Source organism: Corythoichthys intestinalis, chromosome 3 (assembly GCF_030265065.1).
Source record: "Corythoichthys intestinalis isolate RoL2023-P3 chromosome 3, ASM3026506v1, whole genome shotgun sequence".
NCBI lineage: Eukaryota > Metazoa > Chordata > Actinopteri > Syngnathiformes > Syngnathidae > Corythoichthys > Corythoichthys intestinalis.
In genome coordinates, this window is record NC_080397.1 from 24,994,075 (window position 1) to 25,138,253 (window position 144,179).

Sequence of the window (144,179 nt, forward strand, 5' to 3'; positions counted from 1 at the left end):
GAGCCATTCATTTTCAAAATGCAATGCAGTGGGGTATGTCATTGACTTTATTGATCAAGTTACACGAAAATGACCCATATAGTGAGTCATACAACACATATCGTACATACTATAACTACAAATGTTCACGTTCTTTCAAATGTTGACAGGAAGTGTTGTAAGACTGACATCCTCCCTCCCCCTTGTTTGCGTGTGTGCTTGTGTATGTGTTGGTGTCAGTGTGATCGGAAAGTGAAGCGTTGGTAACACCCGTCACCTGATTGCACCACCAAATCCAACTTTAGGGCGTGTGTGTGACAGGAAGTAGATTCATTCTGTGTGTGCTTTTTTTCTAGTGTCTCATTAAGAAACCGGCATGAAGGCACACAAACACTGTAAGTTCATCTAAAGATCACATCTATATTCTTATTTTTCTTTAATCATAATTATACTTATGTTTATATGCTGACATAGACATACAACCTACATAATGTAAATTGTGTGTGTGGGTGTGTGCGTTGGAAGAAGCAGCTGGCATGACTTGCCTCTGTCGACACTAAAAGATGTGTTGTGTTAAATGATGTCACACACGATTAGAAGTGTTGGTGTGTGTCTGCTAGTGTACAAACATTTGTGGGTTATTGTAAGAATCGTACAGTGGTGGTGTTGTGTTCTCTGAATTCACAGTCAGTGTATGTGTCCTTGTCCTCTGCTGAATTTTCAGCCACCAGGCATCACTGAAGTCATTCATTTCCATCTTGAAAAGCTCAGCAATACTTTAATCAGGATTGAGTATGATGATTATTTTCGAATGCAATAATTAAAGTCAGCTTAAAGAGGCACTCTTCTCAGTTTCCAAAATTTTGAACTATTTCATGCAGTGAAATTGGAAGTTATCCAAATGTTTTTATTTTATTTTATTTTTTTATCTGATTGTAATCGCATTTGGAAGTTAAATCATCTTGCAGATGCTATGATTTGAAATTATGCAGTGTGACGTCACACCAAGGGTGTAGGTTTGGGCTCAACATTGGTGGGGACGATATTGCGTAACCTGCACGGAGACTTTTTGCTGGGGACGGCACATTCGTAATTATCAATGCAAAAAAAATCTGTACTGACTTGACAAAAAAATAAAAAACATTTTGAAAACTGCCAGAAAAAATGTCCGGAATTTATGAGCAAATTTAAATTGCATTATTTGAACTTCACTAAAATAATATCAACATACACAATAAATAAAAGCTTGTTAATCATCTCTTCACTATCCAGGATGCAAAAAAAAAAACATTCGTCTTAAGACCGATCAACATTGTCTAATTAAAGAAATTAAATATAATAAAATAATAAAATTTCTTTGTCAGGGAATAACAAAAATTTAATAAAAATGGAGCTGTCCGTCAGGTAAAACACTACTGCTTTTGTCGACAAGCACAGCCAAACTCAACAAAAACATGAACGCTCCTGTGGGCTGCTTTAAGACCACATACATTTCTCACAGTTTATTTCACGTCAGCAGTAGAAAACACATAAAGAAGGACACACAGAGTTTTGCAGGTTAGCAAATTCACACGTTTAATGTTATGCTAACTCTGATGCAGGTTGGACTTTCAGTTGCAAAATTAGTGGTGTGTTCCCCACTTCCACAACATTGAAGTCTTTTTACATTTCTTACAGTGGCTGCTGCTGGCTGAAAAAAACTTCTAATAATAAAAAATAATTTAAAGCTGGGGTCAGTTACAACATTTAAAACATGTGGGGAGACAATCTAAGGCTAGGTTCATGCTACAGGTCTTAATGCACGAATCCGATTTTTTCGTGTTTTTCCGGCTCGAGTCAAACATTAACTTGACGGTCTGAACGGGACAAGTTGCATAGAAGTGGACCATTTAAAATCGGATCTGAGTCACTTTCGTATGTGGTTCAAATCCGATCTGGGCCACATTTTTTCAGAACGTGACTGGCGGTCTGAACTGTCAAGAGTCCCAAATCGGAATTCATGCAGCATTTACGTCACCAAAGAGCAAGATGCACGGAGGACGGCAGCCATGTAGGCATTGTCGCCTAGCTTGAAATCTGCTTTTAAGCACGAAGCGGGCTTGACCACAGTCATAAAAAAATAAAATGAGGAAAAGAATAAGCCTGACAATTTTCGATTTTCATTCTGTGCGCCGAATGTGCAATATTTCATTATTGCACACATGGCCGAGTCGGGGCAAACTGATGCACCCACGTCATTTCACGGCTCATGTGTGTGCATGTATGTGTTCTATCGATCCATATAGACTTTGAATATAAGGCTAAACGGGGATTATTAATGTCTGTTATTTGTGTCCTCTTTTTGGAAATCAAAATATGATCACTCTGGAATGACATAAAGCTAGCATGTGTAATATGTTTTGATGCTTCTGCGCATGCGGGTCTCTTTCCTGAGCGCAACTCGGACTGCGAATTAGTGCGCATGCGTGATACTTGAACGGTCTCAATGGACAAAGGCAGTCTGAACAGGCATGCCAAAAAAACACGTATGGCAAAAAATCGGATTTGTGCATTAAGACCTGTAGTATGAACCTAGCCTAAATGGCCTATATAACTGAAGTCATTATATAACGCAAATAAGGTTGCTTAAAAGTTGGTGGGCACAATTTGAGCATCCTGAAAAGTTGGTAGTGTTTTGTCCCTACTGTCCCTATGCAAACCTATGCCCATGCGTCACACTGTGCACAAAAATGCAAATACCCAGCCTCTTCTTCATCTTTCACGCCCAGAATTATCAGAAGCATTGATCCGTCTGGAAGTTGCCACTTCCTGCATATACAAATAATACATTATTTAAATCTATACATGTGCAATGGCGTACCGCAAGCAACACGTCACTTCCGCTCATTAATATTCATGACGTTAGCTACTGTTGCTAAGGGGGGACACGCCACTGTTTGTCTCTAATAGGAAATGAATGGAAATTGTGTACTAAGAAGATGTTTACAGAGCTAAATCTACCAATTCTCTCCGAAAATGATGTCCCTGGGGCCAAATTCACTGGCAAAGATGTGGAAGAACATAAAAATGTTCAGTTAAAGAGATAGTTTGAGGGTCGAGGGCTGAAAAAGACGAAAAAAATCCGACCTAAGCATAGTCTTAGCTTTTTTAGCGACACCTTTTTCTTACGCAACTGACAATGACATTCTCCTGTTTCAACAAGCTATCCTTTACCACTAGCCCTGTCTTTCTTATATATTATATCCTCTGGTTGTCCTACGTCTCTGACTGTTCTTGGGGGTAATTTAGTTAGTTTTGTGTAGCGATCGCAAATGCTACTCAGTGACAGCCAATGAACACTTTAAATTTTTTCATTGATAACAAATCTTTATAATTTATTTACCCCGTCTGATCACTACTGCATTATGTTTAAAATGACCACCCCTGTCCATCCTCTGAAAAGGGAAACAGAGTTTATTAGGAAGCGTTACATTCGTGATAACACATGTGCGTTATTCACACAGGCCTATGCCTCATTATTAACCCCTACAATAGCTCCAGTGGAAGAACTTGTAAACAGTTTCAGTTCCGGTGTGATGACTGTAATGGACACTATTGCCCCGATTAAGACAAAAACCTTGTCAAGAAAGAAGAGGTCACCCTGGAGAAATGCCATACTAGCTATAAAACAAAAGCAAGTTTGTAGACGAGCAGAACGCAGATGGCGAAAAAACAAACTCCTAGTTTTTTATGATATCTACAAAGAGAGTCTTCGCAAATACAACCAGGAACTGAAAAATGCTAGACAATCATATTTTTCAGAGATCATTAGTAGAAACACCCACAATACTCGCACACTATTTTCTGTTGTTGACAAACTGACAAACCCACAAGCATCAATACCTCAGGAATTGGCATCTGAGGTGTCCTGTAATAATTTCGCAGCATTTTTTACACACAAAGTACTAATGATTAGACAGACTGTGTGCAACTCCGGATTAACAAATGTTACACTAAATGCCTCCCAACATGTCCCCCACGTCAATCTTAGACAGTTTAGCCTCTTGGACTATGCCACTTTAACAGAAATTGTGTCGAAACTAAAGCCCACAACATGCTGCCTTGACATCCTTCCTTCAAACTTTTTCAAAACTGTTTTTCATTGCATAGCCCCAGACATACTTCAGATTATAAATACTTCCCTCCAAACAGGAGAGTTTCCTCAGACTTTAAAAACTGCAGTAATAAAACCTCTCCTAAAAAAACCTAATCTGGATGCCTCAACCATTAGTAATTACAGGCCAATATCAAATCTGACATTCCTGGGGAAAATTATCGAAAGGGTCGTGTTTGAACAGATCCAGACTTTTATGATCCAAAACAATCTTTTTGACTCATTTCAGTCTGGATTTCGGCCACAACACAGCACCGAGACCGTGCTTATCAAAGTCCTAAATGATATTCGTCGGAATACCGATGCAGGCAAATCATCTGTTCTGCTACTATTGGATCTCAGCGCCGCATTTGACACGGTTGATCACAACATACTACTCAGCAGATTGGAACAGTGGGTAGGGCTTACTGACACTATTCTTCAGTGGTTCACATCCTATTTACATGATAGGGATTTCTTTGTGTCAATCGGAAATTATCAGTCAGAACGAACCAAATTCACGTGTGGAGTCCCTCAAGGGTCAATTCTTGGACCACTCTTATTTAACATCTATATGCTTCCGTTAGCTCAGATAATGGAACAGTATGACATCTCCTATCACGCCTATGCAGATGACACACAACTGTACATTTCTGTGTCCCCACATGATTATAGTCCCTTAGTCTCCCTGAGTAAATGCATTCATCAAATCAATGAATGGATGTGCCAGAATTTTCTCCAGTTAAATGTGGAGAAAACAGAGGTGATCATTTTTGGGCCAAAAAAGGAAAGGTCAAAGATAAGCAGCCAACTTAGCACAATGTCACTTACAGCTACAAATCAAGTCAGAAACCTTGGCGTAATTATTGACTCAGACCTAAAATTTGATAGCCATCTAAAGTCCGTCACTAAATCCGCTTATTACCACCTAAAAAATATAACCAGAATTAAGGGGCTTCTGACTCAACAAGACATGGAAAAACTTATGCATGCATTCGTTTTCAGCAGATTGGACTACTGCAACGGTATATTTACAGGTCTTGATAAAAAATCAGTCAGGAAGCTGCAGCTAGTACAGAATGCTGCAGCCAGAGTCCTCACAAATACAAGGAAGCTGGACCACATTACACCGGTTTTGAAATCGCTACACTGGCTTCCAGTGAGTCAAAGGATAGACTATAAAATACTACTGCTCGTCTACAAAACACTTAATGGCCTTGGACCAAAATACATGCTTGACTTGTTAGATTCCTATGAGACATCTAGACCCTTAAGGTCGTCTGGAACGGGTCTTCTGCATGTTCCAAGAACAAGAACCAAGCAGGGTGAGGCAGCATTTAGTTATTATGCTCCTCACCTCTGGAACAAGTTACCCGAAGGTCTGAAGTATGCTCAAACCGTTAGCTCATTTAAATCAGGGCTAAAAACGCTTTTGTTTAGCACTGCATATCCATAACTGTCTATATATTTCAATCTACCTGCCTTCTATTCCTCTTGTGCTTATCTCCATTGCTGATTTCAATGATTATTATTAGTAGTAGTTTTTGCTTTATTTCTATTTTTGTTTTATTTTTATTTATTTATTTTTATTCTGTGATTAAATGCGATCTTTTGTCTTGGTTTTTACGTTGTGTTGATTTAAATGTGATTTTTATGGTTTTCATGTGATGTAAAGCACTTTGAATTGCCTTGTGTTGAATTGTGCTATATAAATAAATTTGCCTTGCCTTGCCTTGCCCTTACTAAAGTTTTTTTTTTTTTTTTTTTACAACAGAAAAGGTAACTGGCCGTCAGATACCATTTTAATTCTTTTCAGGTCATTCATTGTCGGACAGAAGCAGTACGGCACAATGTCACGATAAAAAAGTTAAAAATATCAAAATGGCTTACCTCTTTGTCCTCTGAAAGACCATGCCAACCCAACAAAATGTTTACTGCATATGAAATGTGAATGGATTCACCGGCCTACCGTCAAAAGTCCGCGCAAGTTGATTCGTTCTTCACATTTTTTCCTCCTAGTTTTTGGTTTCGGGAAACGTAAAATGAAAACATCCTTTATATGTCGTAATGTCTAGAGTCGTTTCTATGTGTGATCGGCATGTTTGTTTTTGAAAGATTACCAGAGAAAAGTAGCAGAATTAACATTGTTTCTATGCAAGGGCGGGTCTATAATGTCCCACTCTTGATTTACTTCCGCTTTACAATGCGACATCACAGTCTAAAAATAGCATGCGTGCGGTACGCCACTGCTGTGGTTTAGTGCAATACTTTTGTCGCACAACCAGTTCATATCATTTTCACTTTTTCTCCCCCACAACCTCCATCCCGCAACGCTCTCTGCCATTTACCTGGCTGAGATGCACCTCTGCCGGCTTGGCGCCTCTTTAAAAGTCATGTCGTCTCCTTCAACGCTACACACATACATACTATACCTCCCTCTCCTCCCCCTGAAAATACAGTTCAGACATGTTGCTAATCAAAGACTACTAATCTGCTCTTGTTTTGTTTGTAAAGACAATAAAGTATATTCTATTTATGAGTTTCCTTCTTTCAATGTTTTTAAAATCTAAATTTAAGCGAGGCCCAAAATATCCCTACATGTTTTCCCAACATAAGTGATCTCAGGGGGGTCAGCAGTTTGGGAACGGAATCCATGAGAATTTTTGTATGAAGAATGAGGAGAACGACAACATCACTGGGATGTCTCCCACATACAAGTTGTGTGTTAGTGTGTGACAAAATATCGAAATCGTGATATATCGTGATACTTTGCATCCCGAAGGTTATCAATATTCTCATGCCAAGAATCGAGATAAGATAAAAAGTTGCTAACAAAATCTTACACCAAAATAATGTCTCTGTTAACTCTATTGCTGCCATTGACGCTGCTCGATGCCCAATCCATTAAGACTGGGGAGGGCGAATGAACATTCGTTCATTCGAAACCAGAGCATTCACAGTCACTCTTTCCGATTTTCGGGGCATTTAAAGGTCACTTTCTGTTCATTTAGAGGATTTACAGGTTACCTCCTGTTGAGTTTGAGTCATTGCCTATTCATTACTGGGTCACTTCCTGTTCTGTCACCCAAAATCAACAGGTAATGACCTGAAACGGCCCAAAAATAACCTGTTGCCTGCTATTGGTTGCCACTGACGGCCAAAGAAGCGGGAGTGGCCCGTCTTAAGTGGGAGGAGCTGTTTGAAGTGGGAGGGGTTCATTCCTTGCCACCATCCCGGTTGAAATGGAATGGACTTCTACTAGTGATAAACTTACAGCAGAATGATAAAAAACCCGCTTGTTTTTCTGTTTGTTAGTCGTTTTGTAGAATATCCTAGAATGATTTCCTGACAAATATCTTCATATCATGAGATCATCATTATTGTGAGCTTTGTATTGCAAATTGTATCGTATTATAAGATACCAAGAGGTTCCAACCCTTACAGTGGGGCAAATAAGTATTTAGTCAACCACCAATTGCGCAAGTTCTCCTACTTGAAAAGATTAGGGAGGCCTGTAATTGTCAACATTGTTAACCCTCAACCATGAGAGACAGAATGTGGAAAAAAACAGAAAATCACATTGTTTGATTTTTAAAGAATTTATTTCCAAATTAGAGTGGAAAATAAGTATTTGGTCACCTACAAATAAGCAAGATTTCTGGCTGTCAAAGAGGTCTAACTTCTTCTAACGAGGTCTAACGAGGCTCCACTCGTTACCTGAATTAATGGCACCTGTTTTATCTCATTATTGGTATAAAAGACATCTGCCCACAACCTCAGTCAGTCACACTCCAAACTCCACTATGGCCAAGACCGAAGAGCTGTCGAAGGACACCAGAGACAAAATTGTAGACCCGCACCAGGCTGGGAAGACTGAATCTGGAATAGGTAAAACGCTTGGTGTAAAGAAATCAACTGTGGGAGCAATTATTAGAAAATGGAAGACATACAAGACCACTGATAATCTCCCTCGATCTGGGGATCCATGCAAGATCTCACCCCGTGGCGTCAAAATGATAACAAGAACGGAGAGCAAAAATCCCAGAACCACACGGGGGGACCTGGTGAATGACCTACAGAGAGCTGGGACCACAGTAACAAAGGCTACTATCAGTAAAACAATGCGCCGCCAGGGACTCAAATCCTGCACTGCCAGACGTGTCCCCCTGTTGAAGAAAGTAGACGTCCAGGCCCGTCTGCGGTTCGCTAGAGAGCATTTGGATGATCCAGAAGAGGACTGGGAGAATGTGTTATGGTCAGATAAAACCAAAATAGAACTTTTTGGAAGAAACACAGGTTCTCGTGTTGGGAGGAGAAAGAATACTGAATTGCATCCGAAGAACACCATACCCACTGTGAAGCATTGGGGTGGAAACATTATGCTGTGGGGCTGTTTTTCTGTAAAGGGACCAGGATGACCGATCTGTGTAAAGGAAAGAATGAATAGGGCCATGTATCGAGAGATTTTGAGTGAAAATCTCCTTCCATCAGCAAGGGCATTGAAGGTGAGACGTGGCTGGGTCTTTCAGCATTACAATGATCCCAAACACACAGCCAGGGCAACAAAGTAGGGGCTTCGTAAGAAGCATTACAAGGTCCTGGAGTGGCCTAGCCAGTCTCCAGATCTCAACCCCATAGAAAATCTGTGAAAGTTGAAAGTCCATGTTGCCCAATGACAGCCCCAAAACATCACTGCTCTAGAGGATATCTGCATGGAGGAATGGGCCAAAATACCAGCAACAGTGTGTGAAAGGCATGTGAAGAGTTACAGAAAACGTTTGGCCTCCGTTATTGCCAACAAAGGGTACATAACAAAGTATTGAGATGAACTTTTGGTATTGACTAAATACTTATTTTCCACCAGGATTTACAAATAAATTATTTAAAAATTAAACAATGTGATTTTCCTTTTTTTTCCCCACATTCTGTCGCTCATGGTTGAGGTTTACCCATGTTGACAATTAAAGGACTCTCTAACATTTTCAAGTGGGAGAACTTGTACAATTAGTGATTGACTAAATACTTATTTGCCCCACTGTACTTTTAAGTGTCTGTTTGTGCACATAACTACTACACTACAAATTTGGGATGGGCCCGATCTGATCATGTGGTCAGAAATTGGGCCCAAACATGTCATTTTTCGAAGATCGGAATAGGTTGGAAAAGATACAGGTTTTTAAAATTGATGTATTAATCTATTTTTATTTGTAAGTATTAACTGATTGGCTGCCATTGACAGCAATTAAGGTCAAATCTGTTTTGTCTGGGAGTCAAATCAGACCATTCAAATTGGATTGGACATCTTGTGCTGTCAGTGGCAGTGAAACATGATCACTCAGTTACAGGATACCTGAATTGCTGGTTCTTGACCAGGATTATTTCCTCTTTTTGTATTAATTTATAGTAGAGTTGTCCTGATTAATATATTTTTGCACCTAAATTCGAGTCACCTGATTTTGAGGATCTGCCGATATTGAGTACTGATCTGATACTTCAGCAATTTATTGACTATTTTTTTAATCCATCATATTTTGTTGCTTTGTAGCATTATCTCTGCATAGGCTGAGTTTGACTTTTGTAGCAGTGGGGGCAAAACATGTTGATGACCCCGAAATGCGGTGTCAGCAATAAAAATTAACTCACAATATATATTCTCGGTTAGTAGCTTAGCCCATGCTCGTAAATACAGGCATCCCAGCTATGTGTGTGTGGGAGTGCGTGCGTGTGTGAGCGCGTGCATTTTTCTGTGGAGAAGCGCCGATTTTTGTGTTCCGCGGAGATATCCAGTTTAATGCCAAGTTTTTCCAGTCACACACACCCTTGCGAAACGAATCCTCACCGTGGTGAGTTTGAGCATGGCAGCAGGCAAAACAGCAGACGCCATCATTTTTGACTTAATATTACAGCCAGGAATACTTATAATCATGCAATGAAAATGATCTTTTTTTTTTCTTTTTTTTTTTTGCATCTCATCATTTTTTAGGGAAATTCTCAATCAGGCTGTTTAGGACAGCTATGCTTTGGGCCAAGGATGTTGTCCATTGAATATTGTACGCTCGGTTGTGGCTCTGTTGTACAATTAGCATCTTTAGTGGCACAAACTGAAACTCCGCTCACCATTTTGGCGGTGCTCTCCGGCGTTTTATGGTCCACATCCTCAATCCGTGGTTCTCGCTCAGTAGTTATTGTTGCTTAGGTTTGAAAAGAATTACGTATATCCATCTTGTTTCTTCTGTTCTCAGGTGGTTTTGGCTAAGCAAAGCAAATGACCGTCTCTAAGGTGCTAGTCATATTATCTGTTCGAAAATTAATTTTGACCCATTATAATTTTTTTTTTTTTTTCATTTCATTAATTTTTTTTGTTTGTTTGTTATTGCTTTACAACTTTTATAGACATTTTACCTGCAAAGTCTTAATTTTAAATTCATATATTGGAAAGTCAATTACATGCAATGACATTTTCGGCCACCAGGAGGCTACACCCCGCCCCCCCCAAAGGCACCCCCGCGTATGGATCTCTGCCAGCTCGCACAGTCACATTGGATTGGACGTCTATCACTGTCAATGACAGTCAATGAGTTAATACTTAAACATACATTTTAAAAACCCTGATTCTCCCGATTCTGATCTTCTATAAATGCGCCCAATTTCTGATCACGTGATCGGATCGGGATATTCCTCGTAAAAATAACTGAAATTGTCTGTAACTAACTAATCTGCCATCATTCTCATTTTCTTGCACTGCAGCAGCCTCTGGTTGGTTGGGGAGCCTGGCCAACCTCTCCCTCCGACGCCCGTTCTCCCGACGTAAGGTCTCCGCCCCGCCACTGGAAGGGAGCAGGACCTGGCCCAGTGACGACACGGCAACCAGCCCCCAACTGTGGGGCTACGCCCGCTCTAGTGCCATGTACACCCACGTGGGAACAGTGCCTCGCACAGATAGGCAGCAAAACAGGATGAACATAGAAGAGGAGGAGGAAGGGAGGGTAGTCAGAGATCATGTGCAGGACTCCCCACTGCTCAGTGCTCTGTCCAGCCTCAGTCTCAACGCTCTGGATCAGCCCAGCTGTTCTCCGGCCACACCGGACGCGGACCAAGTTGCTTCAGCCACACAGGACGTGTCCCAAGGTGCTCAGGCTACACTGGACACATACCGAGGTGACCCGGTTCTGCAGGAGGTGTACAAAGGTGCTCTGGCAGGATTGGATGTTTCCAAAAGTAGTACAGCTCCGCAGGATGTGTACGTGCACATGGATGCCATAAGTGATGTTGTTCGCCGGCGGGAAATCACAAATTACCCACAGCAAGAGGAACACTTGCACAGGTGAACATTTGTTATTATTTCCATAAACATGAAAACCTGTTTTTGATGCATAGAAATAACAAAACGTATCAGAATTCATTCTTTTGCGTAAACAAGCTCATGTACTCACTAAATATACTCACTCATTCAATAACTGAGAAATAAATTTGTTGACTAAAAAAAAAAAAAACACGAACAAATTAACTCGCTGAACAAATACATACAGGGTGACCCAAAAAAAAGTTTACACTGCCATAATACAACTTAAATGCCATGTTTATTCATCTTAGAATTAGAATTTAATCACAAATTATACATTATTGTAAAGAACATGTACAGTACACTCTATTTTTCAATGTGTCCTCCCTTAAGTGTCACAACAGCCTCCAGGCGCCTGCGGAACGCTTGACAGGTCTTCTTTATGTAGGATGCTGTCATCTTTTCCCAAGATCTAACAATGTACCTCTCCAAGGCTGCCACAGACGTTTGTGGCTTCTTACAGGCACTGTCCTCCACAGTTGCCCATATGCTATAATCCAGGGGATTGAGATCTGGACTCTGGGGTGGCCACATATCACCTTGTCAATCAACTTTTTGGTCCGCACAGATCGGCACTTCCAGACCCAGGTTTTCGTGAGGCTGTTCCAGTATCTTTCAGCTTCTTTTTAACTTTGTAGACTGCACATCTGGATATTCTCAGATTTGCTGCAATCTCAGTAGGTGTCAGACCGGCACGCAGCAATTCAGGTACAGCTAAAGTTTTCTTCATTTTCAGCAGAAGCACAGGAATTGTAGAGACGAGAGATTACCAGCTGCATTGAGTGAGCTTAATGAATCACTTAAGCATGACAACCTATTTAGATATGTTTCAATGGCTTTTAAACAAGCAGTCAACTGAGTGTAAACTTTTTTTTGGGTCACCCTGTAACTATAACTCACTCAGTCATTAAATACTGTAAGTAAAAAGTTTATTAGCTAATTCAGAAACAAGTTTAGTCACTCTATCATAACATTTACTGACTGAATGACTGACTCAACAAATAAATACGGTAAAACATAATAAAGTAGTTCACTCACTCACTCACTCACTCACTCACTCACTCACTCACTCACTCACTCACTCACTCACTCACTCACTCACTCACTCACTCACTCACTCACTCACTCACTCACTCACTCACTCACTCACTCACTCACTCACTCACTCAAATGTAATGTACAAGCCAAATAAATAACTACTAGGGGTGCAACGGTTCAGTTAGCCCACGGTTCAGTTTGAACCTCGGTTTTGGGATCACGGTTATGGTTTGGTTTCGGTTTGCTTTTTGCATTTTTTTTTTTTTTTTAAACTGCCTTTATTTTGCTTTTAAGAAAATGAAATAAACACTTAAAATGTAAACATGTTCGACTGTTAAAATGCCTCTTAGCTCTTTGGCTAGTTTAGTGACTGACTACTGAAATACACACACAGTAGTAAAAAAGTTACTTGGCAAAGTAACTGGTGTTACCTTTCATGTCCCCCCCCCCCCCAAAAAAAAACCAAAAACAAAAAACATAGTAACCTTTGCTATGTTTGCATTTACTGTTCGAAATCAACCGTTAAAGTTGATAAAATTGCTCCCGTGTTTGCATTAGTTCCCTTCTGTCTACTTTTGACATGTGAAATTTTAAAGCTGTTTCATCATTTAAAGATAAACTCAAGTCAAGATTTTGCCGATTTAGGAGTATTTTAAATAAAAAGTTACTTAGGTTCACTAGGAAGGTTCACTACAACAGAGCCTTTCTGAGAAGTTTACTGCTCTAAAATGGCGGCCATTTACTAACGCTACCGAGTCTGTCATTTCGGATGTAGTTCTATATGCATGAGATATCTAGGCATAGGGTGTAGGCTGTCGGCTACAGTCAGGAAATATTGGAGCCACCTAGCCTACCATCGCGTTTGCTACAGCGTCACAACAAACACTCTTCCTTCTCCGTGCGTCTGACTTTTCTCGCGTCATTCAACCAACGTATTAATGAACGGAGGAAAAAAAACGTAATGCACGAAAAACGTACATAATTTGAACGTAACGTACGGCGTACACATTTAAAAATCAGTGATCACTTGTACAAATTACGCCGAGAACGTACAACTTGACAGGTATGAATTATAGTGGACCGTCACAGTTAGGTAGTAGCATTCTGTAGCACGGGACGTCCAACTATCAGTGGTCACGGCGAAACTGTGTGCTTTAGCGAAGTCATCTTCGATGGCTTTGCGTGCCATTTCATAAATGTTGCAGAGGTTGCGCTAGACTTTTTTGTTGTCCGTCATTTTGACTGACAGGGTCATAAAAATCCGGTCATAATCTATTTTTACCCGTCACTTAAATTTTAAAAATGATGATAATGACATTGTGGTGACCCTTTGTTTGGCATAATTCACCTTCCGTACTTGTGTGTCCATTTGGCCGAACGCATTACCGGCTACGACAGTCACGTGACAGAGACACTTAAGAGCCGCGCGCGGTCCCCTCACTATCCACTCGCTCTCGCTATATGATTGGCCGAAGAGTCGAAATGCTCTCCCGTGAAATGCCTGTTTAAAAATGTTCCCGTTGTTACTTCTTGCGTTAGCTTATAAGTGCCCATTTAAAAAGGAAAAGCGATGGATGATACTACACAAAGAGCGTATTATTAACAAATGTTAAAGTTGTATAATCATATAGCGAGAATAAGGAACGTCACTGACAAGCGCAGGCCCCCGCGAGTGGATAGTGAGGGGAATAGGATAGTGCGCCTACAGCTAACAAGACTCTTAACATTGCATACCGCTTCAACATATTCAATAGTATTTAGTTTTCATTCATTTTAAATTAATATTCTGTCTGAACAAGCTTAACAAAGAATCCACACCGTGCCATCACACATCAAGCAGATGAATATGTAACTTTTTCTCCGCAGTGACAAAAACAGCTGACTGTGGCCCCAGTATGTAGGTAGCCTACCATATGTAGCATATGGAGCAATGAAATTAACAGTTCACCTGCTGTGGCCTGAACGTCGTCTTACACTTTCCTCCTGGTGCACATGGACTTGAATTGCGTGCCCGCTTGTGCAGTCCCTGTTTTTTCACCTCTTTTATCAACACCATCGTCGTTTTGGGGCTTTTTGAAGAAACTTCGGACACTCAGTTGCCTTGACATTTTTCAGAGTAAGGCCAACGACGTCATGCATCAAGAGAGACAATAGCTAATTAATATGCTCACTCACCACCCTGTGGTCTGGGGTGTGAATTGCAACCGGTCAAAATGACGGATGGACTTCAGTTTTTTCCGTCACCGTTTTAAAAAATCGGTCAATGACGGAAAATATTCGGTTAACGCGACACCTGGTTGGGGAATACGTTGTTGGAGAAATATGTCCGCGAGGGAACAATGTATCGCGGGTCAAGCGTTGCAAAAAAATTAACGAAGCCCGCCGTGTGTTTTCACTGGTGTCATCTCCGGGGTTGTCCTGCTCTGAGAAAGTGATATCTGTGGGTGATGCCTGCTGAGGTGCCGGAGTCATGTTATAAGTGTTGCCATTAGCATAAGGAACAAGCGCTGAGCAATGCTTGCAAATAGTTTTTTTTCCCAATATTTTCTCTCCCTCCTATTTTCTCTCCCACCGCATTGTAGTCCACGAGGAAACCGAAATGTTGCCACACCGCAGATTTGAAAGAAGCCAGTGCTTCCTCAAAATTCGGTCTCTCCACTCCTCCGTCGCCATAGCTTTTTGTTTTCTTTCTTGTTTCACTTTCAATTCGCTCGTAAGCGAGAGAGGGCGTTACTCGGCTTCTATTACACAGGTGCTTGACAGCGATCCGACATTTACTTGCGGCGGGGCGGGAATTTCTCCACAGCTGTGATTCACGTCGCACACAGAGCTCGACCAATTCATTCCACAAGCGTTCGGAATAATTTAATTGCAAAACCGAAAAGGCGCGGTTCATAAAGGCGTATTGAACCGTACAGGGCGAACCGTACGGTTTGGCTTTGAACCGCAAACCGTTGCACTCCTATTAACTACTATTCACTACCTAGCTCACACAACACTCACAATCACTAAACACTTTCCAGCTAACTAACTGTATACTATACTTCATTAAATTAGTGAGTTAACTCACTATTCAGTAACTAACTCACAAGTAACTCCGAACCATATAGCTAACAGACTTCTATCTAAATAACGAATAAACTCATAACTTTTCCACAATATTTTTTATAAATTATACACACTTACTATTTGAACTATCTTCTCCTATTTGTTCACTAACTGACTCACAAAATGAAACTTTTCTCATAGAATTCACATCTGTTGTTGCTACCATGAGAGCACAGCTGTGTGTGTACATTCATACATGCCGGGTGTGTGTGTTTGCGTACATGCTCGTGTGTGTGTGTGTGTGTGTGAGAGAAGAAAAAGGAAGTATTGTAAAATGGATGCTACTTGAGGGACTTCATGTGTTGGTTGATACCCTGAGAAGGTAATTAAAGGTACTATAAAATGGAATTCAAAATCAGTAAACTATTTGATTAGGCCAATGAAAAGAGTGTGGTTGAAAAAGCCTACTACTTTTGAATTCATACAAAAAATAACTAAAAGTCCCAAGTTTTCTCTTGTCAGAGTTTGTGTTTATTTAGTGTTTTGGTTCATTTCATGTTTGTGCCTGGGTGTCTTGTCCTGACGGATATTCCAAAGAGGAGGATCACCAAAATCTGCGTTCATCAGGCTACGTTGACATTAGGACGGATACTTTTTTGCCCTGTATTTTTGGACAATATTTTAGACCTGTCTGCACTATGTTTAAGGTGCGTATACAGTGCCTTGCAAAAGTATTCGGCCCCCTTGAATCTTGCAACCTTTCGCCACATTTCAGGCTTCAAACATAAAGATATGAAATTTAATTTTTTTGTCAAGAATCAACAACAAGTGGGACACAATCGTGAAGTGGAACAACATTTATTGGATAATTTAAACTTTTTTAACAAATAAAAAACTGAAAAGTTGGGCATGCAATATTATTCGGCCCCTTTACTTTCAGTGCAGCAAACTCACTCCAGAAGTTCAGTGAGGATCTCTGAATGATCCAATGTTGTCCTAAATGACCGATGATGATAAATAGAATCCACCTGTGTGTAATCAAGTCTCCGTATAAATGCACCTGCTCTGTGATAGTCTCAGGGTTCTGTTTAAAGTGCAGAGAGCATTATGAAAACCAAGGAACACACCAGGCAGGTCCGAGATACTGTTGTGGAGAAGTTTAAAGCCGGATTTGGATACAAAAAGATTTCCCAAGCTTTAAACATCTCAAGGAGCACTGTGCAAGCCATCATATTGAAATGGAAGGAGCATCAGACCACTGCAAATCTACCAAGACCCGGCCGTCCTTCCAAACTTTCTTCTCAAACAAGGAGAAAACTGATCAGAGATGCAGCCAAGAGGCCCATGATCACTCTGAATGAACTGCAGAGATCTACAGCTGAGGTGGGAGAGTCTGTCCATAGGACAACAATCAGTCGTACACTGCACAAATCTGGCCTTTATGGAAGAGTGGCAAGAAGAAAGCCATTTCTCAAAGATATCCATAAAAAGTCTCGTTTAAAATTTGCCACAAGCCACCTGGGAGACACACCAAACATGTAGAAGAAGGTGCTCTGGTCAGATGAAACCAAAATTGAACTTTTTGGCCACAATGCAAAACGATATGTTTGGCGTAAAAGCAACACAGCTCATCACCCTGAACACACCATCCCCACTGTCAAACATGGTGGTGGCAGCATCATGGTTTGGGCCTGCTTTTCTTCAGCAGGGACAGGGAAGATGGTTAAAATTGACGGGAAGATGGATGCAGCCAAATACAGGAACATTCTGGAAGAAAACCTGTTGGTATCTGCACAAGACCTGAGACTGGGACGGAGATTTATCTTCCAACAGGACAATGATCCAAAACATAAAGCCAAATCTACAATGGAATGGTTCAAAAATAAACGTATCCAGGTGTTAGAATGGCCAAGTCAAAGTCCAGACCTGAATCCAATCGAGAATCTGTGGAAAGAGCTGAAGACTGCTGTTCACAAACACTCTCCATCCAACCTCACTGAGCTCGAGCTGTTTTGCAAGGAAGAATGGGCAAGAATGTCAGTCTCTCGATGTGCAAAACTGATAGAAACATACCCCAAGCGACTTGCAGCTGTAATTGGAGCAAAAGGTGGCGCTACAAAGTATTAACGCAAGGGGGCCGAATAATATTGCACGCCCCACTTTTCAGTTTTTTATTTGTTAAAAAAGTTTAAATTATCCAATAAATGTTGTTCCACTTCACGATTGTGTCCCACTTGTTGTTGATTCTTGACAAAAAAATTAAATTTCATATCTTTATGTTTGAAGCCTGAAATGTGGCGAAAGGTTGCAAGATTCAAGGGGGCCAAATACTTTTGCAAGGCACTGTATAAACGCCTAGCTCCTGCACGGGACGCCTGCATTTGCGCAGACTATGCAGGCGCAGAAAGGAGCAGCCACATGTGTGACGTCATCGTCCTCGCGGTCACCTCTGAACCGGAGGCTTATCATTTTTCGGCGTTTCGGACGTATTCAAGCGTAATCTCTTTCAGTTTTATAAAGAGGAGCAGGAAAGCCACAAAAATGGTGATGGCGCGCTCCGTGACGTCACTTCTCTTGGTTCTGATTATTATAGGGATACCCCGGCTATTCTAGGCAGCAGGTCAGAAGTTTATGAAATTACACAGCCACATGCCCCTTGTAATAAAATCTCCAGACAACTAATTTAATTTTAATTCCAGTTGGCAACTAATTTATTAATCGATTTCATCAATTAGTCGTTGCATCCTTATTTATTACAATGCCGTAATGCCACACAAAAAATGGTGATGGTGCGCTCCGTGACGTCACTTCCCTTGGTTCTGATTATTATACGGATACCCCGGCTATACTAGGCGGCATGTCAGAAGTTTATGAAATTACACAGCCACATGCCCCTTGTAATAAAATCTCCAGACAAAAGGTGCATTAGTGTAGCCGACATGCTGTTTAGTGTAACTAATTACACGTTTGAGGCCATTATCTGTCCTAGTGTAGCCGTAGCCTCAGTCAACTCTGAGTTGACTCACAATGAGATGGGAAGCACTAATTACCTGTTTCCTAATTAGTTCATCTCAATTAGTTAAACTCTTAGATCAACTCTGAGTAGATTCACCTAGAGTGAGCATGCGCAACCGCCGTAAGAAGCCATAATCAACAAAGCACCGATACCAAGGGCGTTACCGGGGGGGCAGGGGTGGGTAGTGCCCACCCATGGACATGCTCTGCCCACCCAAAGAAAGCTGGATTTAGTACTAACGGCAGTCTGGACACAGCGTATGGTATCCCATTTATATAGTACTAATGTGTTATAAGTTTTAACCTTTGTGTTGTTACCTCTTCTTTCACCTTAAAAAAGAATGTAATGAAATGAAATTTTGGTTTTATGCATTTTTTAAATTCTTTTTATTTATTTATTTTTTTAATGTATTTTAAAGTTTTCACCAGTGTTCACCTGGATGTTGAGTTTGGTGAGTTTTGAAGCATTCTGAGAGGGTCAAAGTAGGGCTCAAAGCGTCGGCGGGACAAAGAATGACTGCTAGGGGGCGCTACATAGTGTATTTGGAATTTGCCTTTACACGGTATCAAAGATTGCACCTCTGTCTTGACCTGCCTGACGATTTTGGTGCATTTTGAAGCATTCTAAGGGCGTCAAATTGAGCTCAAAGGGGCTGCGGAACAAAGAATAACGATAATAATAAAACCGAGGAACCACAATAGGTTACCTAAAAAAAACATTGTCACCTGCATTTCCATACTGTTCGGTTATGAATGTGTTCTAAGTCAAATAAAATCAAATCAACTTATATTTGTTTAGGCCAAATCGCAACAACAGTTATCTCGAGGAGAAAACAAAACATGTTTTAATATGCAGTAGCCCTACGCTGGATTTCGACATACTTGAGCTTTGTAGCTTTTTTTTTGTTTGTTTTAGTTTTGCCCCCCCAGGTAAGACTAATACCCACCCACACCTGGCATCCTGGTAACACCACTGACCGATACCATGATCGTTACCATGGCAGTGGAAAAAAGGGCAGGTTATTTAAGCCCCATTGAGCTGGAAATATTATACAGGAAGCATGAACATCCAACACTTTTGCTATTCAATTTAAACATTTAGGATTCAAGATCATCACATATTTCCAGCCAAGGAAAAAAATCTGATTTTTATATAGGTCCAATCCAACTGAGAAGAAAATGAATTGGAAACAGCTAAAAATGAAATATCAAAATATATAATTCCAAGTACTATGATATTTTTCTCGGCAATTGCACCATTTTGCTTTTAATTCACTCATGTTTTTTTGTTTTTTTTTTTAAAATTTTATTTTAATGTTTTAAATCACTTTAAGATGATGAACGATATAATTTTTTAAACTGTGACTACTTCAAATAGTAATGTAACAAAATGATGCTTTATATGCCCTCCCACTTCGTAAATTGCATAAAATAGGCCAAAATTAACATTGGAGTCCTGGAAATTGATGCTGTGAAAAGGTTTTCCGTTCACATAATCCCTTTCATTGACAGATTATGCAGAAATATGAATTTCTGTTCCATCCTCCACTCAATGACATTTGGAAGCCTGCAAAATGACAACTAATTAAGCTATTTATCTCATGCTGAGGTAGCAGCATATTCATGGCTAATATAAAAAATTGATCAGTAAGGAATGGTTAAACCATGTCACACAGCAATTTCCATGTGGGAGGAGTGCAGAAACTCTAGGGTATTTCAAGAGAACCTGCCAGCAAACAGGTTACGTTCACAGAGACTGTTACCATGGTGAATGACTCTGTGTTTCGGTAACCTCTCTAAATGAAATGTAGTTTCCCTCATCTCACAGTTTACTTACTCAGAGTTTTCACATAACCCGCTTTTTGGAATACCCCTCTGACCACCTTCTGATTTCACCTGTTGTTGCCTGCTTATTGTGTTTTTACCAATCAGCTGCCTCTTGTGTCGCCTACCTGTTCCTCATTGTTTGTCTGTACACAAAGTACATGCTGTTTTCTTTTTTATCACATTAGTGGCATCATATTATTGATTTTATTCTTATTTTTCCCCAGTCCATGTGATTTGAAGGACAGAGGCGGCGAATACGTAAGGGTGAGTCATCTCACTTCCTCTCTTTATTCATTTTTACTGCTATGGTGGGTGCAGTAACACAACCACACAGACCCCTGGGACTGCACACACACTAGCTATCATTCTGAGTGGGACATGGGCAGAGGTGGGTAGAGTAACCAGAAATTTTAGTCAAATGACCGTAGTGTTACTTCAAAATACTATTACTCATGTAAGAGTACTCATGCAAAAAATGTACTCGGGTACAAGAAAAAAAAAAAAAAAACGAAGAAAAGAATATTCACGTAATGAGTACCTGCTTGACTGATTTTAGTTAGCTGATTTTTTTTCGAAACTGGTATTTTTTAAGACTTTTTTTTTAGGGCTGTCAAACGATTAAAATTTTTAATCGAGTTAATCACAGCTTAAAAATTAATTAATCGTAATTAATCGCTATTCAAACCATCTCTAAAATATGCCATATTTTTCTGTAAATTGTTGTTGGAATGGAAAGATAAGACAAGACGGATATATACATTCAACATACTGTACATAAGTACTGTTTTTGTTTTATTATAACAATAAATCCACAAGACGGCATTAACTTAACATTCTTTCTGTGTAAGGGATCCACGGATAGAAAGACTTGTAATTCTTAAAAGATAAATGTGAGTACAAGTTATAGTTGATAGTTTGTATATTGTGACTAAATATTGCCATCTAGTGTATTTGTTGAGCTAAACTTAATGTTTGAATAGAGTATTATTTAGCATAGCTATTTTGATTGGGAATGCCAGATCTCTTTGCATTGAGATTCTTTTTGTGAACATTATTTTATTTTTGAGAGATAGGAATATTACTTTTGTTGTCCTTTCACTAAATGATACTGTAGCGACTTAAATGTTCTTAACTGCCCAAGTGCATGATGGGAATTTGAGCAACCATGAGTCACAGTGGTTGCTGCAAATTGTATATCTTCTCTGCGTTGAGTACAATACATTGTGTTAAGAAAAAGATCATCTCATGTTATTCTTTCCCATGTTGCTTGCCACAATAGTTATAACAGTTGTAGAAGAAATGCCACCGCTTATTCCATTAAATAGTGCAGCTCCAATCAATGCCTGCGTTACCAATTCGCCCTTCTGGTAATTGGCGGTGCTATGAACCGGCAATTCATGTTGGCTCGTTGTCGTTGGTTGGCTTGGTTGGTCCGATTTCCTCCTGAGGAAGACGGCGTACATATAACCACCGAGAGGCATTGGATGACTTTTTGTGGGTACTTTTATTAACAAAACAAAAGCATGTGGGGGACGCAGCACTTGAGCCTGCGCTAACTGCGAACTTTCTCTACTCTCTCGCTCCCTCTCTCGCTCGATCACTTTCTTCCTCACTGCTCAATCTGACAATGCCGGTCACATTGAAAATAACAGCGGCCCCCTTGGCGGGTGCCGGTAACACCTGCGTCCACTCCACTTGCTTGTCTCTGCCCTTAACTCTCAATATACTTCAAACGGCGCCATTGTAGTCTGTTCACGGCAAAGCTTGAGTGGGTCGTTCCGCGCATGCGTTAAATGCGTTAAATATTTTATTGTGATTAATTTAAAAAATTAATTACCGCCCGTTAAAGCGTTAATTTTGACAGCCCTAGTTTTTTATATGAAGTGTTATCATCATACTGTACTATAAACTATTGCATAACCATATTAAGCCAAGAAAAAACCCACATAAAAATCATCGAATTTCAACTAGAAAAAACCTTTAGAAATGAACCATCACCCGTCCAAAGAGCATGAATGCAAACTATTTCTTACCATTAAATGAAAACTGTTATATCTCTGGTTTCCCATGCACTATCGGTGCCAAATAAAAACTGGGAGACAAAACAGCCGCGCTTTGGAGTAATGTTGACGTAATGTGAAAAAGCTTTTTTTTCCTCCTTTTGGCGCTTTAAAGACGACACAAGATTGAACTGGCGTTGTGATTATAGGACTTCCAAATGCAAGCTTGTGCGCGGTCATGTGACTGTATTGTTACGCCTGATTGGTACAATGGAGTCACGATATTATCGTTGTGATGTCTAATTGGTGAAAACGGTAGTGCTACTGTGCTGGCAAAAATACAGTCGAATCTTATATACAGAATAATGAGGAAAAACATAATGACTTGTGTAGCCCAAAGTAGATGAGCAAGAGTAGTGTTTCTTTTTCACAAATCTACTTAAGTAAAAAAAATATGGCGTGGGAAAACTACTCTTAGAAATACATTTTTCTCAAAATGTTACTCAAGTAAATGTAAAGGCGTAAATGTAACACGTTACTACCCACCTATGCAGGGTATTGGGCGTGAGAACAACAACTTGTATGCCCGTGCATGTTTGTGTGCATGTGAGTGTGTAAGGACACAAAAGCCTCCCTGAGCAGTATGCCCCTTCGTCAATCACGTTGCCCCGGAGACCAGGCCAAGACTCCAGTGTGGAGGCTCTGCCTAACGTGGCCCCCATTGGCATCCAAGCATACCAGCAGTGTGGATGCCAAGTGAGGGTCCAGTAGACAGCTCATCTGCTTTTTGTGCTTCTGCATCTATGCTGCTCACTCTTGTGATGCCCTTCAAGTTCTCCAAGGACAAGAAGTTCGGGCTGGAGAAACAGCTGCAGGAGGAACTGAAGCTGAGCACAGCCTACCTGAAGAGCCACGCCTGGTACCACGGACCCATCACTAAAGAGGTAAGACAACCAACCCCACAGTGTCTACTTGGCCGCAGAGCTTCATTTTTAAGCTATCCATAGGATCTGCTCTTCACTCTGGTCAAGAACAATTAAGTGCAGACACTTGTTTGTCGCCTAGTCTGTTGTTGTGTCTGAAAAAATATCCCTCCTTTGCTGTGGTCAAAAAGCAGATAAAACAGCCATTTGCTAAACGTTGCTGTCATGATTAGTGTTATACGCTGCAGTGTTCAGTTTGCAGCATCTCTTCTCGAATAATATTATAAAATATAAGACCTTTGTTGCTGCGGTTACTCTTGAAATTAAAAATCAACCGATCAGCCGATATATCGGCTGATATATGGACTTTTTTCAAGATCGGCCAATGTCAGCTGATATATAGCCAATATGATACTGTAGTGTTCACTGTTGTCTTTGTTAACTGTGACTTTGCACCATCTAGTGGCCAGTGTTACAGAAGAAAAATATAACCTCTAATATAGACATTTATATACTAGTAATGGGTGTTTCAATTACCTTTCATAATCAGCCTGCTTAAAAAAAAACATATCGCCTCAAATATCATCTTACTAAATTGGTTTGAGACATCAGCAGTCGTCTGCATTTATTATTATTATTTTTTTTAAATCTATATCGCATTGCCCTTTGAAAATCCCATTATTGGTCGACCTCTACTTGAAATACAATATGAATTATACTGATTTGACTAGTGATCAATTTCTTCGCTTCAGTCTTGGAAGCTAGAATGTGAAGCACCACTGTCTCCATTTTTTATGCCCTTAGTCTCCCCTTCAATGGTAAAAAATATCTCCTTTCCAGCAACCACGTTTCAAGAACTAAACTTAGGCCACTCTCTTTAGGTGTCCGAGAACCTGGTGCTGAACCAGGGTGATTTCCTCATTCGAGACTCAGAACTCTGCCTGGGCGAGTATGTCTTGACTGTCCACTGGGACCAGAAAACAATTCACCTCCCAGTCCAGACCACAGCAGTCCGATGTGGGGTTCACTACAGCCTAGACCAGGAGGTATTCGACTCACTTCCCGCTCTGGTGCGCTTTTATGCGGGCAGTAGGGCGCCGCTGACCCGCCGCTGTACCGCCAAGTTCCATCAACCGGTCAACAGGACACTGCCGCTAAGCTACCTGGAGACCGTCTTTGGTCCCCCACCATACCAGTGGCCCCCAAGCCAAGCAGAAGAGCCTTGCCCAAGAAGGTTTGTAATTCGCTCAATTGCAGAATTACTTGATATTAAAAAAAAAAAAAAAAAAAAAAAAAAAAAAAAATGGAAATTTGACCCTTAAATCCAGTTAACTGAGCAGCGTCATTTGATAGGAATGCCTATCATGAATAGAGCCACAAAAAAGTATCTAGGAGTCATACTAGTTGTGCAACGACTCATTTTTTAAATCAAGTAATTCTATTAGAAATAAGCTTCAAATTCAATTTTGTTGCTTCAATGGTTTGTTTAATTAGAATGGCTTTTGAAAGTGTTGAATTTAGTCTTATTGATTTGGGAGGATACACTGCCCTCTAGTGGCAACAGTGAATATGACAAAACAATGCAGTCACATGACCACGCACAAGTTTGCAGTCCAAAGTCCCATGATTACGCTGGCCTGTTAAATCACGTGGTGTCTTTAAAGCGCCATAAAAATTTAAGCCATTGACATAGAGTCAACATTACTCGAAAGCGAGGGTTTCAACCTCTCTCCCAGTTTTTATTTTGCACCGGTAGACCACGAGAAAACAGATATATACTTTTTTATAGATGATACTGTACTAGAAAAAAATATATAACATTGTTCAAAAAAGAATCAGATTGTAAGCAGTTATTGACAGTGTTACCCATTACTTAACTATTTTTTTCACCAAATACCTTTTTACTTGTACTTTTTGGGATGGCTCAGTGGTGTTGTTCCCCAACCCAGAGGTTGCGGGATTCTCCACCCTGGTAACCACGTCTAAGTTTCCTTGGGCACGATACTGAACCCGACGTTGCTGCTGGTGCTGCGTCATCAATATGTGAATGAGGATATAATGTCAAAGGGCTTTGAGTGCCTAAGAGGTGGAAAGGCGCTCTCCAAGTGTAACTCCATTTACCATAGAAGCACTTTCAAAAAGCATTTCTTTAACGTTTATTGAAATACTGTTAGGGCCATTTAATGAATGAGTGAAGTGCAAATCTTACATAGTGCACCTTTTATGTGTTAGTGTTTGTACAACACCAATTTTTTCTCGTTTGAAAATGTCAATGGCAGTTAAGGGATCGTAGAAATGTAAAACAGTAGACATACAACCTCTTTTTTCTGTATGCAGCCCCTCATTGTTGCATCGAGACCAACAACAGCCTGCGCTCTCTTCCTCCACTGACAACATGAGTGAGTTTCTTGCATGTCACCGTATCATGAGACTTATCTGTCAATTAATCCATGAATAAGATTTTTAAAATTATATTTTTATTTAGTTGAGTCTCCTGTTGTGTTTCTATTTTTGGCACACCAAATATGCTAATGATCATTGTGACCAGCAACATGTAAAAAAAGAAAATAAATGTAAAATAATTATAGTATATAGTAATTACTGCATAATACAGAGGAGAGAAAAAATAACAAAAAAGGATTGTATTTCATTTTGAAATGACAAAAATGATCTTGTCTTATCACATTTCTAAAAGTCACAGATCAATAGGACACATTGCGCATCATTCTGATTTTATAAAACTCTTTTTAAAAAATTGTAAAATATTTATACCATCACAAGAAAACATAATAGGGCCTTGGAAATAATGTTTTCCTGCTTTTTAAAGGATGTTACTTCAATTTATTTTAACTTAAGAAACAGCTCGACATAACAGGATGCATGTTTTATCAATGTTGAAATGAGGAAACATATTCAATGATTTGTTTTTTAATTAATAAGAAAAAAGTTATAAAACTTGTCTAATTTTTAAACTTTGACATTTGAACTTTTGTATGATCTATTCCCATTTTTTCCCCAAGAAAAGCTACAATAAATATGATGTGTATATACTGTATATCTCATATACAGTAGACTGTATATACATGTGTATACATATGTATCTGTATATACTGTATGTGTATGTGGATATATACGTTCATTGGTACCTCAAGATATAAAATGAATAGTTTTCCATGTAAATTGCCTAATTCATTTCAAATTTTCCTAAAACAACACGTTAAATTTGTTGTGATGTCCTCTGATTGCCTGTCTTTTTTTGTAAAGCTTTGTTGCCCCCTTAGTGGTAACTACTGTAGTTTGTTAGGTTTCAGCACATTCTATAGACGATCATATGACTATTGGAGTTCATAGCAAACATGGAGTGGTAAAAGGCAAACTAACTTCGACAGCCATTGCTTGCTATTTCATCTCGCTGTTTGTGCCTTGTCAAAACATCACTCATAACTTATATTCTTCTTTTGTTTCATATACATGAGCATTGAGTAGCACATTGTGGTGTGCATACCTTGTTTGTTTACATTTATAGTTGAACGTAGTTACATTATTGCATTGCTGCAAGCGGGAATTATCTATTACAGTTCGTATTATCTTTCGTATGACGATATTTTTTTGTAATATGAAGTGGAAAAAGCTTTGAAAAACTTTTCGTGAAATGAATTTTTCATGTACCAAAGCTTTCGTATCTCGAGGTACAACTATAAATTATGTATGAACAGTGACTTTAACAGAAAATATATAGTAAAACTATACAGTAGAGTGGGGCAATCATTCTTTCTTCATCTTGAATCTATAAAACAAACATCGCCACAAAAGCTTTAGCAGCATAATGCAGATAGCAGCAATTGTTACTGCCACAGCCATCAGGAAGGCCGCTACGTCCAGACTGTAGTACTGTACAGTTGACATCTTGTAGGATTCGGTCCTCAGGTGCGGGGCCCCCTTGTGTCTCATGACAAATTCGATCCAGAAGACAGCGCGGCGCAGAGGTGGGATCGGTTGGTCACGGTGCAACGCTGACAACTTCCGCATCTTGTCGGCATACGACGGCTCGTGCAGAACCGCCAGTAAGGCTTCCAGAAAATTCTCCTGGTTCACTGTGGCTATGTCGAGCACCTTGGCAACCCCCCTGGCCTTCATCCGGAAGAAGTTGTCGTGCTGGTCGAACATCAGTGGGAGGCCTACCAGTGGGACGCCATGGTAAATAGCCTCCTGCAGACCGTTGGTGCCGCCGTGCGCGACAAAGAGTCTGGTTTTAGCGTGACCTAGTAGATCATTCTGTGGAACCCATTCAAGGAGAAGCGTGTTGTTTCCCAGGGTAGACGGACGCTTACCCCGGTGCCTCCAGATCACCTTTTGGGGTAGCTGGGCGAAGGCAGCGGCAATTCCATCGGTGATATCCTCGGGGAGGTCTGCCACAAGGGTTCCCAGAGTCATCACAATCACGCCGTGCTCCCCAGAACTCTGCACAAAGTCCTCCAGGTCAGCAGGGAGTGGCCGGGCCGGCTTGCACTGGAACCCGGACATGTAGACCACATTGGGCATGGTGGGCCGCGGGAACTCAAAGGTGAAGTCATTTCTCATCAGCCAGATGTCGGCCGACTGGAAAAGCTCCATGTAGTAAATGTCCGGGCCAAAATAGCGGTGGACAAAAGATTTGTAAGTTGAGTCTGAAACATACCAAACCTGCCAACGTGTAAACAAGAAATACAAGACATTTTTGAAACGCTCCCAGAACGTCATCTTATCTGTCAGATTGGCTCCCGGGACGGGGACATAAGACAAGGGTGAGGGCGCAATGGCCATATGCGCCTCACCCTGAACAGTCCAACGGACGTTCAATACCAGAGGGAGACCCAGACGGCGAGCAAGAAGGACACCACCCCCAATCGCTGGATCGGTGAGAACCACCTCGTAATTGGCTTCCTGTAGGTTCCTCATCATCTCTTGGTCCTCGAACACCTTGGAAATCATGTTCACTGTTTGCTGGTTAAGGATGTAGAACTGGTTGACCAGCTCATATTCCAGTGCCAGCCGCTTCCACAGGGACGCACCGTCCCGCCGCATAGTGAGCAGCCGGTTGGCGAAGGAGCCGAAACTGAGTTCGTCAAAGCCACCCTGGGAGTGTAGTGTGATGGTCTTATAGAGGTCTGACTCTGGTTGGATGTACCAGCTGTCAGATGGTCGCACTACAGTAATGTCATGGCCTCGGGTGTGTAGTTCCTCGATCAAAACTTTCATGTTGATCCAGTGGCTGCCGTCGATGGGGAAGACCAAGATCTTGCCCCCCGTGACCCCACTGCTGCAAGTGCAGAATAGTGCTGCCAGCGTCAACAGAATTGGCCGTGACATGTCCGAGGAGGCAACCTGTGAAGAGGATGTCAGGATTCAATTGAATTGAATTAATCACTAAGCAGTGCTCTGGGGACAGACTCAAAAGACAATGCAATTTATCTGATGTGGTGTGGTTCAGTGAAGTAAGATTTAGTTTGGTATATGATTCTAGACGATCTTGTAGAGTTTGGTGCAGTTTGGTAAGATTTTGTACAGCTTGGTATGGTTTGTTTTGATTAAATAAAGTTCTATTACTGCAGCGGGCCTCTCTGAATAAGGGTGAGACTTGACTGATGATTTGGTGTCTTTTATTGTTAAACCATGCATCATGTCGACAAATAACTAAGAAAATAAAAACGTTCACCACGATCACCATAGAAAATAAAAAACAATCACTACGATCACGGTAAGAGCTTTGCCTCTTCCAGAGTGGCCGCTAGAAATTATGTAAAACATGTACATTCACTCCAACTACTTTCTACCAGCCTCCAAGCTACAAACTTCACACACACAACTTCAAACAGAAAATATACCAAAACAAAAGCATGACCATAAGTGCTGGTGAATTACAAAATAAAATACATTCATATTAACAGAAAAAATAGGATTCGGTTATTTACCCTCCCACCAAAATTATGAATACTTAATTATTTTCAACAATCAAATAACCACAACTTAGTTAGCCTTTGATGTTTTAATATGTTCCTCTGCATGGGGATGACCAAGATCTTGCCCCCCTATGACGCCACTGCTGCAAGTGCAGAGCAGTGCTGCCAGCATCAATAGCATGTCCGAGGAGGTTTAAGTACCATTCAGTACCATTCGGTGATGTTATGCGGTAATTGTATTTTTACTGAAGTTGCAGATAGCCAAGATTCTGCCTTGTACAGTTTTTGTAAGATTTGGCAGATGTTGATGATGATGATGATGATTTTTCGGTCAACAGACATAATCAGATGTAGTCACAAGATTGCATCCAATAGCTTGTTGAAACAGGACAATGTCATTGTCAGTGGCGTAAGTCAATGCCCACAAGAAAAAGGTGTCGATAAAAAAGCTACCTATGGATCAGGTCGGCTCTTTTTCCCGTCTTTTTCAGCCCTCGACACTCAAGCCATCTCTTTCACTGAACATTTGTATGTTCTTCCACAACTTTAGCAGTGAACTTGGCACCAGGGACATCATTTTTGGACAGAATTGGTTGGTTTAGCTCAGTAAACATCTCGTTCGTACACTATTTTACATGCATCTAGCATGAGGGACGAACGCAAGTTTGACCCCCCCAGCAACAGTTGCTAACGTCATGAATATTAATGAGCAAAGGCGACGTGTTACGTGCGGTACGCTATTTACAGTGGCGCTAATAGGTATTTAGTCAACCATTAATTGTGCAAGTTCTCCCACTTGAAAATATTAGAGAGGCCTGTAATTGTCAACATGGGTAAACCTCAACCATGAGAGACAGAATGTGGAAAAACAACCCAGTAAATCACATTGTTTGATTTTTAAAGAATTACCCTTTGTTGGCAATAACGGAGGCCAAACGTTTTCTGTAACTCACAAGCTTTTCACACACTGTTGCTGGTATTTTGGCCCATTCCTCCATGCGGATCTCCTCTAGAGTAGTGATATTTTGGGGCTGTCGTTGGGCCACACGGCCTTTCAACTCCCGCCACAGATTTTCTATGGGTTGAGATCTGGAGACTGGCTAGGGCACTCCAGGACCTTGTAATGCTTCTTACGAAGCCACTCCTTTGTTGCCCTGGCTGTGTGTTTGGGATCATTGTCATGCTGAAAGACCCAGCCACGTCTCATCTTCAATGGCCTCTCTGATGGAAGGAGATTTTCACTCAAAATCTCTCGATACATGGCCCCATTCATTCTTTCCTTTACACAGATCGGTCATCCTGGTCCCTTTGCAGAAAAACAGCCCCAAAGCATGATGTTTCCACCTCCATGCTTGACAGTGTGTATGGTGTTCTTCGGATGCAATTCAGTATTCTTTCTCCTCCAAACACGAGAACCTGTGTTTCTACCAAAAAGTTCTGTTTTGGTTTTATCTGACCATAACACATTCTCCCAATCCTCTTCTGGATCATCCAAATGTTCTCTAGCGAACCGCAGATGGGTCTGGATGTGTACTGGCTTCAGCAGGGGGACACGTCTGGCAGTGCAGGATTTAAGTCCCTGGCGGCGCATTTTGTTACTGATTGTAATCTTTGTTACTGTGGTCCCAGCTCTCTGTAGGTCATTCACTAGGTCCCCCCGTGTGGTTCTGGGATTTTTGCTCACCGTTCTTGTTATCATTTTGATGCCACGGGGTGAGATCTTGCATGGAGCCCCTGATTGAGGGAGATTATCAGTGGTCTTGTATGTCTTCCATTTTCTAATAATTGCTCCCACAGTTGATTTCTTTACACCAAGCGAAGAGTGAAGAGTTACAGAAAACGTTTGGCCTCCGTTATTGCCAACAAAGGGTATATAACAAAGTATTGAGATGAACTCTTGGTGTTGACCAAATACTTATTTTCCACCATGATTTGCAAATAAATTCTTTAAAAATCAAACAATGTGATTTTCTGTTTTTTTTCTCCACATTCTGTCTCTCATGGTTGAGGTTTACCCATGTTGACAATTACAGGCCTCTCTAATCTTTTCAAGTAGGAGAACTTGCACAATTGGTGGTTGACTAGATACTTATTTGCCTCACTGTAGATGAGTTTGTCAGTGGTAGATATCCAGTCCTTTTGAACTTGCTGCCAGACCTCCTACTTCAAATGGATTAGATGTCTATCGCCACCAATGGCAGCCAACGAGTTAGTGGTAATTCTGCTGATATATTGTGATGCTGCACATGCCATCCTGGATCAAACTAAATACACACACATACACATACATGCAAGCTCCACTCTAATTCCTAATATTTCTACTTGCATAACATGCTTCCTGATTGCACAATAACAACACTTGGCGAGAGTTGTTTCGCATGAGGTTCCACAAGGCTTTTCCAAGTTGCTTTCCGTTTCACACTCCACCCACAATACAGCATAGATCCAAGCCTAACACTTTAATATTTGTCATGGCACCATGCCTAACATTGAGTCCATGTCAGTGGTTCTCAAGCATTTCACATCTAGTTCCACCTCAATACGCACTCAGCTCTCAGAGTACCACTATCATGGCCAACTTATAAAAGTGTTGTAGGCCTAGATGAAGCTGTTCCTAAATATTTGAGAAGAAACAGTTCTAAAACATTAAGGGTGGATCTTTTTTTGTTTGAGTTTTGTAACTGCTCTTTCATTTGAGACAGATAGAACTATGCTCCAACTGATAGTTTGCCAGGTTTTGTTTTGTTCAGCAATCCAGAGAATGCAGACAATATATTTAGAAATAAAATACACATCCAGATCAACAATAATCGAATTACACAACATGTGCGCCTTCTGCTTAAACATCAAGGAGTGGTGAGAGTCTTTGTGTGTCTTAATGCACTTTTCTCAGACTTCCTTTTCATGGCTATTTTGACACCTTTGATTTGGCTCTTTTGCCACCTTTCGTTTATTTTTTTGGCATCTTGGTAGTCTTTCATGTGAATACGCACAAAGGACCACAGACAGACCCTTCATGCTTATATGCCTATACCTCAGAATGAGCGGAACAATCAGTGATAGAGTCATACCAGCTCGAACGTCGCCCGGGTTAACAAGGTTCGCGTCAGGTGTTAGGGGACCAGGACAACCTGATGTCAAGTGGGCTACTGGAACAAGACACAGATGGAGCAGGATGGAGAACAGCGTGTTAATGGAGTGCTACTACAGCAGCAACCCCAGCGAAAGGGGATACATGCAGAGAATGTGGGAAGAATGTAGGGGTTCACGATATCAATTTTTTGAAACCGATACCGATATCGATAACTTCCTGCTCCTCAAGGCCGATACCGATACGATAACCGATAATATATACATATAATTTTTCAATGTATATTCACCTGCGTTTTTTAACACCTGTAGGTCAAAAATACTAATGGTTGATTCAGCATAGACTTGCCTTTGACCGAACCAGAATTTCATGATGACATGAACATTATTATAATAACCAAAACAAAAACAAGAACAGTTTTCAGTTCAAATAAAGTGCCCATATTATTTTTTTCAAATAAATATAATTTGAGTTAATCACAATCAATCAGTCAATATTATTGACGATGTGTTCCCTTGAACAATGAGCACAGATCTAAAACAAACATAAACCCAACAGCTATTGTGCTTTGTCAGCAGATAAAACATTTGGTGCAAAAAGGAGAGGAGACTTTTGTCGTCTTGGTCCATGAGACAACTTTCTTAACATGGAAATTATAGAACAGCAAGCCTATCAATAACCAAAAGACCTCTCAAGAACTTGCAAACATAACACTGTAAAATGCAAACATTTGCTAATTGGCATAGTAAGGTTTCTAACTTAGTGAAGGAAAAATACGGCCTCTAAAACTAACAAAACTTTGCATATTGGCAAAACAGGAGTTGAAACAAACGCACACATCCCAATCCAACACAGTGCCAAAAATGTTATGATTAGGCCCGATAATATATATTGTTATCAGATTTATTGGGATGACGTCATAATTCCTATTATCGGACCGTCGGGCTGTCAAAAATATCGCGTTAACGGGCGGTAATTAATTTTTTAAATTAATCACGTTAAAATATTTGACGCAATTAACGCACATGCCCCGCTCAAACAGAATAAAATGACAGTACAGTGTAATGTCAGCTTGTTACTTGTTTTGTTGTGTTTGGCACCCTCTGCTGGCGCTTGGGTCCAACTGATTTTATGGGTTAGTACCATGAGTGAGAATGGTGTAATTATTGACATCAACAATGGTGATCTACTAGTTAATTTTTTTTAATTGAAAATTTGACAAATTTAAATAAAACGAAAACATTAAGAGGGGTTTTAATATAAAATTTCTATAACTTGTACTAACATTTATCTTTCAAGTACTACAAGCCATTCTATCCATGGATCGCTTTAACAGAATGTTAATAATGTTAATGCCATCTTTTTGATTTATTGTTATAGTAAACAAATACAGTACTTATGTACCGTATGTTGAATGTATATATCCGTCTTGTGTCTTATCTTTCCATTCTAACAATAATTTACAGAAAAATATGGCATATTTTAGAGATGGTTTGAATTGCGATCAATTACGATTAATTAATTTTTAAGCTTAAAAATTAATTAATCGTAATTCATCGCAATTAATCGCAATTCAAACCATCTCTAAAATATGCCATATTTTTCTGTAAATTATTGTTGGAATGGAAAGATAAGACACAAGACGGATATATACATACAACATACTGTACATAAGTGCTGTATTTGTTTATTATAACAATAAATCCACAAATGGCATTATTAACATTCTTTCTGTTTAAGTCATCCACGCCACGGATAGTAAGACTTGTAGTTCATAAAAGATAAATGTTATAGTTACAAGTTATAGTAATTTTATATTAAAACCCCTCTTCATATTTTCGTTTTAATAAAATTTGTACAATTTTCAATCAAAAGTAGAGTTTATATAATAATAATAAGAATAAAAATAACAATAATAAGAATTGAGTGACCAAACTCTGAGTAATGCCAGTTCACTTTGCATTGCTGTTTAGCTGGGTGAGAATAGGGCCTCATTACTACAGACTGAAGTGCTTTTCTTTTTGTGAACATTTTTTTTTTTTTTGAGAGATAGCAATATTATTTTTGTTGTGCTTTCACTAAATGATACTTCTGTTTGTTGTGAAGGAGTTGCAGAAGCTTATGCCAATAAACGGCGCAGCCCAAAGAATGCCTGTGTCCACTCGCCTTTATAACAGATATATCTCTGTGCATATCTTACCCAAAATACAACAAGAGACACATAATTGCCACTAAAAGAAAGCAAACTTACCGAAATATGTGTGGAGCACAAAGCAACAGCATAAACGTCTCACAACTACTAATTCTCCCACTATTAAAAGGAATAACATTAGTATGGAACGGCGCTGCGCTGCCCCCAAGCGGCCGGTGCTGTGCCGAAAAATAGCCGCCCCGCGTGAAATGTCCCCCCTGACGGGAACGCTTATTTATAATGCATTATTGAGGTGAAAACATCAAATGTTTTCATGGACACATTACAGTAATGGATTTACGACTGTAAAATCAGTTTTAAATAAATAAATTAGACAAAATACTAGTACTTTATTTTAGTAACAAATCGTGGACTGGGCCACATAACAATCTTTGAACAGAAATGTATTAGTCTACAGGTTTTCACGACCATATCTCAATGACAATCACACAGGTATGACATTTATTAGTTCAAGCAGAGTAAAATAATACATATATTCACGGTACAAGAAAATCGTTTCCATGTCCATCGATTGGTAAGAAAAAGCTGTACGAGTGACGTGTGGGCGCTCAATAATAAAAGAAATAAACAAATAAATCAAATAAACGCTCAATAAAGCGTTATAAATAAGCGTTCCCGTCAGGGGGGACATTTCACGCGGGGCGGCTATTTTTCGGCACAATTCCGGTGGCATTCTCTTCACTCTTAATGTCCATAAACGACGTCATTGAAATCTGTTTGAGGCAATGCGAGAGCGGCTCATTCAGTGCATGTGTTAATTGCGTCAAATATTTTTACGTGATTAATTTAAGAAATTAATTAATGCCCGTTAACGCGATAATTTTGACAGCCCTAATATATATATGTGTGTGTGTGTACACATAGTATTGTAAAGGAAATATATATGTATAAGGAAATATATATTGTAATTCATTCACTCATTAATACAAAATTAAGATATATTTGAATATGTATCCAAGAAGACTATGGACATGAAAACATGCAAACTCGATGCAGGAAGGCCAGAGCCTGGGGATCTAATGTGTATATTATTGTACAAATGAATTAATATACACAAAAAATCAAATATAATCAAATAATACATTTTTAATCCAAAACTGGGAATAATACATCATGGAATTATAATTAAATAAATTAAATGAAAAAATATAAGAAATATTTAAGTACTGCAAAATAGAATTAAATCATATTTTATATAAATTACATAAATTATTAAATTAATAATTAATAAAAACATTCATTTAATTTTAATTGAATTATATCACATAAAAAAATGAAGAATATGTGAACACATGTAAAAATATATCAAATATTTGATAGCCATAAAAAAAAAAAAAGAAGAAGAATGAGCACTTTAGAAATGCATACATCACTAATGAAGATGAAATGGATTATACAGGTGAAATTTTCTATTTAGATTCAGAAAATATACATATATTTAATTATACAATATAAAAAATTTAAAACATTAGAAAATAAAGTTTTAGCACATGTTTTCAAGGTTGCACAAGAACGTTTTAAGCCTGGAAAACAACATATATGCTTGTCATCGCTGACTGTAACTAAATACTGTATATGCAGGACTGTTGTTCTGACAAAAATATCAATTTTCTATCACACAAATAACATGTAAAATCCTTCAAGCTAAATTGAGGAAACATCTGGAAGCAATACTGTTCATTCCACAATCAAATGCCATTCGGCGAAAACATGCTTTGACTTACCGCGAGCGAACGAATATGCACACAACAATCACTGCGGATCGACTGAATGTTGCCAGTAGGAAGTGGACTCCACTTTTGTACTGGCCACATGATGTGGATTACATAAGTGGCTGTTGTAGATAAAGCTTTGTGTAATTTCCGACTACCTGGCATGTGCTTTTTCCATCATAAGCCTAATTACAATTTGTATCTTTTAACTCTAAATAGAGTTTGGTACCATATGATTTAGTATATATGAATAAGATTCCGCACAATAAGAAAGATTCAGTGCTATTTTGCTCTGTATGATACTGTTTTGAGACAAATATTGCTCCAGAATCGAATTGCGACTAGGGATAAACAAATCAATTACGTCATGTAATTTCAAAGTAAACTGAGAATAAAATAAGAGTAATTTTGAACCTAGTAACACTTAAAGGTTACCAGGGGGCGTGTGTGTTTGTATGGTGTAAGTTGAAGGTCTCTTCCACGGGTCGTTAACCTGTGCACACACCCCTTTAAGGCACGCAGTATATTGGGCAGAGAAGAAATTGGTGGCTACAAGCAGAGGTGGGTAGAGTAGCCAAAAATTGTAGTCAAATAAGAGTAGCGTTATTTCAAAATAATGTTACACAAGTACAAGTAAAGTCGTCTTCCAAAAAATGTACTCAAGTACAAGTAAAAAAGTATTCGGTGAAAAGAATACTGGAGTACTCCATTCGACACAGGGATGAAGCAGTTGCTACCAAAAGTGCTTCATGTTCTTGTGAATCATCATATTCCCTTATTAAAGGATTTGTTGACAGCTAGGTGTGGAAAGGCCAGTTGATTCTGAAAAGTGTTTCACAACTGCTTTGCACCTTTTTTTCTGCAGCTCTTCAGTCTACCAGCACCAACCAATCACAATCTTTCTCCAAAAGCTTGGATTCTGTGCTTCCTGAACTCAACCATGATATCCAGAGGCCAGATTCGGATGACAGCGGCTACACAGAGCTATTTCCGGGCCCTCAGAGCTTCGTAGAGCGGCTCCGTAATGAGGAGGCACCAAGGGCGGTGGACCTTTGCCTCCGTCCTATAGTAGAGACTGTGTCATCCTTCTCACCCACCAAATACTGCTCACCACTCATGCCCGTGGAGAACAAGCCCCTGGAGGTGGGGATCCTGCACCAGGTGAAAGAGCTCCTAGCCAGGGTGGACCCTCAGACGGCGGCTCAACACATCACAAAGTGGGACTGCACGGTACTGACCTTCCTGACACTTACTAAAGGTTGGGTAGTAAAGATAATGTAAGTAGGTAGGGGGAAATGTTGATAGGTTGGCCAGTAGCTAAGTAGAAACAAAGACAGTCTGACATTGAAGAAGGATTAAAATACATCAATCTAATCTATCTCTGATAGATCGCTCACATCTTGGAGATGTGCCCAGAAATGGAAATGATGATGGGAGCCAGCTCAGGGGTGGAGCTGCTCACGCTTCCGCATGGACAGCAACTCCGATTGGACCTGCTGGAGAGGCAAGTTGCACTCGACATCTCTATCACTTCACCTGACCACATTCTTAAGTAGGGGTGTGACAAAATATGAATGGTGATAAACTGCGATACTACGTACGTATCCCAAAAGGTTATCGATATGCTCCTGCCAAAAATCAATATATTAATTCACCCCTCTCAGTCAAAATGGATTGGACATCTAGCGCTATCAATGGCACTGAAACCAGGGCATTTGCAACTAATCTTCCCGGTTTTGGGGATATATATAGGTCACTTCCTGTTTATTTTAGGGCATTTACAAGTCACTTCCTGTTGATTTTGACTCCCTTTCTTTTCATTTTGGGACATTCCTGCGTCACTTCCAGTTCAGTAATCCAAAATCAACACTAAACACTTGTAAATGCCTCAAAATCAACAAGAAGTGACCTAGAAATTCCCCAAAATCAAAAGAAAGTGACCGAAAATAACCAGGAAATAACCAAAAATGCCCTGAAATGAACTCATTGGCTGCCACTGACGTCCATAGGCGTCCAGGGATGCCAGCAAATGAATGAATGTTCATTCGCTGACATCTTCGCACTTCAAACTGATTGGACATCTACAAGTGATGACCTCATTGAAACTTACAGCAAAAGGATGAAAAGAGCTTGTTCTCTGTTTATTAGTTGTATTGTAGAATATAGTACAGGGATTTAACGTATTAATAATACATAGTTGTATCGCCATATCGTGAGATAAGCGTTAGTGGGAGCCTTGTATCGCAAGACACATTATATCGTGAACAACCCAGAGGTTCCCGCCCCTATTCTTAAGGCTTTCGAAAGCTCACCAATGATTGTGGCTTGGTAGAGAAGCCAGATGTACTTATTACGACATGTAATTTGGCAGGTGGGTCGATAATGAGTAGCTCTACAAAATCAGAATTGGGCTATTTTGGCTTGAAGCATACATTTCCTCAAAGACAGTTTCAATTAGAAGCATGAAGGTCGTTTTACCAAATCCACCCGAAAAGCCACAAAACATCATACTCAAAAAGGCACAGAAGTCTAACCGACCATTACCAGGTCACTTTGGCCATTTCCTGAAGTCCTTAAATGAAAAACATAGTCCTAGAGTCAATGTTGGTACACGTTACATTTACTCGAGTAACTGTTGAACTTTTAAGAAAAATGTATTTACCATAGTATTTTTACCATGCCATACTTTTTACTTTGACTTGAGGAGATTTGTGAAGAAGAAACACAACTCTTGCTCCACTACTTTGGGCTACACTAGAGTTGTTACATTTGTCCTCTCTATTCTACATTTTAGATTTGATTAATTTTTGCCAGAGATGCCGACAGCGCCTCAACCAGTCTTGCCAATAAGATGTCGCAATAACAACAACCACATGACTCTATTATACCAATCAGACGTAACAATTGTCATATGTCCACACACAAGCTTGCAGTCGGAAGATCTATGATTACATCGGCCACTATTACGTGGTGTCTTTAAACCACCATAAAAATGAAAATATTTGACATAAAGTCAACAATAGTTTCAACTTCATTTCAACTTTCCTCCCAGTTTTTATTTGGCACTGGCAGACCACGGAAAAACCAAGATATGATTGTTTGTTTTACGGTAGGAAATATTTTTCTCCACTATTGGTCACTCATGCTCTTTGGAGATGTGATGCTTCATTTTTCTAGTGTTTTGAAGATTTTGAGGATTTCTGTGTATTTCTTTGGCTTAATGTGGACATGTAAAGTGGGGCAAATAAGTATTTAGTCAACCACCAATTGTGCAAGTTCTCTTACTTGAAAAGATTAGAGAGGCCTGTAATTGTCAACATGGGTAAACCTCAACCATGAGAGACAGAATGTGCAAAAAAACAAAAAGAAAATCACATTGTTTGATTTTTAAAGAATTTATTTCCAAATTAGAGTGGAAAATAAGTATTTGGTCACCTACAAACAACCAAGATTTCTGGCTGTCAAGAGGTCTAACTTCTTCTAACAAGGTCTAACGAGGTCTAACGAGGCTCCACTCATTACCTGTATTAATTGCACCTGTTTTAACTTATTATCGGTATAAAAGACACCTGCCCACAACCTCAGTCAGTCACACGCCACTCCACTATGGCAAAGACCAAAGAGCTGTCGAAGGACACCAGAGTCACTCACAGCAGGAGGTGCTAAGGAAGTTTTTCCTATCCCAAAACAGCTGTTCCGGGCCAAATTTGTAATGCTCGCGCGTTTTCTCCAAGGCGTGCACAGTAGCAGTACACACGGATGCTGGATAGTTTGCGTACTACTACTAGGCTACTACAAAGACAGAATTCTATTTCACCTACAGTGAGTGTTGGAGTTTTTGTATTGGAGGTAAAAGCGCCCGTGTACTATAATGCAATTCCCCGCAGCTAGATGGTGCAATGGCACTCAAACACATTTGAAAACTAAGAGGTCCAGTAAGTCTCGGATTAAAGCCACCTTTTCACAAATAGGGCCTAATCCAACAAGACCCAGTAGCATGCAAGGTGTCAGGTGGTGACCATGTTATAAAAAAATAAAAAATAAAAAAAGACGTTTTCAGCATATATATTTAATCTCCAAAGTTAAATACGCTATTGTTTCAATAGGTTTCATTAATTTGTTTTTACCCCCTCCAAAAATCCACCAACACCATGGGGTGCTGCAGCACCCTCAGCACCCTACTTTCCGTGCCACTGAGAAACGCTACTTTTAATGGAGTGAAATGTTTGGTTACTCTACCCCCCCTGCTGTTAAGATAAATACTATATCTCACGTAGGCTGCACACTATGGCGACCATGTTGGCTGTCAATGTTTTGGGATGCACCGGCACCACTGAAGAGCGAGCCTGCGTGCTGCATAGAATGATCAGCATAGCCGCTGAGCTCAAGAACAACATGGGCAACATGTTTGGATTCTCTGCCGTCATGAGAGCGCTTGAGCTGCCACAGGTCAACTGCATTCAGTAAAGTTCCTTTTACACAGTCAAAGTCCTGTGTCGCTTATCTGTGTAATAATCACGACTTTGGAAAGTAAGGGACTTCTTCCCAATAACTGCACTAGATCACCAGAGACTGTCAGTAAGAAAGGTTTGTCTTTTCAATCATTACATTTTAACTCAATACATTTGTTATTTATTTACCGGTTAGGTGGCTCGTCTGGGACAGACATGGACGGCGTTACGGCAGCGGCATACAGAGGGCGCTGTTCTCTATGAGAAAACTCTTAGGCCCTTTATGAAGAACCTGAATGAGGGCCAAGGTAAAACACCATTGGCGGTTCCTGGTACTGGCGGGTTGGGCGTTTGCACGGGGCGCCAAAGTGGTTGGGGGTGAAGACCTGCCCCCTGCGAGGGCGTTATCATGTGGAGTGCAAGTAATTCTACGCGTGCACTAGATTTGGACCAAATATTGAGTTTGAAGATATGGATTTTGAAATATCACTAGAATGCACTGTCATATGATTTGAGCTTTATGGCCTGAAAATATTTGAGTCAAATGGATCTGCTAACCCAGCAAATAGCCAGAAGTAGCCACCGACCATTTATGGTGCTCATGATACATGGAGGAACAATTTTTGCTTATAAACCACAAGAATAAGCTTCACGAGCATTGACAAGTAATAGCACATCAATAGAACAAAAGTCATTTAAACTCACGGTTTCAAAACAAAACTACAATGATCACATAACAACAAACCAAATAGCATAACTAGCAATTAATGAAACAACTGGAGCAGTAACTGAAGAACTAATTAGCACAGTACACGACTCTCTATTTTTGAACAAAAAGACAACCTTCGTCATGAAAATTTTATGATTTATATCCAAAAAAGGGATTTGATAACAAAAAATAGTCTGCCTTATATTTTGTTTTGCATTAAAGTGTTTGCAAGAAGACTATAATAGGCCATAGAAAATGAAATTTCCCCAATAAATCACACCATTTGGCCATCAAAAGGATATTTTAGGTCAGGGGTCCCCAACCTTTTTCCTGTGAGGGCCACATAACTTTTCCCTCCTCTGATGAGGGGCCGGGGTCAGTTTGTAACAGAAAAAGTGTGACGATTGCAGGAGTGCCTAAATGTAAAAAATTATTGTTTTTCAGAAAGCCACAATCAAATAACCCTTTCTGGAATCTTCACGGAACAAAAGTAAATAAAATAAAAACAATAATATAATATAAGAAGCAGAGGCGGGCCACTGCTTTAGGAAATAAAAATCTAATGAAACACTGTTTGTTGACAGTAGTCTATATTATGTGTGTGATGCAGAAAGCTGGCCCACATCAGGGACCACCTTCCCTCATGTCCTGCCACTGTTGTGGCTTCTGGAGAAGAGTGCAGCTGTGGTTGAGGGGTTCCAGGGCGCCAAGACTTTGGATGCTCCTGAGGCCAGCCTGGACGTGGACTTAGACGTGCTCATGTTTCAACTGGAGGCTGCCAGGAACACCGCCCAGCTCGGGGCGGTCTACGCTGCCAATGCCCGCAGCAAACTCCAAGGTATGACAAGATCATTCAAATATATCGTAACAAATACAGCTTGTTGAACAGGGAGCATTGTCGGTGAACGATCAGATTTAGCATACAGTATGATCGCTTACAGCCATCGCAGTCTTACCGTCAATGACGGTCAATGAATTAAGTGTGCGTATCATACATATTATTGACATTTACATGTTTTTAGAATATAATGGGACATATAGTATACAGTGGGGCAAATAAGTATTTGGTCAACCACCAATTGTGCAAGTTATCCTACTTGAAAAGATTAGAGAGGCCTGTAATTGTCAACATTATTTGTATAAAAGACACCCGTCCACAACCTCAGTCAGTCACACTCCAAACTCCACTATGGCCAAGACCAAAGAGCTGTCGAAGGACACCAGAGACAAAATAGTTGACCTGCACCAGGCTGGGAAGACTGAATCTGCAATAGGTAAAACGCTTGGTGTAAAGCAGGGGTGTCCAAACTTTTTGCAAAGGGGGCCAGATTTGGTGTGGTAAGAATGTGGGGGGGCCGACCTTGGCTGACGTCCTTTTTGTAGAACAATATATTTAAGCAAATTTTAGCAAGCCATTCTGTGTGTCACATTTGCTTTATTATTATTATTTTTTTTATTTAATAATTTCAAGAATCTCACAACTAGCCTTTGTGGCGTTCGACTCTCAGGATATTGCTGCTGTGAAATTTAAACTAGCTTCAAGTTGCTTCAGTTTCTCGCTGCGTATCTTCCCTGTAATCTTGTCGTACATGTGAGCGTGTCTTGTTTGGTAATATCGCCTCACATTGAACTCTTTAAAAACAGCGACTGTCTCTTTGCAAATGAGGCAGACACAGTTGTTGTGTATATTAGTGAAGAAATAGTCCAATTTCCACCTATCCTTGAAGCGTCGGTCGTCGCAGTCAACTTTTTTTGTTGTTGATTGTTGCCATTTTAGAAAATTGGAAGTCAAGCGTCACACGGGGTAACGTTGCTTAGAGTGCTGCTTCCTTTTAGTGGGTAAATGAGGAGCAGCATTTAATGTGTGAGCTACTTCATATGCTGGTAGCAGTACTGCTGACCAATTTATTAAGTCTGTGTGCGGGCCAGACGTTATTAATCTTATGACAGAGGCTGGGGGCTGGATGAAATTTGACCATGGGCCACATTTGGCCCCCGGGCCGCACTTTGGACATGTCTGGTGTAAAGAAATCAACTGTGGGAGCAATTATTAGAAAATAGAAGACATACAAGACCACTGATAATCTCCCTCGATCCAGGGCTCCATGCAAGATCTCATCCCTGTGGCGTCAAAATGATATCAAGAACGGTGAGCAAAAATCCCAGAACCACACGGGGGGACCTAGTGAATGACCTACAGAGAGCTGGGACCACAGTGACAAAGGCTATCAGTAACACAATGCGCCGCCAGGGACTCAAATCCTGCACTGCCAGACGTGTCCCCCTGCTGAAGCCAGTACATGTCCAGGCCCGTCTGCGGTTCGCTTGAGAGCATTTGGATGATCCAGAAGAGGACTGGGAGAATGTGTTATAGTCAGATGAAACCAAAATAGAACTTTTTGGTAGAAACACAGGTTCTCGTGTTTGGAGGAGAAAGAATACTGAATAGCATCCGAAGAACACCATACCCTCTGTGGATCATGGGGGTGGAAACATCGTGCTTTGGGGCTGTTTCTGCAAAGGGACCAGGACGACTGATCTGTGTAAGGAAAGAATGAATGGGGCCATGTATCGAGAGATTTTGAGTGAAAATCTCCTTCCATCAGTAACGGCATTGAAGATGAGACCAGGCTGGGTCTTTCACCATGACAATGATCCCAAACACACAGCCAGGGCAACAAAGGAGTGGCTTCGTAAGAAGCATTTCAAGGTCCTGGAGTGGCCTAGCCAGTCTCCAGATCTCTCAACAGTGTGTGAAAAGCTTGTGAAGAGTTACAGAAAATGTTTGGCCTCGGTTATTGTCAACAAAGGGTACATAATACAAAGTATTGAGATGAACTTTTGGTATTGACCAAACACTTATTTTCCACCATGATTTGCAAATAAATTCTTTAAAAATCAAACAATGTGATTTTCTTTTTTTTTCTTTTTTTCCACATTCTGTCTCTCATGGTTGAGGTTTAGCCATGTTGACAATTACAGGCCTCTCTAATATTTTCAAGTGGGAGAACTTGCACAATTAGTGGTTGACTAAATACTTATTTGCCTCACTGTATGTCCCAATCTCATTGTAAAGTTGGATTAAATTTCCAAATGTGCCTTCAATGTCTAATGTTTATACACAAAATGCATAGTCAGGCAGTAATACAATGCATTTACTTCATTACATTTACTTGAGTAACTTTGAAAAAATGTATTTCTCACAGTAGTTTTACCAAACCATAATTTTTACTTGAGCAGATTTATGAAGAGGAAATGGTACTCTTACTCTGTTACTTTGGGCTACACTAGAGTCATTATATTTTTCCTTTTTTCTACATAGAAAATTAGATTTGGCTTTATTTTTGCTAGAGATGCCCATTGTGGCTCTACCAGTTTCACCAATGAAACGTCGCAACAATAATCACATGATTCCATAATACCAATTAGACGTAACAATATCATTAGATGACCACACACAAGCTTGTAGTCAGAAGTCCTTTGAACACGCTGGCCTGTTCAATCACGTGGCTATTTAAAGCGCTGTAAAAAATAAACTATCATACATAGAGCATTGCCATTAACATTACTCCGAAGCTCGGATTTCAACTTTTCTCCCAGTTTTTATTGGCACCGATAGACCACAGAAAATCGGAGATATGATCGTTTTAACTTCATGGTAAGATTTTTTTTACACTGGAGGGCATTCAAGTTTTATGGACAGGTGATGCTTCATTTTGTAGGGTTTTCTAGCCCGAATTCGATTACTTGTGTGTATTTGTGGCCTCATATGGTCATGTAATGGGTTACAATCTTATAATGACAGTTCATATTAATGACGTTGGGCTGAAAAATAGTACACCGTTGTTTAAAAACAAAAAAAACGTACATTTTAAGCAGTTACTCACAATGTTACTCATTGCTTGAGTATTCTTTTCACAGTTTTTTTTTTACATGTACTTGAGTAAAATTCTTGACTACTTTTTTTTTACTTGAGTAATATCATTTTGAAGTAACGATACTCTTACTTGAATAAAAAATTTTGGCTACTCGACTCACCTCTCTTTCAAGCACCTTACTGGAGACCTCTCAGCCATTCTGACATGGCAAAATTTTCTCCCAGATATTCGTTCTAAACACCAATATACTTGTTGCATGCCAACAAGCATTCTTCAAGAAGTTCCTTGTTGCAGATTTCCAGGAACAGGCGGACATCTCAGAGGTCTTCTGCACGGACTTCCAGATGCGGCTGCTTTGGGGTAGCAGGGGAGCGGTGGAGAGCCAGGTGCGGCGTTATGCGAAATTCAACCAAGTGCTGACTGCCCTGTCTAACAGGCTGGAGCCTCCATCATGCTGACTTTAAGACAAGGTCGGGAAAATGCTTTTCAGATAATGGAACGCAACACGGGAAATTAGCTCAAATGGGATTCGCGTAGCTTGTGAAAGGTCGTGGGATAGGATTCTCCGAATAACTGTATTTCTTACATAGATAGAAATGACTACTTATTATCAAGATTCAATATCTCTGATGCGATTTTTAAAATGTATCCATTAGTTTAAAAAAAATTTCTTATTGATGTTATCTATGTATGGAGTGGACACTCATGAAACGAGCACCTCACAATACGGTTTTTCACGATACGAGCATCTTCACAAGAGAAAATGAGTCTCATTATGCGAGCAATGTTCACCATACGAGCGCCAAAAAAAGCCTTTCCCTGGCATGGAGTGTTTAAGTGTCTTGGTGTCCCGCTAGGAGGGTTATGAGCAGTTCGCATCAACAGAATCCATCCATCTGCCCTCATCTTGCCTCATCCATATTGTCTAATTTTGTATCGAAGTGCATCTAAATCATTTGTGCTTACACGTGAACAATAACCGTGTCCTCCAGGAAAATGGCGAGCCAAGACAGTGGTGAGAGAAAGAAATTAATGCTCAGAATTGAAACAAAGCAAAAAATAGTAGGAAAACCTGAAAAGAGTGCGAGTTACTGATCTTACTAAAGAGTATAAGTGTTCAAGTTCTACAATCTAGTAAGTGCTTGTATATAAATAACATTGTTTTTATACTTCGAATTTCTTTTTTAAATTATTTAGCCCTAAAAATGCCTTGAATTATTATTTAGAGGAAACATAGAAAGTGCTGCACACATTCACTGAAATTTTATTAATACTTATGGAGAAACGATAGGAGTAATAATAAGGTAAAGAGTTCAAAGTAGCGGCTCATTATTTGAAAATTACAGAGGTTTAAAAGATAGTGGTAGAATAAATTACATACCCTTTTTTAAATTAAAAAACGTTAATTGAATTTTATTCTTTTCCTTTCGGCTTTTCCCGTCAGGGATCGCCAGAGCGAATCGGTTGTCTCCATCTAAAGCCTGAGTTTTGCTTCTGCGTTGCGGTGATGGCGTAGCGACTACGGCGTCAGTGAGCATTCGATAGTTCTGCGGCAAAGGAACGCGTTTCTCTGTAATTCACCACCAAGCCACTAGAGGGGTGTGGCGTTGTGTTTGTATGATTTTGAGGGACTATTGTCGACTTCCTGTAGTTTTCCTGATTACACAACAATGCCAATGGAGATGGGACTCTTGAATGTGGATCGTCAGTTCATCAACATTGAACAACAAATGTTGATCATATAAATGTTGAGGCACAGACGACGCAGAAGACTATTGCGGAGGTGGTCTGTCTGACTGTTGATGTTGCACAGACACTGGCAGTCACATTACAAATTCTAGCATCGGTGGAAGCCAGCAAGCTGCGTTGTCCAGCGTTTTGTCCGATTTCTTTGCAGTGTCCCACAACCAGCCAGTGGGAAGCCATAGCAGATCTGGCTGCTATGGAACTTCCCAAACTGCGTTGGAAGGTTTGATGGTAAACACGTTATCATAAAAGCCCTGAGGCACTCTCAATCAGTGATGATGTATGAAGTGTGTGAACTGTCTTTTATTGAAAATTTAACATCAAAACAAATCTTTTTACACCAAACCTGTGTTTTATTCTTCATATACTTGAAATGTGAAATGTAAATAAGTCACAGACTCACAGCAAACACATGTACACAATAAATGATAAAGTGCACCAAACAAAATTACGACATAAAGTGATAAAAAGCTGGCAGTTTTTGGCCGACTGTGTCACCGCTTCGTGTGGCTATTCGTTTCCAAATACATACATACTTGTCTCGGAGGTTCCTCCATTTTTTTATGCAATCGCTGACCTCCAGCCCCGTATTTTCAGCAATCTCCTTCCACGAATTGCTTACCATTTGCCAAATGGCATTTGTCAATCAGTAGCCACGTTTACATGCTGACTTTTATTCATACCGATTCAAATCATTCCGAATGGAAATTTCAGATCAGCTGTTTACATGTCACTTCATCTATTCCGATCCAGCGTTTACATGTGACTGCCTTTATTCCGAAAGGACGTTTGACAACTGCCGTCTGACATGCGCAGATTAATCAAAACAAAGCGTCACGTTGCAAAACATGGAGATTGATCGTCGGAGTGCTGCTGTTTTAACTTCAACCCACTTGTTGTGTTTGTGGGGTCGTATCCGCTTCTGCTGTTTTGCTCTTTTGCCTTGTAGTAGCCGGTTATCCACCGGTTTATAATCTGGTCAACGATCCGGTCTATTCCGGCTTCATGTAACCTCTCGTGAACTTTTTTAAATAGTTCACTGTTCCTCGTTTTACGCCCGTCTAAGCGAGCGATTATATTCAATTCTTTTAAAGTTTGAATTAAATACAATCTTTCCGCCGGACTCCAATTAGGTGCGCTGTGCCATGGAAGCCATGTTGCAAGTGACGTTACTTACGTCACAAAGTGACGTCACCACGTCAGTACGGAGCATGTGCAGAAAGAACGCAACCAGACACCATTCCGCTTCCCTGTTTACATGATATAAATTTACTTCTAATCGGTTTGGGAAAAGGAATATTCCACCCCTGTGAATCGGAATGAAATTCCATTCGGTTTGGGCCTGTTCATTCCGAATGAGGTGTTTATATGGAACACATTTATTCGGTTTGAACAAATATTCCGATTGTAATTGGAATATTTGGCTCCATGTAAACGTGGCAATTGTAATGTCTCGACGAGACATTTGAGCGTGTAAACGTGGCAATTGTAATGTCTCGACGAGACATTCATGGTTGTCTTACTTGCGGACCTCTCTAATGATCCTCTCGTCTGCTTGGTCCATTTTTGTGTGTAGCACAACAATGTTTGGAAATGGCGGTGATTTCGCGCTGAACTGGAAACAACAGTCTGAGCGGACCAATCACAGTCCATTTGCGTCACGTCAACGCAGTCAGGATTCTAATTAAGTACACGTCAGTCTACGGCGGAGGGTCATAAATTGGGTCTGCCTTGACGACGGAGGTCTGCAGCAGAAGCACAACTCGGCCTTAACCCTGTCCTCTGTATCCTCTGCTCTCATTCCACCGACCTTCATGTAAATAATAAAAATAGATATTTACAATTATATTGCACATTTTACTTTTACAGTGTCTTAATATACTATATACTTGGCACATTTATAATTTGTCAAAAACCATTTCTATTCAGAATGCATTTAAGATGGAATATTTCTCATATTTTATGTAATGTTTCATTTTATTTTTTGGTTTATTTATTATTTTCATTTAGATTTTCCTCCGTTTTAAGTGTTAATTGATTTAATAAAAAAATTCAAAAATATTTATTTGATTTTTGTTTGTTTTAGTTTTATTTATTATTATCAATAATATTATTTTAAGACCAGTTGGCATGGGGGCGATTATAGAAATAAAAATTAAATTGATGTATTAATTTAAGATTAAAACAATTTGAACAAGTTTAAAAATAATCAATTCTTAATGTAAAACTTTAATATAAAACAGTTGAGCTTTTTAGACAATGGCAAGATGCGTGTCAAAATTAATAATTTCTTTCAAATATTCAATTCAGTCAATTATGTTGTCTGAAAGTAACGCGTCCAGTGTATCTGCCCCTAATATGGAAAAAGGAAATAACGCCTAAAAAATGAATGATCGAGGTTGGCTGTAACCAGGGACTTCTTCTGACATAATCCAATAATTATCCATGAAGTTTTTGGCTCAGGAGTCCTTTTCACGGACACGCTCTTCATCCAACTTCCATCCGTCCACTGTCCTAGACACCTTCACTCCTCACATTCAGAACTTATAGAACTTTAGCAAGTAGAATTTATGTTTTTATGAATTTATGGTATAAAAATGGTCGGGCGGGACCTGCATAAACCTGCTGGATTACACTGCCGACACTGTTAAAAAATGTTGAATTTTTGAGCGTTTTTTTTTTTTTTTTTAATTATTATTTTTAAACTATAGATATTACTGTGATGTTAATGTTCCTAATCAGACTCCACAATTTATCATCTACTTGGCAGCTAATTGGTTATCAAATCAACAACAAATCGTCATGGTTTGAGTTAGGTTCTGTCAAGTTTGTACACTAGTGTTTCTTGTCTTTATGATTGCCCATTTATTTTACCTGTCATTGAGTGTCGATCAATCCGCTGCCTCTGGTGGCACCCACCTGTTCCTCATTGTCTCCCATATCTGTGTACCTAAGCTCGCCATGTTTAGCAATTTCTTGTTGCGTCATTGTCAATTTCAACATCCGTGCCTTAAGTGTTCTTGTGCCCCGTCTTGCCTTGTTAAGGGTAAGTTAGTTTGGTAGTCTGATTTTTTGGTTTACCTTCGTCTGTTTGGATCCTGCCTATTGCTTGTACCTTATTTTGGGTCTCCTAAATTAAACATTTTTGCACTGATCCCTGTCTGCCTTGCCTTCTATTTCTGTGTATTTGGGTCCATTCTTTGTTCTCGCCGGCTCAGTCTCGACACCCTGACACAAGTTTGAGAATCAATTCATCATTTAGAGACATTGTTAACCATTATTAAAACCCTCTACTTTGGGCATTTTAGCTGTAAATATTCAGCCATTTCTGCATTCACAAAAGAAAGGCTGATTACACTATTGTACACATATTTTGTTCCCAGTTTCAAAGTGGTATTTCGTAGTTAGTTTCGACACATTTAAATATAAAAACACTTTTGTTTCCCAAAAAGTTTGGGTTTGTGGTCCTGACTTTAAAATTTCCACATTTCTTTACTATTGCACTTTCAAATGTGTGTGCCAAACTGAGCGCGCAGAGAAAACAAACCGCCGAGTGCAGGGTTCGAGTGATTGAGCGAGAGCGGGATGGAAGAATTAAGAGGATAAAACCACAATTATGGAGCCCAGAGTAGATTCTTTTCTAAATATTATTTTCTGTGCTCAAAATTTATCATTGCTCGCTCAGAATAGTGGCACAAATATAACGCCATACCCTTCAATCAAATGTTTGTTTTTTTAAATTCACACATAAATGTTCATTAAAACCGCTATTCTTGCACTTTTTCAATCCAAATTGGATTATACACCGAAATCAATAAAAGTTATTAGCAATTTAAAAAACTAGTAAACTGAATGTTTTTTCCCCTTCTGGTTGAAAAAAAATCCCATAACAAATTTACATGTTATACTGTGTATATTATTATTTTGATTACTGTCTTTTATTTTGTATTGATGATGTACCTAGAAGTGCCTACATTTGTATATGTCAGTAATTGTCAATTGTTTTATGAAGCAGATGTTTGTAAACATGTAAGTTTGAATTTAAAAAGAGAAATCTATATATAGGAGAAAGAGCAGGTCCAAAAGAGGTGTTGAATTGTTTCTAGTGGATCTTACAGAATGAACAGTTTGTCTAAATATATCTTTTTATATTTTTTATAAAGTGGTTAGCTTTACTAATAGAAATTTTAATACCTGCAACAAATTGATTGCAAAATTATTTAACCTAAACTGATTTCAGGATAATGATCGAACAGTTTTATTGCAGTTTATGTGATGCAGTAGGTAGATTTTCTTCAATCCTGATTCATATGGAGGTAGATTTGTGTCTTTATTATTCAATTAAAAAAAAAAGTTGCTTCAATAAAAAAAAGTCGCTTCAATCAAAATAAATATTTTCAACAAAAAAAATCACTTCAATTAAAAAAATGTGTTTGAATGCAAAAATAAATTTGAAAGTCAAAAAAATGCATTTGAAAACTTTTTCTTTTTTTTTTAAATTAAAGTCAAGTTGTTGTTGTTTTTTTTTTTTTTATTGAAACAACTTTTTTGATCGAAGTAATGCAGTTTTGCTTTTGGGGCATCTTTGGCTATGATAGGATTTGGGCTTCAATCAAAGAAAACAGTTTCAATGAAAATTAAGTGTTCAAATGTAAATTTCTGAGTCTCAAATATTTTTTCGCATTCATAAACTTTTTTCTATGATTGAATTTTTTAAATTTTTGATTGAAGTGATTTTTCTTTTGAAAATATTTTTTTTTTTGATGAAAGCAACTTATTTTTGATTGAATAATAAAGACACAAATGTCCGAGCCAAAATGTGGCCCAAACGCAAAACTACATTACTTCAATAAAAAAATAAAAAAATTAAATCAAAGAAAAATAATTTTCAAATGCATTTTTTTGAGTTTCAAATTTATTCTTGCATTCAAACACTTCATGTTGAAGTGTTTTTGGGAGGGATTGAAAAAATACCTTTTGATTGAAGCGACTTTTTTTTTTTATTGAAGCAGCTATTTTTTATTTTTTTATTGAATAATAAAAACACAAATCTACCTCCGTAGATTCACCTTTAAATCAAACAAGTCAGTCTGCCAACGACGACAAAAGCGCGTCAGTAGTTCGCGTACTCACCACGTGATCAGTCGTCATCCAATAAACAACTGGCCAGGTTTAAGATAGCTGGTTAGTGGTTGGGGAGTCAAATGGCGAGGGCTTTAAGCTTAAACAAAATCCCCCAAACAAAAGAAAATGCTAACTCTTTTGATTGTGCTGCTTCTAAGTATTTTCGCGCCGGCCCACTGCATGTTCCAAACATTATACTGCACCTTCGCTGACAGCTGTGACTGCGACTTTCGGCCCAACATTAGCGGTAAGTGCTTCCGGGTTTAGCTTAGTCCGCTATCTCGACGGCTAATTGTAGCTTCAACAGCTGTGAGTCGTAGACCAATTTTAGGAAATACAAATTTCATTTTATAAATTAAAGTTTGACCTCCTGATGCCCGAACTGACATACAATTATATTTTGATAAATAAATACGTTGTGTTTTTGCCTACAGTCTGATGCTAATTGAAGTGGAAATGTGTTTATATCTAGCACATAAACTAGATAATTTGGTATGGTACAAATTAAGGACAACAGGCATTTGAGAAGAGCAATGTTAGTGATAAATAAACATTTTTCCATCATTGGTATGTAATTCAGAGAATTTGTTGCAGCAAACAAGTCCTCGTTTTTGCTCTAGCAGAGGAATTTGTACGTCATCGTCCTGTTAGCCTCACTTTCACAGCTGCTTTCGTCAGGTAGTACATAAATATGAAATATAATAAAATGAATGTATGGAGGAGTGGAGTAACATGCAGTATTTATATTTTTTACATTATTTACACACGTTTCATAGATACATGGCCATCAACAAAAAACTTGAAATACTATGGAGCTAGAACTGTCTTATAATGAAAACACACATTTTCGATGTACACACTAGAGCATGAATTGGGAGTGGATTTTCACTCCCGTTCCCTCCCGCGTCCAAAGAAAATTCCCATTACATCCCAATCCCGGGGCTGAGTCAAAAAGTAAATACCATCCCGTCTCACTCCTGTAGAATGACTCTTGTTTGTATGTTGCCATAATCTATATTAAAAATGTATTTTGTAGTGGCACCGCCGCGTTCCACTGTCAAGAAGTTTTCTAATAACTTGGACCTTCTTCCCAAAAGCTTCACCAGTTTGTTGAGTCTGCTCAAATATGGTAGCCAGAAATTGAAGCATTGGAAACTAGGGATATTGGAATGTTTAGTTCTTTTGATGTGACCAAGAGCCAACGCAATTTTGAAATTGTTTTGACCCACGAGAATAAAACTACAAAAATGGACACGTTGGTCCTCTAGGGTGATCTGATCGGCTGTTAAGGAGGGAGACATCTGACTGGCTTCAGACGGAGTCCTATTAGGAAAAAAAATGCATGTATGTTTCTCCCTGCGTGTAATGAGTCTCAAAAAGATCCACAGACATGTGAGTGTGGATTTCAGATTTAAAAGCGCATTTTCAATGCAAGTAAGAAAATTCACACAAACAATTGATGAAAATGTGTGTATTTTGTGTCAGTTGTGGTTCTCAATCCTTAAGTGTTTGTTTCGTGTCAGAAGTGTGTGTGCATAGCGTCCACGTTAGCTTAGCATTTTTCCCGATAGCCGTTGGCATCTATGTAGCAGTAGTATCTATAACAACCAATAGACGAAGAATTCAAACCTATTATCACGTAAGACCGTCCCCTCATTTGAATAGTATTCCATCCTGTATGTTGTATGCTGACAATGAAATAAATCGATAGAACAGATAAATCAATAGAGCAAAGCCCTTTCATTTATAGATTGATATTTCATTCAATTTATATTGTTTTGTAATTGTAATTTTTTTTAAGTCTTATTTTTGGGTTTATATTCATTTTTAATTTTTGTATTTTTATTTATGTATTTTTCCATGTTTTGGGTTTTCCCTTCAGGCGTCGCCACAGCGAATCAGTTGACTCCATCTGTTCTAATATTTATTTTAAATCTTTGAATCTTATTATTTTTGTATTTATTCATTTACCGTATTGGCCCGATTATAAGACGGCCCTGATTATAAAACGACCCCCATTTTCAAGACTCAAGTTTGAAAAAGGACTTTTTGAACAAATTAATTTTTATAATGAAAATAATTACAGTACATCTGAAACTTGATTATAACAATATATTTGAGAGGAAAAAGCATGTTATTTTGCCTCATTCAAATCTTAATATCTGAACATTTAAATAATATGTAAACTAAAGTTCAATCACATTCGTAAATGAATGGCTTCTGGTTTTTGAAATGTAAATAAACCAATCTATTGTGATAAAACAACAAAATTGCAATAACTGCATTAACCATCAAAGTGAAGTCTAACTGTAACTGTAGTCTTGAAACAAATCTGAATAAGGAAAAACATTGCAATAACATAATGCAAACTGGTTAAACTTGAGAGGAGCTGAGATCTGTCATGACAGAACATGGCTTCAATGATATATGGCGCCATCTAGCGTCGTGAATGGGTATAATGTCTAGACCGCGAATATAAGACGACCCCCACTTTTTCAGTCTTATTTCAATGCAAAAAACCACCGTCTTATATTCGGGCCAATACGGTATTTTTAATTTTGGCAGCTTTGGTTATCCATACATTAATACATGCGCAAGGTATCGGGACTTGGTTTTAACACATCTTGAAAATTAGGTGACTTTGACTCAGGTGCAAAAATGTATGATCGGGACATCACTACTAGTATCGGAACAACACAATATTCTGAACCGTCAATTTTAAATAATGTTAAATGTTGTGATTTGTGAGTCAGAGTTGGAGTGGGATCTTTACAAAAATGTCTACGGCCAGCACCTCGCCCAGGACATCATCTCCGAGGAGGTGGTGCGCTTCCTTGCCGACAGGACGCCGGAGAGGCCTCTGGTGCTTTCCCTACATGGCTCGTCTGGCACAGGAAAGACGCTGGTCAGCGACATGCTGGTGCGTCACCTGTATGGCTCTGCTACAAGCAGCCCCTTCGTCCATCGGTTCATCCCCACACTGCACTTCCCAGCCGATGGAGATGTTCAACTGCAGCGGGTAGGGAATGACATTTTTGCCTCTTTCCAATTTGGAGTACGACTGACCAATCTAAAAAGATAACTACTGGAGTTCTTTTACTTGTTGATGTCGAATAGTAGTGTATTAAGGATTTAAAGTGATTATGGAATTGGGAAATTACTCAGATTATTGAATGTTGGAATAAATGTAAGCATTAGTGATTTACAATTGTTTTTTTTAATTCTGTCTTGTCATGTTTTTAGTATATTCGATTTGTTGTGACCTTACAGCCCTTTGCAGGATTTGAGCTTTTCACTTCCTGTGCTAGATTGTGGCTAGAATATAAATTCCTTTTGGGCTACCCATTTTCACTGATTTAAAAAAAAAAAAAAAAAAAATTCCGGGGGATGTACTGACCTCACCCCCCCGAAAAGACCAAGCATCAAGAAAACCTGTATCGGGGAGGTTCTGGTGTACCTCAACTAGCCTGGAAACTGTTCCAAGTTCCAATGAGGCTGAATGCGAGCATTTGAGTGATGCACCTGGTCTGCAAGGAACATTTTCTTATTACTGCATAACCTATTCAAGTATTGCATTGTTATTGAAATACATTCACAATGGAAATTTAATTACAATTGTCAAATGAATGAAAATAAGTTGATTTACCTAATTGAATGAAGCACTTTTAATACTACCTCGACAATACCCCACCAATGTTAGGTTGTGGAAAAAACGGAAAAAGTTACTAATTATTTTTTTCCACTTTCATACATTAATACATGAGCTACGTAATTGAAGAGTCGTTATAAAATTATTATTCTAAGTTAAGTAAGATTGTTGGCAATAGTCGGCATGTTCTCGCACGAAAAAACTCCTTTGAGCGAGACTGGCCTGTAATATCTTTACGAGATGCCATAATTGGCCTTTTGATGTCTCTGCCTTCTCTATAGACCCTACCCACGTGACGTCACAACTCCGCTCTCCTGAATGGTACCGCCCACTTGTCCGTCAAAACATAGTGTTAACCTGTTACGGCTACGTACATTTCTCCTATTTACGGCGTGTTTTTCTGCTCCTTAACATTAATAATCAAAATGGTGAAGGCGTTTGTGGCTGTTGGTTGCACTAACAGAGAAGATGGAAGGAGAGACTTGAAGTTTTACCGTATTCCGAGGGATCCAAAGAGGAGAGCGAAATGGACGGCTGCAATTCGACGTGAAAACTGGGCACCAAAAAATCACCACAGACTTTGTAGTAGTCATTTTATATCCGGTAAGATGCATTTAAGATATACTTAGAGGGTTTTGGGCTGACAAATAACCACAATTAAGATCATTGCGAGGCTAATCGCCGACAACATACGACGTAGTAGGACATAGTTTCAAATTCAAGATGTTTGTGACTTCCCTTTCTTCCACCATCGTTATTTTTTGAATAATATTTAGCTGGTACCAAGTGAAAGAAACTGGCCTCGTCTACGGGGCTGACAAATAACCACAATTAAGATCATTGCTAGGCTAATCGCCGACAACATACACGTATGTATGTAGTGAGAGTGCTATCGCTAAACCATATAAACATTAAAAGCCTTAACTCCATTGACAAATGACATGAAATACATTAGACTTGACAGTGGATGTTAGCAATAACAAAAGATTTTGAATTGAAAATTTCGTAACTCACCTTTCCAAGCACAAGATAGATTCCTGCCGAATTTTCGTGGACGAGGACCTGTTTCACCCAACCAGCAACGAAGTATTTATAAGCCTCCAAGCTCTTGAAGTTTTTCAAATTTTCGTGAGAATAGGCTGATTTTGTGTGGACAAGATAATTGTAAATATCAGCGTAGCAGATGTCAGGCAGACAGGGCGAAGACAGTGGGTCGAAAAACATCGATTTGGGCATCAAATATGGATCTGGCGACTGTATAGAACGAAGCTTTTCCACATAACGCCTTTTATGCAACACATCCAGTGAGTTTACGGCATCAGAAAGCACCGGGTCTTCCATGAAATGCATTTTAAATTCCTCGATCAATTGAAAACAATGCTAATACAGAGACAAAATGACGGACAAGTGGGCGGAACCACACAGCGAGCACGTGGTTTTGTGACGTCGGTGGGTAGGGTATATTACAGTGTGGCAAAAAAAAAAAAAGTTTTCCCAGGGCCACAAGTTTGCAAGACAGGCTAGATTTGACCAAGACCACTTGATGGCGCTTTACAGCAAATTCACCACTATGAAGCTTTGAGCCATGTGCAAATCAATTGGCTTCATTACTACTTTTGTTTAGCTTTCAATGCTCCTTAAAAAACCCAAATGATTTCCAAGCCTTCGATTTATTTTAAGGTGAGGAACGTTGTGGATTTTATACGTGTTGTTTTCCAATATTGGTGAGTTTGAATGAATAGTTGAATGAATAGTTGTATTGAGTTCATTTTGCCTACACTTATGGATTAGTCGAATTTTTCTTTTATCCCAGACTATAGTAGGTGATTTAATTACCTGACATGTTTCGGCTAACACTTCCGCCTTTGTCAGAGGGTCACTGGTGTTGGTGTGACGTGTCTTTATCAGCTGATGGACGAAGGCGTGACTCACCTGTCAGATTGACAGGCGAGTCACGCCCTCTGCTGACCATTCACTCTTCCAGGATGCTGGTCGAGGTCGTAGAGAGCATGTACGACCCTTCATCCCTGTTGATGGTCCTCGGGCCCCGCTTGCGGATCTCAGTAGCCTGACAAATGGCAATGGAGTTTCAATGAATTTGGTTCAATGACTTGCTATTATTTCTCAATGTAATGAGGTGAATTTAAGCTTAAGAATTTGCATACGGAATGGAAGAGCAATTTAATCAGTATCAGTGGCAGTTTACCGATCCAGGTCTTCACAAGACAGAACACAGACGCACAACTGATTCAAATTGATATATCATTACACTTCTCCAAAGCATATTTGTTTCGAGACACCTACAGGTCACTTTTAAGCATAGCTGATGTTCTAAACTGTGACCAGACATTTAATTTCTGCCCAGCATATCACCGTATTGACGATATAAAATCTTGATGACAATGTTATTTTATATTGTTTTGACAATATATATTGTTATATTGGACATCCCTCAATACCAGTAATCTTACCCAACTCTATACACTACATTTGAATTTGTTATCTTTTTGGATGTAAGAGAGTATGATTAATGGTGAGTATCAGATGCTATTATTTGCATTCAGGATTTTTAACCAGCCTTATTTGTGGTGGTTCCACTAGTTTAAATTTATCAAAATAAAATGATTAATTTATTTAAATTTACATTTAAAAATGCAAAGACTATCCATCCATCCATCCATTATCTTCCGCTTGTTCCGGGGTCGGGTCGCGGGGGCAGCAGCTTTAACAGGGAAGCCCAGACTTCCCTCTCCCCAGCCACTTCAACCAGCTCCTCCGGCGGGATCCCAAGGCGTTCCCAGGCCAGCCGAGAGACAGTCTCTCCAGCGTGTCCTGGGTCGTCCCCGGGGCCTCCCGCCGGTGGGACATGCCCGGAACACCTCTCCAGGGAGGCGTCCGGGAGGCATCCGAACCAGATGCCCGAGCCACCTCAGCTGGCTCCTCTCTACGCGGAGGAGTAGCGGCTCGACGCCGAGTCCCTCCCGGATGACCGAGCTTCTCACCCTATCTCTAAGGGAGAGCCCGGACACCCTGCGGAGGAAACTCATTTCGGCCGCTTGTATCCGGGATCTTGTTCTTTCGGTCACGACCCAAAGCTCGTGACCATAGGTGAGGGTAGGAACGTAGATCGACTGGTAAATCGAGAGCTTTGCCTTTCGGCTCAGCTCCTTCTTCACCACTACGGACCGGTGCAGAGTCCGCATTACTGCAGACGCCGCACCGATTCGCCTGTCGATCTCCCGCTCCCTCCTACCGTCACTCGTGAACAAGACCCCAAGATACTTGAACTCCTCCACTTGGGGCAGGATCTCATTCCCGACCCGGAGAGGGCACTCCACCCTTTTCCGACTGAGGACCATGGTCTCGGATTTGGAGGTGCTGATCTTCATCCCAACCGCTTCACACTCAGCTGCGAACCGCTCCAGTGAGAGTTGGAGGTCACGGCTTGATGAAGCCAACAGCACTAAATCATCTGCAAAAAGCAGATATTCAATGCTGAGGTCACCAAACCGGACCCCCTCAACGCTTCGGCTGCGCCTAGAAATTCTGTCCATAAAAATTATGAACAAAATCGGTGACAAAGGGCAGCCTTGGCGGAGTCCAACCCTCACTGGGAACGAATTCGACTTACTGCCGGCAATGCGGACCAGACTCTGACACCGGTCGTACAGGGACCGAACAGCCCTTACCAAGGGGCTCGGTACCCCGTACTCCCGGAGCACCCTCCACAGGATTCCCCTAGGCACACGGTCGAACGCCTTCTCCAAATCCACAAAACACATGTAGACTGGTTGGGCGAACTCCCATGCACCCTCGAGGACCCTGCTGAGGGTGTAGAGCTGGTCCACTGTTCCACGGCCGGGACGAAAACCACACTGCTCCTCCTGAATCGGAGATTCGACTTCCCGACGGACCCTCCTCTCCAGTACCCCTGAATAGACTTTACCGGGGAGGCTGAGGAGTGTGATTCCTCTATAATTGGAACACACCCTCCGGTCCCCCTTTTTAAAAAGGGGGACCACCACCCCAGTCTGCCAATCCAGAGGCACTGTCCCCAATGTCCACGCGATGTTGTAGAGGCGTGTCAGCCATGACAGCCCTACAACATCCAGAGCCTTTAGGAACTCCGGGCGGATCTCATCCACCCCCGGGGCCTTGCCACCGAGGAGCTTACCAACCGCCTCAGTGACTTCAACCCCAGAGATCGAAGAGCCCACCTCAGAGTCCCCAGACTCTGCTTCCTCAAAGGAAGGCGTGTCGGTGGAATTGAGGAGGGCTTCGAAGTATTCTCTCCACCGACTCACGACGTCTCGAGTCGAGGTCAGCAGTACACCATCTTCACTATACACAGTGTTAATAGTGCACTGCTTTCCTCTCCTCAGACGCCGGATGGTGGACCAGAATTTCCTCGAAGCCGTCCGGAAGTCGTTTTCCATGGCCTCACCGAACTCCTCCCATGTCCGAGTTTTTGCCTCGGCGACCACCGAGGCCGCAGTCCGCTTGGCCAGCCGGTACCTGTCAGCTGCCTCCGGAGTCCCACAGGCCAAAAAGGCCCGATAGGCCTCCTTCTTCAGCTTGACGGCATCCCTTACCGCTGGTGTCCACCATCGGGTTCGGGGATTGCCGCCACGACAGGCACCAACCACCTTACGGCCACAGCTCTGATCGGCCGCCTCAACAATGGAGGTGCGGAACATGGCCCACTCGGACTCAATGTCCCCCACCTCCCCCGGGACAAGGGAGAAGTTCTGCCGGAGGTGGGTGTTGAAACTCTTTCTGACAGGGGATTCTGCCAGACGTTCCCAGCAGACCCTCACAATACGTTTGGGCCTGCCAGGTCTGGCCAGCATCTTCCCCCGCCATCGGAGCCAACACACCACCAGGTGGTGATCAGTTGACAGCTCCGCCCCTCTCTTCACCCGAGTGTCCAAAACATGCGGCCGCAAGTCCGATGACACGATTACGAAGTCGATCATCGAACTGCGGCCTAGGGTGTCCTGGTGCCAAGTGCACATATGGACACCCCTATGTTTGAACATGGCGTTCGTTATAGACAAACCGTGACGAGCACAGAAGTCCAATAACAGAACACCACTCGGGTTCTGATCGGGGGGGCCGTTCCTCCCAATCACGCCCCTCCAGGTCTCACTGTCATTGCCCACGTGAGCGTTGAAGTCCCCCAGTAGAACGAGGGAGTCCCCATAGGGGGCGCTCTCTAGCACACCCTCCAAGGACTCCAAAAAGGGTGGGTATTCTGAACTGCTGTTCGGTGCATAAGCGCAAACAACAGTTAGAACCCGTCCCCCCACCCGAAGGCGGAGGGAGGCTACCCTCTCGTCTACCGGGGTAAACCCCAACGTACAGGCGCCAAGAATGTTATTGAATTAATATACTAGTGAATTTAAACACAAAATGGAAAATGAAATGTTGTTTATGAAAAAAGTTGACTCAAAAAATGTAATGGTTTGATTTGAATAAAAACATCTGATTATACAACAAACAAAACATTGAACAAACCAGGCCAAAGAACAAACTACCATCAAAGTGCTGTTCCTTACTTTCCAGGAGCAGTTGAAATCTTGGGTCCAGGGCAACGTGACTGTGTGCGCTCGCTCGGTCTTCATTTTTGATGAGATGGACAAAATGGCGCCGGGGCTGCTGGACGTTCTTGAGCCTTTCCTGGGCTCCTCCCACGTGGTTTTCCGCACCAACTACCGAAAGGCCATCTACATCTTTGTCAGGTGAGCGCGCTATTGAAATGTTTTTTGTTGGCCACAGAACCATTTGTGGTTTATTTGTGTTCATTTAGTACGGCGGGCGAGGAAGTAATCAACAAGGCTGCCCTGGAACAGCGTGAGGCTGGGCAGGACAGAGAGGAGATAACGTTGACAGAGCTTCAAGATGCCATCGCAAAGGCAGTGTACGACAACCCATCCAGTGAGAGACGCCATCTTTTTAACTTTTACATGTCAGAGTCACCTGTCAAATTACTGTGTTTTTGCGACCATACGGCGCAGTTCAGTTGCATGTTTTTTGGGTTTTTTTAACGGTAGGGAAATGTTCTGGAAATTGTCTTCAGAATTTATCGAACAAAAATGAAACCTGTCCCACTTTTTGGAGTTTGAAAGCAAATTTGATTGGTTACTTGATCAAAATGTATAATTTTTAAAGGTACTATCCATATTTTTTGGCATTTAATATCATAAAATACTTTTCTAATCCATGCATGCTCCACCAATGCCCTGATGACTACACAGAGCCCTAACAATTTAACTGAGACTGCCCCAAAAAGTATTTTTCTTCCCTTTCAATACAGTGTGGTTCGGGTCGAACACTGTGCGAACACACACCTGTGCACGTCCACGGGCTGTGTACACTGTAACCTGTGTTTTTATATTAGCCTCATTGTACTTTAGCTTTTGTTCTATCTGGTGCATATTCTAGCAAATAAATCTCGTTGTACTGTGTACAATGACAATATGACTTTCTATTCTAAGATTTGAAGCTTTTTTCTAATCAAAATTGATTAATCGTCACATCACCAATTAAAGGGCTCCAATTGGATACTTACTTTGTCAATATGCACCTATATGATGACACAATGATCAAAAAAGATTTTTAAATCCATCAATATATCACTGATCGGCATGACTTTTCTCCTATCGCAGATGGCCTCTATAGCTCGTCCATCATCCGTCAAAACCTGGTGACTGCTTTCGTTCCCTTCCTGCCACTGTGCCGCCGCCATGTAGAGCAGTGCGTAAAAGCGCAGCTCTGTGGGCGGGGCGCCTGCTGGCGTAACGACGTGGTGCGGGCCGTGGCGGCTGACTTGACGTACGCGCCAGCACCCGGACACTACTTTTCAATTAGCGGCTGCAAAAGTGTTTCCGCCAAGATTGACCTGTTCTTGTGACGTGCCAGAAGGTACCACAACAGTTTGGAGCACCATGTCCTCCAAGCGATTCACATATTATTTTTTAAATAACGTCAACATCAAACCTCACAAGCAAACAGGACTCCTAAAATGGAGAGTAACATATTTGAGACAATTTGTCAGGACGCAGGAAGTCCGGGATCTTTTATGTATAGCCTAATCTTTTTAAAAAGCAAATAACATTTTTTTCCATGAATGAATGGAGAAATTCTTTTTATGAATAATATTTACAGTTGCATATAATGTAGTATGTCAACAAGTTTTGTTAAAAATGCTTTCACAGAATGCCATAAAGTCACATTGGCTGTGACTGCTCACTTTTTTCCAGTTTGCTTTTTTCCTCCAACAAATGTCATTGGTATTTCCTTCAGTTAAATTCAAACCCGTCTCCTGTCCTGTTCAGCTGCTTAGACAAAGAGTGGTAAACCTGAGTGTCTTTAAAGGCTGAAACTTTTAATGTGCCAGATAGGAGTTGTTTGTGTACTCCATTTGTGTTTGTATAGACAGGGGCACCTCAATATACGAAATTAGTTCCAGGGTGACTTTTAAATCATGATTTTTGTCCGTATAATGAACTGTGTTTTATATGTAAATTGCCTAATTTCTTCCTAGCTCTACTTAAACACATGAAATTCTATAAATTGCGTTAAACCAGATTGAAATAAGAGCCAAAAACTTTTGAATCATACAATACACTTAACTGTTAATACCTGTGATGAAGTACATAATAGAATATGATGCAAAAAAATACAAAAATGTGGGACCTTACCCTTCGAGTGAGGCGATGTCGGAAAGCAAGAGATACCAGCAATAGGGAAGCAGGGCCTTATGGCACTTTCATGTCTTTTAATTGCCTCTCTATTTGTATGAGTTATCGCACCCGAGTGGCACTTAAGTGTAACTAGTTAGGTTCAAGCTCACAGACGTTATCGCATGACTATTCACGCTCACAGAAAACACAGTATTAAAAGATGAGCTAACTTAGGGAGCCATTGTTTACTCTTTCGTCTTGCTGTTTATGCCTTAAAAAACCACTTGTAATTAGGGATGGGAATTGATAGGATTTTTACGATTCCGATTCCATTATCGATATTGCTTCACGATTCGATTCTTTATCGATTCTCTTATCGATTCCAATTTGGGGAAAAAGAAGAACAAACATTTTGATTGGCATCGAGTTTGTTTAATCAAAAGTCACAACCTTACAAACTCACAACGAGATCAAAAGAGGCCCAAAGCCTCAATGTTAACTGTGGCAATAAGTGGCAAATACACAAGAATGTGTTACATTTTACTGAAACATTTATCTAATAGAAATAAAAAATATTGGTATATATTGGCACATAGGTTGTTGTTCTGCCTTTGGCAATATGTGTTAAAGCAGGGGTCCCCGAACTTTTTCATGTGAGGGTCACATAACTTTTCCCTTCTCTGATGAGGGGCCGGGGTCAGTTTGTAACAGAAAAAGTGTGACGATTGCAAAAGTGCATAAATGTAAAAAATTGTTTTTCAGAAAGCCACAATCAAATAACCCTTTCTGGATTCTTCACGGAATGAAAGTAAATAAAATAAAAATAATAATGTAATAATAATAATAATAATAATAAAAACACTATTAATTAAATAGATAATAACCAAATAACCCTCTCTGAATTCTTCAAGGAAAAGGCCAGGAAATAACACGATTGAGAAAAAAAAAAAAATCAAAATGGCCGGACCAAATATGGAGGCGGGCCGTATTTGGGCCGCGGGCCGCAGTTTGGGGACTGCTGGGTTAACGTGTATTATTTACCATTACATTGAAATGCATGCCTTTTAGTTTTTGTGGCGCTTACACCCTCAAGTGGGGGCGCCCTTGCGCTTCCTCACGCGAAGAAGAACGCGCTCACGTGAAGAAGAGCGCGCTTACACCCGAAGAAGAAATGCCGCATCCAAGCGAGTGAGCGAGTTAGTGAGAGAGGGAAACACTTCTTCGAGCCTACGTTCTTTGTTAATGTTAATATCTACAGAGGCAACGCCTGTATGTATCATCTTTTTTGTTGTTGTTGTTGTGTTTCCACTCGCGATCGGACACTTAAATCCAGTTGTGTAGTGGTTTGAACGATGTGTAAATGCTAGCAAACGAATGCTAACCATTTGTTATTACTGTTATTAGCAGCTAATCATCGCTGATTTACGTTGATGCAAACCTGTTTGTTATTGGGGACGAAATTGATTTGTTTCATTTCTATTCTTAGTTTCACTCTTCAAGTGATGGTTGAATAAAGTCAGCAAATTATACCAACGTCTTCTGCATCGTCATTTGGGAGCTTAGCTAGCTGTATAGCCAGGACTGAGCCTTAGCCTCTCTGTGAGGACAGCGCAGTTGTATTCCCTCCCGATGCAGTTATCTCCACCTTGCAATGACTGCAAGTCGCTTTGTTGTAATTTTTCCTCGTGAAGTGAAGACACACTTTCGAGCGTTTGAACCTACGTGCTGTCATTGTTATGTTTATGGCTGCAATGCTCGTGCTTACCCGTCGTAACCTTTCATTTTCACACTCTTTCCTGGTGAAGTGTAGTCAAACTTTGATGCGAGTGGTTCTTGGCGCCATACTAGTTTGATGCGTCTGGACAACAAGACACGTCACGACGCAATACGCGTCTTTAGGAATGGTTAAAGGGATCGTTCAGGCTTTATTATTGTGATGTCGAGGCCTCGAAACACTCGGAACCGGTTCCGAATTGGAATCGGATTTCGATTCCCATCCCTACTTGTAAGTTATATTATTTTGTTTTATATAAATAAGAATTGTGTAGCACAATGTGGTGTTTACATTTATAGACAAATGTAATTAAATTATCGCATTGTGGCGAGCGGGAATTATCGATTACAGTACATATTATCTTTTGTATGAATTTTTTGTAATACGAAGCGGGAAAAAAACTATCCGTAAAATGAATTTTTCATGTACCGAAGCTTTCATATCTCAAGGTACCACTGTATTAGGACTAATCACCTTTGAGTATTGACGGGACATCCTACTTTTTGCAATGCGATTGCTAACTCTGGCACCAACAGTTTTATATACTGTACCAGTATGTGTCTAATGGCAGCTAGAGTGACATGCTATCGTGTGTGTTAGTCACACGGAGGATAAAACTACTAAGCGGGAGCCATCGGACAAGCCTTTCGCCACCACCATCCTAGAGGGTTAGAAAGCATGGGCAGCAAGAATAGGAAAAATAATTGTCAAAGTGTTGTTTTACTTTTCAGATGACTGTTTGCTTTATAGTATTTTGCTTAAAGTCTTAATTTTTGGTTGCAACTTCAGAGGTTTTGTTTGAATCTTTGCCTTTTTCCTTATATACCCTTATACGTATGACTGGACAAGTCCTTTAAAAACTGCATGAGGAATATGCCATTTTTTGGCAACTGGAAGAGAACGAGTAGTTTATGGATGGGGGTTTTTGTACAAAGAGCCTGTTATTCTAAACTATAATTCCCAGTATTTTGTAGATAGTAGACTTCATTTGAATAAAGATGTTGAAACTTCACTGGGTACACCATGCAATGAACCCCAGCCCAAAACGAGACAAAGAGTGCCTTTGCAATCACTATAATGGTAAATGGAAAGCCTTTTTTTTTTTTTTTTTTTTTAGATCACGTGCATCCCAGCAAAAAAATAATCTTGTTTAACAACTTGAGAAAAAAAATTGTATGTGTAAAATCAACCCCCAGTGGTTATTTCTGGTACAGCAACGTTTGTTAACCCTTCAGGAATTCATTTCCCTGACCCAGAGGTTGCCTCTTGGTTGTGAACCTATTCCTCATCCACATCTATGAGTAAGAGACCACCTGCTTTTCCAACCCCTCTAACCCCCGCTAACACACACACATGCATACACTTTTCATTCATGTGGCGTTGCTTCTTTCATGTGCAAATTCACCACTGATGTTTGTGATGGCATGGCAGGGGTCACGGATGGAGTGGGGGGGGGGGGGGGTATCGAGGGAACACTGGACAAGGAGTCCAATCCTTTGTGTGGTGGCATTTTGGGAAAGGAAGCCCACGAACACTGAGCAATGATGGAATCTATCATAATTTAACCCACAAAAAAGTCTCAATAAACTATTCCCAAAAAGACACATATTGGTTCCATTTAAGTGGCCATGTTATGATAATTTTAGGAGGGTCCTGCATGATCACTTTTTTTTTTTTTTTTTTTTTTTTCAACCCCCAGCACCAGTTTAAATCTCTTTCATGGGAGGTGGCCACAAAGAAGTCACTAAATTATGCCCCAAAATGCATACAAGAGCTGTTATTTTGGTTCAAAGCGGCCATTTTTGAATAAATTCTCCTTTTACATGGTGACGCTGGACACCATAACGCAACGATTGTGTTGCGGAATGGCCTCGCTTTTACATGGTGACAGCAAAAACGGAAGGCGCAACCTTTTGATTCCGGCCTCTGAAGCGGAACGATTAGATCGCGGGGCTTACTCCGCAACCATTTAAATGGAACGCTCTCGCTCCGATTACATCGCCACTCGCACAGCAAACATGGCGGAACATCGGCTTTAATTTACTGTTTTATAAAATTTTAATTAAAATATATTTAATGTTCGCATTTATGTGCCTTTTGAAGCAAAAGAAAAAACCAAGGGGGGCGCCATTGCTTCGAGTGGGCGGGTGTGTGTGTCTTCCGGGCTGAGGAGGTTGTTGTCAAGGAAGTGCGTCATTGGCTGTTGCCTTTTAAAACTGCACGGCCTCCTAGGGCCTTGCATGAATACGGCATTCTTATCAGACGGAATTGCTACTTCGTTTGAATGGAGACTGAACCATGTAAATGGAAAAAAATGTGTCATTTTCGGAGCTTCATGTAAACGGTCCCTAATTTGTCATATAGGTTTCTGCCATTTTGCTTCAAAGCATGATGGCCATTTCCAAGGGCCTTTAAATAGTACAGGAATAAAAAAATATTTGAAGAACCTATGCTTAAATTAGGCCAAAAGATAGCAGGGTCAGGAGTGTCAAATTCATTTTGGTCACTTGGAGGGCTAACCAATATTTCAAAGAGAGACGGAAAAAAAATACAACTACGAGATTAAAGTCGTACTATTGGTACGAGAATAAAAAGTTATGTACGGCTAATTTAGCTGGACTAGCTGCTACTTACTTTACATAAATTAGCTTACCTTAGCTGGGAGCAATGACAAGGTATTTGCATAAATCCTTTTACTGACTATAATTTGATATTGATGAGCCAAATGATGTACATCCATTAGTAAAAGCGATTCTAAAAGCTCAACCTCTTGAGATGCTAATATTGATGATTTTAACAGAGGTGGTGAAGTCCTACGTAAAGTAGCAGTTAATTCAGCTACATTAGCCTTAGGTGATAATACTTTATTCTTTTACTAATCATGCAACTTTTTTGTTGTACTAATACATAGTATGACTTTAATTTCATACTCCTATTTTATTTATTTCTTTGGTCCTAATAATTCATCATAATTTTGTGACATGAAATGTGGTACGACTGTTTTTAGTAGACCCACTAAAAACGTTTAAAAAGACAACCGAAAAAGTCATTGTGGTTTGAAGTGACCCTTGTGAGGGTCATTTCCATGGATCGCTGCCTTCTGGGATTTCTTTTGAAACTTGAGCCCCTGAAGAGAGTTTGACAAGGCAACATAAAATTTGGTTGGCATGTTTAAAATGAGTAGCCTGACTCCACAAAAAATGTCTCAAGAAGCCAGTCACAAAAAGATATTTGGTCAGCAGAGGTAGGTAGAGTAAAAAATTTACTCGAGAAGCGTTACTTCACAAGTGTTACTAGAAAAATCTACAGAAATGAAACCTTACCTGTCCAAAGAGCGTGAGTGCCCTCTCGTGAAGAAAAGGATTGTTTTCTTTTCATAGTAAACCATATCTCCAGTTTTCCGTAGTCGTATCGGTGCCAAATACAACGTCAGGGAGATCTTGACATATGTGCTTTCGAGTGAATTTTTTTAAAAAATGATGCTTTAAAGTCGCGATGTGATTGAACAGGCCGGTGTTGTCGTAGGACTCCAGACTGCAAGCTTTTGTGTGGTCATGTGACTGTTTTGTTACTTTGATATAATGAAATCATGTGATTGTTGTGAAGTCTCATGGCATGGGTGAAAGTGGTAGAGCCACTGTGGGCATCTTTAGCAAAAATATAGTCGGATCTAATATGTAAAATGAAGAAACGTCACGACTGTAGCGTAGCCCAAAGTAGCAGAGTAGGAGTAGCGTTTCTTGACAAATCCACTCAAGTAAGAGTAAAAGGTTATAGCCTAGTAAAACTACTCTTAGAAGTGCGTTTTTGTCAAAAAGTTTAAGTAAATGTAAGCCGTTACTACACACCTCTGTTGGTTAGCCTTTTTACTTTCTGGGGCTTCATGGGATTACTTTGTTCTCTATGACAACAGCTGAACAATGAGGTTGTCATTGGGGGATTTGTCTTGTGTGTGTGTGTGTGTGTGGGGGGGGGGGGGGGGAAGCAGGTGACTCTATGGGGCAAGGTCATTTTGACTCTGTCTTCTTTGCGGTGGTCAGATGGGTGGCGAAGACCACCGTCTGGGACTGCGTTAGGACAAAGGCTCTTGACGTGACCCAACATTTTTGATTGATGAACTGTTCAGTTCCCACTGTATCTGATGCTAATCACGCAATTTTTTTCTGCGCTACTCCGTGTGCTAATACTGTTCATCACACAGTATGGCTTCAATCGAAACTGCACTGATCTGGTTAGAAACTTAATATTTTTGTTGTTGATATTGTTTGGTGCAGATTTGTTGTTGTGTGGTAGCTAATTGGTAGTGATGGTGCAGATGTATTGAGTAATGGTCAGAGGTGGGTTGTAACATGTTACATGTACTCTGTTACATTTACTTGAGTAACTTTTTCAAAAAAATGTACTTCTAAGAGTTGTTTTACTAAGCCATACTTTTTACTTGAGTAGATTTGTGAAGAAAAAACGCAACTCTTACTCCGCTACTTTGGGCTACACAAGTCGTTCCTTTATTCCTCTTTATTCTACATGTTAGATTTTTTTTTTTTTTTTTTTTTTTGCCAGCGATGCCAAGAGTATCGCTACTAATTTCACCAATGAGACGTCGCAACAATAATCACATGACTCCATTACACCAATCAGACGCAAGCTTGGTGTTCTATAATCACGCGTGATTTCAGTCACGTAGTTTCTTTAAAACACCGTAAAAAATGAAGTATTTCACATAGAGCGCTGGCCTCAACATGACTCGAAAGCCCAGATTTAAACCTCTCTCCCAGGTTATATTTGTACTGATTGACCAGGGAGAACCGGAGATATGAGCCGTTTAATTTCATAATAGTAACTATGAAGGAACTACAGTATTCACTATCAAACTAGGAACTATTTTCTCCACTTGTCTTTGGATGAAAAATTGCAAGCTTCATTTTCCCCTTTTTCTGGAATGCAATGTTTTTTTTGTTTTTTTTTGTATTTGGCTAAATGTGGTTATATAACGGGGTATTGCACAGTATCATTAGAACAACAGTTCATATTGATAGGTTTATGCTAGAAAAAATGTTTGTAATTGCTTATTTTTGTTTTTTTTTTATGTTACTCATTACTTGAATATTCATTTCACTGGATACTTTTTTTTACTTGAGTACTTTTTTTTTTTTTTTTTTTGGAGGACTACTTTCATTGAGTAATATTAATTTGAAGTAACATTTCTCTTACTTGAATAAAATTTTTGGCTACTCTCCCCACCATTGGTAATGGTTTTGCAATTGTACTTATACAAAAACAAATGCTACAGAAATTATTTGAAAGTAGAGCAAGTGTTTTAGATGACTCGTTCAATGTCACTCAAACATGGCCAGCTTGTTTAGCCGGTAATTTATTCTTAGTTCTGTTGTAATACAAACATGTCCCCTCCTCCCCCAAGGACTTTCTCAAAGGGATGAAAATGATACATTCCTCAAGAATTATGCAAATTTTTAATCCCCTGGAAAAGAGATCAGGGGCTACAACAAAATTACTTGCTCATCACTTTTTTAAAATCTAGCTTTGCTTTATTTGGTCCGACAACAAAGTAAAATGAATGTTTTATTATTGTTTGTTTTCAACCTCAAACATATCAAAAGTAATTTTAAGAAGAATAAGAATAACATTGCCATTCAAGCTTGCCGGGGTGTCGCGCACGAGCGGCCAGCAACAGATGTCCACGCACAAGTCTCGCGTTGGCTTTTGGAACATTTCCACGAGAATTGCGTTTGGACAATCAGCTGCGAGAGCCCACAGGACGATAAGAACATGCAGACTGTCCAGTCGGAACCAAACAAAAAAAGTTGCGGACCTTGCTGACGGGATGCACCTTCTCCTCCTGCTGGCCATCCAGACGGTCGACTGTGCTCACATTGGCTCGTGAATAAGTGCCGATGCGCGCATGGTACTGGCGCTTCTATTTCACGCACACACGGGAGGGGTGACAAATGGTCATTGTGATGTGAGGGCAGAAGTAATGAATCTGATCGTCAAGTGGGGGCTAAAGGGGTCGACCCTCTTAAAGACACAACGCTGGATGGACCATTCCTCCCTCACTGTGACATCTCAACTGAATGGATGTATAGTTCCTTTGGAAAAAGTGCAGTTTCATTTTAGTTGCATTACAACATCTAAAAGGCAGTGGCGCCACCAGGGGGTGGCCACGGCCCCCCCTAAAAATTTGTTGGCCACCCCGCTAACCAGTTAAGTTAGATTGTTGTAGCATCAGTTAAGCATTTCATCCCAAATGTACAGCCAGGACTATGGACTATGCACATTAAATCATTAGTAACATCAAATATTACACAAGACACCAAAGTATATCAGTAGCCGTGTCCTTACGTCTTTCTGATAGCTTTCCCCTGACCTTTTTACTGCAATGATATAATGAAAACCTGAAATTATGGCTTTTAGTTTTGGTGTCCCACCCCAAGATTTTAAGTGGTCCCATCTGGCCACCCCTATGAAAAATTTCTGGAGGTGCCACTGCTAAAAGGATTTTAATTCAAAATTGGTATTACCAGTGGTCCTCTGGCTACCGGAGGGGCAAGCCAGGCAGTTGCTCGGGGCCCTGCTAATAAAGGGGCCCCTGAGGAATGCAAAAATCCACTGAAACGACAAGAATTGACCATTTGAAATGACACCACAGTAACAAAGCACTTGACACTGTCAATGGACCCTGCGTATTTTGGAAAGTAACAAGCATTTAACTTTATTTGACATTATTTACAATAGTAAATAATTAGATGGAACTTTGCAAGGAAAAGACCCATATTGTAAAATTCCTTATTTTTATTTTTTTATGGCGTTTCTTCGGTGTGACGCACAGCCCAACCCTTTTGACTGACCGTCACCATTCTAATATTGAAATGACCAGAATTTTTGTGTAACACAAATGACCCCTTAAAATTTTCCTTTCGCCCATTCTAATATTGAAATGACCAGAATTTTTGTGCAACACAAATGACCCCTTAAAATTTTACATTCACCCATAAAAGCAAGGTTTTTTTGGGGAAAAAAAAAGACAAGTAGCGTTTTTTTTTTCTTCTCAAAACACGACTTATCCTACAAATTTTGACCAAATCACATAATTTACACATCAAAACTTCCAGGATGGCAAGTTGCATAAAAGTTGTATACAGAATTTGGCAAAAACATATGGTTTCCCCAAAGTTCGCCAAAAACTCATTTATTTCTAATGGGATGCCATTGACAGCCATGTACGTCCAAATTTGCCATTCACTTTAAATGGGAGGGAAACATACGTTGGTCCTTGTGATTTTTGACCATTTACCATGACAGCCCATTGGCATTCTACTGGCATTCAAGTAAGTCCATGCTACTGACAGCCATGCACGTCCATGCCATTGACAGCCACCAAAGTCCAAATTTCCCATTCATTTTCAATGGCAGAAAAACCTGTGCGGCTGTGATTTTTGACCAAAAACTTAACATGACAGCCCATTGACATTCAGCTGGCACCCATAGAGGTTGATCCCATTGACAGCCATGCAACAGGAGGGGCCCCAAAATGTCCACAAATCAACAGGAAGTGGTGACGTGATATATCTATATACCACAGCAAAGCCCCATCATGATTTCTCCAGAAATTGCAGTTTGATTTTCTATAAATGTTCTATTTTCTATTATTATGTCTTCATATGCGTCTGCCAACAATTAGTTCTCTTTTGATGCGGCCTTATACATTGTTGACTTATTATGCATTTATGTGTGCAGAAACCACATTTTTGTGGTGTGTACTGGTGGGTTGAAGGCCCCAGGGATTCCTTGCTTGGAGTCCTAAGAGACCCTGGCAACGCCACTGCCCTCTAGTTATTTGTATTAATTTCGGAGGATGTTTGAAATCCTCATCTCACGCAAACGTGCCAAGTCTGTAACTTGTAAAAATAGTAATTCATTGTAAAGTTAAGAATACCTAAGAAGAAAAAAAGTTAAGCCGAGATGTTCCCATTTTAAAAGTTGATACTTGGCACATTTTAGATTTAGTTCTCTGTTGACAAAGAATGTCCCACCCAACCTTCACCAATCAGCCAATTACGAAATCAGTACTGTCTGCATCCTAATTGTCAGAGATCAGTACTCTGGAGGCAACTTAAACTAAGGCTGCTACAACGTTTACAAACAACTAGGGCAGAAAAAAAAGTTACAAATCTCAAATGAGTCATAACAGAATCAGAAATAAGACAAGGATATTCATTGGAGATGCTTTCAGTCAAAGGAGACAAAAGACAGGAAGATACTTTTTGATTTAATTGAAAATAGGATAGAACTTCGGCCAAGTTTTGTTCTTTTTGTGACTGCCTCCTGTGCAGTTTTGCAGAAAGTGGCACCGAGTCAACCTGTAGACTGCTGCAATGGCATGAATTTCATACTTTTAGCCAGAAAATGCTTGTCACCTGTTTACAGCAGGGAGAGAAGAGCATTTGAGTGCTATTCAAATATTCCTGTGAGCACAAGAATAAAACGCTGATGGTCAAAGATGTTGAGTCATCACTAGCTTCATCACCAACTTCCTCTCTGCTTGTTGGAATATTTTAGCCCATCCTATTTTTGATTCCTCAACAGGAAGTAGCCCTGAGTGAAAAGGTAGGCTGCTGCATTAGCTTTACATGCTAAATAGCTAGCTACCATCCTGAACAAACAGTCATCAAGTGCATTTTATGTGCGCAACTGTTCTGTATGTTTGTCTCATGCTGTTGAGGAGGATGAGGACCGTCCATTTTCTTGCCACTCTGCTAGCTGAGACATCAGAATGTCGACACACTGAACCAGAACAGAGTCCAGAACTTTACGCTCCTCGGCACGGAAGCGGCCCAGGACGTGACGCTCCACCGAAGCCTCACCCGCTGGACGCCCGATGCCCACCCGCAACCTGGGCATCACCTGAGGAAGGGGAGGGGAAAGGTTAGGCAGAGGCGGGTAGTAACGGGTTACTCAAGTAAATGTAACGGAGTACATTTAACTACTTCTAGTTTTACCACAACATACTTTTTACTAGAGTAGATTTGTGAAGAAACGCTACTTACTCCACTACTTTGGGCTACACTAGGCATTACATGTTTCCCTCATAAAGTCAAATCTAATATGTAGAATGATTTTTGCCATAGATGCCTAATAATGGCTCTATCATACCAATTAGATTGAACGATGCAGTCACATGACCGCACAAGCTCGCAGTCGAAGACGTCCGATAATTACGCTGGACTGTTGTTCCCTTTTGACATGATCCCATTATGTTGTTGCTTTGTAGCCATTTTAAAAAATATTAAATGCCATCCCCTCTTCCAAAAATGTGATATGGCCCGATTTCCGGTGATGTGATCGGGGACATCTCTACTGATTTCAACCTCTCCTCTAGTTTTTCTTTGGCACCGATAGACCAAGGAAAACGGGATATTATAGTTTCCATTTCATGGTAGGAAATGTTTTCTCCACTAGAGGGGACTCATGCTCTTTGGACAGGTGGTTTCATTTCAGTAGATTTTTCTAAGCTGACTTTGATGATTTTTGTGTATTTTTTTTTTGCCTAAATGGTCATGTAATAGGCTAAAGCACAGTATAATAAAACCATATATATGGCGTTGTACTGAGAAAAAACAATCATTGTTCAAAAAAAGCATAAGTAGTTACAACGTTACTCATTACTGTAATATTCTTTTTACTTTTTGACTTTTACATGAATAATACGAGTTTGAGTAACGCTACTCGAATAAATTTTTTTTGGGGATACTCTACCCACTGCTGAGGTTAGAAGAGAATGGAGTGAAGGGGTAGTTCAGCGCGACCACTCAAAAAATAGGTACTCACGTCAGTTCGAAGGCAGTCCATGCAGGACCGGACACCATTGTGGCCTCTGCAAAGGGAAAAAACCAGCTTTTCACTAATAGACACCGCAGAAATAGATGTGTTGTAGCAATAACAGGAATGATGCAACATGAAATTGTTGTCTGTTGTTTTTGACACAACAGGAAAGTGTTGGCAATTATTGAATATCGTTTTAGATGAGCTTTTCTTAACAGTAGTTTACACATAAATGATCACAAGTGCAGTTCTTTTAAGGCACAGGTGGCAAACCGATTCCAGAAAGGGCCAAGTGGGTGCAGGTTTGCTTTCCAACCAATGAAGAGGACACCTTTTCACCAATTAGATCTTTTACATGTGTAATCAGTTAAACTTTGTCAGGTGCTGCTTGTTTCAGCAGGAAATTCATTGGTTAAACTCTCTGCGCGTTATCGGTTGGAACAAAATCCAGCACCCACTTGGCCCTTTCTGGAATCGGTTTGACACCTGTGTTTTAAGGGGTGCATACTGTCAAACAAGATGACAACACTCTTTCAGTATTGTTTGCAGATTTGTTAGTCGACAATCGAGTCTGGTATTATTCCATTAAAAATTCATGTGATTGGAAAATTTATTTGACCAATTCAAAACCTGTTAGTTGGGTGCTGGTACCATTTTGGAGTCACTGTCATGTTCTACCATTTAGTTACTGACTTTAAGTGTGTGTATGGCTTAAAGGTAGACCAACTGACGGTATGATCAAGTTATTGCAGTTATTGGATAAATCTATGGAGGTAGATTTGTGTCTTTATTATTCAATCAAAAAAAAGTTGCTTCGATCAAATAAAAAGTTGCTTCAATCAAAATATATACTTTCAATCGAAGAAAACGTCAATTCAATCAAAAAAAATGTGTTTGAATGCAAAAATAAATTTGAAACTCAAAAAAATATATTTGAAAACTATTTTTCTTTGATTGAATTTTATTTTTTTGATCAAAGTCAAGTTTTTTTTAATTGAAACACCATTTTTGATTGAAGTCATGTAATTTTCCGTTTGGACCACATTTTGGCTAGGACATTTGTGTCTTTATTATTCAATCAAAAAATAAATTGCTTCAAACAAAAAAAAATATGTTTTCAAAAGAAAAATCACTTCAATCAAAAAATTTTTTTTTAAATCAATCGTAGAAAAAAAGGTTTGAATGTGAAAAAATATTTGAGACTCAGAAATTCGCATTTGAACACTTTGTTTTTCATTCAAACTGTTTTCTTTGATTGAAGCAATCCTTTTTGTGTTTGAGCCATATTAGGGGTAGGACATTTGTGTCAAAATCATTCAATCGCAATAAAAGTTGCTTTAATCAAAAAACTATTTTTAATCAAAGAAAAAATCATTTGCAAAAACGTTTTTTTTTTTAAATATATTTTTTATTTGATTTTTTTTTTTTTATTGAAGTGTCACTTTTTTGAAAAGCAAAAAGTTTTAAACTTATTTTTTTCAAAGTGGAAAAAGTTTTGAACACACTTTTTTTTTTTGAAGTGGAAAAAGTTTTGAAGGCACTTTTTTTCGATTGAATCATTTTGACACAAAGATTCTCCTTCAACGCTAGTTCCGGTGTGTTTGATTGGCAGGTAGCTGAGCCAATGACATAAAAGTATGAAGCAAGCATAATGGCCACCAGGGCTCCATCCAGCCATCGGAGTCTGTTGGAGTCTAAGCCGAATATAGGGCACCGGTACGGGCGTGTGACATCGGCATTTCACCGGAGTACGGTGCCCTGTTGCTTAATGTGATTTAACACGGCGAACTTCACCCGCTGCCCTGACGTGACGGTTGGCAATTGGTTCCAACCGGAGTGTCCGCGACGCGCCGGTACGGGAGTGGTCGGCGAGTGGCCCGACACTAGCCTGCCCAGTAAGCGAGTGGACTACCGGCGAGTCGCCGGCGTCCACGCCGGCAGCCCCATCGCTTCAGCTTTGAATGAGTGCCGTGTCATTCGCGGGGCGTCCACTCGACAGCCGACCTCCGCGCCTGGGGGGTGATATCGGGGTCCGACCAGTGTGCCAGACAGGGCACCGTACCGTTGCGGGTACTCCGGTGAAATGCCGATGTCACACGCCCGTACCGGTGCCCTATATTCTGCTTAGACTCCAACAGACTCCGATGGCTGGATGGAGCCCTGGTGGCCATTATGCTTGCTTCATACTTTTATGTCATTGGCTCAGCTACCTGCCAATCAAACACACCGGAACTAGCGTTGAAGGAGAATCTTTGTGTCAAAATGATTCAATCGAAAAAAAAGTGCCTTCAAAACTTTTTCCACTTCAAAAAAAAAAAGTGTTCAAAACTTTTTCCACTTTGAAAAAAATAAGTTTAAAACTTTTTGCTTTTCAAAAAAAGTGACACTTCAATAAAAAAAAAATATATATTTCAAATAAAAAATATATTAAAAAAAAAAAAAGTTTTTGCAAATGATTTTTTTCTTTGATTAAAAATAGTTTTTTGATTAAAGCAACTTTTATTGCGATTGAATAATTTTGACACAAATGTCCTACCCCTAATATGGCTCAAACACAAAAAGGATTGCTTCAATCAAAGAAAACAGTTTGAATGAAAAATAAAGTGTTCAAATGCGAATTTCTGAGTCTCAAATATTTTTTCACATTCAAACCTTTTTTTCTACGATTGATTTAAAACAAAATTTGATTGAAGTGATTTGTCTTTTGAAAATATATATTTTTTTGTTTGAAGCAATTTATTTTTTGATTGAATAATAAAGACACAAATGTCCTAGCCAAAATGTGGTCCAAACGGAAAATTACATGACTTCAATCAAAAATGGTGTTTCAATTAAAAAAAACTTGACTTTGATCAAAAAAATAAAATTCAATCAAAGAAAAATAGTTTTCAATTATATTTTTTTGAGTTTCAAATTTATTTTTGCATTCAAACACATTTTTTTTTGATTGAAGTGACGTTTTCTTCGATTGAAAGTATATATTTTGATTGAAGCAACTTTTTATTTGATTGAAGCAACTTTTTTTTTGATTGAATAATAAAGACACAAATCTACCTCCATATAAATCCTTTTCACTCCAAACTATGTGAAAGGGACCAACCTGGCGCTTCCTCCATGTTTGATGCCAACCTTTCCAAGAGGCTTGTCCATCTCATCGTGGACCAACAGGATATCCTCAGGCTGCACGCCATACTTGCGTGCTAAAGGGGAAATGGATCACATTACAGTGTTGTAGATTTGGAACAGAATATCATTTGGCGATATGTCGCCATACAAGACGTCACGATATGCATCAAGTTTGAAGAAAATGTATAACACTATATCGACTAGATGCATTTTGTGGCACTGATGAGGCAAAGCTCAATTCCGATCTACAATGTTTATGCAGAAGAACTGGCTTCCACCCACTTCACGAACAATAAGAAATAGGTCATTCAAACTCACAATTTCAAAACGAAACAAAACCTATCACATAACAACAAATTAAACATAACTAGCAATTAACGAAACTGGAACAGTAACTGAAAAAATATTTTGCACAGAACATGAGGTTGAATATTATTTACATCTGTAGTTCTGCAATGCATACTGGGAGGCATGAAGCATGTTGGACGACAACAGGTGGCAGCAGAGGTTGTCAAGGGGGCAGCGATAGCCAGATGAAGCTTGTTGAAGCCACGAAGCATGGTGGTTCATTTGCTCTTTAGCGCTATCAGATGGTCTTTAAGCCCAAGAAGCCAACAGTGTTGATAATTCTATGGCTATTTAATAAAATGATATGAATGTGCTCGTCTTACTATATGAACAAAATGCAACAAGTACTATAAAGATAATTTGTTATCCAGTTTTATTTAAAAATAATAGCTTTCTCACAGTGTTTGGCTTGGAACAGCTTCTTTGGGGGGGGGGGGGGTATTTCTCTAGCTTTAGATGATATTGTTTCACAGTCTGAAATCTACAAAATGTGAGAGGACAGACGATCGCCATTGTGTTTTGCGGCCGCCTTATACTGTAATCAAGGGCTTAGGTTTACATAGGGACGGCAGGGACACAACACTACCAACTTTTCAGGATGCTAAAATTGTCCCCACCAACTTTTGCGCAACCTTATTTGCATTACATAATGAGTTCAGTTATATCGGGAATTTGGATTGTCTTCCCATATGTTGTAAGGATAGAATTGACCCTACCATTATTAAAAGAATTATTTTCATTTTGTTTATATATATAGGAAACGGATAAAAGACATTTATTCTGGAAGTTTTCAAAATGTTTTAGTAGTTTTTGAAAACAAAGGCTTGGATCGAACAGTTTATCACCTGAACCAATGCACGTAAAAGTTATGATCAGTCGATACAGATTTATTTTGCATTGATCATTTAGTCTATCAATTAGGTTCATATTCATGAGAAATGTGGCCCTTTGCCCCGTTCATCCAATCTGTTTGGTCTTATTAATGTCCCGTCCCCAGCAAAAACTGTAGATGCACGTTATGCTATTATATCCTCCCTACCAATGTTGAGACCAAACCTACGCCCGTGACTGTACTCTTTGCTGCATTTGCATGTGCAATTGTAAAAAAAAAAAAAAATTTTTTAATATCGTAATGTCAACCGGCCATATCAAGGTGCATTGTATCGTGAATTTAAGTGTATCGTCACATCCTTAGTCTGTTTGGCAACAGGGTCCACCACTGCAGCTTTTTACCTGCTTTGGCCACCGCCACGCCGTTGACATTCATCAGCAATCGGGGGCGTAGAAGCACCAAGCGTCGTGCGTCCGCCACGACCACCTCGCCGCACAGCTGCCTGTCGCTGCGCCAACGCTCGGCCAGGCCCAGATGAGTTGCCAGGGCACCAACCACTGCCATCCCCACACTATGCCGTGTTCCTTCCATGCCAGGGTTACCCAGACCAACCACCTGAAGTGGACAGAACAAAAAAATGACTTGCACAGATTGAGTGCGTTATTTTAGCCACCAATGAGATGATGCATCTTTCCACAAATAATGGGAGAGCTTTGCTCCTGGCACCCATTGTGTTTATTGTACAATCTTGTATGCTTCTTTGTGTACTTGTGTGCGCTTGAGTGAGCAAGAGATAAAAACGAACTCTTGTAATTTTATGATAGCACATAAACAGTATGTGAATATTTCATTTTTATTTTATAATTTTATTAGAGCTGGGCAACGTTTTATTTTCCTTTGTCTCATTTGATCTCATTCACAGCTAGCGACGGCGATGGACGTCCAATTAAGCTATCTATTGGCTGACAACCTTCCAAGTCAAAATGGATTGGTCGTCCATCGTCATCAAGAGTTCCCACAGACCCGTGCCGTCCATAAGGCGAGCTAGGCAAATGCCTCGGGGCGCCGCAGCGTCCAAAAGGGCATCAAGAAAAATGTTCAAATAATATTTGATGACTGCAGTATTCAACAAATTATATTAGACAATAAAACAAAAGAACAACAAAACATATCGTAATAGGTATTTAAATAATAATGAAATCAATTTTCTAGTGTGCCTTCTGCTCATTTCACAGTTTCCTGTGATGCGATAATTTCACCACACACTTTAGTCTTCGCCCCCCTCTCCCTACTGCAGACCAGCGAGCTACCTGAAGGTGCTATTTTTAGCCTCCGCAATTGAGCGACGTAACGGTGACGAGTCGACGTCATGGAAAGACAAAAGCCAACAAAACACCGGGTCGCATTTTAGAAAGAAAAGGAAGAAGAGGAGCATAAATGTGAAAAAAGACAGAGGTTTGTTGAGATGATTTCAAAGGGATAAACACGTATACTTAGCGCAACTACATAGTTTATATGACATACTGCTAAAGCTAAATTATACTGTATCATTAGCCAAACTGTTGTTTTAGAAGTATTTTCAATATTTAGCCAGCTGTGGATTAGTTTCAGTTAAATTTACTCCCCCTCCCATTTTAGAGGAAGTTGGACAAAGTGTATGGGGGACTAAAATTGTCTTGCTGATTTTCATGTGATGTGAACCACTTTTAACTTGTGTTAAATTTTGCTTTCCAAATAAATTTGCCTTGCCTAAAAGTGCCAAGGTTAATTAAATAAATACACCATTAAATATGCAATTAATAATTTCACAGTTCTGTGGTATGGGGGACTAAAGGTGCCATGGATTTAAATTAAAACATTTGTTATTAAATGTGTCATTAATTCATTACAATGGCAATGCTGTTCATGTAAAAAAAAAATTTTTTTGAAATTAAAAAAAAAATTGTTATCATATATTATTTAATTAATTATTATTGGATAGTCCTGTGTAATTGCAGTGCTTCAAGAATTTATTTTCTTTTAACTATGCCCGGCAAAGATGGTGGCCGGATCCAGTAGACAGGTACAGTAGGCTACAAGAATTTAGGTTGTGTCTTGCTGATTTAAAAATCAACAGCTATTTGACTAATATACTTTCACTTTCTTCTCTTTGTAGATGCTCTTCTGAAATATTTTCCTTCCACCTCTGTATATCCCGGGACATTTTTTACAGCCAACTTATCCACATCAACACCAAGTCCAAGCCCACCAAGTCCAGTACCTTCCCACACACAAACTGCTAGTGGAGAAAGAAGTGCACCTTCCAAAACAGCTGTCATATGATAGGGCAATAGATGCTTTTGCATCAGTGAAGACACGGCGAGTAAGGGTATAGGTCTAGGGTAAAAAAAAAAGTTGCATTTTAAAGTGTTCTGTGTGTCTTAGGTTTGTGCGGGTGGATGTTAATCATATTGTAAAAACAATTGTATTGCATTTCTTCGTTGTTGTCTTTCTTATATACTAAATTACAAAGCCATAATGTGCTTTTTCAGTGCGAGTGTTTAAATATCTGTGGTGAAAATAGCTATTGTGTGTGTGTGTGGGGGGGGGGGGGGGGGGGGGGGGCAACAAATTTGTTGCCTAGGCCCAGAGGCGAAGCAAGGGTCCCCGGGGGCCCCAGGCAACATGGGGCCCTTCGAGCGTGTGCAAGTAAGGAGGACAGTTGGACTTGGAGCAATAGCATATTTACTAAAAGTATAATAACACCTCAGTCTCATAGAGCGCTTTTTAGGACACTCAAAGTGCCCGGCTTCTACTACATCAGGACATAAAACTACAGTAACATAGTACACTCACTGCTGTCTTGCTTCCTTTTCTCCTCTTCTGCTTTTTTCCCCTTTCTTTTGTCGCTTCCAGTAGGATAACTTCTCTTCATTTTGGATATACGCCAATTAAAAAAAGCCAAATCGCCGCTCATTCTTACTGAGTCATGTGAGGGGGGGTGTAGAGCGAGTGAAGGGGCCCCTTAAGGGAACTCAGACACAAGGCTTTCACTGGCACTGTCGCTGCGACAGTGCAGTAAAACTGTGTGTGCTAAATCTGTTGGCCCTCTGGGGGCCCCTGCTGGCTGGGAGCCCTAGGCAATTGCCTGGTTTACTTAATGGGACGCGACGCCTCTGCCTGGGCCCTAGAATACCAAATTGGTCAGGGGGCCCTGAGTTCACGTTCTGAGAAGAGTACAAAATGCTAATAATGTAAGGGTGATTATCTAGTTAAAGCCGAATTTAAAAGCAGCTCTCCTCAAATTGTCTATACCCTAAGAAGAGCTTGGTGACTTGTACGGTAGGTGCATGCAACACTCACGTGACAATACTAAAACTTACCATCCTTCGTCGACCTTGTACATGCAGTTGTGTATCGGTGCTCATGACCGACTCGCTCAGCCAAAACCGGCTGACAATTCTCGTCAAAACACGATGCATGGTCAAAAAGTAGCGTCGTGGCGCTCGCACAATGCAACAAAGGCACGTAAGAACACTAACAAACAATCGACTTATCATTCGGCTGATGACAAAGTGGTATAAAAGACGGCGAACGTTGGTGGAAACATGAATTTGTTATGACCTGTGTGGCAGCTGTGAATGCTAATTCGGTTAGAAAGCACTAACTTACTAGCTGATTTTGTAATCATTTTTCGCATCGAACGACGAAGAAAGGGAAACCGAAGGGAATGTATCACTTGCTCAAAATATTATATTGAGACAATAAATATATGTTGCATTCGCGACAAGATTTGTTTGTGGGGCTCTCTGGTCTTCTTCGCCAAGAAAGGCGACTCTCTACTAGCACACATTGACACCTGGCGTGGTGACTTGAGAACTACAACCATCCTTTACAACAAAATAGAAATAATACATTGGTACTGTAACATTTCTGCCTTTGTAGCCGCATAGCCGACGTCCAATCCATTTTGACTGGGGGATACTGACAGTGAATGATCGCTGCCATCTCTCCCAGTCAAAATGGACTGGACGTCAATACCCTTCAAAGGCACTGAAAGATAATTCACAGTCAGTCCTCGCATTTTAAATGAATAGGACGTGTATCATTGTCAATGGTAAGAAATTAGTTAGTGGTAAATGTTCCCTCATTAATCTATTAAAAAATAAAATATCTGCATTTTTTTGAATTACTTTTTTTGTTTAAATAAAAACAAAAAGGGTAACAAGAGTTGCTATTCTGATTTAATTGTTTTATTTTATTTTTAAAAATGGCTTGAAATGAAAAAAAAAGCAATTATTCTTTGTTCATTAAAAAGGTAGTCCTTATATAAAAAAAGCAATGTTTAATAATGTTATCTTCTTAATGCTATTTATCATTTGTAAGCTTTAGAGTGTAATTGGAGGCCATAACCATTGTATCTCTGTTTGTGTTCATTTTAATTTTAGTTAATTAAGAATGTATTGGTTTTTAATTTTATTTGTATTTGTGCATTAAAAATATATGAAGTCATTATTAATAAATAATATATAATGTAAAGCTTAAAAACAATAAAAGTAACACAATTACAGTGTATTTGGACAGTTATACTTAGGGACGACTACTGATGCTTGTAGCACCTTATGAATCAAACATTCAACTTGTAATGCTTATCACGAACAATGACGATAACGGAACATTTTTTTTTCTTTTCATGAAAACATTTATTTCTTCATATTTCTCAAGCTGGTATCATTTCAGTTCCAATTGGCCTGGCACGGCACAACATCTTCAACTGGCTGGCATCGCTCCACCACGGCGTTGATCTCACCCACGCCAACACCGTCGTAGGTTCCTGTGATGTAGGTCCAGTGAGTATCTCCGTCGTGGTTTGTGCGACTCAGCCGGGCCTTGAAGGGGATATCGGCGCTCATTTTGCGTCCGTCCATTCTGACGGCGCACGAGAAGCCAGGCGGCACCAGGAGCTCCACGGAGACTGAGTGGCTGATCGACTCCAGGAGGCCGGTCCCTTCGGAGAAAGTGACCATGCGCTCCTCGGTGAAGTCCACGTTGCCGGGCCCCAGGATGGGCACCTTGGCCTTCATGGTGGACACGGTGCCATTGCGGAGCTGGCGTCCAGTGTCCCAAGTCTTCTCGCTGGCGCTGGTTTTCTCCAGCGTCACCGTCTTTTGCACAGCGTGGCACTCCAGGTTGGTGACTTTGGCGAGCTGCAGAGTTTCGGGCGGGTGGTAGAAGAGCTCCATCTGGTCCACGGCATACTCCACGTGTGAGATGTGCTGGCTGTATACGTCAGGGTTGACCCGCAGAACTTGGTAGTTCTTGTACCAGTACTCTTCACCCTCCCATGGAAGAAAGAAGGCTTCATGCTGGCTCACCACCTACACACAAGCAAGTTGGCAAGGTCAGAGAACTTGACATTTCTGTGTACAGTATCTGGATCCCAATCTATCGTATGACATAATGTATGTACAGTATGTACAAAGTACAGTACATATATATCTCACCTTGCCAAGTCCATACTTGTTTTTGCCCACGAATATGTCAACGCCGTCGCACGTTTCGACTGCATGCGGTGGGACCGAGCCATATGAGTCCTCTACCCACTCAAGGAACTCAAAGTGGTCCACGTTGACTAGCACGTCAAAGGAGGTTGACTGGAATTCCTCATCGGCATACGGGTAGCGGCAGGCGTCATGTGTCAAGAAGCCCGCCTCACACTTCACCTTGCACACGTAGTCGGTACGCTGTACGTAGCCGTTGAAGATGGCCACCGCGCCGTCGGGCAGTGAGCCATTCCAAGGGACCCACTTCAGGTTGGCATGCTCGCCGAAGTCCGCTGACGAGCCCGAGGAACCTGAACCGGGTCCTCGTGAAGCGGGCTCCTTGGTGGCGTCCAAGGGAGGGACCGTCTCCCCCAGGGCCGTGTTCAGCCACATTTCTACACACACAAGCATCACGCACCATATTGGTTTGTAACTTTGCACAAATCTTGAACATTTTTCACAAATTGAAAAAAAACATCTTTTCAAGTAGAATTTTTTTTTTTCCAAAAAATAATTTTCCGTTAGTTTTTCTCAGTCGCTCTGGTACATTTCTCAGATCAAAATTGAAATCCTCAAAACTACTCGTTCAATGTTCATAACATTTATCGTATGTCACTCGTGCACTTCAAAAAGGCAGTTTCTGGTTTCTTTGAACAAGTTGCAAATGCATTGGTAGATCCATGCAAATACTTTGTACAATTCTCTGATGTTTCCTACATTATCTGTCTCTTATTGTCACCTTGCTCAAAATCTATTATCACGGGTCTTTATATAATAGTCTCACTGCCCACGACATTTAGGCCTTAGTTCATTGCATAAGTCTTTACATGCAAAATGGCTGAACATTATGTCACGCACATTTCTTGACATTTTCATTACTGTTTTTTAAAATCTGTCCTGAAGTTGTATGGCTAGAGAAGAACACAACCTTACAATGTTTGACAATGGATGGACAAGAATTTGGACAGGTTCAACATACAGAGAGAATAGGAAGAGGAGGTGCATGGTGGCGGATTTGAGTGGTGAGGCAGAGGAGGAAGAGGAAATACAGTGGGGCAAATTAAGTATTTAGTCAACCACTAATTGTGCAAGTTCTCCCACTTGAAAATATTAGAGACCTGTAATTGTCAACATGGGTAAACCTCAACCATGAGAGACAGAATGTGGAAAAAAACCCAGAAAATCACATTGTTTGATTTTTAAAGAATTTATTTGCAAATCATGGTGGAAAATAAATATTTGGTCTATACCAAAAGTTCATCTCAATACTTTGTTATGTACACTTTGTTGGCAATAACGTCCAAATGAAGCCAAACGTTTTCTGTCGTCTTCACAAGATTTTCACACACTGTTGCTGGTATTTTGGCCTATTCCTTCATGCAGATCTCCTCTAGAGCAGTGATGTTTTGGGGCTGTTGTTGGGCAACACGGACTTTCAACTCCCTCCTCAGATTTTCAATGGGGTTGAGATCTGGAGACTGGCTAGGCCACTCCAGGACCTTGAAATCCTTCTTACGAAGCCACTCCTTTGTTGCCTGGCTGTGTGTTTGGGATCATTGTCATGCTGAAAGACCCAGCCACGTCTCATCTTCAATGGCCTCTCTGATGGAAGGAGATTTTCACTCAAAATCTCTGGATACATGGCCCGATTCATTCTTTCCTTTACACAGATCAGTCGTCCTGGTCCCTTTGCAGAAAAACAGCCCCAAAGCATGATGTTTCCACCCCCATGTTTCACAGTGGGTATGGTGTTCTTCGGATGCAATTCAGTATTCTTTCTCCTCCAAACACGATAACCTGTGTTTCTACCAAAAAGTTCTATTTTGGTTTCATCTGACCATAACACATTCTCCCAGTCCTCTTCTGGATCATCCAAATGCTCTCTAGCGTACCGCAGACGGGCCTGGACGTGTACTGCCTTCAGCAGGGGGACACGTCTGGCAGTGCAGGATTTGAGTCCCTGACGGCGCATTGTGTTACTAACAGTAGCCTTTGTTACTGTGGTTCCAGCTCTCTGTAGGTCATTCACTAGGTCCTCCCGTGTGGTTCTGGGATTTTTGCTCACCGTTATTGTTATCATTTTGACGCCACGTGGTGAGATCTTGCATGGAACCCCAGATCGAGGGAGATTATCAGTAGTCTCGTATGTCTTCCATTTTCTAATAATTGCTCCCACAGTTGATTTCTTTACACCAATCGTTTTACCTATTATAGATTCAGTCTTCCCAGCCTGGTGCAGGTTTACAATTTTCATCTCTGGTGTCCTTTGACAGCTCTTTGGTCTTGGCCATAGTGGAGTTTGGAGTGTGACTGACTGAAGTTGTGGACAGCTGTCTTTTATACCGATAATGAGTTAAACAGGTCCCATTAATACAGGTAACGAGTGGAGCCTCGTTAGACCTCGTTAGAAGAAGTTAGATCTCTTTGACAGCCAGAAATCTTGCTTGTTTGTAGGTGACCAAATACTTATTTTCCACTGTAATTTGGAAATAAATTCTTTAAAAATCAAACAGTGTGATTTTCTGTTCTTTTTTCACATTCTGTCTCTCATGGTTGAGGTTTACCCATGGTGACAATTACAGGCCTCTCTAATCTTTTCAAGTAGGAGAACTTACACAATTGGGGGTTGACTAAATACTTATTGGCCCCACTGTATGTGTGTTCATAATGAGATAAGAGCAACACTTGTAGACCATATTCTTAATCATGGCCGTACATTGGCTGAATCTGGTAGTGCAGCCAAATGTTAGGAGAACAATTTTAATCACAATTCTACTTTATTAATTTTTTAAAGATATTTTTCTTTGCGCCGCATAGTGCTGTCATTTTCATTTCTGTATCGCAATGACATTGTCTGTCAACAAATGTCACAATAAGTAATGAAAATGCTCAAAATAAGCACACACATGTTGACATATTCCTCGTCCATTTTGCATGTAAAGGCTTGAAGTAATGAAGGAATAAAAGTACCGGTAATGACTAGATGCTGTGGGTGGTAAAACTATTCAATAGAGACGCATGATAATCCATTTTGACCATCATGGCAGATGCAACTGATAACGTAGGAAAAAAATCAGAGAATTGTACGAAATCATTTGCATGGATGCACAAAAACATCTGCAACTTGCTCAAAGGAATGAGAAACTACTTTTTTGATGTGCACTAGTGATGCAATGTTGTGAGGATTGAACAAGTAGTTTTGAGAATTGCAAGTCTGATCTGAGAAATGTACCAAAGTAAATGAGAAAAACTGTAAATCATCCCCAAAATAAATTTATTTGGCCAAGAATACTGCTGTATTTTTTCCATTAAAAAAAACAAACAAAAGAAAAACATAAAAACAAATGCACTCTTTCGAAAACAGTGTTTGACCGCAAACACTGCCTCCAAAACAGCAAATGACCAGTCATACGTACTCGCAACGTCGCTGAGTGAGCATGATCCGTCAAACTCTTCGATGCCCCATTGTCTGATTGATTAGATGGTTTTGAGATTGCTAACTGCTATCAAAAATTTACGGAAGAAGGCAAAAACGATAAACAAGTTGCATACGTCCAAAATGTTGAAGTCATGTGCCTGGAATATCTAATTCTTTCATGATGTACTCCAGAGGTTTACTAGTATGAATGTGGTTCTTTTCCTTCCCAAAGCCGAAAAAACAACTGGATTCCAATCTTCAAATGTTGGAATGGTGTACGGCGTCATTCCCACCTAAATATCTCCCGAATAAACAAGCACAAATACAGTATGTGATTTTCTTGAGGTCAGATCAAGCTAACTAGCGAGCTGTCTTGCTTGACTTGCTTCAGTAGAGGCAAGAACATTCACAAAATGGGGTACCAAAATTGTAGTAGCTCTTATCGAATATTATATCTCACCAGGAAGTCATCGCTATAATTTCTAAGTACACATAAAGTTGAACAAATGTCTGTTGTTTTGTGTGACTTACTAGAATGTCGTGTGACATCCAGCGTTTCCAACTGCAGCGTTGGATTGCAGAGCTCCAAGAGGAGCGCCGACACCATAAAACGCCACATCTGCAAAGTGAACGGTGAATTCAGCAAATATAAAGAGACAACACTGAAATCAAAATAACAAGCAACACTTAAATAACCATAACCAAGTTGCAATCCTTTAAGAGCTGGGGATTCTTTATTATAATAAACTTTACAAGTAGCCAGCTTCATTTCTCTGAGAAAGGTGTTTTTGTAAATACAGTATTTTTTTCCCCAGGATTAAAATACGATTACAGTAGCTATTGATTCCATGAACTGTTCCATGAATATGATAGGTTGAAATGGAAGTGTGCCCTTGGTTGCTGTGCAACTTTTGGAAGTTAAATCTTCCTGCAGAAGCCAGGATTTGAAATTGTGCACAGTGTGATGTCACACTTAACAAAAATATGTAAGTACCCGCCCTCTTCTTTCCTCTTTCACACCCACTGTTGTCAGGGGCAGTGAGCCATCTGGAGGTTCCCACTTCCTTCATACGGTATATAAATAATACATTATATAAATCTATCATAAGCTGATTTTCGGAGGTGTCAAAGGGGCCAGCCCCATCCCCCCGTGGCTGAAAAGTGTCATTGCATGTAATTGACTTTCCGGACGTCGGTGCCCCTTTTCCTGTCGTGTTTTACATGTCGCCCTCCTCCAACACACCTGAATCAAAATAATCAGGGTCATTATCAGGCTTCTGGAGAGGTTGCTGATGACATAATCATTTGATTCAAGTGTGTTAGGGGAGAGAGACATGGAAAACACGACAGGAAAAGTGGCACCGAGGTCCGGATTTAGTGAACTCTGCTATACAGTATATGATTTTAAAATTAAGAATTTTCCGGTAAAATATTGTCTATAAAAGTTGTAAAGCAAGAAAACAAAAAGCAAAAATGAATGAAATGACCAAAAAAAAAAGGTATTTTTATAATGGGTCAAAATTATTTTTCGAAAAGATTATGTGACTCGCACCTTAGACGGTCATTTGCTTTGCTTAGCCAAAACCACCCGAGGACCGAAAAGGCAAGATGGATATACGGAATTTTTTTTCAAGCCTAAGCTTTCAAAAGTGACAGCAACTATTGAGCATGAACCAAGGATTGAAAATGTTGACCATGAAACGCTAGAGACCATCATCAAAATGGTGAGCCCCACCAAAGACGCTAATTGTACAACAGAGCCACCACCGGTGTCTTGCCAATGTAGTCAGCCCATCAAAAATTGCGTCCCCTGGCTGCGGGAGCGCCCACATACACATTAGTTATGAGGGTTGTCGACTTAAACAATTAATTGAAGCCAGAAAAGAACCCCAGTTATATATTTTGGACATCGACGTTTACTAAACTGGAAAAACTCCATACAGGGCTTGAATTACAGTAAGAATAGTTATAGGTCATCCTACGAGTAAAACAGTGAAACATTGCCTTTTTTACGTTCAGTACGTACAGTATGTTACAGTATACGACAAAAAAATGTTGTTTTTTTTTGACCGATGTTCCATGTTTTAAAACCTCATAGATAACTACATCACCAAAACACGGAAATCAAGTAAATCAGTGCAGTGCAGTGGCTCCGCCCAGACTGGGGTAACTACAATGGCACGACACCGGTGGGCGTACTATATTTAATGGATGACAATCTTGGCGAGAAGTATAGCCCAAGCAGCCTGATTTTAGAATTCCCCTCAAGAATGATGGAAAACAGAAAAAACACTCATTTTCAACTTATTATCATAAATATTCCTGTAAGTTAATTTTATTGCTGACACTGCGTTTCGGGGTCATCAAAATATTGTGCCCCCCACCCCCGCCCCAAAAGTAAAACTCCGCCTATGAAATCGATACATGTGCAATTACCATGGTTCAGTGCAATATTTTCTTCGCACGACAAGTTCCTATCTTTGTCACTCCCCAACCCCGATGTCCATCCCACAACGCTCTCCGCCAATAAGACATAAGAACATAAGAAAAGGACCAACTAAAACGGCTTAAGAATGGCACCCTGCGCACTTTCAACGCAAATTGTCACAACAACCTGGTAAAATAACATTCAAGGTTATGAAAAATAATGTAAAACATTTAAAGTCAAGTGTATCTAACTAAATTCATTAACTAAAAGTTGCATAATGTTAAGACAAAAACACTCTTCCATCAGAAAAATATTTTCCTGTAAGAAATTAATAAAGTGTAAATTTGAGGAATAAAGTGAATTCAAATGTTACTACGTCCCCCTTTTCTTCTCTTGCAGTGCTCCTGTTGGTCTACAGGGGGCAGCACATTTGAGCCCTTTTTTGGTTTGGTTTTGCAGCGAGTGTTGTCCGTGCAGTTTTACCTTGTTGGCAATCTGCGCTTTGATGGGTCGCCTCTCGCTCTTGACGTTCGCCATCGTTGTCTGCACAAGTGAGCGCCGTTTTAACACCACCAGCCGACTTGACTTTTGGACCCTAACAAGTTATAAATGCAAACCCGGCACTTTGATATGGGGACTACAGTGCTGCTCACCATTATAGGTGGCCAAGAAGTACATGATTTGGAATATCTTCTGAGCAAAATTCAGCTAGTGAAAAAACAATTCTATTTCCTTGCTTAAAATACTTTGGACCACCAATTAACCTTGTTACTGTAAATGTATCAAGTTCATTGACTGTATTTCTGATGATTCTGTGGAGATTATGCTAAAAATGGAAGGGTTACCAATCATGGTGAACTCTTGGTATACTCTTGCTTGAAATCCCAGTTTAAAACCTCCAAGCTAGTTTGATACTTTTTTCAAAACCGAAACCTGATGAAGAGGGGGAAAAAATGACGACACAGAATTCAGGAACAAATAAAGCAATGATAACCAATGATCAATGTTGTTAGTCTTAGTTTAAAAAAGTAATTAGTTACAGTTACAAATTACTTTTCCCAAAAAGCAATTGAGTTAGTGACTCAGTTACCTCAACGTAAGGGTAATTAATTACTCGGCAAAGCAATTGACGTTACTTTTCATGTTCTACACCAGGGGTCCCCAAACTTTTTCCTGTGAGGGCCACATAACTTTTCCCTTCTCTGATGAAGGGCCGGGGTCAGTTTTTAACAGAAAAAATGTGACAATTACATGAATGCCTAAATGTAAAAATTATTTTTTTTCCAGAGAGCCACAATCAAATAACCCTTTCTGGATTCTTCACGGAACAAAAGTTAATAAAATAAAAATAATAATGCAATATAATACAATATAATAATAATAAATATTAATAATAACAATAACACTATTAATTAAATAGATAATAACCAAATAACCCTCTCCGGGTTCTTCACAGAAAAAAGCCAGGAAATAAATAACACTATTGGGGAAAAAAAATACATCAAAATGCTCTCTGGTATTGTTCAGGGGGCCGGACCAAATGTAGAAGTGGGCCGTATCCGGCCCGCGGGCCAGAGTTTGGGGACCCCTGTCCTACACGTTATCACATGATCCATTCTATAATGTCTTTTAGATCAAATATGTTTATATTAACTGATCGAATTGAACTCATTTTTTCATTAAAAAAAACAAATATAGGTCACCCTTTTTACATTTTTTAAAAAAAAAATTCATCTATGCTGTGAGAAAAAAAGCCTTTTTCCTGTTGTATTGAACCATGACTTGTGTGTACCGTCACATCCCTCATACAGTATATAGATATATTTTTCAATAAGCAGGTAAGGTTGAATCTCTTCCGTCCTCTATCTTTGCGCTAGTTGTTTTGATTGAAAAAAAAAAATCCCACATGATTTATGGATACGTCACTAAGTGACTATATTTGGTCATATAAAACAAAAACAAATTACTATTATACTGTAGCATCTACAAGGACAAAGCCCACTTGGTGATGATAATGACTACTGAACAGAAAAACAGTCCGTTGTTTTCAAGTAATTGTACCCACTTGAATGCCACGAACTGTATGTAAAAAGTTTCCCGAGCGTTTAACATGACCCACACCAAGCTAAATGCTAATGCTAGCGAGAACTCGAATTCTATGCTAACGTTCCGAGCCGCCAAGCCTTGCGTTTGCAATGGCGTCACATCCCCCTTCCCCTCTCGTCCCCTCTCCCGCTCTGCTCTCTCCGTGTCTCTCAGACATCTCTCGTCATTCAACCAAATTGTAGTACTGCGCGCATTCACGTCCTCAGTAGCGGTAACGGCGTTGCAAAGATGGGAAAAGTAATTAATTAGATTACTCACTACTGACAAAAACAATGCCGTTATTAACGCCGTTATACTCTAATGCCGTTATCAACAAGACTGCCTATGACAAATACATTTATTAAGGAAAGAATACAGTATTTAAAAGCTAGCCAACCAGGACAAACGTCCGTGAGAACAGCACGCAGTTGCCCCAAGTCGATCTGCCCAGACTTTCGAGATTGTACAGTATATATTTGTCTTCATACCAGAAGGGAGACTAGTGCCCCTACATGAAAAACTGTGGAAAAGCATTAGAGTGAAAATACTGTGAACATCAGGGAAGTGAACTCACTGTACATTGGTATCATTATCCAAAAAGGACTCCTTGTAAGCGAAACAGTACTCTCCTCTGGTGTTCACAAAGTAGAAAAAAACACAATGGTATGAGAACAATGAGTAATTATGTGTGACTATGTGAAATGAACTGATATATGTTTATGTGAAAAAAGTAAATATATGTACAAATCCCTCTTTTGAATCCAACAAAAACTGAATTCAATGGCTTGATGGAATTTGAATCTATATTTGAAACTGTAACCATGGTTGCCAGATGGAAAAGACAGTTTCCAGCTCAATCAGAACGTAAAACCTGCACAATTCAATAAAAAGCAGAACAAGTGACAACCTCCTGTTCAAGATAAGATGTTTCAGTCATACAACTCAAATCTATATTTTGATATTACAATGACAAAAAAAAACAAACAACAGTGGGAGACACATTGCAGAGGAATCATTACTGTTTCGCCGATAAGCATGATGGGAGATTTAGTTCTCCTGAGAAAATATTACAATGATTGCATTATTTTCATTTCAATAAACAATAACTCTTTTATGCACAAATTATTTTTTATTTTTTATTTTTTAATAGGACCAGTTGCAGCCTGGAGGACAATATTTTGTGTCCCTCATTTGACATCCAATTGTTGAATCAGTGTCGTCTGTATGCATTTTGCAATGAGCAATAAAACAATTTATCAGTAATTTAAAATAAAAAGAATTAAAAAAAACATAAAAATAGTCATGCATAGTATGAGATGTAGGTAGTTCTAAATAAAATACTTAAAAAAAAAATAATTGCAGCGCATCTAACACATTTGAATGCTTTCTCAATTTTAGAATTATTGTTTTTGTATCATTATTATTATTATTATTTTTATTTATTTTTTTTACCATGCATCTAACGCATTTTAATGTCATTTTTAGATGAATTTTTAAAATCATTTTTTAAATACAATGCATCTAACGTATTTGAATGTTATGCCATTTTAAGAATTATTTTTGTTGGATTGTACTTCCATAGGACAAATGACATGCAGTTCAACGCTCCACGCGCTGTGAGGCGCTAAATTGCGAGCTATAATTCGAGCAAAGATGCTGCTCTGCTGCTGTCAGAACGCAGTGTAGCTGAACTTGAGGGTGTTAGACAATCGAGTTTAACTGTTAAAACCAACCAATATGCTTCCTTATAAAAACGCCAAAGTTTGTCAAAAGTAGCCCAAATTTGAACAACCCGCCCAGTGCATTTCTCTCCTGTCCCAAGTCTTTGAAAATAGCCAAATAGGGCAGAAACACGCCCAATTGGCAACACTAACGATAACCCTAGTTTTGGAATCTGAACCTTGACTCGAAAGATTGATTCGAAACCCTTGGAAATCCTACCAACAGCACGTCATTCTAAAGTGAAGTTGTCGCGACGGAGATGAGGTCTGATAAAGCGATAACATTTGCTCCCGTTATCACAACATAATGTTGACAATGCGCAAAAGTTTGTCTTGGCTGGACTTTGTGGTTTTACAGCATGAGATAAGACACAGTGTGATCTTCCAGATCAAACGATGATGAACGGACTGACCTTGGTTCAAGGTCATGCTCTGCTTGCATTACTTTCAACACCAGAAATCCCATGGGTTCTAGGGGTAAATGGCTACAAACCAACCAGCCCTCCCTGGAATTCTATCAGTGCAAAGTCAAAGCTACAACTCAGGACCTAAAGAGTATTACCAAACTATCGAGGAAGCCAAGTTGGCGACATCAATATAATACGTGCCGGGTCAAGGCTGTGACATCGTTACAAAGACTGTTCTGTCCCAGCAAAAGCCGGGCCCCTATGGAGTACAGTCAGTATGCTCAACAATCCCAGTGGTGATAAATAACAAAAAAGGACCAGATTGGTGAGAAATTTAAAAAAAAAAAAAAAAAAAAACAATCAACGCTGCCAACCTGTTAAGCATAGTATGTCATCCCCAAGACTCACAAGCGAATCCAGTCTGGGATTTACAATTAGCTCTGCTAAATATTAGATCTTTAGCTGGCAAATCTTTCTTAATCAATGATTTTATCAGCACACATAACCTTGACATGATGTTCTTAAAAGATAATTGGTTAGGTCAAGATAATAGCACGGGAGTTCTGATTGAGTCAGCCCCCAAAAACTTTGATTCCTTTAGTGTGCTAAGAGAGGAGGTGAGGTTTCCAGTTTGATCAGGGACAGTTTTCAATGCACGAACATACAACCAGGAACTGAAGAATGCAAGACAGTCATATTTTTCAGAGATCAATAGTAGAAACATCAATAATACCCGCACAGTATTTTCTGTTGTTGACAATCTGACAAATCCACAAGCATCAGTACCTCAGGAATTGGCATCTGAGGTGTCCTGTAAGGATTTCGCAGCATTCTTTACAAACAAAGTAATACAGATTAGACAGACTGTGTGCAACTCCAGATTAACAATTGCTACACTAAATGCTTTACAAACTGTCCTCCACGTCAATTTTAGACAGTTTAGCCCAGGGGTGTCGAAACTTTTTGCAAAGGGGGCCAGATTTATGGCTGACGTCATTTACGTAGAACAATATATTTAAGCAAATTTTAGCAAGCCATTCTGTGTGTCACATTTGCTTTATTATTTTTTCAAATTAATAATTTCAACAATCTCGCAACTAGCCTTTGTGGCGTACTCTTTCAAATCTCGGGCTCTTGCGAAATACTGCTGCTGTAAAATTAAACTGGCTTCAAGTTGCTTCAATTTATCGCTACGTATCTTCCCTCTAATCTTGTTGTACATGTCAGCGTGTCTTTTTTGATAATATCGCCTCACATTGAACTCTTTAAAAGCAGCGACTGTCTCTTTGCAAATGAGGCAGACACAGTTGTTGCGTATTTTAGTGAAGAAATAGTCCGATTTCCATCTATCCTTGAAGCGTCGGCAGTCGCAGTCAACTTTCTTTTTTTTGTTGATTGTCGCCATTTAAAAAAATTGGGAGTAAAGGGTCACATGGGGTAATGTTGTTTAGTGGGTAAATGAGGAGCAGCATTTAGTGTGTAAGCTATTTCATATGCTGGTAGCAGTACTGCTGACCAATTTATTAAGTCTATGTGTGGGCCAGACGTTATTGATTTTATGACAGAGGCTGGGGGCCGGATGAAATTTGTCCACAGGCCGCATTTGGCCCCCGGGCCGGACTTTGGACATGTCTGGTTTAGCCTCTTGGACTATGCCACTCTAACAGATATTGTGTCAAAATTAAAGCCACACCTTGCTGCCTTGACATCCTTCCTTCAAACTTTTTCAAAACTGTTTTTCATTGCATAGCCCTAGGCATACTTCAGATTATAAATACTTCTCTCCAAACAGGAGAGTTCCCAAAGACTTTAAAAACTGCAGTAATAAAATCTCTTATAAAAAAAAACCTTATCTGGATGCCACAACCATCAGTAATTATAGGCCAATATCAAATCTGACATTCCTGGGGAAAATTATCGAGAGGGTTGGTATTGAACAGATCCAGGTTTTTATGATGCAAAACAATCTTTTTAACTCATTTCAGTCAGGATTTTGGCCACAACACAGCACCGAGACCGTGCTTATCAAAGTCCTGAATCATATTCGTCGGAAAACTGATGCAGGCAAACCATCTGTTCTGCTACTATTGGATCTCAGTGTCGCATTCGACACGGTTGATCACAATATACTACTCAGCAGATTGGAACAGTAGGTAGGGCTCACTGACACTGTTCTTCAGTGGTTCACATCTTATTTACATGATAGGGATTTCTTTGTGTCAATCGGAAACCATCAGTCAGAATGAACCAAATTCACGTGTGGGGTTCCTCAAGAGTCCTTCCTTGGACTGCTTTTATTTAATATCAATATGCTTCCCCTAGTTCAGATCATGGAAGAGTATGACATCTCCTATTACACCTATGCCGATGACACAACACTCTAAATTTCTGTGTCCCCGCATAATTAAAGTCCCTTAGTCTCCCTGAGTAAAAGCATCAAATCAATGAATGAATGTGCCAGAACTTTCTCCAGTTAAATGTGGAGAGACACAAGTGATCATTTTGGGGCCAAAAAAGGAAAGGTCAAAGATAAGCACGCACCACAATGTCACTTACAGCTACAAATCAAGATAGAAATCTTAATTATTGACTCAGTCCTAAAATCTGATAGCCATCTAAAGTCCGTCACTAAATCTGCTTATTACCAACTAAAAATATAGCCAGAATTAAGGGGCTTCTGACTAAACAAGACATCGAAAAACTTATGCACGCATTTTTTTTCAATGGATTGGACTATTGCAACAGTATATTTACAGGTGTTGATAAAAAAAAAAAAAAAAAAAAAAAAAAAAAAAAAATCAGGAAGCCGCAGCATATACAGAATGCTGCTGCTGGAATCCTGACAAATACAAGGAAACTGGACCACATTACACCAGTTTTGAAATCGTTACACTGCCTTCCAGTGAGTCAAAGGAGATGGTAAATGGACAGTACTTCTATAGACCATAAATTACTACTGCTCGTCTACAAAACACCTAATCGCCTTGAACCAAAATACATGCTTGATTTGTTAGATTCCTATGAAACATCTAGACCCCTAAAGTAATCTGGAACCGGTCTCCTGTATGTTCGAAGAACAAGAACCAAGCAGGGTGAGGCAGCATTTAGTTATTATTCTCCTCACCTCTGGAACAATTTACCTGAAGGTCTGAAGTGTGCTCAAACTGTTAGCTCCTTTAAATCAGGGCTAAAAATGCTTTTGTTTATCACAGCATATCCATATCTGTCTAAATATTTCAAATTTCAAGCTATTTGCTTTTTATTTATTTTGTACTTTATTTCCATTTCTGATTTTGATTATTATTAGGTTTTTTTTTTTTTTTTTAATTAGAGTAGCCAAAACATTTTCTCAAGTTGATGTACCGTACTTCAAAAATAATATTACTCAGGCAAAAGTAAAAGTAGTCATCCAAAAAATTAAACATTTGAAAAATACAAGTAGAAAGTATTCGGTAAAAAGAATACTTAAGTAATGAGTAACGTGGGTAACCTTACAGTTTGATATATATTTTTTTAAACAATGGTGTTTTTTTTCCCCAGTACGTCATCTATATGAACTGTTTTTATTATACTGTACTATAACCTAATACATGACCATATTAGGCTATAAGAATACACAAATCAAATCCCGACTAGCAAAATCTACATAAATGAAACATCGCCCATCCAAAGCACATGAGTGCCCTTTAGTGGAGAATACATATATCTTACCATTAAATTAAAATGATCATATCTTCAGTTTTCAGTGGTCTATCTTGCAAAATAAAAACTGGGATAACAGTTGAATTCAGCGCTTTCGATTAACGTTGATTCTATGTCAAATAGTTTATTTTTTACGGTGCTTCAAAGACGCCACGTGATTCAACATGCCTGTGTGATGATAGGATTTATGACTGCAAGCTTGTGTGTGGCTGTGTGACTGTATTGTTACGTGTGATTGGTATAATGGGGTTATGTGATTATTTTTGTGACGTATGGTAAAACTGCAAGAGTCACTGTGGCCTAAAATTAATTCAAATCTAATACGTAGAATGAAGAAGGTGAAGGTTATCTGAAAACCCAAAGGGGAAGTTGAGGTTTTGAGAGTTGATCCTGGTTGCTGTACCATTTATGGCCACCAATTTTACATAGTCAATGTCGTGGGGTGGCCAACACAACACCTCTGATCTGAATTCCATCGAAAATTTGTAGGCAGATCTGAAGTGTGCAAGCAAGGTGGCTTCAAGCCTGACTCAGTTGCACCAGTTCTGTCAGGAGGAATGGGCCAGGATTCCAGCAGAGTACTGTTAAAAGCTTGTGGAAGAATGCCCAAAAACGTTTGAACCAAGTCATGCAGAAATGCTACTCCATACTACGGAAATGTGTGATGTTAACCTTTGACTTCAGATAAAATAATATAAATGCCTGTGAAATTTAACTTGGTTTTGCCAAAATTGTGGTTATTGTAGGGTGAACAAATGTCCTTTTTGCCCAGACATGGCCACTTTTTACATCATATCCGGGGTGTCCGGCGGGGTTTTATAAATTCATGAAAGTGTGTTGTTTTCAGCATTTTTCACGTGACCAATTAACGCGAGTTGAAATTGACTGACACAAAAAAACCTAAAGACTAAAGTGATGTTTTGTGTGTGTGGGGGTGGGGGGGTTAAATTAGTGTTACTGTGAGGCTACGGTTTGATTTACATTATTTCACTGGAAAGAGAAAAGAGCTTTTTATTGAAGCTGGATTTTCTAGAGAAAAGGTATTATGTAGAACATTATTTCAGATTATTTATTAGCAAGGGCGTAGGTTTGGTCTCAACATTGGTAGGGACGATATAACAGCATAACCTGCATATACACTTTTTTTTTGCTGGGGACGGGACATTTATAAGACCAAACAGCCTGGGTGAACGGGCGTCAGGGCTATATTTCTCACCAATATGAACTTAATTAATTGATAGGCTAAATGATCAAGGCAAAATAAATCTGTATCGACTGCAACTAACTTTCCTGTGTATTGGTTCAGGTGATGCACCGTTCGATGCAAACCTTTGTTTTAAAAATTACTAAAGAAACATTTTGAAAACTTCCAGAATAAATGTCTGGATTTTATTAGCAAATTTAAATTGCAATGTCTGAACACAAATTATATTAATATACATAAGAAATACAAACTTTTTAATCATCAATTCTATAATCCATATATAAAAGGGGAATCCTTGGTTCACATTTCTTCCAGGTTGATTAACGTTAACAGTAGAAAACATACAGGAGGATATTTCTCTCAACACAGCTACCTCCTTGAGTTCGAGAAATTCACACAGATTAATGTTATGCTAACTCCGATGCAGGGCGGACTTTCAGTAACAAAATTGGTGGTGTGTTCCCCACCTCCACAACATTAACATCTTTTTACATTACTTACAGTGGCTTCTGCTGACGGGAAAAAAACTTCTAATATCCCTCCTCTTCAAAGGGGGCGGAGGAGGCGGCATGTTGTATTTCTGTTGGGCTGTGAATGCGTGTGTGTGTGTGGGGGGGGGGGTGTCAAGTAATCAGCTAATCAAACGTGCGTTTGAGGGGGAAAAAATGGACTGGCACATTCAACAAGTGAAAAGGGGTCAATGTAAGTCTGAACATTATGACAGTACTGTAATTCACTTAATAATGGTCGGGTCAGTTCTTCTTACAACATATGGGAAGACAATCTAAATGACCAATATACCTGAAGCCATTATATAATGCAAATAGGGTTGCTTAAAAGTTGGTAGGGACAATTTCAGCATCCTGAAAATTGGTAGTGTTATGTCCCTACCGTCCCTATGTAAACCTACGCCATTGTTTATTAGCATAGTAAGATTTGAAAATACAGCTATTATTTAGTTCAAGTATGAGTCACTAACACAGAAGAGGCATTATTTTTCTTAAAAAATTATTTTTCAATTCCATTGTTTTAAAAACGTTATTATCGTTCTATTATTTTAAGAATAATAAAGCCTGTTGAGTAACCTTTGTGTCACATTCTGCTGCTGGTTAGATTTTGTTTTGTTACAGAGCCGGTTGTGTGGGCGTTCCCGACATCGCACCTGCAGCTAATTCCAGCTAATCACCATTAGAATATAACGCTGGCTGAGATATTAACTTGCTGATCGCCATTTGACACTTGTGTTTTCGAGGCTCCTTGGATTTGCTAGCTTGTTTGTCAACCGTTTTTTGTTTTGTGATTCCTCTACCTTGTGCAGGTATTGAGTGTGGTTATTTTTGTTTTCTTACTGGCTCGCTGCCCATCGTTTAGTTTAGTGTTTGATCCCTGCCGACCTCTTGTCACGGACCGAATTTGCCATTCCCCCCTTTTCCGTGATTGCGTGTTTGTTTGTTTTTTGTATTTGTAAACCCTTGTAAGCATTCCATCAATTGTTGTCTGCTCTTGGGTCCAATCTTGTATTCCACACTCGCGGATCGTAACACTCTGAGAATTTGAACCTGTGTCTTTGCTTATATAGCTATTATTTTATGATAAAACTGAATTTTCTATCCAGCTTGAGGAGGCACATTTTAAATTAAAGTGATAAGGCTTCTTTGATAGAGCTTCAAGTAAAATTTAAGTATCTTGAGGCCAGGCCGAGTGTCCTCTTTTTTGGAAATCAAAATATGTTCACCCTAGGTTAGTAACAGTTACAACCAGTTACAGTTACACCTGCAGCCCCACTTGGCAAATAAAATTATCATTTAGAAACTGTAATATATATTTCCTTAGTTCTTAATTGGTTTTGATGAACTGAAACCTTTGTGTGTGATAATCATTCAAAAGACACAAAAATCAAGAAACCGGCTTCTGCCTAATTTGCGATGCCATAGCCAACGAAGCAAGCAGTGTTTAGAAATCTTTATTGTAGACTATTGTGTTGCCATGCAATGTCGCTTCACGGAGACGGGCAGGGCTGCGCGTCCTCTACGGGCCGGCAGCGGTCCACCACAGCGCGGACTTCTCCGATTTGCACGCCGTCATAGGTGCCCGATACAGACGTCCACTGGGTCTCGCCGTTCCGGTACGTGCGACTGAGGCGGGCCGTGTACGGGATGTCGGCCTTGACCTTGCGGCCCTCCATCCGCACGCTGCACTCGTGATTCGGTGGTACCGTCAGCTCCACGGACACTGAGTGACTCATGGACTCCACCAGGGTGGTCCCGCGGGAAAAGCTCAGGGTCTTTTCGCCGCTAAGCTCCAGGCCCCCTGAGCCAATCAACGGGATCTTGGCCGTGATGCTACCAGCGATGCCCAGCATGGTGGCCCGCCCGATGTCCCAGGTGGTTTCCTTCTCACTGGTCTTGGAGATCGTCACCATCTTCGTCACTGCCTGAAGGAGTATAGGAGGGACTTAAAGCTCACTTTCAGAGGGGAAATTATGGAAATACAGTGGACCCTAATATATATATTTTTTTCAATTTGATGTTGTTGTTTTTTTTTGCGTGTGTTGCTAACTTTTTTGTTGCTCTCGTACGGAGAGTCCTTGGGTTACGATGAGTCCCATTCCTACGCTGGCGACGTAATCCGAATTTACGCGTAAATTGGATTTTACTGTTACAGTAAAAAATTACGCCAAAAAAACGTTCTATAAAGAAGGTAACATACGTTAAAATAATATTTAGTTATCATTATTGCTGAGAGGTGGATTAAGAGTTTTCACTGGTTAATTTGCAAATGAAAGCACGGACCATGACCATTGTAGGCCGTAGCTGACGCCAACAAAACCAACTCACCAACTCCTCCATTCCTTTCTTACTCACGCCAGTCGGACACATGGTGCACATTGAAACTTGAAGTTTACATGCAACCCAATTTATTAAATCACTGTCCTTATTTTTAGGTCACGTGAACCAGAAGTTGTTTGACTTTCAGTGACGTAAGGTGTATGTGAACTTAAAACTGCATTTGGCGATGAGCAAGTCGTTTTTGTCCACCGGTTTAACCTTGTGTCTGAACGTGGCATATCTTGACCAATGTGCATCGGTGTTTCTCTTCTTTCTCTGTGCTGTTATGTTAAATTTTGTTTCCATGGTAATTGCAATTCTTTTGGTTTAATCTAGAAGACCAGGCTTTCTTCTTTGGGGCCATAATGTGAATAAAGGAGGCCGCAAAAAAACAAAGATACTCAATACGGCATTATGTGCGTTAGCTGAGCAGAAACTATGGTGCTGGGGACTTAATGGCAGGCAAGGCACGGGCGTCGTAAAGTCGAAATGTCGTAGGTCTAGGGCAGGGTTCAATAAATCCGGACCTTGGTGCCACTTTTCCTGTCGTGTTTTCCACGTCTCTCTCCCCTAACACACCTGAATCAAATGATTATGTCATCAGCACCTCTTTAGAAGCCTGATAATGATCCTGATTATTTTGATTCAGGTGTGTTGGAGGAGGGAGACATGGAAAACACGACAGGATAAGTGGCACCAAGGTCCGGATTTAGTTAACCCTGGTCTAGGGCATCGTAACACAAAGACTCCCTGGACAATATTGCATTTTCAGCAATTCCCCAAACCAACCTTTGAGTAAATTCCAAATAATTCCCATCTATATCCATGGAATATTTTAAATTCATTTTAGCCACTCTACCTGGCACTCATTGTTGGTGACGCTGGAGATCCGCATGGTCTCAGGTGGGTACTGAAATATGGCCACCCGGTCCAGGTCGTAGCGAACATGAGAGATATGCTGCGTGTACGCGTCGCGGTTGACCGTCAGAACCTGATATTTCTTGTACCAGTATTCGTCGCCCTCCCAAGGCAGGAAGAAAGCCTCAAACTGTGGCACCACCTTGCCCAGGCCATACTTGTTCCTGCCCACGTAGATGCCCGCACCGACGCAGGTCCGAACCGAGTTTGGTGGCACTGAACCGTAGGAACCTTCCTTCCACTCCAGGAACTCAAAGTTGTCCTTGTTAGCCAGGACATGGAAGTCGGGGGCGTAGTACTCGGCGTCCCCGTACGGGTAGCGACAGTAGGGCCCTAGGTCGTCATTGTAGAAGCCTGCCTCACACTTGTACATGCACACATAGTCGGTGCGTTCGGTGTATCCGTTGTAGATGGCAACCGCCCCATTGGGCAGCGAGCCGTTCCACGGGTGCCACTCCAGGTTGACGTTATCACCGAACAGGAAATCAGACGGTAGCGCTTCGCGTCCCTCCAGGTCAGCGGGAGCGACCGGGGATGGTGACGCAGCCAGAGCCCGGTCCGGCACAACACCCTCTAACTGTGGGTTGAGGAGGGACACTGTAGAAGAAAGCGACAGGATTGTTAAAGCGTAGGACAAAGTTATGATCAAGCGCATCAGGAAGAATCAGGTTGTAAAATTTCCCCAAAATAAAAGAATTTTAATATTTTGTTGTGAAATGATGGAGAAAAACACCAATAAAACCTAATATTTCTATGAAGTAGACGAAATTCCTGTTCGCAGACATTTTCAAGTGTCAGAACTGTTTTATTCACGTTACGACGTACCCGACTTATGTTATTTCGACTTTACGACGCCGGAGTGTCGTTTAAATTTTTTTTTTTTTTTTATGTTGACTTTTGTTTTGTGATGCATTCATTTAACTTTTCGCTGGAAGCATAGCGCATATAGTACTCATGGAACGCGAGTAAGAGAAGAATGTATTTGCATATACAAAGAAGAGCGCACTTACGCGGAAATTAAGGTTACATCGCCAGCGTAGGAACGGAACTCATTCATAACCCGGGGACTACCTGTATTGTATTTACCCTGTGTCGTATTCGTACAGCCAAAAGCCAAAAACCGCAGCATACTGGCATGGTCTTCTCCTTCTCATCCTTTTTTCCCCAAATATAATCCTTACATGAAACGAGTATACACTATATGACAGAGTGGTAGCACACGACTGGAAAAAACTGTTTTCTGCCTAACTGATTCATTGTTGAACTGGACAAGTTGAACACCAAATATCCAAAGAAAGGCAACGCTGGGGAGAAAAGGCACCTTGTTTATGGACGGCAAGCCCAAATGTGAAACAGCCTTCGTCTGCGTGCAAGATAGAAAACAGAAAGAACGCAACTCTAGAATGAGTAACTCTAAAGAGCCTGCTCCTATTCAATGTGTGCTTCTTTATAACTGCGTTCGAGTCTATCAGTATTTACTTGCTGTGTGCTAACTGTGCTTGTTAAAGTTGTAGCCTATCGCGGAGAATGCACAAACATCAAAACATTTGTCACGCATATGGAACAGTGTGCAATATGCATGACTATGATAGAAGAGACAACCGAAGAGGTTTCGTAACATGACACAGAGTGCATGTTTAATTTTTCTTTATATCTATATTCGAGTCAATCATCGTTTACCAGCTGTGCGCTAACAGTGCCTTCATTTGTCATTGATATGTAACGGCGTGTAATACAAGACAATAAATATGAGAAATGATAACGTCTCAATGAAGACGTTGGATCTAATGGTCATCTCTAAGGTTGTTCGATAATGAATTTTTAACCGATAATAGATATCCCGACATTGTCTCCATAAATCTGATACCGATATCAAACCGATACTGATATATGCTGTCGTGGTCTTAACATATTATGACTAATTGTAGTGTGATGTCCCACTGGATGCTTTAATAAGGATAAATGTAACAACTTTTAAGGTTTTCCAAATAAACATTCTGTGAAAAATAAGACAATAACTTCAACTGAAGTTTTGGAAAAGTGTCTATATTGCACCCCTATATTTATTGTTGAAATCAAAATTGTGCAAACACCAGTTTTAATCATATAAACCCTGACAAGCCGCTAGATGATGACAAAGCATTACTAATACAGGCAGTCGAAAAGCGGAGACTCATCCAGACAATGTTTTGTCAATGAGTTATTCCCAAGGTGCTTTCGCACAGATTTTTGTATTTTGTTCCTCTTCTTAGCGACTATTTCTTTCTGGTAGTACAGTAGTTACATAAATATAATGAGTTTAAAATTCATTTTTTCCCCCACTCATTTATTGTTCATTTAATTTTTGCTCTCTGAATGCAAATGGTCTGCTCACATAACAAATACTAAGCATCTTGAGTTGGAAACATCTAATGATCAATAAGTATAACTTCTGTGCTAAACTGTGACCAGCACTTGTACAAAGGCTGAAGGCTTCTACTTCACTTTGAAGGCAACATTCATATTGGCCCGAAACCGATCATGAAAAATCGATGTCGATATTATCCGATATCATTTAAAAATGCTGTATCGGCCAATATTATTGGCTACCAGATAATATCGGACAACTCCAGTCGTCTCGGCTCGCTTGTACTCAAACTGTTTGGCCACTCTCGCAATACATCATTTGATACAAGACTTATTGCTCGAACTGGGGAACTTTATTTAATTTTAATTTGCCCTGCGGCCCGCAATTTATAAGACTGAAGCCTTCTCTGTCGTTCTGCACAGTCTGTAAGTTATCTCTGGTACAAAAGAACTTACGCACTCTGGCTTCACACATTCATTCCAAAATGACAAGACCTATTTTCAGTGTTTAAACATTATTTTCTACATTATCTTAGTTCTAAGAAATTTGTCATTTGCGTATTTAGATTCTTTGAACAACCATCTTGCATATGAAGGTTATTTATACTCAAAGACTAACTGTAAGAGTGCTGAGGAGAAAAGTGTTGAATCGATTGATAAGTATAAAACTTGAAAGTAAGGATGTTGTGTACAACAATATTAGTGGTTATGTCCCAAATAAAGGATGTAAACTTGAGGAGAAAAGATTAGTTGACTTGAAGCATTCCACGGACAGAGAGATTTGTGATTGGTGCAGATTGTAATGCACAGGATCAGGGGATGACATAACGAAGAAGTGACGGATAAGTTTGGCATCCAGGAAAGGAACTTGATGCCGGTATACTTTGCAAAAAGGATCTAGGTGCCCCCGTGCCCCACAATTATTCAAACGTTCACCTTTCCTGCGCCGGGAGCTCTTCACGACGTCGCCACAGACGCCACTCATGAGCACGCACAGCAACAATAACGCCCTCATCTGGCCGTCAAACAACAAGGCATATAATAGCAAAGTCAAACACACAAATACAGTACAATATATGCCTATAAATGTACGTTTTCACTCAAAAAGGTGGTGAAAAAACTAAACAAGAAGACACTGCTTTATGAATTCGAAGCATAATTTAACAATTTAAATATTTATCATCATGAAAATTCATAAATCTCAGTCATTATGATTCTGTTAATGTTATTATTGTATATGAATGATGTTTCTGGTTCAGATTGAATAAACAGGACTCACCCTGACTGAGTGCGCCTCTCCAGTGTGTCCTCCTTCCATCCGAGGCGGATTTTTATACGCCGCTCTGCACCAGAGCCATAAACACGCCTGTTAACCGCTCAAATGTAACGCTAATGTCTTCTAACATGTGATAGACACAATGCCACACGCAGCCCAAAATGAAATAAAGGTAGTTGAATTCCTTTGACAACGATAGACGTCCAATCCATTTTAAATGGAAGGGGTGGCAGCACCCTATCAGACTGCTGGCAACCCTCCCAGCCAAAATGGATTGGACGTCTGTAGCCGGCAGCCAATAAGTTAAGACAGCACACTTAAAACATACACGCACTTTATTAGGTACCAGAGTTGGATGGTAACATGTTACATTTACTTCAGTAACTTTTTGAGTAAAATGTACTTGTAAGTGTAGTTTTACCACGCCATACCTTTTACTTTTACTTAAATAGATTTGTGAAGAAAAAAACGCTACTCTTGCTCTGCTACTTTGGCCTACGCTAGAATCGTTACATTTTTCCACTTTTTTCTACGTATTAGACTTTATAGATACAGTGCCTTGCAAAAGTATTCGGCCCCCTTGAATCTTGCAACCTTTCGCCACATTTCAGGCTTCAAACATAAAGATATAAAATTTTAATTTTTTGTCAAGAATCAACAAGAAGTGGGACACAATCGTGAAGTGGAACAACATTTATTGGATAATTTAAACTTTTTTAACAAATAAAAAACTGAAAAGTGGGGCGTGCAATATTATTCGGCCCCTTTACTTTCAGTGCAGCAAACTCACTCCAGAAGTTCAGTGAGGATCTCTGAATGATCCAATGTTGTCCTAAATGACCGATGATGATAAATAGAATCCACCTGTGTGTAATCAAGTCTCCGTATAAATGCACCTGCTCTGTGATCGTCTCAGGGTTCTGTTTAAAGTGCAGAGAGCATTGTGAAAACCAAGGAACACACCAGGCAGGTCCGAGATACTGTTGTGGAGAAGTTTAAAGCCGGATTTGGATACAAAAAGATTTCCCAAGCTTTAAACATCTCAAGGAGCACTGTGCAAGCCATCATATTGAAATGGAAGGAGCATCAGACCACTGCAAATCTACCAAGACCTGGCCGTCCTTCCAAACTTTCTTCTCAAACAAGGAGAAAACTGATCAGAGATGCAGCCAAGAGGCCCATGATCACTCTGGATGAACTGCAGAGATCTACAGCTGAGGTGGGAGAGTCTGTCCATAGGACAACAATCAGTCGTACACTGCACAAATCTGGCCTTTATGGAAGAGTGGCAAGAAGAAAGCCATTTCTCAAAGATATCCATAAAAAGTCCCGTTTAAAGTTTGCCACAAGCCACCTGGGAGACACACCAAACATGTGGAAGAAGGTGCTCTGGTCAGATGAAACCAAAATTGAACTTTTTGGCCACAATGCAAAACGATATGTTTGGCGTAACCCTGAACACACCATCCCCACTGTCAAACATGGTGGTGGCAGCATCATGTTTTGGGCCTGCTTTTCTTCAGCAGGGACAGGGAAGATGGTTAAAATTGACGGGAAGATGGATGCAGCCAAATACAGGAACATTCTGGAAGAAAACCTGTTGGTATCTGCACAAGACCTGAGACTGGGACGGAGATTTATCTTCCAACAGGACAATGATCCAAAACATAAAGCCAAATCTACAATGGAATGGTTAAAAAATAAACGTATCCAGGTGTTAGAATGGCCAAGTCAAAGTCCAGACCTGAATCCAATCGAGAATCTGTGGAAAGAGCTGAAGACTGCTATTCACAAACACTCTCCATCCAACCTCACTGAGCTCGAGCTGTTTTGCAAGGAAGAATGGGCAAGAATGTCAGTCGCTCGATATGCAAAAGTGATAGAAACATACCCCAAGCAAAAGATGGCGCTACAAAGTATTAATGCAAGGGGGCCGAATAATATTGCGCGCCCCACTTTTCAGTTTTTTATTTGTTAAAAAAGTTTAAATTATCCAATAAATGTTGTTCCACTTCACGATTGTGTCCCACTTGTTGTTGATACTTGACAAAAAATTAAAATTTTATATCTTTATGTTTGAAGCCTGAAATGTGGCGAAAGGTTGCAAGGTTCAAGGGGGCCGAATACTTTTGCAAGGCACTGTATATATGTATATGTGTATATACTGTATAAAAAATTTTTAAAAATCGGCGTCTGAATGAATATTGTTCCACTTCGGAACTGGTACCTGAAACCACTCTTGGTGATGATCTGGCTGAGGGGGTTTAGCCCTATGCAGAGCAGCAGGGGTATATATATATTTGTATTTTTTATTTTTGCAGTAGATGGTGACAGACACTACTAGTTTCACCAATTAGACGTTGCAATAGTAATCACATGACTCCATTAAAGTGCGTATGACACCAAAAAGCATGTTTATTTCATATTTCACGCAGTGTTTTATGCTCCTGAATGAAATGGACTGCTTGGATGTTTGTGGAAGAGATCGTTTTATATATTCAATTTGTGAATCCTGCGCCATGAAAATGACTGACTTCCGGCTTCAGTCTCGGGTTTAGGACGAATGTGAATGTGACGTCAGCCGGGTCAGCATCTCACAATACAGCATTGCTTTATAGCATGCAGATGGACTCCGGATTCACCTGATTTTGCAGATTAATTTATTCATTTTTCGCATCACGCCAGCCAAACGGCTGCAGAAAATTGTTGCTGCACCAGGAGAGGCGTGTGAGTCTTTTTGGGTTTCAAAAGGTTCCCGTTCACTGCGGATATTGGCCAAAGCAAGCCCTACTGCTGTGGAACCATTGGATTTACGAGGAAGTGAGTAAACATCGTATTTTGTATTATGTCAAATACTGGGATCAAGGCACAAGTTTTAAAATAGAGGTGGCTTGCATTTCGTGGCTGACATACTCCTTGTCCACCGAGATGCCACTCGATTGACGACCTGCGGCTTGTTTGCACCTCCCCCCATACTCGGTTTATTGCCCTCTTCGTGTGCCCGGTGTTCTGTCAAATTTTCAACCCTATCAGAAATTGCAACTTTGTGTTAAAATGGCCGCGGATACAGCGATTACAAAGTAAACACTACAAACTTTATTTAAATAAAGGACTATTTACTTACGTTTGATCATGGACGGACATGTAGAAAAGTTCTCCTCAGACACATCCTGCCATGTTAGCTGCACAATAACTGCACGCCACTCTCTGCTTACATCTTCACCGTGTAAAAAGGCATTATTTTACGCCATATTCGTGTTGACCATGTAGCAGCTACGCACTCCTCTGACGTCGGCTGGTTTGTCCGGTGGTACTCTCCAGCTGCTTCCCCGGCGAGCTCTCCTGTCCGTAGCAGGGGAACGAGCTGTAACTTTTTCGTCGCCGGGCGGGTTGCCGATCGGCGAAGACAATCGACAACCCCGCCGCCATGTGATATGATCCGGGTTAGTTTTGTGTGATCTTTCTCTTCGAAAAGCGAAAATAAGACTTTGAGAAGTCACTCGGTTCGTGTTAAGATGTCGGCTAGCTGTCATGCCTCTTGGTTTGTTTACATTCTCCAAAGCCAGGGCAGGGAAATGACAAAAGTCTGACTAACTACTGTGGCATAAAATATCGTTCGGGAGGTGCGACAGTAAAGGTGAAGTCGACAGTTTTGACCATTATGGAGTAATTTTGCAATGTCGTAGTGAATAAATGCATTTTTATTATTTCATATTCCATTTCGCACAAGACTGTTATTTGTCATGACCATACCATTAATTTAGCAATTGGGAAAAAAATACTTTGATAAAAAGAATATCCTGTAAAAATATTGGAGTAGCGAGACTAAAACAATGACATTTTGAGGCTCTCTTCATCGCATTTTCCTCGTTCTGGGTAATTCCCCCTCAATGGGCTGAATTCTAAATCAGATGAAACCATTACCCTGCCGACGTCATCCTCCTGTTGGGGACGCTAGAGCCCGATAATGGTAGGCGTGGCTAAACGGTGGATTAAAAGACTAATTTCTTGTCATCAGCGCTTTGCCAAATTGTGTTATATAGTCGAATTGTCTCAAAATATGATTCTAATTCACATAATAATGCTATTCAACACTTTTTTTTAACCTGTCGTATGCACTTTAAACCAATCAGACATAACAAGTCACAAAGTCACTTGACCACACACAAGCTTGCCATCAGAAGTCCTATGATCACACAGACCTCTTCAATAACAATCAAAAACTATTTCACAGAGAGCATCAACATTACTCAAGAGCGCGGATTTCAAACTCTCTCAGTTTTTATTTGGCTCCGGTAGACCACTGAAACCCGAAATTTAATTTCATAGTAGGAATTCTTTCCCCACTAGAGGGCATTCATGCTCTTTAGACTGGGTTTATTTCATTTCTGTAGATTTTTCAAGTTGGAATTTGATTTTTTTTTTTTTTTTGTGCCTAATACGGTCATGTAATAGGCATTAGTACAATATACCTAATAATAACAGTTCATATAGATGACGTGCGGAGAAAAAATACAATTATTAAAAAAAAATTTTTTTTTTTAATCAGACATTGTAAGTACTTACTCACTACTTTAGTATTCTCTTCACCATATACTTTTTTTTTACTTGTACTTGAGTATTTTTATAAGACTACTTTTACATGAGTAATATTGTTTTTAAGTAACACTACCCTTACTTGAGTCAAATTTTTGGCTACTCAAGACACCCCTGCTAGGTACACTATCTGGAACCCCATTACTGTTGCCTGTGACGAGAGTGAACACTAACACCATGTTGCATGCAGCTTCCATGCAACTTTAACATTTTATCACTAACACGCATGAGATTAGATGGAGGATCATCCATCTGAAAAGGGAACAAGATAGGAAATGAGAGTCATCAGGACAAAGTGCAAACAGCCTGCACTTGTCAGTCTTCTGAGACGTCAGCTCACCATCTCTTCATCAGGGTTTGATCAGATCATCGTTTTTTTTTTTTTTTTTTTGTCTCTTTTCAAATTCATTTTTCAGATATTACATAGCATCACAAAAAATACAGATTTCTAAAGATGTTTATCATCTTTGAAAATATGTACTGTATTTTTTGATTTATGTGCTAAATTGTCTTTGTGTACCAAAATTCCATTCAGTAGTTTTATTGGAAAATGAAATTTTCTTTGATATTAGGTTCATCAACTGTGTTTCTATTAACCCGAGTAAATCGCAAAACCAACATTTTGTAATGAATAACTGGGAATGGAAATGCCTGATTTTCAAGAAATCACTTACACTTTGCAATATTTTTTTATGGTTCCTGCAGGAGGTCTTTCAAAAGTTTCAATCTTAAAATATGGATTAAGAGCACAATGGAAACTTTTTCTTTTTTAATGTACTACGCCACAGGACGTAACGTATTAAGTCGCAATTCGGCTTTTATTTTAAGAATAATGAAATTGTGCTTAAAATGATATTGATGTTAACAGTAATGGATTGTAATTTGGATTATAATTTTATTGAAGACAACTGTTGAAAATGGCATAGGAAAGTTATTTATCTATTTAATCACAGCGCTGACGGTAGCCAAAACAGGAATACAAAATGACCACAACGGAAATAGATTCACAACGGAAGTAGACTTACAAGGGACAACGGTAGATACACTTTGGTAGATATCGCTTTGTGTCCATCTCTGGCTAAAGGTTTTCAGAAGTAGGCACGGTATCATCCAGTGGACAACTTTGTTTCATGTTAGCCAATAACGTAAATCAGACGCACAGTAAGTGGGTGCTTTTTCTATTGTACTTCTGTGATATCTAGCGTCTACCCCTCACACTTCCGTTTGCAGCTAATGTCATACAACCACCTCTACTGGATGAGTACTTACATATCTGACAACCTTGGCCCAAGGTTTCCCTAATGAAATATCTCTAATTACCTTAAAGCAGTAATGTGAAGTAAAGTTGGCCAACCATGTTTTTGAATAATATCAATGGCTAAACAGTTATAAGCATATTTTCTTTATTTTTTTTAACGCAACCATTCCAGATTCTTTGTTTAACCCATAGCAACGCCCTTGACAACGAAAATGCTTTTCTCCGGCAATCTTCGGAAATCTTCGGAAATTAAGTCACACCGGGAAGTGCGAGGGAAGTCCGCCATAGAACAGTATTGTTTGTTGCATTGCTTTTCGGTAAGATGCCACGGCGGTGTGTGGCGATGTTTTGTTCTTACTCAAACGAAAAGTTGTATGAGTGGCCAAAGGATAGCAGGGCACGTAAATGGACATCTTTCGTTCGCAAGAAGCGAATGATTTTCAGGCCATCATCGAGTAGTGTTCTCTGCTGCAAACACTTCGAAGATGCCTGCTTCCTTAACCGGTCTTCTTATGATCAAGGATTTGCCAAAAAGTAAGTGTGATTTTTGGATAGACGACTGGTGACTTTGTCAAAGCAGAGCTGCCAACTGTTGTGGAATGAACAGTTTAAGATAGCGACGTTAGCCGAAAGTTAACTCGTGGCAATCCCCGATCATAGTTGTTGTTGCTTTCGCTAGGTTAAGCGTGTTTAAATTGTGCGTCATCTACGATCTTGTCCGAAAGGGTTAATCCACTGTCAATCGGGAAAGGGGTGTGGATGTGCATATAAGCAGGTCGGCGTCGCGGTAATTCACGGTCACGTTGCAGTAAGAGATACACACCGCCGGTGAGTTTGTGCACATTTATTTGTATTTGTATTATGTATTTCCACCTTCATGCTTCAAGCATTGCATTGCGTTTGTACGGTTCTGTGTTTCTTTCACGGTGATCGCTTGATAGCGTTCTAGTTTGTGTTTTGCGTACAAGAGCCGCTGACAGGTGACAACAACATGCGTGTTGCTTTTAATGTCTGGCAGCGAATCAGGTCACGCAGTGAATCATCGGAAATGTAGTCTCGGGACAACACTGAAGTGGTGCTTTGTAATCTGTTCGCTTCTGTGAAGAAACTACATTTCCTCACGCCATTAGACGCCACTTCCTCCCGAGAGCCCCGAGCTGTGTTGTACTGTTAGCTCCATGTGTTAATAAAGAAACAAAGTTGTCAGCACGTCGTGTGTTCGATACGTTTGTAAACAAAAAGCTCATAACAAGACACTATGCACGATCTGTTTAAGAGACACTGGAGTAGTAAGAGGCGAGGAGGAGATCAGCGAGAAGCAAAACTTCGCGGTCGAATGTGGCGGCAGTCGGCTATTATTTTGTTTTCTTATTGTTGCCACAATAAAGTGGAGAAAGCCATCGACTCATCTCCTTCGTTCCCCTCAACGTTTTTATATTATTTTATATGCACGAGAGCTGCCGGATCTGCCAAAATGAACATGAAGTCTGATTATTATTTTTTTAAACAATGTCATCAGATAGACAAAAACATAAAATTATGTGCAAATGCCTGCATCTTCAAATCATGAAAATAATAACAGCCTATATTTGACCAATCTTGTAATCTCGATGGGTCTTGTATCCATTCCATGTCAGGTAGTCTAGGCACATTGTTTGCATCCTGATTAGCGTCTAGCTAATACATGTTAGGTCCAACATAAAATGCCAACCTCCTCTTCTTCCTCCAACTCTTCAAAAACTTGGATCTCCTCCCTTGCGCTCGATCTATCGCTTATATCGCTGTTTGAATCATTGTTTGAAGGGCTTTGTATGGCGGCCGTATGTATGGAGCTGCCATCGCTGTTACCGGTGTGACGTATCACTTCCGGGTTTGTCCCCTTTCAGGCTCGAGCTTCGGAAACGCGATTATTTTGTCAAATATACAACATATAAATTATTTTTTCATGCTTTATTTGTTGGCCAATGTTTAATTACTTTACTTGTGACCCTATTTGAAATGTTATGAAATTACTTCACATTACTGCTTTAATACTTCTGAAATACTTCTAAAATTGAAGTGTGTGTGTCTGTGTGTAATACAGATTAACGTGACTTTAACAATTTATAATTTTTAAAGTTAAATTTTAACAATATTAAATGTATTTAGAACATAGTGTTTGTAATATTGTGAAATAAAGTTTAATTTGATTTTATATGTACAGTGGATCAAATAAGTATTTAGTCAACCACTAATTGTGCGAGTTCTCCCACTTGAAAATATGAGAGAGGCCTGTAATTGTCAACATGGGTAAACCTCAACCATGAGAGACAGAATGTGGGGAGAAAAAAAAACAGAAAATCACATTGTTTGATTTTTAAAGAATTTATTTGCAAATCATGGTGGAAAATAAGTATTTGGTCAATACCAAAAGTTCTTCTCAATACTTTGTTATGTACCATTTGTTGGCAATAACGGAGGCCAAACGTTTTCTGTAACTCTTCACAAGCTTTTCACACACTGTTGCTGGTATATTGGCCCGTTCCTCCATGCAGATCTGCTCTAGAACAGTGATGTTTTGGGGCTGTCGTTGGGCAACACGGACTTTCAACTCCCTCCACAGATTTTCTATGGGGTTGAGATCTGGAGACTGGCTAGGCCACTCCAGGACCTTGAAATGCTTCTTACGAAGCCACTCCTTTGTTGCCCTGGCTGTGTGTTTGGGATCATTGTCATGCTGAAAGACCCAGCCACGTCTCATCTTCAATGCCCTTGCTAATGGAAGGAGATTTTCACTCAAAATCTCTCGATACATGGCCCCATTAATTCTTTACTTTACACAGATCAGTCGCCCTGGTCCCTTTGCAGAGAAAAACAGCCCCAAAGCATGATGTTTCCACCCCCATGCTTCACAGTGGGTATGGTGTTCTTCGAATGCAATTCAGTATTCTTTCTCCTCCAAACACGAGAACCTGTGTTTCTACCAAAAAGTTCTATTTTGGTTTCATCTGACCATAACACATTCTCCCAGTCCTCTTCTGGATCATCCAAATGCTCTCTAGCGAACTGCAGAGTGGCCTGGACGTGTACTTTCTTCAGCAGGGGGACACGTCTGGCAGTGCAGGATTTGAGTCCCTGGCATTGCATTGTGTTACTGATTTTAGTCTTTGTTACTGAGGTCCCAGCTCTCTGTAGGTCATTCACTAGGTCCCCCAGTGTGGTTCTGTGATTTTTGCTCACCGTTCTTGTTATCATTTTGACGCCACGGGGTGAGATCTTGCATGGAGCCCCAGATCGAGAGAGATTATCAGTGGTCTTGCATGACTTCCATTTTCTAATAATTGTTCCCATAATTGATTTCTTTACACCAAGCGTTTTACCTATTCCATATTCAGTCTTCCCAGCCTGGTGCAGGTCTACAATTTTGTCTCTGGTGTCCTTCAACAGCTCTTTGGTCTTGGCCATAGTGGAGTTTGGAGTGTGACTGACTGAGGCTGTGAACAGGTGTCTTTTATACAGATAATGAGTTAAAACAGGTGCCATTAATACATGTAACGAGTGGAGCCTCGTTAGACCTCGTTAGAAGAAGTTAGACCTCTTGGATAGCCAGAAATCTTGCTTGTTTGTAGGTGACCAAATACTTACTTTCCACTCTAATTTGGAAAAAAAAAATCTTTAAAAATCAAACAATGTGATGTTCTGTTTTTTTTCCACATTCTGTCTCTCATGGTTGAGGTTTAGTCATGTTAACAATTGGAGGCCTTTCTAATCTTTTCAAGTAGGAGAACTTGCACAGTTGGTGGTTGGCTAAATACTCATTAGCCCCACTGTACATGGGTCAGGAAATAATTCTTTGACATTCTACAACAAAACTAATAAAGAGAAAAATGGCTCACTTCATCTTTCTACTGTGAATTTCAATGACAATTACAGGCCTCTCTAATCTTTTCAAGTGGGAGAACTTGCACAATTGGTGGTTGACTAAATACTTATTTGCCCCACTGTATCTATGAAATAATAATAATAATAATAATAATCTCTACTTACTACAAAAAAATAAATTGGAAAACAAAAAGATTCATAACGTTGCATTTGTTGAGTCTGGAAACATAGTCGATGTGCGAAGTGTTGTTTTAAATGCCGTCCCTAAACGCACTGCGTGACAGACTGGAGAGAAAGTGGGGGGTGGACGAGTTTCTGCGAAGGCTGTTGCTTTGTTGGCGTCGGCTAAGACTTACTGTAGTTGTATTCGTGCTCTCTGTTGCAAAAAAACATTGAACACCCTAATGAAGTTGGCGTTGCCCCTATAAATGCTACAATATATAGGTTTAGTTTAACTTTGGTGTTTTCCCATTTAATTAATTACTGTATGCCGTATCGTAACATATCTCTGTGCAATACTTCCATGTATTTTTTCTCTCTTTTTGGGAAATATTTCAAGATTTTTACATTACTACTTGCACTTTTGAATTTGTACTATTACTATTTGCACTGTGAAGAGCGCCTCAATTTCCAGCAGGGCCGAAAACCAAAAGTGGTTTTTGCCATGTGGCAAAATGTTTTTGCCATGTGGCAATTTTTTTTGCCATGTGGCATTTTTTTTTGCCATGTGGCAAAATGTTTTTGCCATGTGGCAAAACGTTTTTGCCATGTGGCAAAACGTTTTTGCCATGTGGCAAAATGTTTTTGCCATGTGGCAAAATGTTTTTGCCATGTGGCAATTTTTTTTGCCATGTGGCAAATTTATTTGCCATATGGCAATTTTTTTTTGCCATGTGGCATTTTTTTTTTTTGCCATGTGGCAAAATGTTTTTGCCATGTGGCATTTTTTTTTTTGCCATGTGGCAATTTTTTTTGCCATGTGGCATTTTTTTGTTTGCCATGTGGCAAAATGGATTTTGCCATGTGGCATTTATTTGGGGTATGTGGCAAAATGCATTTCGGTTTGTGGGGGGGTATATAGTATTTTGGGGGGTATATGGCTGTTTTGCAGAACAATTTTACAATCATGAAAGGCAAAGTAACAATCCATCATAGGACATTAGTATCTCACCATGAACTTTTTTGAGATGCTGTATAAAAATTGTGTCCCTTGATAATGGTTGAAAGTTGCAGGAGGGGCAGTGGTAATGTGCTCTTTTGGTATCTGCTGATTTATCCCCACAGAAGCAGGCTACCACAAACTTCTCTGTGGGACAAAAACACAAATGGTCTCACTTCTTTACTTATATTAAAAACTATTGCTATCACATTGCATTACAGACAAGTAGTAAATATTAGCACTCCAAGCACTGCACTTAACAAGCTCATACACACTTCTAGCCCTCAACTTGAAAATAGCCCTGATGTCATCCTCAGCTATAGTTGCCACATACATTGTTTTTTATTATTAGCAGCGAAATTGGAGTGGCAGCCTTACAGTTGTTTGGACAGACGGAAAACTAGAATCAATACATTGCGTAACAGTGTTTCAGTATCTGTGTGAAAGGAGAATAAAAGAAAACTGAGACGTACAAATTATTTTATTTTTAAACATACAAAACAATCATATAAACACATAAGCAGTATTATTATTAAGACTTACCTGTAATTGTTGACGTGGCTACTGAAATATCCTGGTAGTCAAACCGCGAGCGTAGTGACCGTATACCCAAGATTCATCAGTGCAGAAAGACAGCTGACACCGAAATTTGGCCGTGCGTAGCCGTCAATGGCAGAGCCTTACTTGGGGTTCCAGATGAATGCCGATAAGCTCTAATGTAAAGTGTACGGTCAAAAAACACAGCCACAAATGTTTTTCTGCCATTTAAAATGAAAAAACAATTTGGACGTGCATAGCCGTCAATGGCAGAGCCTTACTTGGGGTTCCAGTTGAATGCCGATATGCTCTAATGTAAAGTATACGGTCAAAAAACACAGCCACAGATTTTTTTCTGCCATTTAAAATGAAAAAACAATTTGGACGTGCATAGCCGTCAATGGCAGAGCCTTACTTGGGGTTCCAGATGAATGCCGATAAGCTCTAATGTAAAGTGTACGGTCAAAAAACACAGCCACAGATGTTTTTCTGCCATTTAAAATGAAAAAACAATTTGGACGTGCATAGCCGTCAATGGCACAGCCTTACTTGGGGTTCCAGTTGAATGCCGATATGCTCTAATGTAAAGTGTACGATCAAAAAACACAGCCACAGATGCTTTTCTGTCATTTAAAATGAAAATACAATTTGGACGTGCATAGCCGTCAATGGCATGGACTTGTATGGCCTGCAAAACAGCCATATACCCCCCCACAAACCGAAATGCATTTTGCCACATACCCCAAATAAATGCCACATGGCAAAATCCATTTTGCCACATGGCAAAAAAAAAATTGCAACATGGCAAAAAAAAATGCCACATGGCAAAAACATTTTGCCACATGGCAAAAAACATTGCCACATGGCAAAAAAAATTGCCACATGACAAAAACATTTTGCCACATGGCAAAAAAAATTGCCACGTGGCAAAAACATTTTGCCACATGGCAAAAAAAAATGCCACATGGCAAAAAAAAATTGCCACATGGCAAAAAAATTTGCCACATGGCAAAAACATTTTGCCACATGGCAAAAAAATTTGCCACATGGCAAAAACATTTTGCCACATGGCAAAAAAAATTGCCACATGGCAAAAACATTTTGCCACATGGCAAAAAAAATTGCCACATGGCAAAAAAAAAAGCCACATGGCAAAACATTTTTGCCACATGGCAAATACCACTTTTGGTTCTCGCTGTCTCTCTCAATTTCATTGCTTAAATGTGCAGTAACAATAAAGGCATTCATTCATGTACTCATGCAAGTCTTCTTCCGTTCTGGTCATTTTGTATTTGTGTTGCAGCTTTTGGCATTTGTTTTTGTGGTTCTTTTTTTTATCTATTTATTTGGTTATTTTAATTTGCAAAGCGTTTGGAATTTGTAAACTGCCTGACACTTACCGGTCATCACACCTTTCTCCAACAATGGGGGTATTAGCAAGTCAGTCAAGTGATGTTGTTTGATTTTTTCAGATTTTTTTAATGATTTGAATAACACAGATCTTCAAAGTGTGTTTCAGCAAGCCTTGGTGTCTGGCAACGGTTCACAGCGGTCCAGCTTGCCATTGACTTCAGAGATCTGGACGCTTCTGTAGGTTCCACTGACAGTGGTCCACCTGGTCTCACCGTTGGCATAAGTGCGTTTTAGGCGAGCGGTGTATGGGATATCTGCCCCATACTTTTTGCCCTCCATGTGGATTTTGCATACGCTGTTGGGCGGGACCACAAAAGCCAACTTAATGCTGTGCTCATTGTTCTCGGTGTAAGTGGTCCCCATGGTAAGCGCAACATTTGTCTCAAGGCTAAATCTGATTTCTCCCTTGGCCAGAAGGGGTATCCCAGTGCTGATGGTGGTGCTGGCTGAGAGAGAGAGGCTGAAGGTGTGGTCCCACCTGTGCTCTACCTTACTGCTCTTACTGATAGTGTCTGTAACCCTGCCCTCCAGGCAGTCTTTGTTCTTGATGGTGTCATTTTTCATCATTTCTGGAGGATACTCCACCACGTTGACGCCATCGATTTTGTACACCACGTCCATTAGTTGATCGTCCGCCACGTCCTCGTTAATAGTTAAGAACATGTAGTTTTTTGGGTAGATGTACTCCCAGTATCCCCAGGGTAAGTAAAAGACTCTGTGGGTGACATGCACCTTGCCTAGTCCGTACTCGTTCTTACCAACATATTTGTCCTCGTCCTTACAGTTTTTGACTGCATTCCAAGCCACTGAACCATAGGAACCCTCCTTCCACTGCAAGATCTCAAATTTGTCTTTGTTGACCAGCAAGGAAAAGTCTATGGCATGAAGAGCTCGGCCAGCGTAGGAATAGACGCAGAAATCTCCTTCCTTGGCATTATAGTAGCCTGAATCACAGCCGTGCTTGCAAATGTAGTCGAAACGTTTAGTGTAAGTGTTGTAAATGGACACAGCTCCGTCGGGGAGCTGACCCGTCCACGCCTGCCACTCCAGATTGGTTCCATTGAAATCAAATGACGAAGACATGCTCATCATAGAACCTCCAGTCAGAGGGAGCGGTGACCGTAGATCTGACAGTTTAGGAACTACATTCATCAGAGCTGGATCCAGCAACGGTTCTGTTGCGAAACAGAGCACAATTAGAAAAAAACCCAAACAGCCATGCAAAAAGATGAGGGTTAAACAAAACACTTAACCCTAAGGACTGATTTATGCTTCTGCATTCCGTTGACAGTGGCGCAACGGTGTAGAAAGTACGTCGTCATTTAACATTTGAAGTTTTGCGTCAAGGGTTAGGGAACACGTTTCTCTGTAATTAAATGCCAAGCCACTAGTGAGGTGTGGCTTTGTCTGTGTACAGCTTTAGGGGCCTCTTGTCGAATTCCTTTAGTTATCCTCTGGTCATAGACAGCCATGGCAACGGAGATGGAAAGCATGTATTTGGAGCTGCAGCTAATCAACATTGAACAACAAATGTTGAGGCATAGGCGACACAGACGGCATTTGTGGAGGTGTTTGAATGGTTTAAAATGGCATTGTTGTTGTGCTGAACCAGAAAAAATGTTCTGAGCTGACAAATCTCAGTCCTTTCACGTTCACAACGCGTTGGCATGAATCATAGTCAGGATTTTTTTTTAGGCACACGTTAGGCTACGGCGTAAGGTCCAAATTAGGTCTGCGTTAATGACGTAGGTCTGCCGTCACCACAACGCAGAACCATAAATCAGCCTTAACACTGATCCAGCCATTCTTCAGTGTCCACAAATCCAGTAGTTCCTAAAGTGGGGTTTATACGCTCCCTCTAGTGAAAGGTAAAGAATGACTGAATTAAACCTTTAACCGTCCCTCCTAACTGCACTTCTGACCAGCAAAAAGATTTCAGTCTAAGAAAAGCAAGCATGAAGTCATTGTCTCTTACGGATATGGCCGCAGCCTTGGGCCAAGACCAGAGCCGGCAGGACTAGAAGCAGCAGTACCACAGACAGGTTCATCACGGCCCAGAGAAAACACACAGAACATTAGACACAGACCTCCAAGCCCAGTCTGAGCGAGTCTGCTTTGAGGCTGTAATGAACAGATGCAAATAAATACTCTGTCCTTCATCTGCACTTTGACTTCATACTGTCCTTCCAACAAACATTCACTAGTACAAACAAAGAAGAAAGACACATCCTGGATGGGTTTCAGCATTAGTGTGTCCAAAGGGTACACTGTAAAAAAATAAAACTTCCTAAAAGTCACCCTAACTAAAGAGTTTAAGTAGGCAGAATTTAAATTCTTAAGTTCTTTTAAGGGCGGCACAGTGACAGAGTGGTTAGCATGTCTGCCTCACAGTTCTGAGATCAAGGGTTCAGTCCAGGGCTCTGGCCTTCCTTTGGGAATTTTACATGTTCTCCCTGTGCCTGCATGGGTTTTCTTCAGGTGATCCAGATTAGTCCCACATCCTAAAAACATGCATGCTAGGCTAATTGAACACTCTAGTCCAGGGGTGTCCTAGTCTGGTTCTCGATAGCCCCTATCGAGCTTGTTTTCTATTTCACAACTGAATCAAATAATGAGCTCATCAGCAAGCTCTGCAGGAGCCTGATAACAATCCTGATTATTTGATTAAGGTGCGTTGGAGGAGGGAGACATGGAAAACTAGCTGGATAGGGGCTCTCGAGGACCAGACTTGGACACCCCTGCTGTAGTCTAAATTCTCCATGGGTGTGATTGTTAATTTGAGTGGTTGTTTGTCTATGTGTGCCATGTGATTGGCTGTTCAAGGTGTACACCAGGGGTCTCCAACCTATTCAACAAAGGCCCACTGTGGGTGTAGGATTTTATTCCAACCAAACAAGATGACGACACCTCTTCGCCAATCTGGTGTTTTACAAGTGCAAGCAATCGATTGCAGTCAGGTGCTGCTTGTCTTAACAGAAAACTTGTTGGTTCAACTGTCTGTGCTGGATTGGCTGGAACCAAAACCAGGATCCACAGCGGGCCTTGAGGACTGGGTTGGAGACCTCTGTCTGTCCACCACCTCCTGTCCATTATAAACTGGGATAAGCTCCAGTGACACTCGTGAGAATATGCAGTACAGAAGATGAATGAATAAAAGTTCTCTTCAGTAACTTGTTGTTTTGAGTATTCTTACCTCACTTTATCAAGTCTACAATGCTAACCTAATAAATGTGTTGGCCAGGTTTGTAGGCCATACTTAAATTTATGGGTAAATTGAAATGGTGAATTTTGTGACTTTCTTAGCCTCACTCCCAATACCTTCAAAAGAGCAAGCTGTTTGTTGGTTGTTTTGCTTTGGGGTTTTTTGTTAGCGTGATGTATTTATGGTTTTTGTGTATATTAGATGGAGGTCCTGGTCATGATACAGCCAAACACAATTTTGGTTTCCTCTGGAATTTTGGCAAATACCATTAAAGTATTATTGCTGATGTGTTCCATTTTTTCTTCTCTGATACAGTATTGATCATGGAAATGGGGATTAATTTTTACCCTTGGTTTGGCTGTGAAATACTGGATCGTGTTCATGCATCTAACAGCTCGAATAAAAAGATGTATTTTTAAAAAAAAAAAGAAAAAAGAAAATGAAGCAGGCTGGCAGCTTGGCAGTTGGCCAGTGTGGTTAGCTCAGTTGTCTGCTATGCCACTGTAGCGGCCCGGGTTCGATCCTTACCTGAAGGAATTTGTTATATCTTTACTTAAACTGAAGTACAATTCAGCTTAAAATATTTTACAAAATACATAATGCCGGCAAAAAGGGAATAACACATTAAACACCTACAGGCATGTGCAGAAATATTGGCGCTTATGCATTGGCCCTTTTGTCCTGGATGAAAAGTGCCATTTTGCATGCAGACCATTTATTCTTTTTCATCAATTATTATTTATTATTTAACATAAATAAATAAACAAACCCTCTTGGAAATAAAGTTTGGTAGACGCAGTACACACAGAGAGCCTGTTTGTGGCAGCATTGCCTCGGAAGAAATCAAGAAGGTATGAGAAGGGACTTAGCTTCAGTGGACAAAGTCATAAACTGATGAGGACTGTTGAGTGCTTGCTTCCACGTGTCAGAGAATTGATGAAAGAAAAATGGATGGATGATGATTGAGAACTGGACAATCAATGGGTGAATGTGTGGATGATTAAGTAATGGCTGGTTGAATAGATGTGGGTGGATGAAAAAGAAGAATTGATGGATGGAATAGTGAAGGGATAGAAAATACATGATAAATGGGTAAAATGTTGCATTATGGATGCAAGATAAAGAATAGTTGTGAATAGGTGCTGAATTACATATTTGATGATAAATAGGAGGATGTGTGGTGTATAGATATATGATGAATGAAAAACAGGACAAATGGATGGAAGGAAAATATCAACAGTTTGTTAGAATTAATGGATGGACATCAAGTCATGGCAAACTCAGTGTGGAGTTCCACAGGGTTCTACTTTGGGTCATTTTCTCTTTCTTACACATACCAATTATGTGACAGCAACCATTTACTCTTTGTTCCCTATCATTTGCTGATGATACTATACATAGAGTATACGATGAAAGAATGGATAGGTGTGAATGGATAGCGGATGAAGAACAGATGACAAATGGATGGAACATAATAGGCAGCAGTTTGTTAGAATTATTGGATGGCCATCAAGTCATGCTAAACTCACGTGTGGAGTTCCAGAGGGTTGTTCACTCAGTGTAAAAAAAAAAAAAAAAATCCCAATTTCATTTTATTATATATATATATATATATATATATATATATATATATATATATATATATATATATATATATATATATATATATATATATATATATATATGTGTATATATATGTATATATATATATATATATATATATTAGCTACCTTGGCGTTCATTGATGAGAATTTAAGTTGGAAGGGCCATATTTAATGTGTAAGTAACAAAATTCATTGGCATCTGTGAATTAGAAAGCATGATGAGTCAAAAATGCATCATTACTCTTTAATACAATTTACCTCTGACAGTGGTCACTACAATGGACAGTGTAGAGATATTTGTTCCCATATGTTTGTTCATTGTACTTGGTACATTCATTTCTATATAATTTTGTACCAGATAAGTTTCACAGCTCTCAGTGTCTTCTCTGACGCAAGGTCATTAGATAAGACAGTTGCCTAGTGTTTGTCCTTGAAGAGGTGGGTGCCAGCCGGCTGCCTAGTATGACAACAAATATAAACTGTATAATCTCGTGGGTCAGGACAGATCTACTTGGGAGCAACTGCGGGGGGCTCTCAGGGATGTTTGTCCTGGCCGTCCAGCTTTTAATTATTCGTTTCTTACCAATTGTATTTATCATAGATGATCATTGCTTGCTTTTGTTCCTGAATTTTGTGTCGTGATCTCCTTATCATAAAGAGAATTAAAGAATCTGTAGAAATAGAAAATCGACTTTTTTCTCCTTCAACAGCTATTCAAAAGTTAACACTTAAGACCTTTTGACGGGAATGCTGATTAAAATAACATGTTGGTTCCGGATGCTTAATGTTAGTAACTCATCCATAATACACACATTTGAAAATACTTTACAGCTTAACTCATTTGCTCTCAAAAACGTACATATACGATCATTTTTTAATTTTTTTCAGTGTCCCAAATACGTATTTATACGTCTTTTACGTTTTTTTTTTTCACAAGCGACATCTCTAGGTTCTGATGCAACTTAGCTTCAAAGCACAATGCTGAAAATCCATTTTAAAGCAATAAAACTGGCCACTGGAGGGCAGTAGCGCATTTGGTAAGACCTGCAACCCGATTCAACGGAACAAATGGCCGGGCCGGGGCGCCGACGGAAGACGACCGAATGGACGACCAGGAGGCCAGGCGGCGGACAACCGAGCAGAACAACCGGGAGGACGACCGGGATGCCAGGCGCTGGATGACCGAGCACAACGACCAGGACCACCAGTGCAGTGGATGATGCCATTGAGTCCGTGCTGCTCGCTGAGCAGAGCTTGCGCCGCCATGTTCGGCCGCTCACGTCCCCCGCTACCCTCCAGTGTCCCGCGACTCAGCCGGAAACGCGCACAGCCAAACCAGTTCCCCCCCAGGAACACAACATGCCCCACACAATTCCCCAGGCGAACTCCGCCACGAAGCAGTGGTCACCACAAAAGAAACACAAAAAAAAAAAAATCCATCTTGATGAGACAGGCGGCAGTGAGGGAAAAGTTTACCCCAGCTGTCGCGGCCACAACAGCGTCATCTCTCAGTTCAATAGTTTAGTTATGTGTAAATAAATTGTTACCTTGCTATCAAAAACTCTATTTGTCTTGTTGTTTATGTCATTTTTTAGAAGGAAAACATTAGTCAGATGTTTGGGATGTCACAAAAGAAAAAAAAATAGCTGTGTTAAAAGTCAGAGTTATGTTTGAAATGTATGCTTTTACAGAAGGCTCAATTTCTCTGTTTTTTCATCAGAAATTGGAAAATTGCTCAAACTAAGCTATTTTCTAATGCTGATTTATAAAGAATGGAAAAAGATATGAACTAACTTTTTTTCCTGCTGAGAGAGGAGAGTCTAATCTTTCTTTTGGTGGTTTCCATGTTTATATAGCAATAGAACAGAATTTTCTGTGCGCCTTGCAAAGTCCAGTAAAATGGCAGGGAGCGAAGGGGGTTGCACCAGTGAAAATGGCTAGGAGTGAATGTGTTAATAAAGATATTAAAAACTTTATTTCGACATAAGTCGCCATTGCTTTTTATGTTGCAATGGTGGGAAATAGGTGAGTTCATAGATTCATAAACATGTGGACAGAAGAAAGGATTGATATAACTGAATGAACAATTGGTAGAAGGAAAGATGAATGGCCAACGGAACGGATGGATATATGGATTAATTGACAGATCAAGGGATTGATCGAGAATAAAGATGGGTGATTGGTGAATGGTTTGATGGATGGTGGATGAAAGACAGGATGGTTGTGTCCATCCCTTTGATAAAATGTGACCCAACTTTACAGTGGAGGTTGTTTTATCTGTACTTTGAGATCTAAGTGAATTTTAACAAGGCTTAGCATCAGGCAGAGGTTCACAACGTTCCATGTCAGCTTCCACCTCTGAGATCTGGACGCTGTTGTAAGTCCCAGTGACTGTTGTCCACGTGGTCTCCCCATTACTGTAAGAGCGTTTGAGGCGTGCAGTGTAAGGGATGTTCAATGCGTACTTCTTCCCCCGCATTTCGATAGTGCACGAGTGGCCGATGGGCACCTCGGTGTCTAGTGTCAGAGAGTAGGTGCTGCTCTCAGTATACGTGTTACTTTTGGTCAACTTGTAGGTGAAGGCAGCCCTGAATGAAATCTGCCCGTTTACTATAAAGGGGATTCCCGTCTCGATAGTGGTGCCGACTCCCGCTGTGACGGAAAAGTTGATCTCCCACTTTTTGGCCGAAGTGATGGTCTTGGAGAGGGTGCGTGTTACCTTCATGGGTTGGCAATTATAGTTGAACACTGTACCCTTGTTCAAGACCTCAGGCGGATACTCAATCGGGGTGATCCCCGATGTTTGGTACTTTACATCCATCAAGTGCTCTTTCTTGACGTCTTTGTGTAACTCCAGAACCATGTAGGTACGGTACCAGTAGCGGCTTCCACCCCAGGGAAGGTTGAACACCTTTTCGCTAACCTTCACTTCCCCCAGTCCATACTCATTCTTCCCGACGTAAATATCGTCGTTATCGCAGGTCTTGATAGAATCGGGTGTCACTGAACCGTCGGCTCCCTCTTTCCAATCCAGAATCTCAAAGTTGTCTTTGTTGACTAGCACATCAAACTGCGTGGAGGTGTATCCGTATCCATCGGCCGTGTAGGCACAGGCTTCGTCTCCGCTCGTGGAGTCGTAGTAACCTGAGTGGCATTTCACTTTGCAGATGTAGTCGACGCGTTTGGAATACGAGTTGTAGATGGACACAGCTTCATCCGGCAGCCAGCCGTTCCATGCCTTCCATTCCAGATTTGTATTCCTAAAGTCGGAGGATGGGGTGGCGTTTGTGATTCTGAGGAAGCGCACTGATGACTTCAGAGCTTTCTTGATGGGTGGTTGCTCCGGACGCTTATTCTCTAAAGCAGGATCTGCAACGGGATCTGGCACTGGAGAACAGGAAACAAGCAGAATGCCAAGGAGTAACTTGATATTCTAACAGGCAAGATGAGTCAAGTATTTCGTCATTTTTAGCTGAGTCTAAAAAAATGTGACTTATAAGTTCGAGTAAGTTATGTGACTGAAGTCTCAACTAACCAGTGTCAGCATGCTCTGCCAACTTTTGATCCAGCCACTGGGACAGCCTTGACATGGTGCAATAGGAATAATCTATGATGTTCAAACCTTGGAGTCAAACACACATATCAGAGTCATCCCTTCTTACGCAAAGGGTACATCTCGCAGATCCCTATTGGGACCTCTAGTCTGGTATAAGGAATCATTCTTCCAGGATCGGGTACCATGTAATGGTACCTGAACTTATCTGTTGACTGCACTCATTTGGCCTGGCGCAGATCAGATGCACAAGAGCCAACAGGAAAAGAGGAACCCACATCATCTTGTTTTGGTCCTAGTCCTACACTGGATGAGAGCCCATCAAGATAAGATTGTGAAACCACACAAGCGAAGGCTGATAAGGAGGCTCTTAAATGACATGAAGGAACAAGACAAGAATGGAAAAAAAGATCATCAAAATATGTCAAGGCACAATAATGGTGAACTTCAACTAAAAAAATGAATATTTCTGAATGGAATCATATGAATTAGATAACTCCCAGTATTATGTTTCCCCAAAGAATGAAACCAATTTTGATGAGAGGGGCCTCAAACAATGCAGAGGGAAATAATGAGGGTGATGAAGAGATGCACTCACCGCGAGTCCAAGTGTGTGTGGTGAAGGTAATGGGTAGCAGCATACACAAATTTGTACTTTGAGAGACATCTGCACTTTGACTCCTCTGTATAAAACATTTACCAATGCAAACAAATCCTGGAGACAATCCCAAAACTTATTTTTCCTTCCCATTGCTAATTGTGACTCTGTAGTTTGTTTTTTCAACTTAATTCAAATACGACAGTAAAAATTAGGAATCTGAGTCAGCACTCACCTTCTCGGGTAGGAGATGTCACACACACGATATGAGAACACCGAAAAAGATGGCCCTTCAACCGATATGCCCAGAACGAGAGGTCCAGTATGAGAAGCCTCTATTGATATAGAGATCGACAGGCTGATCGATGCAGCATCTGAAGTGATGCAGGCTGTGTATATATCGTTTGTGGAAAAAATAAATAAATGAATAAATAAATGTTTTTAAAAAAAGGGCTAAGTCAAAAAAACAAAGCTCTATATTTTTCCATTGATATATGATGTTCTTACCTTCACCTATGGTCTGCTGTGGATCACGAATATAAGAAAGAAATCCCGGATACAAACGGCCAAGATGAGTTTCCTCTGGCAGCTGAAGAGAGGCATCAAAGGGGCCAAATTTATCTGCAGGGGGCGGATCGAGCACTGCTTCCAGAGCAACAACACCCGGGAGGTGTGGCAGGGATTCCAGCACATTGCAAACTACAGACCCAAGCTCAGTCACCAGGGATGGGCTCGGAGTAGAGCTGCTGCTCCTCCACATCGAAACGGTTAAGATAAGGTTGCTCGTGCAATCAATTAGGATGCTCCCTGGATGTCTCCCGGGCGAGGGTTGACCAAGGACACGTTGGGAAGACTTGTCTCTTATGGTGGCCTGGGAATGCCTTGGGATCTCTGGAAGTCTATGAGATTTCCAAACCAGGCAGTTCTCATGCGACGTTCCAAACAAGATGTTCAGTAGCAAATGTCCCATTAGAGGTATCTTAGAGTATTTTCTGGAGCAATGTTGGATTTCCTTGAAGACTCGCCGTCCAGTCCGCAAGGGTGTTGGGGAGGGGTTGGGAGGTTTGCAAACAAATCTTTGATTATTAAAAAACAAAACAAAACAAAAGCTTCATTATACTCCTTTGCGCATTGCGCGAAATGGCGACAGTCACCAGCGACTAGAAAGCCGGTTCGCAGAAATTTAAGTGGGAAAGTGGCAACCATAGATGTCGTTGTGTCTATCAATCTATTTATCTGTTTATCAATCGCATTGGCATCGCAGATGAGGCAGAGACACTGATTGAGTGGGATCCCCGTATTTTGTTGTCGAAAATAGCGACCGATGTGCGCAATTGCATAGTAATTTTCCCACTGTTTTAGTTTCGCTTTCCCCACTAATTTTAGAAAACCTGTTTAGAACATGGCAAAAATAAAAAAATTCGAGGAGTATCGTACTTTCCAGCAGGAATGTACAGAGGAACTTGCCTTTGTGGAGCGAGCAGGTTCTGCGGTGTGTCTAATATGCAATGATAAAATTGCATCTATGAAAATGTCAAGTATAAAGCGGCACTTCGACACCCACCATACTACATTTGCATCAAAATATCCTGCAGGGGACAACAGGAAGAAAGCATTCAAGAGCTTCTATCAAGAGTGCAAGCTAGTCAGCAACAACTCTGTGTTTGGACCAAACAGGGTGACTGGAATTTGGCTAGCTTTGGTGGCGCTTTAGCAATTGTGAGAAACGCAAAGCCATTCACAGATGGGGAGTAAGCCAAAGCATTCATGCTTGATATTGCCATTGAACTTTTTGACGACTTTTCGAATAAAGACAAGATTATTAAACGGATAAAAGACATGCCCCTGTCGGCAAGAACTGTTTACGATCGTACCATCATAATGTCAAATCAAATTGAGGCAACGCAAGTGAAGGACATAAATTCAGCTCTGTGTTTTTTGTTCGCTTTGGATGTGTCAACAGACGTAAGCAATTTATCCCAGTTCAGCGTAATCGCAAGATATGTTGTCGGTGACACACTACATGAGGAAGGTCTTGTCGTTTTGGCTATGCAATGGACAACAACAGGGGAGGATTTATTCAAGTCCTTCACTGAGTTCGCTAAAGAAAACAATCTACCAATGGATAAACTTGTTTCGGTGTGCACTGATGGTGCTCCGAGTATGGTTGGAAAAAAAAACAGGATTCGTCGCGCTTCGGGAACATGAAAAGAGACGCATCCTAAGTTTTTACAGCATCCTACATCAGGAGGCGCTTTGTACTCAGATGTGTGACGAGCAGCTTGGTGAGGTGATGTCGCTGGTTGTTCGGGTGGTCAACTTTATTGTTGCCCGAGCTTTAGAATGATCGCCAGTTTAAAACACTGCTGGATGAAGTTGGGAATAATTATCCTGGTCTGCTTCTGCACAGCAACGTGCGTTGGTTGTCAAGGGAGAAGGTACTCAGCCGTTTTGCAGCTTGTCTGAGCGAAATCCGGACTTTACTTGAAATGAAAAATGTTGTGCATCCCGAGTTAGCTCATACTGAGTGGACATGACTGAATGTCTACACCAGCTCAATGTGAAAATGCAAAACGTTGGAAATACAATCTTATCCCTGCAACAAGCAGTATTTGCATTTGAAAACAAGCTACAACTAGGCTTGCCGCTCGTCCCTTGAAATACGGAATCGTCCCGTAATTGGGAATTAAAAGTTGCGCTCCATATCGAACCAATACGGAACGCAGTTTATTCCGTATTTCACAATTGTCCCATGGGGCGACCCCGCGCGACCCGCGGCTCCGGCTCCGGCGTCGGGGAGGGGTTGGCCGGCGGTGCGCCCAGCCTATGCACGTTTGTCACACACAAACACGTACCTGCGCTCATGAGTGAACACTGAGCCAACAAAAAGGGCAGGCGATTTGAAAGACTGCAAGATGGTTATCTGCCTGCCCGCAGCTGTCTGCCCAGCACCGCGCCGGGTTCGTTGCCTAGTTACCTCGCTCGCTCTGCTCAATGCACCGCTCCGCGCGTTTTCAAAACAAAGATGTCTCCAAAAGCAGACGCTCAGGACTCAGGACACCCCACCTCATCCTCAAAAGAGGAAACGTCTCCGAAAAATGGAGTGGCTCGATAGAGTCACTGATGATGATTATAAAGTGAACTGCAAGGCAGGCAGGAAAGTTTTTGCAGTGTCTCACGGAGGTGTAAAACAGCATGCTGCAGGGGACCTCCACAAACGGAATATAAGATCCCAGAAGCGCTTTCGTCACAATTCTTTGTACCTGAAACATCCCCTGAGCTTGATTTGGTATGTTATTATGCTCTTGTATATGGATAACATATAGGCTATATTTATATTTACCTTCACACATCTTGCATTGAATGGAGCATAGCTAGGCTATTTCAGTTGCTACTAGGGTTGATTATTTTCAGGAATGTTGATTTTTTTTTTTTTTAAACATGCATTTATTATCAATCAATATGGAATGGATTTATGTACCCATAAAGAACATTTTATTTTGTTATGCTAACTAATGCTCGTCATTTGGAATTATTCCTAATAGACTAACAGCAAATAAACACAGAATAAATAGTCCTACTGCGAATATATACTATTTATTGATTGATTGTGATACCAAAATTAAAGCAATAATTTGACATCATTGCACGCCTACCTTCTAAATTACTGCAGCTGAGGTGACACAGGTATACCACACAGTAAAACATGGCCAGAGCTACAATAGTGTTGACTGTGGACACAGGCTCAATCAGAAGATTTTTATGTGATTCCAAAATGGTGAAGAAAATGACTTTGGGGAGAACAAAGCAAGAGGCATTGTTGAAACAAGTCCTGGGTTCAAAGGCAGTGGGTGATGTGCTCAAGATCTTAACGTCACCCATCCCAATCTCCATACAGACCGGTGCCTCAAATAAATTGAGCAGGAAGATGTTTCCCCTTGCTGTCCAGTACTTCAGTCCAGAGTCTGGGGTCACCAAAAAAGTGCTGGACTTCATAGAGAATTCAGACGAGTCAGCTGCTGGAATTGTAGCTCTCCTGCAACATTCCCTTAAAAAATTTGGCTTGTCAATGGATCACGAGACCAGATTCAGTGCCAACAACACAAATGTTAATTACGATATCCATAACTTTGTTTTCACTAACCTGCAGAAAAAAAGAAAACAGTCTGCTGCAAGGAAACTGCCATGCCCACATAGTGCACAATACAGTTTTCGCATCTAAAAATACATACATTTCTATGCATTTTAGGAGTTTTGGGAATGAACATATTTTTCGCCCATAAGGCTTTGGGCGCGACGGGGGCGTCCCTTATTTCTATTTCTGAAAGGTGGCAACCCTAGCTACAACTCTTCATCTCTGACATTGAAGCAGGTTGTTTGCTACACTTTGAAAAACAAGGAGAGTTTAAAGATGCATGCACATCAAGTGACCCTGCTCAGCATCTTGATCTTCAGCAGCTAGCAGGCTTCACATCTAATCTCCTGCGCTTTGGAGAATTTCGCGAGTGCAGTCGTCTTTTTAAGTTCATCACCCATCTGCACGAGTGTACAGTGGACAGCACTGACCTAAGTTACATCCCTGATGTCTCTTGCAGAGATTTTGAGCTACAAACTGCTGACCTGAAGGCCTCAGACATGTGGGTGAATAAGTTGAAGTTACTGAATGAAGATTCGGAAAGACTTGCACAACAGCAAGCAGAGTTGGCGAGCCAACACAAGTGGGCAGAAATGAAAAAACCTCAACCAGCAGACTTGGAACGCACTCCCCGTCACATACCACACACTGCAGCATGTGAGTATTGGTATACTGACAATGTTTGGCTCTACGTATCCATGTGAGCAGTCTTTCTCACATCTAAAGAACATTAAGACCAACCTACAATCACGTTTAACTGATGGAAGTCTCAACGACTGCATGAAGCTTAACCTCACCAAGTATCAACCAGACTACAAAGCCATCAGCAACACCATGCAGAACCAGAAGTCGCATAATGGTAAGAAATACTCATCACTGATTAGCAACAGCACAACAATGTTTTTAAAAAGAATTCAGAGACTTATTGAACTTTAAAGGTGTTGAAATTAAATAAAATGCACACATTACTTGTATTTTTAGTTTTAAATATATTGTATGGCTCTCACGGACTAACATTTTTAATAATGCGGTGTTCATGGCTCTCCAGCCAAAAAGGTTCCCGACCCCTGGTGGAGGGGATGCATAAATGAAATGGCTGAAAAAATGGAAGTTTAATTCACACAGAAATCTCATGTCTCTTCATAAAACACCTGTTTTACAGTGCGTACCCTCACCCAACTTTGCTTATATTACCAAAGAAGAAGTACCTTCCTGTTTCTTTGTTCTCTCAACCTGGCCAATGGAAGGTAGGGTGGACCCACACCCTAGGTTGGCAGTCCCCCTGCAGTGAAGCCCTATGACGCCACTGGCTGCCAACTGCGATGTCTCTCAACGCAAAGTCATGTGGTTACAGGGTGACCCCAAAAAAAGTTTACACTGCCATAATACAACTTAAATGCCATGTTTATTCATCTTAGAATTAGAATTTAATCACAAATTATACATTATTGTAAAGAACATGTACAGTACACTCTATTTTTCAATGTGTCCTCCCTTAAGTGTCACAACAGCCTCCAGGCGCCTGCGGAACGCTTGACAGGTCTTCTTTATGTAGGATGCTGTCATCTTTTCCCAAGATCTAACAATGGACCTCTCCAAGGCTGCCACAGAAGTTTGTGGCTTCTTACAGGCACTGTCCTCCACAGTTGCCCATATGCTATAATCCAGGGGATTGAGATCTGGACTCTGGGGTGGCCACATATCACCTTGTCAATCAACTTTTTGGTCCGCACAGATCGGCACTTCCAGACCCATGTTTTCGTGAGGCTGTTCCAGTATCTTTCAGCTTCTTTTTAACTTTGTAGACTGCACATCTGGATATTCTCAGATTTGCTGCAATCTCAGTAGGTGTCAGACCAGCACGCAGCAATTCAGGTACAGCTAAAGTTTTCTTCATTTTCAGCAGAAGCACAGGAATTGTAGAGACGAGAGATTACCAGCTGCATTGAGTGACCTTAATGAATCACTTAAGCATGACAACCTATTTAGATATGTTTCAATGGCTTTTAAACAAGCAGTCAACTGAGTGTAAACTTTTTTTTTGGGTCACCCTGTATAGATAACAGATCTACTGTATTTGAAGATATACTAGCCTGACTAGACAAATTACTAGAGTTAACTTGATAAAACCAATACCATAGTAGACTGACAAACATTGCAAAACTTTGTATTCAAAAAGGTTATCAATGTGCTCCTGCCAAGAACCCATTTATGATTTTAAAAAGGGGCCACTGTTACAAAAAAAAAAAAAAAAAAAAAAGAAGGGGGGTGGACCAACAGGTTGCTTACAAAAATTTCCACTAGTGTAGTGTGTCTATGTTAAGTCACTGAGTGCCATTGGTAGTGTTGTAAATAACGGCGTTAAAGTATAACGGTGTTTCTAATGGCGTTATTTTTTTTCAGTAGCGAGTAATATAATTAATTACTTTCCCCATCTTTGCAACGCCGTTACAGTTACTGACGATATGAAGGGGCACGTTACTACAATTTGATTGAATGAAGGGCAAGTTGTCTGATTTTGTCACACATCTTCCTGCCTGTCCTGGAGTGTGCAGAGAGGGAGGGAGGAAGGAAGGGGGTGGTGACTCCAATGCAAACGTGATGATGATAGAATAGGTGGCTCAGAGCTTTAGCGTAGCTTTCGCATCCTCGTTAGCATTAGAGCGTTATATTAAACCCTTGGGCGACTTTTTTTTTTTTTTTTTTGCAGACAGTTCCTAGTGGTCCAAGTGGGTACAATTAATTGAAAATAATGTACAGGTTGCCTGCTGAGTGTGCATCATCATCACCAAGTTGCTGTTGTCCTTGTAGACGCTACAATATAATAATAATGTTTGGTTTTTTATTTATTTATTATTATTACCAAAAATAGTCACTTGCCCTAAACCTTTCTTGAATGACATATCCATGAACTTTGTGTGATGTTTTTTAATCAAAACAGCTAAAGCAAAGACAGAATAGGCAGGAGATTCAGAGCCTCACCTGCATATTCAAAAATATCTCTACATATTGAGGGTGTGACGATACACACAAGTCACAGTTAAGTATGTACCTTGGTACGGAAATCACGGTTCGGTGCGAGTTCAGTACAACAGGAAAAACAAAAAGGCTTTTTTTCTCACAGCATTTGAAAGTCAAAGTTTGTATATAGTGCTTAATTTGTAAATCATATGGTGTCGGAACGCAAAGTACATATGACAGCACAGGGATGACTAGACACGCACAGGTCCTGGAACACAGGCAAAAACTGGTGTCGAAAACAACACGCAAATGCCCAATTGCCATGCTGTGGGACTTAAAAGCCCCAATTTCAGATAATATCTATGGTATAAATGTTATGACAACAATTTACAATTATTTAGGATATACTCTGCACAGCACGGGTAATTGCCCATATAAACAAAGGTAAAGTAAAGTAAGGTTACAGTAAACAGTCAGCGATATAACATGGCTACAGATGATTAATCCATGGCTAGGGACTCATCACCAAATGTATCACGACAGCCCTTTTCATACACATATCCAGGGAAATTCCCATGTAAGGTGACGCGGGATTTGCTCCGGTCATTGCTTTCATGCATGAAAAGATCTCCCAAGAATGAAGCGGGTTGGACGCTTTCACAGACTTGTCCCATGTTGCCCACTGGGGGGAGGGCTGCTAGCGTGATTTTATAAACCGGACATATACGTAATTTTTGTCGTAACTCCAGCCAATTTAAGCTCATCAAGACTGTAAGTGGTGGCAAGTGGTAAAATGGGGCCTAAAAAATCCAGCCCGACCCGAGCCGTTCCGTGGGCATTAAAGCTCGACCCGGCCCGAGCCCGGTCATTTAACTTGATTTGCAGGCCCGAGCCCGAAAACCCCCCAAAATTGTGACGATGCCTGTGTCTTTTGTAACGAATTCTCAGTTGGTAGAAAAAAACTTTTCTCAATTTTTAAATAGTCTACATATTTTTATGATCATTTTAAATGCATTTACGCAACGAAATAAGGCTGGAAAAGTCTGTTAAATATAAATGAACAGATGCGGTTTTGCGGACACACAGAGGGGAAGATTAAAAAGGGGGCATGGCACACTCTGGCTCCGTACTTATACTGTTTGCAATGACCATATGCAGCGCCTTTGCTTTTTTATTCAAATTATTTACTTATAACAAGTATTTCTTAGTTTAACATCCATAAATCGTTTGAGTATACATATATGAATATATATTTATTTTAAGAAGTTAGCGAGTTAGAATCCCGGCCCGGCCTGACACGAACGTAATATTTGGACATTTTAATTTTGTTATGTTTTCAGTTTAATGTAGCAATTTCCCGCTTGCTATGTTTATAATTGCCATGTTTGTTTACCGCTTTGCGTTAAACTGCAAAGAAGGAGGAAGTGACGATCGGCCCGCTATGATATTTACCTTTATCAGCCATCGTGCTCCCTGGAATTTAACACCTGCTTTCATGCACACCGCTTCCCGGGTAAGTCCCGGACATGACACTAGGACGCGACCCGTGAAATGTCCGCGTAATCTCCATGTCAGTCGACATGGGAAATTGTTTTCACACACAACTGCTACATGGGTTAATCCTGCGATATTCCCGGTGTTTCGGAGTATGTGTAAGGGGCTGTAGCTAAGCGTTTGATTCTTTGTCAACGTTACAATACAATACAATACAATTTTTAAAAAAGTTTTTATACTATTATTATTTTCTACACATGAGAGGTGTCGGAACAGCCCAAATAAGTCCCGGAACACAGGGCGCCAAAATCAAGAGGTGGCGGATCCTGTTCTGTCGTGTTCCGGCACAAATTAACCCTTGTTTGTATACCATTACACTCTTATATAGGTAAAAAAAAAATGCAAAAAGTGTGACCTACGTGTTTATTTAATGAAAAAATCAGGTCAGTTCAATCAGTTGATATAAACATATCTGATGTGAAAGATTTGTTTTAGAATCTACAATGTATAATAACGTGTAGAACCTGAAAAGCAATGTCAGTTACTTTGCTAAGTAACTAAATACTCTTACAATGAGGTAAGTGAGTTACTAACTCAATTAGTTATTGGGAGAAGTAATATGTAACAGTAAGTAATTACTTTTTTAAAGTAAGAAGATAACTCTGGCCATCGCCTTTGCTAGATATCCAATTCATTTTGACTGAGAGGGGGTGAATTTATGTTTAATTTGCCAGGGCATTTGTTGGACACTTCCTGTTGATTTTGAGTCACTTCTTATTCATTTTGGAACAATCCTGGGTCACTTCCTGTTTAGTAACCCAAAATAAACAGGATATTACCTGTAAATGCCTCGAAATCAACAGGAAGTGACCCAAAAATGCCCCAAAATTAACAGGAAGTCACCGAAAATCAGTAGACCAGAAACAACCTAAAATACCGTATTGGCCCGAATATAAGACAGTGTTTTTTGCATTGAAATAACACTGAAAAAGAGGGGGTCGTCTTATATTCGCGGTTTAGACATTATACCCATTCACAACGCTAGATGGCGCCAGATATCATTGAAACGATGTTCTGTCATGACAGATCTCAGCTACTCTTTTTAGTTTAACCAGTTTGCATTATTTCATTGCAATGTTTTTCCTTATTCAGATTTGTTTCAATAAAACAGTTACAGTTAGACTTCACTTTGATGGTTAATGCAATTATTGCAATTTTCTTGTTTTATCACAATAGATTGATTTATTTAAATTTCAAAAACCACAAGCAATTCATTTACGAATGTAATTGCACTTTAGTTTACATATTTACATGTTTAGAAATTAAGATTTGAATGAGGCAAAATAACATGCTTTTTCTCTCAAATGTATTGTTATAATCATTTGTTTCAGATGTACTGTAATTATTTTCTGTATAAAAATTAATTTGGTGTTCAAGAAGTCTTTTTTTCAAACTTGAGTCTTAAAAAAGAGGGGGTCGTCATATAATCAGGGCCGTCTTATATCCTGGCCAATACGGTACATCAAAATTACCTCATTGGCTGCTGTTGACGGGCATAGATTTCCAATCCGTTTGAATTGGGAGGGATGGCAGTCCTACACTGCCTACCTCCCAGTTCATATGGATTAGACATCTACTAGTGATAAACTCATTGAAATTCACAGTAGAAAGATGAAGTGAGCTTGTTTTTCTGTTTATTAGTTTTGTTGTAGAATGTCAAAGAATTATTTCCTGACCCATGTATCGATAACTGTTATATCACTCTTGTATCGTAAATCGTATCATATCAGGAGCTACCCAGAGATTCCTACCCCTACCCCTGGCTTGCATGATACGTCCCTCAGAAGATGTTCACTGAGAGACGTCTCACATGAGCTGCAGATGCCCCTACATGTTGTGTCAAATGCTATGAGCATGATGTGGATGGCGGCTGGCATTCCAAGATGTAGTGAATCATCCTCTTGATATTCCAAACATTTCCCGCCAGGCGAGTGGATCGCAGCAAGAAGAAGCTGGCGCCCATCGCATTAAAAATGCACGAGTGCGTTTGGTTGCACACGCTGATCTTTATGTCACCTGTCATCGCATGGCAGTGTGTCCCACATGGTCCCGCTAGTGGAGGTAGCTTTCCCGGTGCTAAGGCTATCAACGCATCTTTGTTTTGCCACAATTGGGTGTCAGCATATGCAAAAGGAGCTAAGGTTGAGTGTCATTTTGGTCCTTGTCTGCCTTTGGCCTGAGCAGCAGCGGGGGTGGCCGTCGGTTGGGGTGAGATGTCTCCCTCTTATCTGACATGCCAGCCTCCCTTCCGTTGAGTATCAAATGCTTTGGTCATTACCACCCAAATGTTAATGTCCACAGATGCTAATAGCAAGTTCTGAATATTCATAAGGTAAAATTAGCATACAATGTCAAAGATAAGACGATCCTTAGGAATATATCCCCTTTAAGATGGCCCTAACAAGGCAACCTGTATGAGATACTATCATTGAGTCTTTTAGAAGGAGCCATCCCATGAGATGTTCATAATGAGTTTACCAGAATAAGATGTCCTATACAGTCGCTAAAGGCGTAGTGCTACATTCGCCTGACTGCGGAGCAGCAAGGATTGATTCATACTCATTGGCGATGTGATTGTGAGTGTGAATGGTTGTCTGTGTGTGCCCGATGATTAACTGGTGACCATTTAATGGTCACCGATGATTAACTGGTGACCATTTTAGGGTGTAGTGTATGGGGCGCCCCATAGTAGTCTGGCGGCGTTACCGGCGGTGATGTTAATCTTACTTCAAAAAAGTAATTAATTACAGTTACAAATACTTCTCCCAAAAAGTAATTGCCTTAGTAACTGAATTACCTGAATGTAAGAGTAATTAGTTATTTGGCAAAGTAATCGGTGATAATTTTCATGTTTTTTTTTTCTTTAAAAAAATCAGGTTTTTTTTCTCAAAAAAAAAACAAAAAACAAAAAAAAAACACAGGTCACACAAAGTGAAGTTTAAAGGGTTTTTGCGACAATTGGCCCTAGTGCAATTCTTTACCCTAAACTTAACTAGACACATGGGTATTGCGGATATTGCGATAACTAGATAGGAACCTTTGCTATGTGTGGAAGTCATTTAATGTTGTGAATTAAACGTTAAAGTTGTTAAAATTGCTCCTGTTATTGCATTAGTTCCCTTCTGTCTATTTTTGACATGTGTAAGTTTTAAAACTTATATCATTTAAAGATAGATTTAAGTTAAGTTTTGCCGATTTAGGAGCATTTTAGATAAAAAGTTACTTAGGTTCGCTAGGAAGGATCTCTCTACAACAGAGCGTTCCTAACTAACACATCTAGTTCTTTATTATGCATTTTGCTAATGCTGCCATGTCTGTCATTTGCATCTAATTCTTTATATCTGTGATATCTACCGAAGCATCATATGGATGTAGTTTGTAGGCTTTCGGCTACAGTCAGGTATTATTGGAGCCACCTAGCATAGTAGCATCGGTTTGCAACGGCATCACACTCCCTTGCCTCCTCCCCACTCCTGCTCTGCTATCTCGTGTCAGTGAGTCCATCTTTTTCAGACGTCTCTCGCGTCAGTCAACCAACATCGTAATGCATAGTATCGCACGCCTTTCCTGCCTCAGTAACGGTAATGGCGTTACCAAGATGAGAAAAGTAATTAATTAGATTTCTCACTACTGAAGAAAATAAAGCTGTTACATTCTAACGCCGTTATTAACAACTCTAGTTACCAGGCAGACTACTTTTGCTAGCTTGTTGGGGCTAAGGTTTGTTAAAGCGACACATAAGAAACCTTGAATCAGGGCATCCTCATGATTTGATTTGATTTATGCATGCTGGATGAATTTATCGAGCAGTATACAGTAGCCTGGCGTTGCTTGGGTGAAGAAGTGAAAATTTGCCATTTTCTATGCTAATTTATTAAGTTTAGGATTCATTTTCCACACTAAATGGAGGCCTACGGTGATCAAACCCACCTAAGAACACTTTCAGACACATAAAGAACAACTGTGTAATATTTCGTCAAAATCCGCCAAACTGTTTCAGCATACATAAAGCACGAGCACACAGACAGCCACACAGACAAACTCGCCTTTATAGAGATTAAGATATCCAGCCAAAATGAATCTCTTATTAATATTTGGGAAAATTGTAAAAATAATTGAAATCCAGCGTCTTGTTGTGGAGTATTCAAAGCCACAAAGTGTCATCACAGCACATATAAATTTGTACATCAACTGCGACATTGCAAACGCAAGAGACACATCTTTTGCCCAAAGATAGCACTGTTGCCTCCACAATCACATCACATTTTCTATGCTAATTTTTGGAGTTTAAAATTAATTTTCCACACTAAATGGAGGCCTGCAGAGATCAAACCGATCTAAGAACACTCCCAGACACATAAAGTACAACTGTGTAAAATTTTGTTAAAATCCACCCAGACGTTTCAGAGTCCATAGGGAACGAACACACACACATAGACGCACACACGCACAGAGACAAACACAAAGTTCAATTTATATTTAAGTATAAATATAGATGTTAAATTTTACTTTATTTTTGCCAGGGATGCCGACATTGACTCCACCAGTTTCATCAATGAGACATCGCAACTAGGGATGTCCCGATAGCATATTTTTGCACCCGAGTTCGAGTCATCTAATTCTGAGAATCTGCCGATACAGAGTCCAGATCTGATACCGATTGTTTTTTTTTGTTTTTTTGACAAAAGTTTCAACAATGTTACAGTACTATACTTTTTACAGTACTTCCCCTTCCGCTTTTCCTGCGAGTGTTGCGGCGTATAAAACATATACTATATTTTTGTATCTTTTGGCAAAGCCATTGTTTTTCTGGATTATTTTGTTACTTTTTAGCCCTGATAAAGTAAAAATATTATATAAATTAGGCCTGAACGACATTGGGAAAAACTATCATTGTGATTTTTTGGGAAGTTTGCAATATACAGTGGTACCTCTACATACGAAGTTAATTCATTCTAGGACCTTGTTTGTAAGTCAAAGTGGTCGTATGTCGAGCAGGATTTTCTAATAAGAATACATTATAATTTCATTAATTTGTTCCACAGCCCCAAAACCTACACTAAATCCTTAATAAATGCTGCTAGTACTATTGCAAATAGCAATTACTGTATTTGTGGGACTATAAGTTCCACCTGAGTATAAGTCACACCAGCCAAAAAATGTGCAATGAAAAGGAAAAAAACATATACAGTGGGGAGAACAAGTATTTGATACACTGCCGATTTTGCTGGTTTTCCCACTTGCAAAGCATGTAGAGGTCTGTAATTTGTATCATAAGTTCTCTTCAACTATGAGGGATGGAATCTTATACAAAAAAACAGAAAATCACATTATATGATTTTTAAATAATAAATTTGCATTTAATTGCATGAAACAAGTATTTGATACATCACAAAAATCGAACTTAATATTTGGTACAGAAACCTTTGTTTGCTATTACAGATACCAAACGTTTCCTGTAGTCCTTGACAAGGTTTGCACACACACTGCAGCAGGGATTTTGGCCCACTCCTCCATACAGATCTTCTCCAGAGCCTTCAAGTTTCGGGGCTGCTGCCGGGCAACACGGACTTTCAGCTCCCTCCATAGATTTTCTATCGGGTTCAGATCTGGTGACTGGCTAGGCCACTCCAGGACCTTAAGATGCTTCTTACGGAGCCACTCTTTAGTTGCCTTGGCTGTGTGCTTTGGGCCGTTGTCATGCTGGAAGACCCAGCCACGACCCATCTTCAGGACTCTCACTGAAGGAAGGAGGTTGTCAGCCAAGATCCGGTGATACATAGCCCCATCCATCCTCCCCTCAATACGGTGCAGTCGTCCTGTACCCTTGGCAGAGAAGCAGCCCCCAAAAATGATGTTTCCTCCTCCATGTTCCACGGTTGGGATGGTGTTCTTGGGGTTATACTCATCCCTCTTTTTCCTCCAAACACGACGAGCCGAGTTTAGACCAAAAAGTTCAATTTTGGTCTCATCCGACCACATGACCTTCTCCCATTGCTCCTCTGTATCATCCAGATGGTCAGTGGCAAACTTCAGACGTGTCTGGACATGCACTGGCTTCAGCAGCGGGACCTTGCGTGCGCTGTAGGATTTTAATCCATGACGGCGTAATGTGTTTCCGATGGTTTTCTTCGAGACTGTGGTTCCAGCTCTCATCAGGTCAATGACCAGGTCCTGCCGTGTAGTTCTGGGCTGATCCCTCACTTTCCTCATGATCAGTGATGCCCCACGAGGTGAGATCTTGCATGGAGCCCAGAACAAGGCAGATTGACCGTCAACTTGAACTTCTTCCATTTTCTAGTAATCGCTCCAACAGTTGTTACCTTCTCACCAAGCTGCTTGCTTATTTTCCTGTAGCCCATCCCAGCCTTGTGTAGGTCTATTATTTTATCCCTGATGTCCTTACACAGCTCTTTGGTCTTGGCCATTGTGGAGGGGTTGGAGTTTGTTTGTTCGTTTGAGCATGTGAACAG

General features: G+C 40.2%; 8 protein-coding genes across 18 annotated transcripts; 2 read left to right on the forward strand and 6 right to left on the reverse strand.

Moving 5' to 3' along the window:
- The first annotated feature begins 293 nt into the window (after positions 1 to 293).
- On the forward strand, positions 294 to 50,189 carry sh2d3cb (SH2 domain containing 3Cb). 5 transcript variants are annotated; one of them, XM_057831377.1, is made up of 13 exons: positions 294 to 374; positions 10,859 to 11,435; positions 20,606 to 20,645; positions 23,215 to 23,325; positions 24,186 to 24,538; positions 25,642 to 25,703; positions 37,124 to 37,488; positions 37,647 to 37,762; positions 40,536 to 40,707; positions 40,906 to 41,017; positions 42,029 to 42,256; positions 45,591 to 45,766; positions 48,619 to 50,189. In XM_057831377.1, exons 1-12 carry the CDS (start codon positions 356 to 358, stop codon positions 45,752 to 45,754), a joined length of 2,319 nt encoding a protein of 772 aa, XP_057687360.1. In that variant the 5' UTR covers positions 294 to 355; the 3' UTR covers positions 45,755 to 45,766; positions 48,619 to 50,189. The 5 variants fall into 5 exon arrangements, with proteins under 5 accessions (XP_057687360.1, XP_057687363.1, XP_057687359.1 ...); XM_057831380.1 differs by having other exon boundaries at positions 45,591 to 45,682; XM_057831376.1 differs by having other exon boundaries at positions 45,591 to 50,189.
- Positions 24,694 to 58,546, reverse strand: LOC130913076 (UDP-glucuronosyltransferase 2A2-like). Of its 2 annotated transcripts, none has more exons than XM_057831382.1 (2): positions 52,176 to 58,546; positions 24,694 to 28,668 (listed from the first exon to the last, which is right to left on the reverse strand). In XM_057831382.1, exons 1-2 carry the CDS (start codon positions 52,191 to 52,193, stop codon positions 27,070 to 27,072), a joined length of 1,617 nt encoding a protein of 538 aa, XP_057687365.1. In that variant the 5' UTR covers positions 52,194 to 58,546; the 3' UTR covers positions 24,694 to 27,069. The 2 variants fall into 2 exon arrangements, with proteins under 2 accessions (XP_057687365.1, XP_057687366.1); XM_057831383.1 differs by lacking the exon at positions 52,176 to 58,546 and adding an exon at positions 36,271 to 36,315 and having other exon boundaries at positions 24,695 to 28,668.
- Positions 52,166 to 62,791, forward strand: tor2a (torsin family 2, member A). The gene is made up of 5 exons (XM_057831384.1): positions 52,166 to 52,413; positions 54,920 to 55,185; positions 61,381 to 61,556; positions 61,625 to 61,752; positions 62,484 to 62,791. Exons 1-5 carry the CDS (start codon positions 52,293 to 52,295, stop codon positions 62,726 to 62,728), a joined length of 936 nt encoding a protein of 311 aa, XP_057687367.1. The 5' UTR covers positions 52,166 to 52,292; the 3' UTR covers positions 62,729 to 62,791.
- A 10,168-nt stretch (positions 62,792 to 72,959) lies between these two features.
- Positions 72,960 to 83,218, reverse strand: ptrh1 (peptidyl-tRNA hydrolase 1 homolog). 2 transcript variants are annotated; one of them, XM_057832016.1, is made up of 5 exons: positions 82,256 to 82,760; positions 79,822 to 80,035; positions 78,215 to 78,314; positions 75,121 to 75,166; positions 72,960 to 74,196 (listed from the first exon to the last, which is right to left on the reverse strand). In XM_057832016.1, exons 2-5 carry the CDS (start codon positions 80,009 to 80,011, stop codon positions 74,002 to 74,004), a joined length of 531 nt encoding a protein of 176 aa, XP_057687999.1. In that variant the 5' UTR covers positions 80,012 to 80,035; positions 82,256 to 82,760; the 3' UTR covers positions 72,960 to 74,001. The 2 variants fall into 2 exon arrangements, with proteins under 2 accessions (XP_057687999.1, XP_057687998.1); XM_057832015.1 differs by lacking the exon at positions 82,256 to 82,760 and adding an exon at positions 82,783 to 83,218 and having other exon boundaries at positions 72,963 to 74,196.
- Positions 83,219 to 84,135: 917 nt separating this feature from the next.
- On the reverse strand, positions 84,136 to 91,325 carry LOC130913101 (natterin-3-like). Its single transcript, XM_057831429.1, has 4 exons — positions 91,272 to 91,325; positions 88,892 to 88,979; positions 84,904 to 85,337; positions 84,136 to 84,777 (listed from the first exon to the last, which is right to left on the reverse strand). Exons 1-4 carry the CDS (start codon positions 91,323 to 91,325, stop codon positions 84,136 to 84,138), a joined length of 1,218 nt encoding a protein of 405 aa, XP_057687412.1.
- A 10,581-nt stretch (positions 91,326 to 101,906) lies between these two features.
- Positions 101,907 to 107,288, reverse strand: LOC130913102 (natterin-3-like). The gene is made up of 4 exons (XM_057831430.1): positions 107,279 to 107,288; positions 106,936 to 107,014; positions 103,595 to 104,250; positions 101,907 to 102,341 (listed from the first exon to the last, which is right to left on the reverse strand). The coding sequence occupies exons 2-4, from the start codon at positions 107,012 to 107,014 to the stop codon at positions 101,907 to 101,909; spliced, it is 1,170 nt and encodes a 389-aa protein (XP_057687413.1). The 5' UTR covers positions 107,279 to 107,288.
- A 12,829-nt stretch (positions 107,289 to 120,117) lies between these two features.
- LOC130913730 (natterin-3-like) lies at positions 120,118 to 122,242 on the reverse strand. Its single transcript, XM_057832548.1, has 2 exons — positions 122,075 to 122,242; positions 120,118 to 121,274 (listed from the first exon to the last, which is right to left on the reverse strand). Exons 1-2 carry the CDS (start codon positions 122,145 to 122,147, stop codon positions 120,202 to 120,204), a joined length of 1,146 nt encoding a protein of 381 aa, XP_057688531.1. The 5' UTR covers positions 122,148 to 122,242; the 3' UTR covers positions 120,118 to 120,201.
- A 4,619-nt stretch (positions 122,243 to 126,861) lies between these two features.
- On the reverse strand, positions 126,862 to 129,697 carry LOC130913603 (natterin-3-like). Of its 5 annotated transcripts, none has more exons than XM_057832335.1 (5): positions 129,564 to 129,697; positions 129,292 to 129,445; positions 128,657 to 128,759; positions 128,441 to 128,527; positions 126,862 to 128,292 (listed from the first exon to the last, which is right to left on the reverse strand). In XM_057832335.1, exons 3-5 carry the CDS (start codon positions 128,739 to 128,741, stop codon positions 127,208 to 127,210), a joined length of 1,257 nt encoding a protein of 418 aa, XP_057688318.1. In that variant the 5' UTR covers positions 128,742 to 128,759; positions 129,292 to 129,445; positions 129,564 to 129,697; the 3' UTR covers positions 126,862 to 127,207. The 5 variants fall into 5 exon arrangements, with proteins under 5 accessions (XP_057688318.1, XP_057688317.1, XP_057688316.1 ...); XM_057832334.1 differs by having other exon boundaries at positions 128,657 to 128,764; XM_057832333.1 differs by having other exon boundaries at positions 128,657 to 128,827.
- Positions 129,698 to 144,179: the final 14,482 nt, after the last annotated feature.

What these genes read in the sequence shown, in the direction of transcription:
- sh2d3cb (XM_057831376.1), top strand. An exon ending in CAAGAGGAACACTTGCACAG is followed by an intron (nt 11,436 to 20,605) that starts GTGAACATTTGT and finishes ATTTTTCCCCAG; the next exon opens with TCCATGTGATTTGAAGGACA. An exon ending in GAGGCGGCGAATACGTAAGG is followed by an intron (nt 20,646 to 23,214) that starts GTGAGTCATCTC and finishes ATGCCCTTCAAG; the next exon opens with TTCTCCAAGGACAAGAAGTT.
- tor2a (XM_057831384.1), top strand. Translation starts at nt 52,293, where the DNA reads ATGCTAACTCTTTTGATTGTGCTGCTTCTAAGTATTTTCGCGCCGGCC. An exon ending in GAGATGTTCAACTGCAGCGG is followed by an intron (nt 55,186 to 61,380) that starts GTAGGGAATGAC and finishes CTTACTTTCCAG; the next exon opens with GAGCAGTTGAAATCTTGGGT. An exon ending in AGTGTACGACAACCCATCCA is followed by an intron (nt 61,753 to 62,483) that starts GTGAGAGACGCC and finishes CTCCTATCGCAG; the next exon opens with ATGGCCTCTATAGCTCGTCC.
- ptrh1 (XM_057832015.1), bottom strand. Translation starts at nt 82,959, where the DNA reads ATGATAAGTCGATTGTTTGTTAGTGTTCTTACGTGCCTTTGTTGCATT. An exon ending in CGTGGCGGTGGCCAAAGCAG is followed by an intron (nt 78,315 to 79,821) that starts GTAAAAAGCTGC and finishes TTTCCCCTTTAG; the next exon opens with CACGCAAGTATGGCGTGCAG. An exon ending in AAACATGGAGGAAGCGCCAG is followed by an intron (nt 75,167 to 78,214) that starts GTTGGTCCCTTT and finishes TTCCCTTTGCAG; the next exon opens with AGGCCACAATGGTGTCCGGT.
- LOC130913101 (XM_057831429.1), bottom strand. Translation starts at nt 91,325, where the DNA reads ATGGCGAACGTCAAGAGCGAGAGGCGACCCATCAAAGCGCAGATTGCC. An exon ending in AAGCGCAGATTGCCAACAAG is followed by an intron (nt 88,980 to 91,271) that starts GTAAAACTGCAC and finishes TTCACTTTGCAG; the next exon opens with ATGTGGCGTTTTATGGTGTC. An exon ending in ACAAGTATGGACTTGGCAAG is followed by an intron (nt 84,778 to 84,903) that starts GTGAGATATATA and finishes GCTTGTGTGTAG; the next exon opens with GTGGTGAGCCAGCATGAAGC.
- LOC130913102 (XM_057831430.1), bottom strand. Translation starts at nt 107,014, where the DNA reads ATGAGGGCGTTATTGTTGCTGTGCGTGCTCATGAGTGGCGTCTGTGGC. An exon ending in GAGCTCCCGGCGCAGGAAAG is followed by an intron (nt 104,251 to 106,935) that starts GTGAACGTTTGA and finishes TTTCTTCTACAG; the next exon opens with TGTCCCTCCTCAACCCACAG. An exon ending in TCACCAACAATGAGTGCCAG is followed by an intron (nt 102,342 to 103,594) that starts GTAGAGTGGCTA and finishes ATACTCCTTCAG; the next exon opens with GCAGTGACGAAGATGGTGAC.
- LOC130913730 (XM_057832548.1), bottom strand. Translation starts at nt 122,147, where the DNA reads ATGAACCTGTCTGTGGTACTGCTGCTTCTAGTCCTGCCGGCTCTGGTC. An exon ending in CCAAGGCTGCGGCCATATCC is followed by an intron (nt 121,275 to 122,074) that starts GTAAGAGACAAT and finishes GTTTCGCAACAG; the next exon opens with AACCGTTGCTGGATCCAGCT.
- LOC130913603 (XM_057832335.1), bottom strand. Translation starts at nt 128,741, where the DNA reads ATGATGTGGGTTCCTCTTTTCCTGTTGGCTCTTGTGCATCTGATCTGC. An exon ending in CAGTCAACAGATAAGTTCAG is followed by an intron (nt 128,528 to 128,656) that starts GTACCATTACAT and finishes TTTGACTCCAAG; the next exon opens with GTTTGAACATCATAGATTAT. An exon ending in GGCAGAGCATGCTGACACTG is followed by an intron (nt 128,293 to 128,440) that starts GTTAGTTGAGAC and finishes CCTGTTCTCCAG; the next exon opens with TGCCAGATCCCGTTGCAGAT.